This window comes from Myodes glareolus, chromosome 6 (assembly GCF_982192425.1).
Source record: "Myodes glareolus chromosome 6, mMyoGla1.1, whole genome shotgun sequence".
Classification (NCBI taxonomy): domain Eukaryota; kingdom Metazoa; phylum Chordata; class Mammalia; order Rodentia; family Cricetidae; genus Myodes; species Myodes glareolus.
Genome location: NC_142031.1, coordinates 69,722 through 213,900, shown reverse-complemented (window position 1 = coordinate 213,900; position 144,179 = coordinate 69,722). Strand labels below are relative to the sequence as shown.

General features: G+C 41.4%; 1 protein-coding gene and 1 pseudogene across 1 annotated transcript; one reads left to right on the top strand and one right to left on the bottom strand.

Annotated features, from left to right (window-relative positions):
• Positions 1 to 27,664: 27,664 nt before the first annotated feature.
• LOC148121583 (uncharacterized) lies at positions 27,665 to 141,225 on the bottom strand. Its single transcript, XM_087906744.1, has 5 exons — positions 141,112 to 141,225; positions 111,634 to 111,760; positions 111,378 to 111,438; positions 108,958 to 110,246; positions 27,665 to 28,689 (listed from the first exon to the last, which is right to left on the bottom strand). Exons 1-5 carry the CDS (start codon positions 141,223 to 141,225, stop codon positions 27,665 to 27,667), a joined length of 2,616 nt encoding a protein of 871 aa, XP_087762870.1.
• On the top strand, positions 106,695 to 106,976 carry LOC148121584 (Nuclear RNase P; annotated as a pseudogene).
• Positions 141,226 to 144,179: the final 2,954 nt, after the last annotated feature.

Below are 144,179 nucleotides of genomic sequence, written 5' to 3'. Positions count from 1 at the left end.
GGAATCCAGATGAGAGCATCAACTAAAAAGCACATCAACAGGAAAATACACAGATACAGCCATTCAAACAGTCATCATTCTGTTACATGCCTTGTCCCTGCTCTCCACAGTGTACCTTATCTTTTCTCCAGACAATTTTAAGGAAACATCTGCAATAGGTAAGACAGATAGCAGAAATCATAACATGTAGCTAAAATGGCAAGGAAAGTCAGTTGATGTAGAAATGGCAAGTTTGTGGATAAAGGACCAGACTTTTGAAATTGTCCACACAGGACTCAATCATCACATCCATTTTATTGCTACGGGCAGCAGTGGGAATGCTCATGTCACTGTCCCTATACAGGTTTGATGGACCCTAAAAACAGTACAGATCAATGATAGGGAGATGGTCATCTGTGTGCTGCCTGCTGAGAAAGCATGGGGACCTAAAATGGAAACCCCGCATTCATATTTTTAAAAAATGGCACAGTTGAATGCATCTGTTACCCTATATGCTAGAAGTTTCTATCTTCTTTCTTCCTCCCTCTATTCTTTTCATTCTTTTTTTCTTTCTCTCTTTCTTTCATTGTCTTCAGCTCAATACAAAGATCAGTTGGGAAGAGGGAACCTTAGTTGAGAAAATGTCTCCATCAGAGTGCCCTGAAGGGAAATATGTGGCGTGTTTTCTTGATCAGTGCTTGGTTTGAAAAGGACAGCCCTCTGTGGGTGGTGCCTACCTGTAATGGTCATTTTGGGTGATATAAGTAAGCAACCTGGGCAAGCCATGAGGAGCAATCCAATATGCAGTGTTCCTCCATGGCCTCTGCTTCTGTTCCTGTCTCCAGGTTTCTTTCTGAGTTTCTGTCCTGGCTTCCCTTTATGGTAGACATTTATCTGCAATTGAAAAGAAATGTCTGCTTTTCTGAAGTCAGTATTCTATCACAGCAAGTACAATGCATGCAAAGACACCTGACAAGACAGCAGGGCACCAGAGTTCACTGGTCAGACAGTTTTCCCAATTGGTGAGCTGTTCAGTGACAGAATGTGGTTCATTGAAAACTAAGAGCAGACAAAACAGCCAAATTTAGTCAGTGCTCACAAAGGACAGAGCTACTGGAAATAATACGCATGCATACAGACACAGACACTCATACAGACACAAACACAACATTCATGCACACACATAGCCTACATCCACAAATGCAGAAACATATATACTTAGGGCTGTTTATATTAGTCGTTCACAAGCAGAGGTCCAGCTAGTCCTACACATGTGGTCTCCAGATGGAAAGGACAAGCACATGGCAGATCTTCAGCCTAGGAACCTGAATGTCTCAGCAGTCCTTGTCAGTTGCAGGACTCCCAAGTGAGTCCCAGAGAGCTGCTGGAATTCAGTGTGCATTGAAATCCCAAAGCAGGGTCTAAAACCAGTGAGGGAATGCCTCAAGAGAGATAGATTTGAAGAGAGTGAGGACAAATAGACATAAATACAGAAGCTTCCCTCTTCCACATTCTTTTCTGTGGGCTGACTCCAGAAGGTGTGTGCAAGATTTAGAGTGGGTCTTGCCACCTCAAGTCACCCAATCAATAAAATCCCTCACCAGTACCTGATTGCAGGCATTAGAGATGTAGTGGAAATGACAACCAAGATTAGCCTCCACAAACCCACACATATGAAATAATAAGGAAATTTTAAAGACAACTTCAAGGTTAAGCAAGGACTCTCCATCTAGGTGGAGACTTGCCCTATCTCTGCCCTTAAGGATTGCTCCAGGGTGGCAGGTCAGGGAGTCATCTAGGAGATTGCCTGTAGAAGTGTGGGTTCACCTGCCGATCATGCACTTTTCTCTTTCAGGAGGCCACTAGCCACCTGCCCACCTCTATTCGTACCCAGTATGGTCCCTACAAGCCAGCCTGTCACCATGAGGTTCTACTGGGTATGCTGCCTTTCTGAGTGTTGACTTTGTAAGGCACAGCTGTCTTCTCCTCCCATCTTCTTCTTTAGGTTGTTGGCCAGAGCTCAGTGAGCTCTTAAAGTCCCCCAACTGTTTGGCCTTCTCTTTTTCTAAAGTTCTATTCACCACCAAACAAACCCCTCCCTAGACAGGATGACAAGGATGTGGGAACTTGCCGAGTTCTCCTTTCCCTGCACTTCAGCCATGAGATGCTCCCCACAGCACAACTGGACCCACGGCTGCATCCCACCAGTAGGTGACCAATACTTAGGAATTCACGAAAGCACAAAGGCAGGCACCCCTCTAGTGCATATCTAGGTGCTTTCCAAAACAGCTGAAGCTGGAACATTAGCCACCTCACAGGGTTTGACCTGGATACTTCCTGAGAGAACCTGTCCAGCCCACTGACTGCAATGCATACCATGGTCAGCAGAGGGCACTGACACTCAAAGAACTTCAGAAAGTTATGCTAGTTAGACAGGAAGGAGTCTAATACACCATCAAAACCACAGGAAGAAAAGAATTCCTAGTTGACTCACAAACCCACACACACACAAATGCCATGCGAATGGACTGGACAGAGGAACCATTGAGAGGAGTGTCAGGCCAGCCTGCCAAGACAAGTGACAGGCAGCCAACCACCATATAGTGGGGACAGCACCCTGAGAACATCAGCAGAAATCACTATCCAGACACCTGGGGGACAGCTGCTTATTTTCAAGGTCACCCAGGTTTTCTGTGTGTCTGTTACTTAGTATTATTGTAATAACAGAAAAAGATACATCAGAGCCAGGACTGTATTAAAGATTTTGTGTTTCTATGGGTTGCGTTCATCTCCTATGTCCCTCCACTATTTATCTTAGACTCTTGTTGGGTGGAAGAACCAATGCATGGCCTGCTTTAAAATTCTTATTGAGACTGATGAGTCATGTTCTTGCTATTTCTTTTCCTATGAGTGCCTTCTCAGGGTACCATCCACTCTGTCAATCTCATCCTGAAGTTTCTTCTGCACATCGTGGTGGGTTGCCAGTGTAACATAATAAAGGAAATAGACATTCCGGTGGGCTTACAGCCCGGGAAAATACAAAAAACTTTTTGGGCTGTGGACTCAATATCAGATTGAGATCAAAAGAAAAGAACATTGTAGATAATGTAGATCAAAGCAGAGCATCCCAGTGGAGATGAAAAGAAATTCAAATGGTGCCCTCAGCTGTCTAGGGAAGAACAGAGGAAGGAGATCCAGAGTCACTGGGACTGAATTCCACTCGGATGCCCACCTGTGGCCCATCTGTCCTGTTAGATCAGACTCAACCACCACAAATGTGTAGCTCCTCCCACCACACCCTGTCCTCATACATACTTATAAATATAAAGAAATGCAGTGGTTAATACTGACTGACAACTTGACAGGATCTAGGATGGCCTAAGAGTCAAGACTGGACATTACCATGTGGGATTATATTCATTGATGTGGGAAGACCCACACCACTAGAAATGAATGAATATATTTTTAAATGACTGTTTTAAAATGTCATTTTTTAAAAAAACAAATAAGTAAGGCTTGAAAAACTTTCCCATACTGGATAATAACTAGAAATATGGAATAAATATGAGAATTTTAAAATCCTTCTGTAGTTATAATACTAATAATAGTTGTGTCACAGACCTAGAATGGATGATGTTATAAACCAGGGTCCTGAAAAATAAAGAAGAGCAGGGCATATAGTTTCCCAGATGCTATTTTTACAGAGCAGAATGAATGTAGACTAAACTGTTAATCACAGTTCAACCACTCACTCCCAGAGATCACCCCCACTGCTGGAGAGTGCTCTTCCTCTTTGGAGCCCAGATGCAAATTCCCAGGTAGAAATCCAGAATCAGTGGGATTGGAAGGGACTGAGAATCAGACAGATGACCTAACACCACTGAAAACTCTGAGCATGAAATTGTCTCTGTGACTGTTCTAGAAGCTCTAGATGTCCAGTGGACATCTAGAAAGCTCCAGTGGACACCAAAGAGATATCCATGTGCACATCTTTCTGGAATTTGGCAGAAGTGCTTCCATCCTATAAACCCACCCCATACATATCTCCTGACAATCCCTTCTTCTGGACACTTTTATGGTTGAAAATTGATTTTTAATAATGAAACCTTTCAGTCAGTCCTCAAAATTAACATAAAAGAAATGATAAATTCTAGCTTCATTATTACCACCACTGTGTAAAAAGCCCTTTTTACAAACCCATCTATTGTCTCCAAAACATCCAGTAGATGTTTTGTCATCTAATTAACTACCAGCAGATGAAATTTTAGGCAAATTTATACCAGAAAACTGTTACCAGGGATATGTCAATCACATAGCTGAAAATTTGGAGAAAGGACAGGTAAAAAAAATATTAGCTGGTAGCAGTCTTTTTCCTCTTTTAAAATTTCTATAAAATATACCAATTTGTAAAAGTAAAGAATATAATGACATGTTGGTGTCAACTCACACAGATGAAAGCTGATGTCAGCTGTTTTTCTAACTAAAGTCCATGTCTCCAAACATTATTATGTAATCTGGATATCCTAGTAAAGTATCTTTCAATTCAACAGAAAGTAATGTAACTTTCTGTTGTAATGTTGTAATTTAATGGTGATTTTATATTAAAAATGGTTAGCAGGAATGATTCCTCTCCCAATCACATTACAGATCCTTTTAAGACAATAGAATCTCTTGCCTTTATTTGATACTTTAATTCATGGGACTATTTTCCAGAAAAGGAAAAGGTATGTTGATTTCCTTACTTAACTTACTTACAGGAGAACCTTCAAACAGTCTCATGCACTCCCAGGCTGTTTTTCCTCCAGCTGTTCCTAGGACTACTCAGACCCTTGGCTGAGATGAAACCTGAAGAAGACACCACCAGATGTCACAGGATTTCTATAAAGAGATGGACTTGGTTAGACCCTCCAGCAATTGCAAGGTGTGGGTACAGCCACTCCCAGCAAGCCCTGCAGAGCTTTACCACAGTCACAGGAGCCAGTGGTCTCCTGGATAAACTCACCCAGCACATCAGTCTGCCTTTTAACTAACCACTGGTGTGCTGGCTAATGTTCAATTTCAGAGACAGAGCAAGCACACTCAGGATATCTTGGTCAGTAATGGTGCTGGAGTAGAGAAGAGAATGATATTTGTTTTTAAACCTCCTGTATCTATCAATTCTGAATAATAATGGCAATGGCATGTATACACCGTGCACAATACACATCACTGTGTAAATCTAGTAACACATGCAAGATGGCAGTGGATTCACAGTGGATGAATGGGAACTTCCCCTTGTTTCTTACAGCCTTTGACTTCAACACAACTGCATCTCTTACCCCCACTGTCTCTCCATTTTTTACTGTGTTGTGAGCATGCAGATCACTTGAGGGTAAAATGGGAATTGTGTTTAAAAGTCATTCACACAGCAGCTACAACTTCAATTTCTCTTCCTTCCCTACCAACGCACTGAGATGCTTATGTTAGCAAAGACATATTTTTAGTCAACAGTTGTGCTTAATTTTTCTTCTTACTTTACCCACTACATTTTAGGAAAATTAAAAATCCACAATGTGAAATCGAAGATTGAGTCTTTGGGTGGATTTCTGATAAAAACAGAATGGTGGGGCCCACTGACCCCTCTCTCCAGGAGCCACTGTCTCCCTGCCCCAGATCCTTGTTGATACTGATTCAGTTGTTTGTTTGGGAAACTTGAATTTTTGCCTAAAAGAAGCAAATTAAACCAGAGGAGGAGGGCAGCGAGAAGAGGAGAAGGAGCAGTTGATTCCCAAAAGAATCTCTTCACCTCAACAGGAGAAAATCTAACTTCTTCTTAGCAATTATTTCATAAATTAGTAATTTTTAAAAATCGTAATTCAAAGAATTTGCTATTATAAGAAAGTTTAAGTTTTAAAAAGGCAAAAAAATCAGTTAAGCCTTGTAAACAATTGTCTGCTTTAGTTAAACATCTTCAAAACATAGGAATTTCTCTGTATTATTCATTAGACAGTACAAGGCATTCTTCACAAATCAGAATCCAGAGGGACAGAAACCACACAAGGTACCTCCTTCACTCTGCCCACAGGGGTAGCCAGGCCCGGGTTCTGGAGTCAGGTGCCCACCTCTGCTCAGCTCCTGTAGATCTGGAATTCCACATCTGTACTCTTTCTATGACCTTGCTCTGTGATGTGATGTTACCATTTCTTGACATGGAATCTTCTCATATATTTTTACAAAGCTCCCCGCAGAAAGGCCAATCTTTCCAATTCTTTGTAATGTGCCTTTGAACCACTATACTCTCATTTTTATGAAAGAACTCAGTATCTTCTTCAAGTTCAAGCTCTGCCTCATTCTGAGGAGTGTAGGAAAACACCACCCTGTGCCTTTCACAGATAACAGGTCTGGCCTAATTCATGACAGGAGCCAGGGAGGAGCAGTCCTGCTGAGGTCCTGGAGCAGCTGGCACTGAGGAGTCCAGGGAACTTGCCTTGCTATGAAAGCATCTTGGGCTGAGGCCACTGAGACCACTGGGCCTGAGACCACGGGGCCATCTCCATCTGTGGGGTAGGAGCCTGCCCAGCCGTGATTGTACACTAGCAGCAACTCAGGACCCAGTGTTCCCTGCAGGACACCTGACCTGCACCCAGCTCCAAGTCCAGACTAGGTGAGGCTGGCAGGGGGCACACATTTGGTGGAGGCACCAGAGATGAGCTTCAGCAGGCCCTTCTTTTCTTTCTTAATGTCCTTGTCTGGTTTCACAGCTGAACTCTTCCCACATACTGCTGCAGCCCTGTCAGGAGATATATGGAGTCCAGGGAGGATGGCCACTGTTCAAACACCTGTTGTGGTGGTTCTCAGGGCTTCTTGATCCATACACCATGAAGCACCCTGGGTTACCTTTCAGGAATTCTTTGCCTTTGGAGTCCTGAGTGTTCATCATCAGCTGAAGAAAATCCTCTTATGTCTTGAAGCAAAAAGAGAAAAGTCGATGGCAGACATTTAGAGAAAGGGCACAAATGACATGTTCACAGCGTGACACATGATCAAACCATGAGCATTCAGGCAGTAACACCACGTTTTACCTTCTGATTTGACTCAAGGTGATTTCCTTCATCTGTATTACGAATTCATAGAAAAAGGCCATTAGCCTATTTGGAAAAACAGGGATACTTAGCATCTCATATAGTGGAGTTAGGAATGAAATTATAAGTTACAGAATAAAAAGAGAAAGAGTAATGAAAATCTTCACTGAATTTCTACTCTCCTATTAGATATCAAGTACAACTTCTGCTAAGCCCAGGACCCACTTGAATTTTTATTCAACTCAAAGGAAGGTACCAAAGTAATGTTAACAAATAGCTGTCTTTATAATACATCAAAACGTAAACCACTCAAGATGTGGGCTGGAGCAATGGTCAAGTGGTGGAGAGTATTTGCTGCTTACAGGAGACCCAAGTTCAGTGCCCAGTACTTGGCATTGAATAATTCATAACTCCAACTCCCACCCCAAGGGATCCACCTCCCTCTGCTGGTCTCTAGAGGCCTGGCACTCACATGGATACACACACATATGCATACATGATTAGAAATAAAACAAAATTAAAAATACTTAAAATAGGAAAAAATATTTATTTTTCTTTGATTACTTCATAGATACATGCAATGAAATAAGATTATCATCCCAATCCCACTATTCCCTTGGCAGCTTCTCCAGCATTCCCCTTAGACTTCCCTTTCACAATGTCATGCTGTTTAATAACACTCTTATGTCTTCAGTGTTGCCCTCGTGTGCACAGGTGTGGGACCGTCCACTGCAGCATGGGAAACTGAACAGTGACTTTCTTCCCTAAGTCCCTCAGAGAGGAGTGGGACCTATAAGATAAGAGAAATTCAATCATTCAAATAAAAGGCTTGTGATGATTTAATTTTTTAGTATGAAGGAAGCATGTGAGCTCTTTGGAAACCATGAAAAATATGCAACAACGAATTATGAGAACAGAATAATGAGAAGTTTCCTTCATGGAAAATATGCTCAGTAAAAAGCATAGAAGAACATTTCCACCAACAAGGGAAAGAGATGTACATGCAGATGAGTGGCATACAAGAACACCAAAGAGAAAAGGACAGAAAAGCCACTTCCCCACTTCCCTGTTCATAGGCCATTCCCCAAAATCACAGGGCTGTCCTTATTCTAACCCAAGAAAGAGGCCCTTGCCTCCCATGCATGGAAGCCAGAGGTATACCATGCCCCCTCAAGGACATGATACTCCCCAAAACAAGAACAGGGAATAAGGACACACAGAACTCATTTCGTCCCGTGTGGCAGGATTGTCCCTTGGTATTATCTTAGTGTACCCCACACATCCCTGTTTTCTATGGATCATAGTTGGAGTTGTCCTGTGGTGCCCCATTTTTTCCCTTGTGGGCGCTCATGGCTGAATTCTCATGGCTCCCATAAGCTCCGAGGGAGTGGCACTATTAGGAGGTGTGCTTTGTTGGAATAGGAATGTCCTTGTTGGAGGAAGTGTGTCAATATGGAAGATGGCTTTGAAATCTTATATATGCTCAAGCCACATCAGTGAGACAGACCACTTCCTGTTGTTTACACAAGATGTAGAACTCTCAGCTACCTCTCCAACACCATGTCTGCCTGCATTTTGCCATGTTCCACCATGAGGACAAGGGACTGAACCTCTGAAACTGGAAAGCCAGACCATGAAACAGTTTCCTTTATAAGTGTTGCTGTAGTCATGATGTCTCCTCACAGCAGAAGATACCCTAAGACAAAATGTAATAATATGCTTTTCCCACCAAACACGAAACAGCCTGATCAGTATTTTAGGAGCTTCTGGAGGACACCATTCCCAGGTATGGCACCCCCATTCTGATTAGTTCAGACAATGGACCTGCTTTTACAGCATGGGTAATTCAGGGGCTAGCCCTCTTGGGGCAGATTGAAAATGATAGGCCCCAGAGTTCTGGCCAGGTGAATCAGACCATAAATGAGACCCTTACTGGATTGATCATGGAAACTGGCAGTATCCCTCTCTCCAAACTGGTGCATGGAGCAGAGCAGAACTTGGGGAAGCAGTTCTGCTGCTCTGGAATTACTGAAGGGGCCCCACTTGAACAATCATTTAGGGGATTTGGGCATAGTCAACCTGTCTGGCTACTTCCTGCTGAGTTGCGGTGCTGCATTCTTGGGGTTATTTTACAGCAACATTTCGGGTGTTCTTGGTGAATCAAACCACAAGAATCTGGAATGACTCCAGAGGTTCTCATCCTCTGTGGAGACAAGAGCAGAACTTCATTTCTAAAGCACCAAATGCTTAGGCCCACATTTTAAAGCCAAAATACCTTTCTTAGCAGTTCCCAGAATTAAGTGTCTTTCTCCAGTGCAGGACACAAAAGACAACACAATCAACACAAAAACATACATCTGTATACATTCTATCTTTTTGAGGCCCTAAATTCACCCTCCTTCCTCCTCTTTATTACTTTCCAACTGGCCAGTCTTGCAGAGGGTGTTCCTCAGAGCATCTTTGGGGATGAAAAAACACATACATAATCCAAATTTTCGGCATACATTCCATCATTTCATGGCTTATTATTTCTTTATGCCTTTTAATATGACTCTTTGTACTATGTCTCTCTTAAACTTACTCCTTCTCTTTCATTCTTTTTGACACCTTCAATTCACACTCCCACCTCCTGTTTATTAATTTCCTGCGGGCCAGATTTTATCTCATAACACCCATGACTGGTGGCACACAACCACATGTAACTCCAGATCTAGAGGATCCAATGACCTCTTCTACCATCCGCAGGCAGGTGCACACACAGACATATCTTTTTAAAATAAGTAAATGCCAGGCATGGCAGCATTCACCTTTAATTCTAAACTGAGGAGGCAGAGGTAGACAGAGCTCTGTGAGACCACCCTGGTTTCCCTAACAAGTTCCAGGCCAGTCAACATTACATAGCAAGACACTGGCTCAAAAATCAATCCAGTGTTTCTCTGTATAGCAATGTCTGCTGTCCTGGAACTCATTTAGTAGATCAGGCTGGCCTCAAACTCACAGCCACCTTCCTCTGCCACCCAAGTGCTGGGATTAAAGGCATGAGCCACCATCTCCTGGCTCATCCAGTCCTCTTTGTCATCCCATTAACATAAGTTGGAGTGGCAAGAAACTGGCTGGGGCTTCTCTGAGGAGCTCTGAATGTCTCTTCCTGACTCAACACCAAGGGACAACACCTCCATTCATCAGGTCATGGGGTCAATGCCCACAATGTAGCCTTATGGAGATTAAGGATCTTGAGATGAATGCCAACCTGGGCTATGTAGTAAGACTGATACCTAAATTGGTTTCAATTTTAAAACAATTGCTAAACTCTTACAGAATTCCATGTCAGCCTCCAAAAACAAAGAGCCTGAAAAACAAAACACAATTCCATTAAAGAGATAAGATTAACATTTCCTTCATACTTTAGAACAATTGTTAATTGTCTACATAAAAACTTTATTTAAAAATTGCATAGCTTTCTGGGTGGTGGTGGTGCACACCTTTAATCCCAGCACTCAGGAACCAGAGGTAGGGAGATGATACCAGAAAATGGAAAGACATCCCCAGCTCTTGGATTGGGAGAATCAAAATAGTAAAAATATCAATTCTACCAAAAGCAATCTATAGATTCAATGCAATCCCCATCAAAATCCCATCAAAATTCTTCGCAGACCTTGAGAGAACAATAATCAAGTGTACATGGCAAAACAAAAAACCCAGCCAAAACAATAAGCCAAAACAATCTTATATAATAAAGGAACTTCTGGAGGTATTACCATCCCTGACTTCAAACTCTATTACAGAGCTACAGTATTGAAAACAGCTTGGTATTTGCATAAGAACAGAGAAGTCGACCTCTGGAATCGAATAGAAGACCCACAAACCTATGAACACCTGATTTTCGACAAGGGAACTAAAAGTATACAATGGAAGAAGGAAAGCATCTTTAACAAATAGTGCTGGCATAACTGGATGTCAACCTGTAGAAGAATGAAAGTAGATCCATATCTATCATCATGCACAGAACTCAAGTCCAAATGGATTAAAGACATCAACATTAACCTGTCCACTTTGAACTTGATAGAAGAGAAAGTGGGAAGTAGTCTACAAGATATAGGCACAGGAGACCACTCCCTAAGTAGAACCCCAGTAGCACAGACAATAAGAGAATCAATGAATAAATGGGACCTCCTGAAACTGAGAAGCTACTGTAAAGCAAAGGATACTGTCAGTAAGACAAAAAGGCTGCCTTCCGACTGGGAGAAGAACTTTACCAACCCCTCACCAGACAAAGGTCTGATCTCCAAAATACACAGAACTCAAGAAACTAGACACTAAAACTCTAATTAACCCAATTAAAAAGTGGGGTGCTGAACTGAACAGAGAATTCACAACAGATGAACTTCGAATGGCCAAAAGACACTTAAGGTCATGCTCAACGTCCTTAGCGTCCTTAGCGATCAGGGAAATGCAAATCAAAACCACTTTGAGATACCATCTTACACCTGTCAGAATAGCTAAAGTCAAAAACACCAATGATAGCCTATGTTGGAGAGGATGTGGAATGAGGGGAACACTCATCCATTGTTGGTGGGAATGCAAACTTGTGCAGCCACTGTGGAAATCAGTGTGGCAGTTTCTCAGGAAACAGGGAGTCAACTTCCCTCAGGAGCCAGCAATTCCACTCTTGGGAATATACCCAAGAAATGCCCTATCATACTACAAAAGTATTTGTTCAACTATGTTCATAGCTGCACTATTTGTAATAGCCAGAACCTGGAAATAACCTAGGTGCCCCTCAATAGAAGAATGGTTAAAAAAGGTGTGGAACATATACACATTAGAGTTTTACTCAGAGGTAAAAAACAATGACACCTTGAATTTTTCATGCAAATTGATGGAAATAGAAAACTCTTTACTGTGTGAGGTAACCCAGACCCAAAAAGAGGAATATGGTATGTACTCACTCATAAGTGGATTCTAGACATAGTTAAAGGTCTTTGAGTCTATAATACGTGATCCTAGAGAAGCTAAATAAGAAGGTGAACCTGAAGAAAATCATATAGTTATCCTCCTGGATAGCAGAAATAGACAAGAGTCCCAGGCAAACTTGGATGCATGGGGGGTAGGGGGTGGAAGTAAGGGGAGATGTTTAGGGAGAGGGGAAAAGAGGAGGATTTGGGATGACTTGGGGGAATGGGAGGGGGGATAGAAGAAGGATGGTTATGGGAGCAGGGAAGTTTATATCTCAACTAAGGGAGTCATTTTAGGGTTTGCAAGAGACTTGATTCTGGAGGGGTTCCCAGGCCCAAGGAGAGGTCCCCAGATTTTTCCCTGGGCAGTAGAGGAGCGAGTGATTGAACTGGCCTTGGCCCATAACCATACTGATGAATATTTTGCATGTCACCACAGAACCTTCATCTGGCGATGGATGGAGATAGAGATAGAGACACATATTGGAACACTGGACTTAACTCCCTAGGTCCATATGAGAAGCAGAAAGAGGGAGATCGTGAGCAAGGAAATCAGAACCAGAGGGAACCTTCATTCGACGATGGATGGAGATAGAGACAGAGACCCACATTGGAGCACTGGACTGAGACCCCAGGGTCCAAATGAAGAGTAGAAGGAAGGAGAACATGAAAAAGGAAGTCAGGAACGCGAAGGGTGCGTTCACCCACTGATACAAGAGGACTGATCTAATGAGAGTTCACCAAGGCCACCTGGACTGGGACTGAATGAGCATGTGATCAAACCAGATTCTCTGAATGTGGCTGACATGGGGGCTGACTTAGAAGCCATTGACAGTGGCACTGGGTCTGGTTTCATCTGCATGGACTGGCTTTTTGGGATCCTGCTTTGTTTGGATGCTCACCTTCCTGGACCTGGAGGGAGGGGGGAGGAACTTGGATTTCCCACAGGGCTGGAAACCCTGACTGCTCTTGAGAATGGTGAGGGAGGAGGAGAGGGAGTGGGGGGAGCGGGAGGGTATTGGGAGGAGGGGAGGAAGTGGAAATTCTTCAAATAAATAAATAAGGAAAAAAATTAAAAAAATAATAAAACAGTAACCTAAGAAAAAACCAATTGCTAAACCCTTACAGACTTCCATGTCAGCTCAGACCCTGCCTCCAAAAACAAAGAGCCTGACAAACAAACATAATTCCATTACAAGAGATCAGATTAACATTTCCTTAATATTTTAGAACAATTATTAATTGCCTACACAAAAATTTTACTTAAAAATTGCATAGCTTTCTGGGTGACAGTGGTGCACACCTTTAATCCCAGCACTCAGGAGCCAGAGGCAGGGAGATGATGGAATTTTTTGTCCTGCCTTGTTCTGCAGCATTTCAATCCCAAAGAAACACACAGAAGCTTATATTAATCATAAACTGTTTGGCCTATTAGCACAGGCTTATTATTAACTAGCTCTTTACAATTTAAACTAGCCCATAATTCTTATTCATGTTTAGCCATGTGTCTTGGTAACTTTTGTCATTAAGGCACTCTCATCTTGTTTCCTCTGCATCTGACTGGTGACTGACTCTCTGCCTTTCCTCTTCCCAGAATTCTTCTAGTCCAGTCACTCCACCTCTACTTCCAGGCTATTGGCCAATCAGCATATCATTAAAACAATACAAGTGACAAATCATTACAGTGTACAAGAGCATTATCCCAATGCAGGTGGAACTCACTGAATTCAAAGGAAGCCTGGTATACAAAATGAGTTCCAGGAGAACCAGAGCTACACAGAGAAACCCTGTCTTGAAAAACTAAAACCATGACAAACAAACAAAAAGAAATCATACAGCTTAAGCCAGGTATGATGTTAAAAGCTTGTAATTCCACCTCTTGAGAGGCAGAGGCAGGTGGATCACTGCAAATTGGAGAATAGCCTGTTCCTATAGTAAATCATGGCAACCAGGCTCAGTAGGGAAACCACATCTAAAGAAAGAAAAAGATGGGGTTGGGGAATAAGATGCCTCAGGAGATAACAGTACTCACCTTGTAAGCCCGGTGACCTGAGTCAGGTACTGGAACCCCATAAAGGAGGAAGCAGAGAACCAACTACACACACATACACAACAAAGTTTTTAAAAGAAAGACAAAAATGTAGTCTACTGACAGAGTCAGGTCCTCTTTCCCTTTCTTATTGACTTCAGAGAAGTAGGTCACTCATGACTCTCAGCACTCCTGCCTAGTGAAAGACAGCAGAGGCAAATACAGACACCAGCCTGGAGAATACGACTCCATTTAGAGAACAGGGAAGGCAAATCTATGGGGACAAAAACACAGATCAAGTTTTGCCATGAACTAGTGACCCCAGGAAAAAAACAACTGCAAATGGTCATGAAGCTTTAGGGGGACAGAAACCATCTATAATTTAATGGGGTGACTGGAAGCAATGATCAGTACATGGACACATGAACAGAAATTACATTTATTTCTATGTAATAGCAAAAATGGGGTGTGGAGAGATCTCAGTGGCTAAAGTGCTTGCCATGCAAGGCAATCAGGTCAGGTTGTCAGAACCTACATAAACTCTGGGTGAACATGGCAGCAGTAATTCCACCCTTGGAAGTTAGAGAGAGGACTGTGAGCAGGGTGCTGACAGGACTAACCATACAATGAGCTCTAGGTTTGACTTTAGAGAACTCTCCTCAAAGAGAAGAAAGCAGAGAGTGATCTGGGAAGATTCCCAACACCAACTCCTATTCTCTACAAACACATACACACACACACACATGTGCATGCATTTATAAACACACATACACATACGTGCATCACATACTCACAAATACACACTTACTCAAAGTACACACATACACATGAATAAAGAAGAAGAAAATTAAGTCCAGGAACTTACCTGGTAAATTTTAATGATATAAGCTAAAAATGACAACATTTTGATCTGAGTGGCAATGAGGACAACAAAGTGTATGCTGCCTGGGGAGGAACTGAGTAAAAGTCCAACATTAGTCCATAATGACGTGAAATTAAGCACCTACAGAGACTATTAAGCCTTAAAGTTCCTTCATTTCAAAACAGACCAAAGCACCACCCCAATATAAATGCATTTACTTTTATGCAGTTTCTGATCATGAGAAGGGGACTGGAGAAACAGCTCAGTGGTTAAGAGCAGGTGCTGTTTACAGGGAACCCAGCTTCTGTGCCCAGCATCCATGATGGACAGTTAAGAACCGCCTGAAACCAGAGGTCCAGGGGAACCTGATGCCCTCTTCTGGCCTCCATGGGCACTGAGCGCCTATGAACATACCCACACATAGACATGCTTTTAAAAAATGAAATAAAAATCACATAACACAGAAGTTCTAAAGGCCCCAATATACCATATCACAGCACTGCTAATGTGGACAATCTATCACCCATGCTGCATGATCTATGTTCCTCAGGGCTCCGGTTGTGCTTACCACAAGCTCTGGAAATGGCTGGAGAGGGTCACTCCTCAGATTCTCCTCAAGGACTTCACAGCCACAGAGGCTGCTTGTCAACTGAGGGTGTCCTTTAGGAATGCTATTTGGTTTAATACAAGGATGAATCAGTAGGCCTGTTCCTCCTCAGCAGGGAGCCATGGAGGCCAAGCACACTGCCAGTATTCTCAAGGGACAGTCACAACAAACAATGCCTAAGAACAATGGGAAACTTCTAAGACGGGGGAGAACAACCTACCAGAGGCCAATATAAATTAGTATAGGTATTATGGAAAACAATACAGAGCTTTCTCAAGAATTAAAAATAAGATAACAGGAGAGATGACTCAGTGGCTAAGAGTGCACAGTGTTCTAACCAACTTCAATGCCCAACACCCTCATTGGGTGACTCATAAACAACTGTAACTCTAGCTACAGAGTAACTGACACACCCTCTTTGGACTGTAACCTGCTCTTATATGCATAGACACACATATGCACACATAATTTTAAAAATAAGTAAGCAAATCTTTAGAATTAGAACTACCAGATGATCTAGCAATCCCACTATCTGTGTGTATAGTCAAAGAAAGTAAAATCAAAACCTTAATAAAGTCTGTATTTCGTGTTCATCCAAGAGTCAAAACATGGAAGCAGCATAAGTGTCAAGTGAGTAAAGACACTGTAATAATGACAATTTCATTTACTCATGAAACAAAAATGAGAAAGCAGGTCTTGTAATCTCATAACTTGGAAGACTGAGGCAGGAGACTCACAAGTTTGAGACCAGTCTGACTATTCATCCAAATGCTGCTTTGCTTGCTTTTGGTTGTTGTTGTTCTGGATGAACCTGGAGGACATTGTCTTAAGTGCAATAAGCTAGAAAAATATCTTTTATGTGATCTCACGTGTAAAATCTAAAGAACTCAAATACATAATTACCAGGGGGATGGTGCTGGTCAAAAGGCATAGAGGTGCAACTAAGTGGATGAGTAAGCCTAAATCTCTAAAGCACAGGATGACGACTTATAGCTAAAAACTGTCCATGTAAGATCAAGCAACAGCTCTCACAAATGAGAGTCAGTTTATTCAGGAGGAAAATCTGAGTCATCATGGCCCAGAAACACAAATTTAGGTTATCACAAATTCTGTGTGCCAATGTGGAGGCTGCTTTGTGAGGTCTCTATAGTTACAGGACAATGAAAGTCACAAAACAAGGCATTTGAAAAAACGCATTGATGTGGCTGGAGAGATGGCTTAGTCATTCAAAGCTAGCCTCTCCAGAGAGATGGGTACAGGCAGGGAGGGATCTCAGCTACAAATCGAAGATGCTATCTGATAGCATTCATTGGACCTTTGGTTGGTTTTGTTAGTACAGTCCAAAGATTCTGTTTATAATCTGTTCATTAGGATATTACTTCCCACACTACAAAGTGGGTGAACTAATGACAAATTAGAAAAATTTTAATTAGACTCTGGACCTGCAACATTCCAAACCCTCCAAGGTCATTGAGTTTTATTGAACATCCTCTGTAGACATAGACTTTTCACAGGGATTCCCACTCACACAACACTGTACCACAGTAGAGATGTGTTAAGAGAATAGATTTGGTCCTCTCTACCACACACCTATACATAGAAAGTAACTATGAGAAGGTGTGCTACACTAACTCTGTGACTTGTATTTATTATTCTATGATTTCTATAGAAGGAGAGAAGATTTCTTTTCCTAGGCATATCTCAGTCCCTCTACAATGCATGATAAATAACTCTTTATTCCATTGGTCTGCACAACTGTGTGTCTCTTTCAAAATAGCCAGTATGGTTCCTGTTTCAGCACAATACAGTCACAACCCTTATGCAAAATAAGATATACCAGATTAGAACCTAGTATCTGCAGATTAGCACCCAGAATCTCACCAGCACAGATACTGCATTGAGCAAGCACCTTCGCTCACAACATGCTGGACCTGGACTCCTGGCCTCATACAACTCACAGTATCCTGCTGCTGGCCCTACTACTGGGACTCTCATGTTGAGTTGTATCATACTGGATCCAGACTGGACCTGCCCAAGAGTTCTTTGGCCCTTGGCACAGTGCTCATCCATGTTCTTCCTTGGGTGCCATCTTGGTTCTGATTTAGTATTCACCCTGGCCAGGTGAATGGCAAGGCATGATGACAGACACTTTGGGTTTTCAAGCCCAGTCTTCAACTTTAATCTTCTGCCTAAGGTTGGAAACTCCCTTCTCTCCAGATCCCACTCACTGAGTAAGGAGTATATGTCCATTAGGGGAAGCATGGCTCTATCTACCAGTTGAACACAGGATTCAGTTCCCCAGAAAGCCACTTCATCTACACTTAATGGATTCAACTCTAAAACTCAGTTCATGTCAGGAACCAGGGGTGTGGGAAGGAAGCTGCTGTGACAGTCACTGCCTTCACCTTCTAGCTATCTCTTGTGGTTCCTTCTAATGGCCCACAATGGCTCATCTTCATGACCAAGTTCACCAACATTAGACCCTCTGGGGAAACACCTCTGGGCATGTCAAGGGCATGTATAGAAATGTCTGCTTACCACTTCCTTCACTCCAGAGCCTGCCGTCAGCACTCCTCCCCATCTGTGGAGTTTCCTCTGGAATCACATGGCCTGAACAATGTTTGAGAAGACCAACTATAAAAATGGTTAAATGTTGGTGTCAAATAGGTCTTTCACTTCCTTGGTCAGAGTTATCCCAAGATATCTTATGCTATTTGTGGCTATCGTGAAAGGTGAAGTTCCTCTGATTTCCCTCCCTGTTTCTTTATCCTTTGTGTATAGGAGGGCAACCGATTTTTTGGAGTTGATCTTGTATCCTGCCACATTACTAAAGGTGTTTATCAGCTGTAGGAGTTCTTTGGTAGATTTTTTGGGGTCGCTCATGTATACTATCATATCGTCTGCAACTAAAGAGAGTTTAACTTCTTCTTTTCCAATTTGAATCCCCTTGATCCCCTTATGTTGTCTTATTGCTATTGCTAGAACTTCTAGCACTATATTGAAGAGGTATGGGGAGAGTGGACAGTCTTGTCTTGTTCCTGATTTCAATGGAATGGCTTTGAGTTTCTCTCTGTTCAGTTTGATCTTAGCTGTTGGCTTGCTGTAAATAGCTTTTATTATATTTAGGTATGATCCTTGTATCCCCAATCTCTTCAACACCTTTATCATAAAGGGATGTTGGATTTTGTCATATGCTTTTTCAGCATCTAATGAAATGATCATATGGTTTTTTCTTTCAGTTTATTTATATGATGGATTTCATTGATAGATTTGCGTATGTTGAACCAGCCCTGCCTCTCTGGAATGAAGCCTACTTGATCATAATGGATAATTTTTCTAATGTGTTCTTGGAATCGGTTTGCCAGGATTTTGTTGAGAATTTTTGCGTCAATGTTCATGAGTGAGATTGGCCTGTAATTCTCTTTCTTGGTTGTGTCTTTATGTGGTTTTGGTATCAGGGTAACTGTAGCTTCATAAAAAGAGTTTGGCAATGACTCTTCTGTTTATATATTGTGAAATACCTTAAGGAGTATAGGTATCAGCTCTTCTTGGAAGTTCTGGTAGAATTCTGCATTGAAACCATCTGGCCCTGGGCTTTTTTTGGTTGGGAGGTTTTTGATAACAGCTTCTAATTCTTCACGACTAACAGGTCTATTTAGATTGTTCACCTGGTCTTGATTGATCCAACCAGATTCTCTGAATGTGGCTGGCCCGGAGCCTTTCTGAAAAGCCATTGACAATGACACTGGGACTTGTTTCCTCTGCATATACTGGATTTTTGGGATCCAGTCTGTTTGGATACTCACCTTCCTGGACCTGGAGGGAGGGGAGAGGAACTTGAGCTTCCCACAGGGCTGGAAGCCCTGACTCCTCTTAGGGATGGAGAGGGAGGAGGAGGGGGAGAGGGGGAGTGGGAGGGTGTTGGGAGGAGGGGCAGAAATGAAAACTTTCATAATTTAATAAACTTTGAAAAAAACAAAACAAAAAACAAACAAACAAAAAAAACAACAAAAAATAAAAATGGTTAAATGGCTTCTGACCAGGTTACCAAAAACACATAACTGGGAAGAAGCGTTCTTCTGCAAATGGAATTGAGAAAGTTGGATCTCCATTGAGAGGAATAAATCCCACCCTCATCTTGGGCATGTATGGAAAGCCATCTAAAATGGAAGCAGAGAATCCATAGAAAACACAGAACAGCTTAGCCACAATGACCTCATCTGTTTTTTTGGTTCAGACATCAAAAGCACAGACAACTCAGGATGATTCTTTTATTTCAGGCCGCATGCATGCTGGGTAAGCACTCTGCCATTGAGCCACACCCACAGTCTCTAACTGGAACACTCTAAACAAGTCCTTCCCAGCTGAGACACATCCCTGCTACCTTTCTGCTCTCACACAAGGAAACCATTCCTTCATGAAGACATGTCTCCTGTGGACTTGCTTTAGTATGGAGTACATGATGAGTTATATATAATATGGGAGCTCTCAGCTTGGTAGGAGGACATGGGAGACCCCTGGGCATTGTTTCTTTAAACATTTGTGTATCTGGGGGTGGTTAAGAAGGGGTAGGACTGGAATCATAGGCAGCGTCATCTAATTGTGACCATGTCTTGGTTCTTCCATTTCTTCCATTTTGGAATAAAGAAGTATTTAACTTGTTTTTAATGTAATAGGAGCCCACAATTAAGAGACTAATCTTTATAAGTGTTGAAATTAAAAAGAATAAAACATTTTGGGATTTTTAAGGCTATGTCGTGTTTTAAGATATGATACTGACTTGAGATCTTAGGGATAAGTAAGAAAGGAAAGGTTATGGCTTAGTAGTAATGTGTTTAAGTATCAAAGTGAAAGGAGCTTATTTGTGAAGATTAATAGTTATATCTTTGAGTCTCAAATTGAAAGGGGATTGTTTGTGAGGGTGAGTTTTTTCAATTAGACATCTATTAGGAGGGAACCTTAATCAAGAAAATGACTCTATTATACTTGGTACGAGTAGTCTGTGTGGGTATGTTCTTGATTAGTGATTGATGTGGCTAGTACCATGCCTGGGTAGGAGGCCATAGGTTATATAAAAGAGCAAGTTCAGTGACTATGGAGAGCAATCCAATGAGAAGAATTCCTCCATGGTCTCTGCTTCAGGTACTGACCGTTGTTCCCTCAGTGAAGGACTGTGACTAGGATGTGTAATCTAATAAGACATTTTCTACCCAGGAGATTTGATTGGTATGGATCTTAGTTTACTGATCAAAACTCAAGTTCAATTTTGTTATATATGTATATTAATGCTCTTGATTAAGGTATTGTGCTTCTGCATCTCATTTTTAAATGTAATGTATAACTGGGCGGTGGTGGCGCATAACTTTAATCCCATCACATGGGAGGCAGAGGCGGGTGGATCTTTATGAGTTTGAGGCCAGCCTGATCTACAAGAACTGGTTCAGGAAAGACTACAAATCTACAGAAAAAAATCTGTCTCAAAAATCTACATAAGATGTAATGTATAATTAAGAAACATAGGTTAATAGATAATCACATATAATAGTCATCTTTTAGTTATATGGCTTTTGGGTATCTTAGAGTTTCTATTGCTGTGAAGAGACACCATGACCATAGCAAAACTTATAAAGAAAAATATTTGATTGAGGCTGGCTTACAGTTTCAGAGGGTTTAGTCCATTATCATCATGACAGAAAACATGGTGGATACAGGCAGACCAGTGCTGGAGAAAGAACTGAGAGTTCTACATCCAGATCAACAGGTAGCAGAAAGTGACTATGACATAGTTCTTCCAACAAGGCCAAAGCTCCCAATACTGCCACTCTCCATGGGACATTGGGTGTCATTTTGACTAAAACTACTACAGTATCAAAATCCTTGTAAGTATCTTTTCACCCATGCTCAGTAAGTAAGCTCAACAAACTCCTTGGTTCCTCAGGATGGACGTTGGTGAAATTATATTTTGCATCTTCACTGGGACTAACAGTTGGGCCTTACATTGCTTCCTCCCCTACCACCGGGGAGAAAAATCTCACAACAGATCATAAACATATTTGTCAATGTTTCTATTTCTCATATTAGAAAAACAAATCAGTACATAAAAGAACATGTTAGAAGAACATAAATGTGTAAATGCCCTTAATGAAAGAAAAAGACGTAAATATAAGAAAATAATGATGACTGGGTGGCTCCAGAATAAACAAGACAGGAAAGGTTTGGCAAGCTATGAAGGTCTGAGTAATTTGTTTAAGATATATAAAAGATGAGGTTTAGAGATCATATATTTATTGATGTTGGCAAGGTCAGATATCAACTATTTCAATGACTGGCTAAAATGTATGTCAAATAAAATTTATTAAGTTGTATCTGAATATTGAAATATTATAAAGTAGTTAAAAGTACAAAACTGGTATAAAAATGACCTTCTAGCTGTTTAATAATCATTCTTAGAGGCTATTCTAATGTGGTTAGAAGGACTAAAAGGGGGAGTTTTTCTCCCCGTTCCATACAAGGTAAGTGAGGTTCCTAGCAACAAAAGGCCATTGATCACGTATTGTCCAGTTCATGGAGGCCATGGAGAACCCACTCAATGAATCTGAAACATTATCCAGTCTAAAATGGAGAATCACTGTGGGAAATATTTCCTCAAGGCTTCAAAGAAAGCCACAGTACATAAAGCAAAGCCTTTGCATTATTCTCATATTGATGGACACACAATAAAAGTGAGACGTGAAGAATCTAAGATCCCTTCCAAGCCCAAGTGACCTCTGAGGACTAGTTGGTCAACTGTCCTTGACAACTCAGAAAAAAGATTAATTTTGACAACCTGCATTCTTCTTCAGTACTTAAGGAGAAAATTTAATCAAGGATTAAGAGAACTGGTAACAATACAAGGGATCTCACCCAACAGACATTAGATATAAGTCTACAGGAGATGTTATTTAAATAGCAAATCTCACTAATATTTTTCTCCTCGATAAAAAGATGTTGCCCAGATGTGAGACATCACACCTTGGCTCCTGGAACACCTTCGCACAGCAAAGAAGGACAGGACATTTTTGTTTTAACATTCAAATTAAATGATCTTAAGTACCTTTTACTCTCTCTATACAAAAGCTACATGGGAAGGGAATCATGCCAACTTTGAACTGATAAAACAGCTATAAATGGGTGTGAAAGTTGGTGGGGGGTTCATCATTCTGGAGACCAACTGTAGAGATTAAAGGAAAACATCTAATAGACAGGGACTATTATGAGCTCATCAAGAATGTCTTATGAAATTTGGACATTTTAGTTCTTCCCAGACAACAGTAAAGGAATTCCTTTTCTGGTTACATCTGAGAGTTTGGTCTTTACAAGAGTCTCTATGGAATCGTATCACACTACTGCCACCTGATACCCTAAAATCAACTGGAAGAAACCAGATCAGTCATTGCCCCAACCCCACAATGGTACTGTTATCTCATCAGAGGAAGGTGGGATAAGAACGGGAGGTAAAATTAAACAATTTAGGGTTAAAAAAACCCTCATGACTCCCTACTGGCTCCATCATGGCTCACAATCTACTTCCTACTGAAGCCCCTCATTGCTAGGCTTGCCCAGATTCCCTCAATAGCTACTATTACCCAGCTGGGCTGCAAGGCAGTCACAGCTCCCCTACAGGATGAGCAGAAACCAATGACTAAACCAGTACAGCCCTTTCCAGCTTTGCCATTCCACTCTAGGGTAAGACAGGGTCCTAGTCTGGTAAATAGGTATTTCAGTAGAAAGTCTTCCAGACTCCTATTCCTCTTCCAAGATACAGGTTCCCTTGTGTATGTATTCCATTACAGAGTCACTGACCAGTGTAACCAACCCATTCCCTCAGAGCTAAGAAGTCCTGAAGCCAAACAAAGGTTGCATTAAAACAGTAACTCTTGTTAAATCAAAATGAGGCCATGAATTAGAAAACAATGAAGTGTCTATGGAAGGGCTTAGAGGCAAGAAAGAGATGATGGAAATGATGGAAATATAATCCACAAAATTATTCTAGAAAAATTATTCATAAAAAGGCTTTATGATCACATGCTACAGAGACTAGGGATTTGTATTAGAGAGCACAATATATTAGTCACACATTTTATTTCAGGCTGTGCATCTTAAATATGTAAAATAAGTTCTTTTAGGCAGGGCCACACCATTTTATTCAGTTCTATTTTGGTCAAACTAGTGTAACTATTGTAAATTGGTTTCATGATAAGTTATGTTCTTTATCCAGATTCTTGATTTCTTGCTCTCTGGATTCAAGAAATGGCCAGTCAGAACATTTAATAATCATCTAAAATTGATTACCTCACTACTGATTTCTAATGTAAGCTATGGTCTAAGGGGGAAACTTGCATGCAACTTCTTGGCCATCCCTTTCTGTGCTGGGACTACACCTGCTTTACAGTTTGTCAGTCGGAGGACACTCATTTACTCATCTATTTTTCTTCTCACTGAACAGTTAAGGCCCAGTCTTGAAGCAGTTTCAGGAATTGCTTTCTGGGCAGCAGAAGCAAGATTAGGTGTTCAAAGCAATTTTCAACTCTATAGTGTGAGATAAGCCTAAGCTTCCAAAGACAGAAATGATCAACAGCATTTGAGAAAAATGGAAAGAAATTCTTAGTGACTGGAAACAATAGGGAATAGAAACAGATTAGAGCAGTGATGCATATAAAGTAAATAAAATTTAAAAAGTGAAAACAAGAATTATCTTTTATAAAAAAACATAAATATAATTTTTAAAAACACACAGTTATATTGACTTTGAAAAAGAGAAAAACATTCCCTGGTAGAGAGACCTACATTAAAAAGATATTACTTCACCATGCCCTATGTGCAATGTCAGCTGCTGAGACCTGTGACCTGAAACACACAGCTACAGCTAATGGATATAATGAGAGGCAGGATTGAACACATAAGCATAGGAAAGTTCCCATGTTAGAAATTCAATATTTATTGACTCAAGCAAACCTTCCCGAATTGTACACCCAAACTCTATCCTGCCTTCATTCACATGACATAAATTAACACACGCTGGGAAATTACAAAATCACTGATCCTGTCACATTTAGATGCAATTTCATAATGGTAACTCCAGCAGCTGTTTGCTTACTGACAGTGTATGCAGTAAACTATTCCTCCTCTTCTGGTCTGAAGGTGGAAGCCATGCTCCATATACAAATCCTTTTCCTGTTAATAAAATGGACAGTTGACTACATGACTCGAATTGTTAATTTTAGAGCTCAGTGGAGGTTGAGTTCTTTAATCTAAGAATTTAGTTTAATCACAAGGGAAACAAGGTCATTGCTCTGGGGAGCAATGGCATGGGATCAAGGCTACCTTATCCATCATACAAAAGTTTGTCTCAGAAACATTTTTCAACAATGCTGGAGGTACTGCTATTCTAGAACATGCCTTCCCAGGAATAAATCATTCACACACTTAAAGTTAATAGACATGAATTGCTTTAATAACAGTATGCATTCAATGGTGGTTAATGCTAAAAGAGGAGACAACCTGGCCCAGATTTTGCATTCCACATACACTGTCATCCTTATGTGTTTTTTTTAGGTTCAGGCATGAGGTTATACATTGAACAATATAAATAGCAACAGGAGGATGCAAGTCTAGCCACTTAGGCAGATGGAGATTTACAGATCAAAACTCTCTTTTAGATTATGCATTAGAATTGAAATAAAAATATATCAGTACCTTATTGGAGATAAACTCAGTCTTGTGGCTATAGTTAAATAGTCAACCATCATTAAAAGACTTTTATTGTCAGTTCTTTCCTGATCATTCACTGTACTTTCCCCTCATTTTGTGGAGACGTTGGCATGGAAAAATTCTTTAAGCACCAAGTCTAAGTTAGTTTCTGATGCTATCAATCTTCTGAGTCATCAAGGCTGAGGTAAAGATGAACTTAGAACAACCAATCACACCTTACTGCTATTAATGACATTTTCATGGGGCTATGATAAAAAATAAATGAATGAAATATTTTTTTCTTGAAGCTAAAGACAACTGTGATGTCTAAAGTCTTTACAAAATCATTTTCAGATATAGAGTTTTCTTCTGTGTGAGTTTCTCCCTAGTTCCTGACTTTGAATTGAAACACATAGGCTTTAATATATTTAGAGCACTAGAAACATGGCTGGGCAGTTAAGAAATGTACAATCCCAGGACCAAGATCTAATTTTTGACAACTTCCTGTAACTTCTGCTAGAAAATCCAAGGGTCTAACATTATCAGAAACCAGTATGCACATTCACAGAAAAACACTCTGATATCACATAATCACAATTAAAACAACTCCTTAAACATATTTTCACTCATGAATGTTTTTCTCTTGTAAGAATTCATTCCCATAATACAGGTGTTAAGGTACCCAATGGCTTACAGAGTTTTTCTTCACCAGAAGCAATCAGGTAGGCTTGATGTCTGAAAACCTTTTTTTTTGAAAGTAATTTTATTAAATTATAAAAGTTTCCATTTACGCCCCTCTTTCCAACACCCTCCCACTCCCCCCACTCTCTCTCCTCCTCCCTCTTTGTCCCTAAGGGCAGTCAGGGTTTCCTGCCCTGTGGGAAGTTCAAGTTCCTCCCCCTTCCCTCCAGGTCCACGAAGGTGAGTATCCAAACAGACTGGATCCCCAAAATCCAGTATATGCAGAGGAAACAAGTCCCAGTGTCACAGTCAATAGCTTTTCAGAAAGACTTTGGGCCAGCCACATTCAGAGAATCCGGCCAAATTCAGAGAATCTGGTTAGATCACGTCCTCGATCAGTCCCAGTTCAACTGGCCTTGGTAAACTCTCATTAGATCCGTCCCCTTGTATCAGTGGGTGATAGCATCCCTCGCAGTCCTTATTTCCTTTTTCATTTTCTTCGTCCTTCTGCTCCTCATTTGGACCTTGGGTGGCTCAGTCCGGTGCTCCAATGTGGGTCTCCGTCTGTATCGCCATCCTTCGCCAGATGAAGGATCTGGGACTCTTGTCTTTTAAGATAATGGAATAAATCATTTGGGAAAACTTATGAAATGAGTCCGGTTTCAGGGTCAGGTGCTTCTCTCATTGGCTCTGGATTAAGGAACAAAGTGTGTTTCTTTGTCTCAGTTTTAGAGTCAGAATGTATTTCTTTGGCTCCAGTTTCACAGTCAAAAATCATGTAATTCCCTGGCTCTGGTTTCAGGGTCTGGATGTGTTTTTTGACTGGCCCATTTGCCCTACACATAGGGCTTCATAAATTCACAAATTCATTTTACCATGAATTTGTAAGTACAAACAGTATAAAAAGGAAATGATAATGCTTGAAAAGATTGTTAACACTGTCAAATTTATTTCTACAGAAGAAATAATCTTGTGTTATAGGCAGAGGACTCTTGTTCATTCCTAGCTGCCCAGACCAGAAATAATCACAAAGAGGCTATATTAATTAATTAAAACACTGCTTAGCCTAGAATTAGCTCAGGATTCTTTTTAGCTAACTCTAACATCTTAAATTAACCCATTCCTATTATTTTGTATTTTACCACAAAATTTGGGATTTACCAGTAAGGGCATCTGTCTCCTTCAGCAGATACATAGAGTCTGACTCCACTTTCTTTTCTCCACTATCTCTGCTTGGAATTCCTGCCTTTCTCTATGCTGCCTTTCCATAGCCCCAAAGCACCTTCTTTATTAAACAATGGTAATAAAATACATTCACAGCATTCAGTAGAGAATCCCAAATCATTGTGCAGCTGATTATAAGTGTTTTGGCTAAAGATCTTACCAAATACTTTCTAATAAGAAGTCCTCAGTATCTTTTTCATGTAGTCAATATCTATTGTAATATGCAAAGATTTTAACAGATTGTTGCACACAAACGTTTTACTTCTATATAAAGTACAAAACTTTATCACACTGAATACATTTATAGGATTTCTCTGCAGTATGATTTTCTAATGATTTAGATTATTCATACATGCAAATGCTTTACCACACTGATTACACTCATAGAGTTTATCTCCAGTGTCTAATCTTTTATGCATTTGAAGAGAACTGTGAAGTGCAAAGCCTTTACCACATTCATTACATTCATAGGGCTTTTCTCCAGCATATGTTAGTTTGTCTTTGAAGATGACTATGATAAACAAAGACTTTACTACACTAATTACATACATAATGTTTCTCTCCAGTATGTGTTTTTTCATGCCTGTGAAGATGACTTTGCCATACAAAGGCTTTAGCACACTGATTACATTCATAGGGTTTCTCCCCAGTATGGGTTCTTTCATGCCTTTGTAGAGTACTGTTACATGCAAATGCTTTACCACACTGATTACATTCATAGGGTTTCTCTCCAGTATGGGTTCTTTTATGTATTCGAAGACTACTGTGATATGCAAAGGCTTTACCACACTGATTACATTCATAGGGTTTCTCCCCAGTATGGGTTCTTTCATGACTTTGTAGAGTACTGTTACATACAAAGGCTTTACCACACTGATTACATTCATAGGGTTTCTCTCCAGTATGGGTTATTTTATGTGTTTGGAGAGTATAGTTACGTGCAAAACCTTTACCACATTGATAACATTCATAGGGTTTCTCTCCAGTATGGGTTCTTTCATGACTTTGTAGAATACTGTTACGTGCAAATGCTTTACCACACTGATTACATTCATAGGGTTTCTCTCCAGTATGGGTTCTTTGATGCCTTTGAAGATGACTGTGCCATGCAAAGGCTTTACCACACTGATTACATTCATAGGGTTTCTCTCCAATATGGATTCTTTCATGAATTTGAAGACGACTGTGCTGTGCGAAGGATTTACCACACTGATTACATTCATAGGGTTTCTCTCCAGTATGGGTTCTTTCATGCCTTTGTAGAGTACTGTTACATGCAAATGCTTTACCACACTGATTACATTCATAGGGTTTCTCTCCAGTATGGGTTCTTTCATGCCTTTGAAGATGACTGTGCCATGCAAAGGCTTTACCACAGTAATTACATTCATAGGATTTCTCTCCAGTATGGGTTCTTTCATGACTTTGAAGATGACTATGCCGTGCAAATGCTTTACCATACTGATTACATTCATAGGGTTTCTCTCCAGTATGTGTTCTTTCATGAATTTGAAGATGACTGTGCCGTGCAAATGCTTTACCACACTGATTACATTCATAGGGTTTCTCTCCAATGCATGTTCTTTTATGCATTTGAAGATGACTGCGATGTGAAAAGGCATTATCAAACTCATTTCCTTCATAGGGTTTTAATGTAGTATGTGTTTTTTCATGACTGTGAAGATTACTGTCACATGCAAAGGTTTTAACACATTGAGAATATGCAGAACTTTTCTTTCTAGTTTGACTTTTTTCATGCCTACAATGATAATGGTACATGTGAAAGCATTACTACATTTAATACATTGTTGAATATTTTTATCTGAATAAATTAATTTTACAATTTAGTCCTATTTTAAAGAGGAATTATATGTTAAGGTTTTATCACCATGTTTACAATCTTGTTTTTCCCTTTCATTAAGGTTTGCTTTGCATCTTTGAAGATAACTGATAACAGCCGTTAATACATGGTTCACATTTACAGAATCTTGTTTTAGTATGAGAACTTTCATGTATTTGAAGAGAACAGAAAAATAACAGAGCTTTACCACTCTTATTGTATTCATAACGTTTCCTATCTGTGAGTGATGCTACAATTGCTAAATGAACTAGGACAAACAGAAGTATTTACACAGTCCTAGTACTCATTGTGGTTTTTTGAAATGTGAGTTTGTTGATATATTAACAATGAGACTAGAAAACCAATTAATTGTATATGTGTATATCAAATTCAACAAGTATACTCAACATGGGAACTGCTACATATTCTCTATTTGTTCTGAGAGAGAGGTATGTTATATCTTTTTACATCTTTTGCTCATGTGTCTTGTATCCAGAGTAATATATGATGTACCCAGTAAAGAAAATAACAAATATAAGGTTTCCACATTGGGTTCACCCAGTTTGACTCTCTGTCCTCATAGACTTGTGGTATATGGATTAAGGCCACTCCAAAACAGCTGCCCCTTGATTCATAACCCTAATTGCCCCCTCACTAAGCTTAATAGAGCCACAAGTATAGGGGTTAAACTACCTTTTCTATGGACTATTAGTATAATAGATAGTTTTAGAGATCAACATGTATATCTTTTATAATGTGAATAATATGAGATAAATGGATTGACAACTTTACAGTATAGCTCTCATTGTATTATGATTCAACTGATAATATAGATTAAGATATTGTTTTCTTTCTTAAAAGAATGACTTGCAAATGTAGTTCACCTATCTGAAATTAAGGTATATGATTTTGTGAGAATTTAATATACATCAATGCACTTTATTATTTACACTGTTGCTTTTGTTTAAAACATATAGGATTAATTACAAATTCTTCAGAGGTACATTTGTATCAGCTTATACATGAAAATTACCTGTCATGTCTTCTAGAATTTTGACAATGTTCTTCAATATTATGGTCTTCCCAACTGTAACCTAAAATATAATGCCAGAAATTGTATGTTTTATATTAAAAATTGTAAAAAATTTAGTTACCATTTGAAGCAAACCTTACAACCATGCCTGATTTATTTACCCCATTCTTCTTTCTCAATCATATTACAAAAGAGCATCAATAACCAATGAATAGTTGTCCCCTTATATAAAACAGGAAAGATAATACAGGCCTACCTATAGTAGTGAGGTTTCTGTAGGTCTCTACCATCACATCTTTGTAGAGATTCTTCTGGGAAGGATTCAGCAAAGTCCATTCTTTCCAAGTGAAGTCAACATGCACGTCATCATAGGTCACTGAATTCTAAAATATCCCATACAGGTGTACAACAGAAAGTATGATTTTGACAACACTGTAAATGTATACTTCTTTGACAGTATAGTCATAGAATTCTGGCACTCCCCAAACGTATTCCATGACAAAGACATCATAATTTAATCACCAAGTCACTTCAGAAGCAAACTGAATAGGAGGTTCACTTCTGTCATTTCTGAACCCTGTGATTGGGATATCACCTTGCAAGAGAAATACCTCCGAACCAACAATAAAAGATACATAAACAGATCAACAGTACAGAGTACAGATAAGAGAAATTGTATGAATGATTAATTCCTAACTATAAAAAGAAAATAAAATGAAAAAGTTGGATGCATTGAATCATTCCTCTAATCTTTGTACTCAGAAGACAGACGCATGTATATCTATCTGCCTCTGAGTTGAATTCCAGCCTAGTCCATACAATCACTTCTAGGGCAGCCAGAAATACATGTTAAATACCTGTTTCACATGGAAAAAAAATCAATCAAACAAACATAAAAGCTAGAAATAACTCATAGGCTTTTGCTAAAGTTTCTACAAAGAGTTACACATTCACTTCAACTCTTTATTCATCTACAAGAAACCTAAGATGCCCAATTCAAACTGCAACAAAATGAGATTTTACTAAAAGGCACTGTGTGTTTAAAAAATTACAAATGGACAGATGAAAACAATAGAAATTAATATGCTGATTACAAATAATCAACACAGAGCAAGAAATATGGCTCAACAACAAAGAGTCCTCCTAGTCTTGCATACAGGTGGGCTCAAGGACTTACATGGGGAAATCATAACTATCTATTATTCCAAGTTCAAGGTTTCTAATACCATCTTTTGATCAATGTAAGGACCAGGTACTCACATGGTGCATATCCATGCATTCAAGGATAATACTCTTTTTAAAATAAAAATTCAAAACAAACAAAACAGGCAGGAAGAAGGTTATGCACCTACAATCCAATAACACCAAAGGCACAGGCAGTATTAATGTCATGAGTACATGCCATCCTGGGAAACAATGATACCCTCTGTCAAATTTTAAAATTCAAGATATGGGTGAAGCTCAGTACAACAGCATATGCTTGATAGGAACAAAACCACCATACAACAACATAAAAATAAAAAAGACCACCTTTAACCCCAGCACTTGGGAGTCAGAGTCAGAAGTTCTCTGAGTTTGAATCCCGCCTGATATATAGAGCTACTGTCAGGACAGCTAGGGCTACACAGGCAAACCTTGTCTTCAAAATATAACAAACAAAAATGAAAACAGTAGGCTACCAAATCACCTTAGCACTAAATAGCAGTTAATTCTCCTGAGTCCTGTGTAATTTAGTGATAGAATTTCTGATGGTGGAAAGTTATGGCAGCAAAAGAAAAAAGCTGACTGATTAGTTTCAACCACAACACAGCGGGCACAAAGAACAGGAAACGGGTTGAGGCTATAGAAACTCAAATTGTAGATTCCTTTTTGTATGCTGTGATTATCATTAGATAATAAAGAAACTGCTTTGGGCCTATAACAGAGCTATAGGACAGAACTTGGTAGCTGGGGAAAACTAAACTGAATGCTAGAAGGAAGAAAGCAGAGTCAGAGAGAAGTCATGTAGCCCCACCAGAGACAGACGCTGAGAAATTTACCTGGTAAGTCACAGCTACATGGCAATACATAGATTAATAGAAATTGATTAAATTAATATGTTAGAGTTACCATCTGTATGCTGTGAATATGTTTTATTCCCATTCGTTAAAAGGAAACTGATTTGGGCCTATGGTAGCACAGAGTAGAACAAGGTGGGGATGCCAAATGGAGATAGAGGAGAAAAGAAGGCAGAATCAGGGAGATGCCATGTAGCCACTGAAAGAGACAGAGGCTGGATGGAACCTTACCAGTAAGTCACAGCCATGTGGCAATACACAAATTTATGAAATGGGTTAATTTATGATGGAAAAGTTACTTAATAAGAAGCCTAAGCTATTGGGTATGCAGTCTTATAATTAATAAAAGTTCTGTATAATTATTATGAGTCAGGGCAGTGGGGAAATGACCAAGCACCCTATGTCTATAAAAGGATATAATGAAGTTTGCAAGCTATACAGCACACATAAGATTAATATCTAAGTTCAATTGTCCTGTTAAGCATTCATGATTCCTTGACTACTAAGGGATCATACAAAGAAGCACAAATCAGCCTGAATGCTTCACTGCCTGAGGGAATGCAACAGTCTGTCAGGAACTGGGAGGTATATAGTGACCCAGGAACCATGGACTTTAACCTGGTCTCTCAAGGGATTTAGGCTGGGCCAGCTCCATGATTCCCTGAAGAGCCTACTGCCCAGTAAAATCCTATGACCTTGACCTCCACTGTCTGCCATTACTGGCAACATTCCCATCTTCTGGGTCTTACAAGAACAGATGATTAAGCTCTCTGTCCAGTTTTCTAATTTCTTAAGCATTCTTCTAAGAGTCAACATTCCCAGGTCCTTTGCAGCAACAAAATCCTCTTTGAGTCCCATTTTTGTTCCAACTTTGTTCTCTGTAGCTGTTATTAAAATATGCGATCAAAAGCAACTCAGGTAAGGAACATTTTTATTTGGTTGTTAACCCTATTTCACAATTCCTCCTTATGACAATGTAAGATAGATACTCAAGTGCGGGGGGCCATCCTGTCCCGCAGGAATAAACGCCACCAAAAACGAGAATTCCTTCTCTGGTCACATCTTTATTTGGAGCATTCCCTTGAGGAAAATTGGGGGAAGGGACGATAGAACAGGGACGAGAGAAAGCTTAGAGAGAGAGCCTTGGGCCCCGAGGCAGCTGCTTTTAAACGGCGGAGCAGCCTGAACGCTGTCCCGATTGGTCAATGCCACTCTGCTGGTCTGAGCATGTGCAGGCAAGGGTGCAGGCAGGGTTGCTCAGCCCCACGTGGCTACCTCCAAACTGCAGGACCACCTGTGCCTCCAGGTGGCTCCCAACATCTCCCCCTAATTATTGTCTTTAAGAGCAATAAGGCAAAACTATTTTCCAATCTGGTCCCCACCTAGTCGCAGCATGCCAAGGATATCTCTGCTCCCACCCATCTCCAAGGAGGGAGAAAGGCAGAATAGAGTCAGTCAGAAAATTGTTAAGAGATAAGAGGTTGCACAGGGTGTTGCTCAAGTCGATGGTGTGAAACAGCTGCTCTTGGCACCGCCCAGAAGGTCATCTCTGCTGCCTCCGCACGAATCTTCCACAGCAGGACACTCAGCATCCACTGGGTCGTCTTCTTTATCTCTCTGGTCGGTCTCGCTGGCATCCAGATGTATGTCAGCATTCCTAGAAAAACATAAACAAAACTCTCCTCCCAAATTAACATTTAAGAGTACTAAAAACTCTCAGTGTAAAAATTCAGCACAATCAGTACTGGAAGTAGGCTGGTTTTGAACTTAGAGATCTGCAGGTCTCTGCTTCAAAAAGCAAATCTTGTTTGCCTGTACCAGCAAAATTTTGAATTAAAAATTAAGTGTAAAGAATGCAAGAGAAATCCTTTCTCTGGGGGAAGCTGTCACTGGTAGTGTAGTCCCCCTCTTATGTCTAAAAACCAAAGCAGTTGTCACTGGGAATTGAACTCATAACCTTTGGAAGAGCAGGCAATGCCCTTAACCGCTGAGCCATCTCTCCAGCTCCCCTATTTAGATGGAAAAACCTCTAGGTAACATTGTTTATCTCACCAGGTGCCTCAGGCAAAAGGTCCGCCTTTCTTTGTTACCTAGGATACGTTAACCAGGTAAACATGCCTTTATTATGATAATCACGACCAGTTTTTTAAGGGAGAATGGGCGTTGCTCATCAATCTGGCTACTTCCTGCTGACGAAGGGGCGATGTTTGGGGGATAAATGTTTTTATCTGACTGAATTCTTGGTGACAAATGTTTTTATCTGACTGAATTCTTGGCGACCTTGACTGAGGGCGGCAGCAGCGGAGGCGGCGGCTGCCACAGCTCCGCCTCTGAAGCCCATTATGGCGCGCTCCGCATGGCCCGAAGGCATGGCTCCGCCCCGGGCCGTGGGCGGGCTCGCCGGTTATCCCGTAACTGCGAACTGTACCTCAGCCTCACCTCAGGCATTGAATTCGCACCGCCAAGCTCCGGCGAGGGGGGCATCCGCCCACCCGTGGGGGGGCTTCTCCTGCCCGGTCCGCCCGCGCGCAGAGCCCCGTTCTCTGGGAACTCATCTCCGCCCGCCCATGATGCTATGGAAACACAGTTTTTCCGCAGAGCCGATTCAGCTCCTCTCTGCTTTCTATGGCGCCGCTGCTCACCACGCAGCTTCCGCCTCAGTCAGGCGAGTCCGCTCAGGTGCTGAAAAAGTCCTCCAAAAACCATAGCCCCGCCAGAAGGCCGGGACATATAGCCTCTGATGTCACACGGACTTTAGCCTGCCCGCGACCTGGCTATTCGCAGGCCTCTGAGGACTCCAGCAAATTTCCCGCCAGCAACTGGTTAGCATGGCCATGCCTCCCGAACGAGCTAGCACTGGAGAGTGCAATTTTGCGTCTCTCTCCTGAGTAGCTGGGATTAAAGGTGTGCACCACCGTGCCTGGCCCACTTCCGTGTTTCTAATCAGGCATTACCGCTCAAAGGCGGGCCGGCTGCCGCCAGCACTCTCAGCACGATCAAGCAGCTTGTCTTTCTCAGTCAAAAATTAAAGTTTTTTGTACGTGAGAGCCAGAGACTGAGCTCTCTTATCAAAATTAGGCGAAAATCACCTCCAAAAGCTCTGTGGCTCTTTAAGAATAGGAAAGGCAGTGATCAAGTTCGCCTCCCTACGAGACTGTTGCCTCCAAGTCTCTTATCAGCGAGTACGCAGGTGGACGGAGAGGGAGCGGAAGCCGCGGTCTCCCGTACCCCATCGTCCTCAAAGTCCCGCCTTAGTTACCTCGCCTTTTTTGCTGCTGTTTACATCCCTCCTGCACTGAACTTAAGGGATTTTTCTTCCCCGTTGCTTTCTGTACCTTCTTTCAGATACCTTAACTTTGATTTTTTTTGTATTTTCTTTTCTATTTAGGCCTATCCTTTGAAATTCCTTTTTACATTTCTTTTCCTCCCCTTTCTGGGGATTTCAACCGACGTCACTCACCGCTCCATGTTCTCAGAGTTCTGAAATTCAAGGCTCTCTGTGCTGGTGTCTGATCTTGGCTTTTTCTCCCGGGCTTTCTCAGGGTCCCCCGGCGTAGTTGTCAGGGTCCCTCAGCGTCCGGGGTTTCGAGCACCAGTTGCGGGGGGCCATCCTGTCCCGCAGGAATAAACGCCACCAAAAACGAGAATTCCTTCTCTGGTCACATCTTTATTTGGAGCATTCCCTTGAGGAAAATTGGGGGAAGGGACGATAGAACAGGGACGAGAGAAAGCTTAGAGAGAGAGCCTTGGGCCCCGAGGCAGCTGCTTTTAAACGGCGGAGCAGCCTGAACGCTGTCCCGATTGGTCAATGCCACTCTGCTGGTCTGAGCATGTGCAGGCAAGGGTGCAGGCAGGGTTGCTCAGCCCCACGTGGCTACCTCCAAACTGCAGGACCACCTGTGCCTCCAGGTGGCTCCCAACACTCAAGCTAATAACTAAAGGCAAAACATGTGGAACCATTGTTTTCTGGCTTTCCCTCTTGCTTTGTCACTGCCTTGTGCTCAACTAGCTCTCCTATCTATCCCAGGGCTGCTTGCTCAGAGATATTGCCAACTCAGCGGAAGAGCCTTCCTATATCAATCAAAATCAACAAATCTCTCTCATATACCTTAATCAAGAATTTTGATCTAGGCATTCTCTCAATTGGTATTTTCTCAGATCAGTCTAAGCTATGTCATGCTGATAGCTGAGGCTATCTAGAAAGAGACAATAATATACAAGAAGGTTTTAAAGATCCAAAGGCAATGTATTAATCATATCAATCACTTAGGCAGCAAAAACACAAACAAAGATAGATATGCCAGGAAATGGAAAGAGGCAAACATCTAATGTGGAGGGCCGGACCACATTCTCCATTGCTTCTAGGAACAAAGGTAGAGATTGACCTCTGTGACCCCAAGGTGTGGCGGCACACGCCTTTAATCTCAGCGCACGTGCTTTGTAACTCTCTACCGCTGCGTCCCTGCCTACTCCCGAGGTTTCACCTGGGACTGGGAGCAGTCAGCCAATCCGGGAATGACACGTCCAGGGCAGGGTCTGTTTCCTTTATAAGGGATGGGTTCCATCTTATCTGGGTCCCCACGGCCGTGTTGGCTTATGCTCTGCTCCCAAGAGGATTAAAGCCATTCCTGCAGAAGGATCCTAGTGTTCCGTGTGGTTCTTGCTGGCGAGACGGTAGCGCGGGACATCTGGTGCCGAAGCCCTCGGGACGCCGAGGAATCTTGACCACCGCACCGACGGGGATCTCTTGGATTCACTTTGGATTCAGGAAGGATTCAGAACTGCAGGGTCTGCATATCAGAGAGGTAATGTCTGTTCCTGGATTTTTCGGTTTTGAGCTCGACTTGTCTCCGCATTGGGAAGGTTTCATACAGGCCTTGATGCTTATCTTAGCAATTCTCTTATTTTCCATCAAAAATTGCTTAAAAGATGAATCTTGCCAAGCGGTTGTTGCAAGGGCAGAGGAAATTCAGGACAGAATATCAGAAACTGAATGCAGTGGGAGGTTAGACGCGCGCATGAGAGAAAAAATTAAGGAAAAAGGACCCTCCAGGAATTCTAAGGAAGTAGAAATGGGGGAGAATATTGGCCCACAAGGCCAAAAGTTTTCTGCAGGAGAAGAGGAAGGAGAAATGGATACAGAGGAGGAAGTAGAATTAGCCAATGGCAGGGCCATGAGGTTATCCCAAACGGTCCATCCGCCTCATTATAGGCTACACCTTCCCTCAATTGCCCCTTTGGCGCCTCCTTATGAGGAACGCCTTGGGCCAAAGACCTTTTCATTTATCCCTGATAAGGTCAAGAGAAAGCTACACTTGGCCTTCCCCGTTTATGAAGGGGAAAACGGGCGAGTACATGCACCTGTGGAGTACAACCAAATTAAAGAGTTAGCAGAGTCAGTCAGAAAGTATGGAGTGACTGCTAATTTTACCTTAGCCCAGTTGGATAGATTGGCCTTGTCTGCCATGACTCCAGCGGACTGGGAAACAGTTGCAAAAGCATCGCTCATCAGCATGGGTCAATATTTGGAATGGAAAGCGCTGTGGCACGAGGCAGCCCAGGAACAGGCCAGAGCTAACGCTCAGGCCTTAATTCCAGATCAACAGCAATGGACATTTGACCTCCTGACTGGGCGAAGGCACTATGCCGCTGCCCAGACAAACGACCCTTACGGCGCCTACCGCCAGATAGCCGATACAGCTGTAAGAGCATGGAAAGCCTTGTCAAAAAAGGGAGAAGGGAGCACTCCGCTCACTAAGATTATACAAGGGATTCAGGAGCCTTTTTCAGATTTCGTGGCAAGAATGATTGAGGCAGCAGGACGCATTTTTGGCGATACTGATACGGCCACGCCCCTAATTGAGCAGCTCATTTTTGAGCAAGCCACGCAGGAGTGCCGTGCCGCCATAGCACCTAGGAAAAATAAAGGGCTACAGGACTGGCTTAGGATCTGTAGAGAACTAGGAGGACCCCTGACGAATGCAGGTTTGGCTGCAGCCATCATGCAATCACAAAAACACCATTTTAAAGGGCCAGACAGAAGAGTTTGTTTTAAATGTGGGAAGCCAGGACACTTAAAAAGGGACTGTAGGTTATCGGAAAAGGAGAGAGCGCCCCCTATGCTTTGCTCACGCTGTGGTAAAGGTTATCATAGGGCAGAGCTCTGCTACTCCGTTAGGGGCGCCCATGGTAAGATCCTCCCACCATTAGGAAACCCACAGATTGATAATCCAAAAAACGGGATGGCGGGCCCTTGGTCCCAGGGCCCCCAAAAATATGGGAACAAGTTCGCCAGGGCAATGACCGAGGGACCCTCGGAGGCAGAACAAGGGTGGACTTGTGTGCCTCCACCGACTTCTTATTAATGCCTCAAATGGGGGTACAGCCCGTCCCTGTGCAGCTGCCTGAGCCCCTACCCCCTGGAAGCGTGGGCCTGCTTTTAGGACGTGGCTCGCTTACCCTACAGGGATTAATCGTCCACCCAGGTCTCGTTGATAGTCAGCACACTGCTGAGATACAAGCCCTATGCTCTTGCCCTAGTGGAGTTTTTTCCATCAGTAAAGGAGACAGGATAGCTCAATTACTGCTTCTTCCGGCAGACATCCACCAGAGGCCGGAGAATAGATTAATGGGGTCAACAGGACAGGATTCAGCTTACTTGGTTGTTAGCCTTCAAGATCGACCCAAACTGCCCCTTTGGGTCAATGGTAAATGCTTCAAAGGCATTTTGGACACCAGCGCAGACAAAAGTATTATCTCGTCGCGCTGGTGGCCACAGTCCTGGCCAGTTACTGAGTCGTCTCATGCCCTACAGGGCTTGGGCTACAGTGCAAATCCCACCATTAGCTCCACCAGATTAACCTGGGAAACAGATGAAGGGCAGTCAGGATATTTTACACCATATATCCTCCCCCTGCCGGTCAACTTATGGGGAAGAGACGTGATGCAGGGCATGGGATTGACCCTATCTAATGCATATTCATCTCGGGCCCAAGATATAATGATCAGAATGGGTCATAGGCCAGGAAGGGGCTTGGGTCGCTCCCAGCAGGGAATACGGGAGCCAATAAATCCTAAACCTATATCTTGGAAGGGGATACTCATATTACTTCCCCTCGGGCCTTGACACTGGCAGCAGAGGCAGCCTTGTTGCTAGTGGAGGAATCCATTAAGGAGGCACAGCTGTGCCGTATTGATGAGACTCAACCATTTGCTCTATGCGTGTTTAAGTGGAAAGATGTGCTTTCTAATGAATGGAAAGGCCCGGATCCCATCTTATTGAGATCCAGGGGAGCTGTTTGTGTTTTCCCACAGGATCAAGAAAGCCCATTCTGGCTGCCAGAGCGATTGACCCGAACAGTGAAGAGTGATCCACAACACACGGATTCGCCTGAGGACCTGGCTGCTGTTCCTCCTGCCATTTTGCGGATGGATGACAGAGCACCGATGGAGGACACTCTCAGCCTTCCTGAAGTTGTTACCAGTCAACCATAGGATGGCTGTGTCTCCCCGATTTTTTACAACCAATAAGATTTTGGGCCCCCTCCCTACTGTCCTAGAGATGATTTATAAGCTTGGCCGTAGGACTTCAGTCCTGGGCCGTGTCTCTCATTCCCCTACTTCAAAGAATGGGTGGGGGTGGAAATGTTTTGGAACAGTCCTATGCTATGGATTAGTGTTTTTCCTATGGATGGTCTGCTGACTCAAATCCTAAAATTGTAGGGACAAAGTGGTTATTGCACAAGCGCTGGCTGCCCTGAAACAGGGGGCCTCTACTGATGTGTGGTCATCTAAAGCAGTAGGGTTTAAGCCAACCAGCTCCTGCACCCCTAGGACTGTGGTCCATTGCACAGGGTGGAGTGCTTGGCTTAGCTAGCCCTGAAGGTTGTCGAGCTGAAGAGCATCGCACAGAGAATGGCCCTCTCTGAGAGATAAGTCGCTCTGCTTAAGGGTTTTCTGCTGTATATTCCCTTTCCCAGAAAAATGGCAGAGGGCAGGCCGGATAGGTTCCAGGTGTCATGAGCCTAGGGACAGATTCCGTGTAAGCCCATTTTTATGTTTTCATTTTGGGAAGTGCGACCTCTATCTTTACCTTCCTAGGGAGTTGCCTTTCTGCAAAGAAGTAAAAAAAGGGGGATATGTGGAGGGCCGGACCACATTCTCCATTGCTTCTAGGAACAAAGGTAGAGATTGACCTCTGTGACCCCAAGGTGTGGCGGCACACGCCTTTAATCTCAGCGCACGTGCTTTGTAACTCTCTACCGCTGCGTCCCTGCCTACTCCCGAGGTTTCACCTGGGACTGGGAGCAGTCAGCCAATCCAGGAATGACACGTCCAGGGCAGGGTCTGTTTCCTTTATAAGGGATGGGTTCAATCTTATCTGGGTCCCCACGGCCGTGTTGGCTTATGCTCTGCTCCCAAGAGGATTAAAGCCATTCCTGCAGAAGGATCCTAGTGTTCCGTGTGGTTCTTGCTGGCGAGACGGTAGCGCGGGACAATCTAAGACAAAGAAGAGAAAACTAAAACTGTCTCTCCACAGAAACTTCCCAAACCAACAAAAACTCAAGGAACTCATAACATGAGAAATCATCTGAATAGAAAATTGGTGAGACCATTATTTTCCAGACAATAAACAATATACTTAGATAATAATGAATAAAATCAACACTGTAGATGGGTAGGATTGACAAGGACATATTTTGCTCCTTTAAATTAAAACAAGATTCTAACGAAAATAAAAATCTAAGAAATTACTTACAAGCACTCATCCTATACACTTCAGTTCTTTATCCTTTACCAATAATAGAAAATGGCTTGGGTGTGGAAGGCTGTTCTACCAGAAATGGAGAGATTCACTTGAAACCTTCTTGTGCCTTAACTTCATAGAAAATAGTTTTGACTACTTAAAAAAATTTCATTATCTTATAGTAAAGAAAAGTATGTCTGTTAGGATCACTTAGACACCATTTTGCTCCCCCTGATTGATGATTGCCTGTAAGTCTGCAATCAGAGTGAGGAAATGAAAACATTTTAAAACAAAATGCAAAATAACACATTTTTAAAGAATCAGTGCACACCTAAAGCAACTTGTTTTACTCTACTGCTTTATAAGTCACAAGCACTTTTGAAAATAAGTTTATTGCCATTTTTTGCATATGTTTGTGCAAGAGTGAGAATTTCTTTCACATGTATACAAGTAACAGAGAAAAGAGGGATTCAGATGCCCTCAATCTGAAATGGTAGAGTTATGAGCCTCACAACTAGATGGTAGGTATCTGAAATTAGGTCACCTCCAAAACTAATATGTGCTGAGCCACCTGCCAACATTCATAATACCTTTTATCCAATAAACCAAAAGTCTCTCACAGATTAACAAGAAAAACAAAACCTAAATAAATAAAGAAGTAAATAAATGATCCTTGGAAACAGGATGCTTCAAAATTAAGATGATGTGTATGTTAAATTTGCACCATAAATGACTATATTAAAATGATAATTCCCAACAATTTATAACAGGAAAGCTGGTTACAAAGCTACATTCATATTCGAGGCACAAAGAGTACTCAATGGGATTATGAAAAATAGTACACAGACTGACATAATATGACTTCTTTCTGGGTAGTGATGGCACACACTTTTAATTCCAACACTCAGGAAGCAGAGACAGGAGGCTCTCTGTGAGTTTGAAGCCAGCCTGGTCTACAGAGAAGAGTTCCAGAACAGGCTCCAAAGCCACAGAGAAATCCTGTCTTGGGGGAAAAAATTACCACAAAGCTGATCAATCAAGAATGTGTATAATATTTGGTAAAGAATAAAGAGAATGGAGAGAAAAAGCCAAGAACAAAGGTAGAAAAATATAGTCAGCTATTGATCAAAAGACCAAAGGAAACTTAGTCAGGAAACCTGTGATCTCGACCAATGTTATCCAGATATCTATAATTTTATGTCTATAGAAATTGAATAAAGACTTCACAATTTTCACAAAATTAACTCCAAGTGACCCTTAAACTGTTGTTACTGATGCCCCTGGTCTGTGGACAGCAAGAAATGACCATCAGGACATTTATGGAGCACCTAAAATTGATTACCTACTTTCACATTGCTAATCTCAACTACGGTTGAAGTAGGAAAGTTCTCAGCCACTTTCCTGTCTCTCCGTTCCTGCACTGTGAATCTACCAGCTTCAAGCTTGACCTATGTACTCACCCTTTTCATCTATAATCATACACTGAAAGTCAGAGAGACTGGAGGTCACTCCTTAGCTGGTTTATTTTTTCTTCCCACTGACCTGTCAAGGACCAGTCCTGAAGAAATTGAAGGACTATCTACCCAGCACTGGGCAGCAGAGGCAGGATTAGGTTTGTAAAGCAATTTCCCATTGCATAGTGTGAGGCAACAATATTACAAACTCATAGTCTCCCATGCCAGGATGGCAGAGCCTCCCCCACCCTCAACAAAGATCAAAGGCCAAGGCCTACTACCCAGGTAACCACAAAGAACAATAGAACCTGTTTGGCTCATGGTTCATCCCTCTCCATGCAGCTCTGACAGCTCAGCCAACCTGTTCTTCCTGGTCTGAGGACAGTTGCTTCAACATTCACCAAGGTATGGCTTGTGGTCCTCCTTACAGCTCTGTACAGCAGAATAAGAGAATCCTGGAAAGAATCTGTAAACTACCTCTGGTGCTCCTAATTGCCAACCAGAGTCCCTCTAGGACCACCCAGTTGGGCTTCAAGACATTAGCAGTTACCCTAGTGGGTGAGCAGATATTGAATGTCTCAGAAAGCAAATATTCTCCAGTTTTGTCCTTACACGCTATAGTCAGAAAAAACCCTAACCTGGGAAATTTATACTTTAATAAAATCTCCTATTCTCCCAGAGCACTTCCTGTTCCTCCTCCAAGACACTAGGTCCTGTGTGTGGTATGTGGACATATGAAATGGCCAGATGGGACATTTATGGAACATCTAAAATTGATCACCTCACTACTCACAGCTAATGTCAACTACAGTCACAGCAGGAAAGATTTTACCCCCCTTCTTGTCCATCTTTTGTTGTGACTACACTGGTTTTATAGTTGGTCAGTGAACTCATTTCTTACACAGGTCCCACTTCACTCTTACATTCACAATAAAATCTACAGAAACTGGAAGATGCTCACTCACTGATCTTTCTCCATGACACAGACCAGTAAAGGTCTAGCCTGGTAGGAGTTGCAGGACTGTCTTTCCAGCACTAGGTAGCAGAGGCAGGACTAGGTGTTCACAGCAATTCTCAGTTACATAGTATGATGCAAGCCTGAGCTACAGGAAACATTAATCTAAACCTGTTGTTCTCAATCTTCCTAGTGCTATGACCCTTTAATATATTTACTCATGATGTAGTGACACCCCCACGTATAAAATTATTTTTACAACTACTTCATAACTATGTTTTTGCTACTTTTATAAATTATTATATAAATATCTCTACTTTCTGAGGGTCTTAAGCCAGTGGTGTGATAGGTTCATTTAATCGCCCAAAAGGAATCATGGCCCACAAGGTTGAGAATTATTGCTCTAAACTGATATAAATAAATAGACAAATAAACAGCACTTAAAATATGGAATGAAATGCAAAAACTGGGAAACATTGGAAAATAGAAACAAAGAGATTATAGCACTTATGCCATTGGAGAAAATGAAATCTAAAAAATGATAACCAATAATTGACTTCTTAAAATTATAAAGAATAAGAGAACACTCAATTATACTGACTTTGAAACAGAGTAGGCACTTCACTGGTAGGGAGAATGCCATTAATAATTTGTCCTATGTAAAATGTTAGCTGCTGAGTGCTGTAAGCTGACACCTGGAGTTACAGTCAATGGTCTATGTCTCAAACATCTGAGCTGACTTCACTGTGTCAACCAGGATTGAACAAATCTGCATGGGAGAGTTCACTAATTGGAAACTAAATACTTAGGAGTTCAAGCTCTCCTCCATAACTGTACACCCACCAGTGTCTGTCTTCATTCACAAGGAAGGAATTAATGTATGATGGGAATTACACAATAAGTCACTCACTGTGTCCCATCAGGTCCTTCTTTGTAATGGAGACCCCTGCAGCCCATGGCCTTAAACGTCAGACTAAGATTTAGCGATTCTCCAGTGTGTTTACCCCCTCCAATGCACACAGTACACGGTTCCTACTTTTTGTTCTGAAGGGAGAAGCCATGTTCCACATGCAAATCCTTTTATTGTTACTGCAATGAACAGTCCCACTGTATGACTCAAACTTGTACTTTTAGAGCTCCATGGTGCAGCATACATGTAATCCAAGAATTTATGGAGGTCAGCCAGGAGAAGAGCAAGGGCAATGCCCTGTGGGGCTGCAGACAGGATTCAAGTCCACCTCAATCAGCACAGGGGACCACTGAGTCACATCTCCTTTCCCAAGAGCTGAAAAAAAACAGCTGTTCTAGAATTATTATACTCTCCTGGCACACAGGGTTGTGACACCTTAATGGGCCCTGAGCAGCAGGTCAGAGGCCTTTGATGGGGAAGTGGGTCTTCTGGCTGCTTGTAAATCATGGTTGTCTCATTTGTTATAGGAATGTACCTTAATTGCTGATTAATCCTGCTAAACAAACATTTGCATCTCATCATACTAATTTCTAACAGGCATGGGGTGCATGCTACTCATCTTTGAATATTTGGTATGCAGCCCTCCCTCATTTTAATTCTGCTTTGTGTGACTTAATGTCTCCTAAGTACTGGTAAATCCTTATACCATTAATTCTATTATCAACTATACTCGTCTACATCACAGTTTAGTAGCAGAGCACTACTCTACACAGGACAAACCATACACAAGCCACACGGAATTAACTACAGACGGATCACAAACCTAAATATTAAAAGTGCAGAACTTCTGAAGACCCAGGAGAGACCAGGAGTCTCCGCGTTTGGCGAATGTGCTGATATCTCTCTCCACATGCGACGATATATGCACGACAGACACCTCCATCTGCGGCTCCCAATGCTCTGCTCTGTGCATACACAGCCCAGGCAGTGAAGGGATTCAGAGGCTACTAACAGAAAGCTGCAAGTTTAGGACTACTGAAGCAGAAAACGCGAAACTCTGTGTCTGTCCGCTGGCTCCCACCCGGCCACCACACCGGCCGCGAGTCTCAGCGCCTCTCCACATACTTTGGGGAAAGCAGCCCCTCGCTCACCAAGACCAGCCACTCCTCCCATCCTTGTAGAGCAACCCCTCACTCACCATGGTGTAGATGCCAAGCTGATATGCTATCTGCCACCACAAGGGAACCCAAGCCGCGGCAGTGGATCGGAAGTCTGGCTACTGTTAGGACCCTCCCATCTGACTGGCAGGTCTGCTGAAGGTTCTGATTGGCTGGTGCGATCTGAGTGACGGGGCTGGGTGAGCAGAAGGGATTCAGCACCTTGGTCCAAAACTGGCTTCTAATCTAAAGACAGACCTATCCGAGATTGGCTGGAAATTTATGCCAAAATCAACAGCAAGTCTCTTGCTAATGTAAATCAATGGGTTCGGTTTTCAAAGGAAGCATACAATTCCAAAAATTTAACTAAAATTAAACTAAATAACCTGGCATTAAAAAAAATAAATGAACTGGTTGTTGGAAACACAGGAATATAACCTCAAAACTCCACAAAGAAGGCAGGCAGGTCTCAATGTGTTCATGGCCAGACAGCTAGGAATGCTACACAAAGAAACACTGTCTCGAGAAAAAAAAAATCAAAAAAAATTTTAGAAGCTGCTTTCAAGCCACTGATGGTGAGTATTTATGTATCTGACATATGTGGCTGGTGGGGAAGGGATTTCTAAAAGAAATGTAGCTGGTGGGGAAGGGATTTCTAAAAGAAATTTCTAAAAGAAATTTCTGTTTCCTGAATGGGCTGAGGTATCTGAGAATGAATTCCAATGGCTGCCAGCAGAAGTGAACCTGGGTGTGGCTTCAGGTCCCTGGAGGAGGAGTGGAGCTAGCATTGACCTTGCCAATAGGTCCCAGTCAAATGTTAATGCCAAGGTCTGAAATTCCTCAAGAGGGAGTGAATGGAGACCCTTTCTTATCTAAATGCCTGACTTTGGTGAAAGGACTTGTGGGAAGCAAGCAGCACTTGAAATTAAGGTTTCTTACCTGACTCTTGCCTTCTGGATCTGTTCCCCTCAGAATGCTCCCTCTCTATGGGGAAGGTCATGAAGTCTTACCCTTTCTCCAGGATAACTTCCTACCTAGCATTCTAATGGATTGTTCTGTACTGATTCCTAACCCTAACTGAACTCTTCCACTGTAAATAAATAGAGCAAATATGTGAACAGATGAATGAATGAACAGACAAACAAACCAATAAACAAACAAATAAAAGTTCACAGATGCTTATTGACTTTTGTTTTCATAATGAAAACTTTTGACATATGACCTAGAAAGTGTCTGGATTATAACTTTATACTAACACCCCTCTGTCTCTCTGTCTCTCTCTGTTTGTTTCTCTCTCTCTCTCTCTCTCTCTCTCTCACAGTCTCTCTCTCTCTCTCTTTCACACACACACACACACACACACACACACACACACAGAAACAGTTGAACAAATTTAAAATTAAACTAAATATAGAAGAAAAGGAAGCAAACACCTTTACTATCATCATCCCGTCACTTAGAAGGCAGAGTGAACTGTGTGAACTCTGAAAGTCATGGAGAATAGCACGAGTTCCTGCTGTATTTTGTCAAGTTTTTCCTCATAAGATTTTTATCTTTTATGATCATGTGAGAGTCTAGCTTTTTTTTTAATTTGATAGATGGGCACATGTTCCTTCTAGCTCTTCTGGCTGTACAGCTTTGACAATGGAAGCAGGTTGGATTTCATCAAAGAATTTTTTTGCCTTTTTTATTTCACCTATGATTGCTATTAAGTGCAATCTAGTTGGTTCGTGGTGTTTCATGAGCACTTTTCTAACTCTTTTGTTTTTGTGTCTTGTTTTGTTTTGTTTTTTGAGGCAGGGTTTCTCTATGTACCATTCCTGGAACTTGCTTGGTAAATGAGGCAGGCCTTGAACTCACTGATATCCTCCTGCCTCCGCATCCCAAGTGCTAGGATTACAAGTATTAAGTCACCACTGCTTTGCTTTTCCTAATTCCGAATTTTTTGTTGTTGTGTTGGGTCCAGGGTGGTCGTGCAAAGAGGAGAACACCATCAAGTCTAATAAACCAGAAGCAAACTTTATTCCAGAAACCAGATCCTAGGAAAACTAGAAGCAAACTTAAAAATAAAAAATAAAAATAAAACACCGCGGGGCACAGAAGCTTATCAGCTAACTGAGACCACAGCCAGAGATGGTGTTTGTTAGGCTGTGGCAAAAGGCTGGTTTCTGAACACACTTTTTATAGTAAGGGCACCAGGCATTATCTCTGAACAAAAATGAAGGGTCTGAAAACAAGAACAAAAATATAGAAATAGAAATATAGAAACTAAAGATTAGAATGTAGAAGTTTAGGATATAAGAAGAAGGACACATAAAGCTGTGATCCTAAGTAAACTAATGAAGAGTCCAGGCATAAGAAAATAAAAATGTAGATTCCAAAAATAAGAATGTAGAAATAAAGAAATATAAAGTTATAAGTCTAGGAGAATGAGAACAAACGGCCAGCAGCTTTCTCAGCAGATCAAGGATCATTCATTCACACTGAGTTATTTTCTCAGATGCTTGGGAAGCATAGGTCATTTTACAACTGGCTGTTTTATTTACGAGGCCAGAGTGTCTCTCTACAAATTGAGAGCAGTGTCCTGACCATCCTTGATAAACAGCAGATGTGAACTGAGTTAACCTTTAGGAGACAGAGATATGTGACCTCTGGGTCAGACACTGTCTCTGTTATGGGAAACTGGCACCACCAGAGGAGAGGCATAAGACCCCAGTTTACACCCGGAGGTACCAGGAGACAGTGGATAAATGCAAAGGTTTAATTAATGAGCTCTGATAATGGAGGTTGTAATGTATGGCAGTCAGTATCTGAAGATTTACCTGGAAATGAAGAGTCCAGGCATAAGAAAATAAAAATGTAGAAATAAAGAAATATAAAGTTATAAGTCTAGGAGAATGAGAACAGACTATCAGCAGCTTTCTCAGCAGATCAAGGATCATTCATTCACAGTGAGCTATTTTCTCAGATGCTTGGGAAGCATAGGTCATTTTACAACTGGCTGTTTTATTTACAAGGCCAGAGTGTCTCTCTACAAATTAATAGCAGTGTCCTGACCATCCTTAATAAACAGTAGATGTGAACTGAGTTTAACCTTTAGGAGACAGAGATATGTGACCTCTGGGTCAGACACCGTCTCTGTTATGGGAAACTGGCACCACCAGAGGAGTTTACACCTGGAGGTACCAGGAGACAGTGGATAAATAAAAAAAAGTTTAATTAATGAGCTCTGATAATGGAGGTTGTAAAGTATGGCAGTCAATATCTGAAAATTTACCTAAAAATAATGTGAAAGGCTTTTCTTCTAAGTTCTCAGCCCAAGAACCAGTTAATCCTAATTTATTAACCTTCTAGTGTTACAAGCAGCCCCTTTTCTGATGAATTGCTAAAGATATCTGTTTTCTCGCAATTAGTGACTTTCGTTGTAGTCTCCCCTAAAACATATTTCATGATGGCTGCCTAATTACTCATGGACACTAGCACTCACTCCCCTCTTCAGGGTCTCGCTGACCAACCCAAGGGTCAGGGCAAGGTTGTAAAATTCTTTTGTTCAGGGATAATGCCTGGTGCCCTTACTATAAAAAGTAGGTTCAAAAATCAGCCATTTGCCACAGCCTAACAAACACCATCTCTGGCTGTGGTCTCAGCTAGCTGATAAGCTTCTGTGCCCTGCGATGTTTTATTTTTATTTTCTATTTTTAAGTTTGTTTCTGGCTTTCCTAGGATCTGGTTTCTGGAATAAAGTTTGCTTCTGGTTTATTAGACTTGGTGGTGCTCTCATCTTTGCGCGACCCTCCTGGACCCAACAAAAAGAATTTTTACAACCTTGCCCTGACCCTTGGGTTGGTCAGCAGAGACCCTAATGAGGGGAGTGAGTGCTAATGTCAATGGGTAATTAGGCAGGCATCATGAAATATGTTTTAGGGGAGATTACAACGAAAGCCACTAATTGTGAGAAAACAGATATCTTTAGCAATTAGTCAGAAAAGGGGCTGCTTGTAATACTAGAAGGTTAATAAATTAGGATTAACTGGTTCTTAGACTGAGAACTTAGGAGATAGCAGAAAGCTTTTCACATTATCTCAAGGTAAAATTCAGATACTGACTGCCATATTTTATAACCTCCATTATCAAAGCTCATTAATTAAACCATTGTATTTGTCCACTGTCTCCTCGTACCTCTGGGTGTAAAGTCTTATGTCATAAGTCTTATGTCTTATGGAGTCTTATGTCTCTCCTCTGGTGGTGCCAGTTTTCCATAATGGAGACAGTGTCTAACCCAGAGGTCACATATCTCTGTCTCCTAAAGGTTATCTCAGTTCATATCTGTCATTTATCAGGGATGGCCAGGACACTACTCTCAATTTGTAGAGAGAGACACTCTGGCCTTGTAAAAAAAAAACAGCCACTTGTAAATTGACCTAAGCATCCCAAGCATCTGAGAAAATAGCTCACTGTGAATGAATGATCCTTGATCTGCTGAGAAAGCTGCTGACAGTCTGTTCTCATTCTCCTAGACTTATAACTTTATATTTCTTCATTTCTACATTCTTATTTTTGGAATCTACATTTTTATTTTCTTATTCCTGGACTCTTCAGTTGTTGGTGGTGGTATTTTGTTTTCTTGGTTTTAGAGACAGGGTTTCTCTGTAGCTTTAAAACCTGTCCTGGAACTAGCTCTTTTTGTGGTTTTTCAAGACATGGTTTCTCTCTAGCTTTGGAGCCTGTCCTGGAAATAGACCTTGTAGACCAGGCTGGTCTTGAACTCACAAAGATCCACCTGTCTCTGCCTCCAAGTGCTAGGATTAAAGGTGTGTGCCACCAGCACCAGGCAGAACTAGCTCTGGTAGACCAGGCTGGCCTCAAACTCACAGAGATCTGCTTGCCTCAGCCTCCAAAGTTCTGGGAATATAGGATCCAGGCTAGATTTTTTCCTAATTCTTAAATGGGGTAACTATCAAAGGCATTTCTTCCTACTTGGTTTGTGTTTGATTGTTTGCTGTTTTGAGTTTTTAGATCATCTGTTCCCTGGGCCCTAAGCTCCACACCTGTCCCCTGAGGGCACCCAGTAGGAGTGAGACACAGACTAGTAAGATTCAAGGTTACCACCCCTTGCTACTGTCTTGAACTCTTGCTTGAACCATTAAAGAGTGAGGCTACAACTTGACTGGTCTGCTTAGATATGCTGGGTTTTTTTTGGCACCTCCTAATAGTGCCACACCCTGTGGGTGTCAATTTCAATCAAATCACCTCAATGACCAATCAATATGTCTAGAAGAATTTTCAGGAATTGGCAGAATGTTTTTAGAGCTGGTAATTCAACAAAATCACAAAAACAGGCCAACACAGGTCACATAGAAGGAACTCATCATACAGCTGCACACCAGTCATGCACAGGGAGGAATCCAGATGAGAGCATCAATTAAAAAGCACATCAACAGGAAAATATGCAAATACAACCATTCAAACAGTCATCATTCTGTTACATGCCTTGTCCCTGCTCTCCACAGTGTACCTTATCTTTTCTCCAGACAATTTTAAGGAAACATCTGCAATAGGTAAGACAGATAGCAGAAATCATAACATGTAGCTAAAATGGCAAGGAAAGTCAGTTGATGTAGAAATGGCAGGTTTGTGGATAAAGGACCAGACTTTTGAAATTGTCCACACAGGACTCAATCATCACATCCATTTTATTGCTACGGGCAGCAGTGGGAATGCTCATGTCACTGTCCCTATACAGGTTTGATGGACCCTGACAACAGTACAGATCAAAGATAGGGAGATGGCCATCTGTGTGCTGCCTGCTGAGAAAGCATGGGGACCTAAAATGGAAACCCCGCATTCATATTTTTTAAAAATGGCACAGTTGAATGCATCTGTTACCCTATATGCTAGAAGTTTCTATCTTCTTTCTTCCTCCCTCTATTCTTTTCATTCTTTTTTTCTTTCTCTCTTTCTTTCATTGTCTTCAGCTCAATACAAAGATCAGTTGGGAAGAGGGAACCTTAGTTGAGAAAATGTCTCCATCAGAGTGCCCTGAAGAGAAATATGTGGCGTGTTTTCTTGATCAGTGCTTGGTTTGGAAAGGACAGCCCTCTGTGGGTGGTGCCTACTTGTAATGGTCATTTTGGGTGATATAAGTAAGCAAGCTGGGAAAGCCATGAGGAGTAATCCAGTATGCAGTGTTCCTCCATGACCTCTGCTTCTGTTCTTGCCTCCAGATTTCTTTCTGAGTTTCTGTCCTGGCTTCCCTTTATGGTAGACATTTATCTGCAATTGAAAAGAAATGTCTGCTTTTCTGAAGTCAGTATTCTATCACAGCAAATACAATGCATGCAAAGACACCTGACAAGACAGCAGGGCACCAGAGTTCACTAGTCAGACAGTTTTCCCAACTGGTGAGCTGTTCAGTGACAGAATGTGGTTCATTGAAAACTAAGAGCAGACAAAACAGCCAATTTTAGTCAGTGCTCACCAAGGGCAGAGCTACTGGAAATAATACGCACGCATACAGACACAGACACACATACAGACACAAACACAACATTCATGCACACACATAGCCTACATCCACAAATGCAGAAACATATATACTTAGGGCTGTTTATATTAGTCGTTCAACGCAGAGGTCAAGCTAGTCCTACACATGTGGTCTCCAGATGGAAAGGACAAGCACATGGCAGATCTTCAGCCTAGGAACCTGAATGTCTCAGCAGTCCTTGTCAGTTGCAGGACTCCCAAGTGAGTCCCAGAGAGCTGCTGGAATTCAGTGTGCATTGAAATCCCAAAGCAGGGTCTAAAACCAGTGAGGGAATGCCTCAAGAGAGATAGATTTGAAGAGAGTGAGGACAAATAGACATAAATACAGAAGCTTCCCTCTTCCACATTCTTTTCTGTGGGCTGACTCCAGAAGGTGTGTGCAAGATTTAGAGTGGGTCTTGCCACCTCAAGTCACCCAATCAATAAAATCCCTCACCAGTACCTGATTGCAGGCATTAGAGATGTAGTGGAAATGACAACCAAGATTAGCCTCCACAAACCCACACATATGAAATAATAAGGAAATTTTAAAGACAACTTCAAGGTTAAGCAAGGACTCTCCATCTAGGTGGAGACTTGCCCTATCTCTGCCCTTAAGGATTGCTCCAGGGTGGCAGGTCAGGGAGTCATCTAGGAGATTGCCTGTAGAAGTGTGGGTTCACCTGCCGATCATGCACTTTTCTCTTTCAGGAGGCCACTAGCCACCTGCCCACCTCTATTCATACCCAGTATGGTCCCTACAAGCCAGCCTGTCACCGTGAGGTTCTACTGGGTATGCTGCCTTTCTGAGTGTTGACTTTGTAAGGCACAGCTGTCTTCTCCTCCCATCTTCTTCTTTAGGTTGTTGGCCAGAGCTCAGTGAGCTCTTAAAGTCCCCCAACTGTTTGGCCTTCTCTTTTTCTAAAGTTCTATTCACCACCAAACAAACCCCTCCCTAGACAGGATGACAAGGATGTGGGAACTTGCCGAGTTCTCCTTTCCCTGCACTTCAGCCATGAGATGCTCCCCACAGCACAACTGGACCCACGGCTGCATCCCACCAGCAGGTGACCAATACTTAGGAATTCACGAAAGCACAAAGGCAGGCACCCCTCTAGTGCATATCTAGGTGCTTTCCAAAACAGCTGAAGCTGGAACATTAGCCACCTCACAGGGTTTGACCTGGATACTTCCTGAGAGAACCTGTCCAGCCCACTGACTGCAATGCATACCATGGTCAGCAGAGGGCACTGACACTCAAAGAACTTCAGAAAGTTATGCTAGTTAGACAGGAAGGAGTCTAATACACCATCAAAACCACAGGAAGAAAAGAATTCCTAGTTGACTCACAAACCCACACACACACAAATGCCATGCGAATGGACTGGACAGAGGAACCATTGAGAGGAGTGTCAGGCCAGCCTGCCAAGACAAGTGACAGGCAGCCAACCACCATATAGTGGGGACAGCACCCTGAGAACATCAGCAGAAATCACTATCCAGACACCTGGGGGACAGCTGCTTATTTTCAAGGTCACCCAGGTTTTCTGTGTGTCTGTTACTTAGTATTATTGTAATAACAGAAAAAGATACATCAGAGCCAGGACTGTATTAAAGATTTTGTGTTTCTATGGGTTGCGTTCATCTCCTATGTCCCTCCACTATTTATCTTAGACTCTTGTTGGGTGGAAGAACCAATGCATGGCCTGCTTTAAAGTTCTTATTGAGACTGATGAGTCATGTTCTTGCTATTTCTTTTCCTATGAGTGCCTTCTCAGGGTACCATCCACTCTGTCAATCTCATCCTGAAGTTTCTTCTGCACATCGTGGTGGGTTGCCAGTGTAACATAATAAAGGAAATAGACATTCCGGTGGGCTTACAGCCCGGGAAAATACAAAAAACTTTTTGGGCTGTGGACTCAATATCAGATTGAGATCAAAAGAAAAGAACATTGTAGATAATGTAGATCAAAGCAGAGCATCCCAGTGGAGATGAAAAGAAATTCAAATGGTGCCCTCAGCTGTCTAGGGAAGAACAGAGGAAGGAGATCCAGAGTCACTGGGACTGAATTCCACTCGGATGCCCACCTGTGGCCCATCTGTCCTGTTAGATCAGACTCAACCACCACAAATGTGTAGCTCCTCCCACCACACCCTGTCCTCATACATACTTATAAATATAAAGAAATGCAGTGGTTAATACTGACTGACAACTTGACAGGATCTAGGATGGCCTAAGAGTCAAGACTGGACATTACCATGTGGGATTATATTCATTGATGTGGGAAGACCCACACCACTAGAAATGAATGAATATATTTTTAAATGACTGTTTTAAAATGTCATTTTTTAAAAAAACAAATAAGTAAGGCTTGAAAAACTTTCCCATACTGGATAATAACTAGAAATATGGAATAAATATGAGAATTTTAAAATCCTTCTGTAGTTATAATACTAATAATAGTTGTGTCACAGACCTAGAATGGATGATGTTATAAACCAGGGTCCTGAAAAATAAAGAAGAGCAGGGCATATAGTTTCCCAGATGCTATTTTTACAGAGCAGAATGAATGTAGACTAAACTGTTAATCACAGTTCAACCACTCACTCCCAGAGATCACCCCCACTGCTGGAGAGTGCTCTTCCTCTTTGGAGCCCAGATGCAAATTCCCAGGTAGAAATCCAGAATCAGTGGGATTGGAAGGGACTGAGAATCAGACAGATGACCTAACACCACTGAAAACTCTGAGCATGAAATTGTCTCTGTGACTGTTCTAGAAGCTCTAGATGTCCAGTGGACATCTAGAAAGCTCCAGTGGACACCAAAGAGATATCCATGTGCACATCTTTCTGGAATTTGGCAGAAGTGCTTCCATCCTATAAACCCACCCCATACATATCTCCTGACAATCCCTTCTTCTGGACACTTTTATGGTTGAAAATTGATTTTTAATAATGAAACCTTTCAGTCAGTCCTCAAAATTAACATAAAAGAAATGATAAATTCTAGCTTCATTATTACCACCACTGTGTAAAAAGCCCTTTTTACAAACCCATCTATTGTCTCCAAAACATCCAGTAGATGTTTTGTCATCTAATTAACTACCAGCAGATGAAATTTTAGGCAAATTTATACCAGAAAACTGTTACCAGGGATATGTCAATCACATAGCTGAAAATTTGGAGAAAGGACAGGTAAAAAAAATATTAGCTGGTAGCAGTCTTTTTCCTCTTTTAAAATTTCTATAAAATATACCAATTTGTAAAAGTAAAGAATATAATGACATGTTGGTGTCAACTCACACAGATGAAAGCTGATGTCAGCTGTTTTTCTAACTAAAGTCCATGTCTCCAAACATTATTATGTAATCTGGATATCCTAGTAAAGTATCTTTCAATTCAACAGAAAGTAATGTAACTTTCTGTTGTAATGTTGTAATTTAATGGTGATTTTATATTAAAAATGGTTAGCAGGAATGATTCCTCTCCCAATCACATTACAGATCCTTTTAAGACAATAGAATCTCTTGCCTTTATTTGATACTTTAATTCATGGGACTATTTTCCAGAAAAGGAAAAGGTATGTTGATTTCCTTACTTAACTTACTTACAGGAGAACCTTCAAACAGTCTCATGCACTCCCAGGCTGTTTTTCCTCCAGCTGTTCCTAGGACTACTCAGACCCTTGGCTGAGATGAAACCTGAAGAAGACACCACCAGATGTCACAGGATTTCTATAAAGAGATGGACTTGGTTAGACCCTCCAGCAATTGCAAGGTGTGGGTACAGCCACTCCCAGCAAGCCCTGCAGAGCTTTACCACAGTCACAGGAGCCAGTGGTCTCCTGGATAAACTCACCCAGCACATCAGTCTGCCTTTTAACTAACCACTGGTGTGCTGGCTAATGTTCAATTTCAGAGACAGAGCAAGCACACTCAGGATATCTTGGTCAGTAATGGTGCTGGAGTAGAGAAGAGAATGATATTTGTTTTTAAACCTCCTGTATCTATCAATTCTGAATAATAATGGCAATGGCATGTATACACCGTGCACAATACACATCACTGTGTAAATCTAGTAACACATGCAAGATGGCAGTGGATTCACAGTGGATGAATGGGAACTTCCCCTTGTTTCTTACAGCCTTTGACTTCAACACAACTGCATCTCTTACCCCCACTGTCTCTCCATTTTTTACTGTGTTGTGAGCATGCAGATCACTTGAGGGTAAAATGGGAATTGCGTTTAAAAGTCATTCACACACAGCAGCTACAACTTCAATTTCTCTTCCTTCCCTACCAACGCACTGAGATGCTTATGTTAGCAAAGACATATTTTTAGTCAACGGTTGTGCTTAATTTTTCTTCTTACTTTACCCACTTCATTTTAGGAAAATGAAAAATCCACGACGTGAAATCGAAGACTGAGTCTTTGGGTGGATTTCTGATAAAAACAGAATGGTGGGGCCACTGACCCCTCTCTCCAGGAGCCACTGTCTCCCTGCCCTAGATCCTTGTTGGTACCGTTTCAGTTGTCTGTTTGGGAAACTTGAATTTTTGCCTAAAAGAAGCAAATTAAACCAGAGGAGGAGGGCAGTGAGAAGAGGAGGAGGAGCAGTTGATTCCCAAAAGAATCTCTTCACCTCAACAGGAGAAAATCTAACTTCTTCTTAGCAATTATTTCATAAATTAGTAATTTTTAAAAATCGTAATTCAAAGAATTTGCTATTATAAGAAAGTTTAAGTTTTAAAAAGGCAAAAAAATCAGTTAAGCCTTGTAAACAATTGTCTGCTTTAGTTAAACATCTTCAAAATATAGGCGTTTCTTTGTATTATTCATTAGACTGTACAAGGCATTCTTCACAAATCAGAATCCAGAGGGACAGAAACCACACAAGGTACCTCCTTCACTCTGCCCACTGGGGTAGCCAGGCCCGGGTTCTGGAGTCAGGTGCCCACCTCTGCTCAGCTCCTGTAGATCTGGAATTCCACATCTGTACTCTTTCTATGACCTTGCTCTGTGATGTGATGTTACCATTTCTTGACATGGAATCTTCTCATATATTTTTACAAAGCTCCCCGCAAAAAGGCCAATCTTTCCAATTCTTTGTAATGTGCCTTTGAACCACTATACTCTCATTTTTATGAAAGAACTCAGTATCTTCTTCAAGTTCCAGCTCTGCCTCACTCTGAGGAGGGTAGGAAAACACCACCCTGTGCCTTTCACAGATAACAGGTCTGGCCTAATTCATGACAGGAGTCAGGGAGGAGCAGTCCTGCTGAGGTGCTGGTGCAGCGGGCACTGAGGAGTCCAGGGAACTTACCTTGCTATGAAAGCATCTTGGACTGAGGCCACTGAGACCACTGGGCCTGAGAGCATGGGGCCATCTCCATCTGTGGGATAGGAGCCTGCCCAGCCATGATTTCCCACTAGCAGCAACTCAGGACCCAGTGCTCCCTGCAGGACACCTGTCCTGCACCCAGCTCCAAGTCCAGACTAGGTGAGGCTGGCAGGGGGGCACACATTTGGTGGAGGCACCAGAGATGAACTTCAGCAGGCCCTTCTTTTCTTTCTTAAAGTCCTTGTCTGGTTTCACAGCTGAACTGTTCCCACATGCTGCTGCAGCCCTGTCAAGAGATGTATGGAGTCCAGGGAGGATGGCCACTGTTCAACCACCTGTTGTGGTGGTTCTCTGGGCTTCTTGATCCATACACCATGAAGCACCCTGGGTTACCTTTCAGGAATTCTTTGCCTTTGGAGTCCTGAGTGTTCATCATCAGCTGAAGAAAATCCTCTTATGTCTTGAAGCAAAAAGAGAAAAGTCGATGGCGGACATTTAGAGAAAGGGTACAAACGACGTGTTCACAGCCTGACACATGATCAAAGCATGAGCATTCTGACATTCACACCGCATTTTACCTTCTGATTTGACTCAAGGTGATTTCCTTCATCTGTATTACGAATTCATAGAAAAAGGCCATTAGCCTGTTTGGAAAAACAGGGATACTTAGCATCTCATATTGTGGAGTTAGTAATGAAATCATAACTTAAAGAATAAAAAGAGAAAGAGTAATGAAAATCTTCACTGAATTTCTACTCTCCTATTAGATATCAAGTACAACTTCTGCTAAGCCCAGGACCCACTTGAATTTTTATTCAACTCAAAGGAAGGTACCAAAGTAATGTTAACAAATAGCTGTCTTCATAATACATCAAAACATAAACCACTCAAGATATGGGCTGGACCAATGGTCAAGTGGTGGAGAGTATGTGCTGCTTACAAGAGACCCAAGTTCAGTGCCCAGTCCTTGGCATTGAATGGTTCATAACTGCAACTCCCTCCACTGGACTCTAGGAGCATGGCACTCACATGGTTACACACACATATGCATACATGATTAGAAATAAAACAAAATTAAAAATACTTAAAATAGGAAGAAACTTTTGTTATTCTTTGATTACTTCATAGATACATGCAATGAAATAAGATTATCATCCCATTCCCGCTATTCCTGCTGCAGCATCTCCAGCATTCCCCTCAGACTTCCCTTTTACAACATCATGTTGTTTAATAACACTCTTATGTCTTCAGTGTTGCCCTCGTGTGCACAGATGTGGGACCGTCCACTGCAGCCTTGGAAACTGAACAGTGACTCTCTTCCCTAAGTCCCTCAGAGAGGGGTGGGACCTAGAGAGCATCTCCCACATTAATAGAGGGAATATTGATCGGCTTAATATACAGTAGCTTATGTGAGATTGAGGGTGTGATAGCCATTAAAGTCCAGAAGAAGATGTTCCACCTCACTTTTCAGCATTTACATTCTCTGCATTCATCTAAAGATAGGAATAAATTTGATAACATCGCATACTAATTAAGTAAAAGGGTATCAAAGTTTTAGGTCTAAAACGAGCATGATGAGCACGTGCCTTCAATCCCAACATTCTGGCGGGAGAGGCAGATGGATCTCAGTGAACAATTTCTAGAACAGCCAGGACAACATGGGCCCTGTGTCCCAGAAAATGAACAAATAAATAAAAGTTTTCAGGAATATAGTCCCCAAATAAAATGAAATTGGGTTAACGTTAAATGTTTATAACCTCAGCTCTCACCATGTGGTTTAGAGATTAAGTCACAGTACTTCATAAAATTGTACATTATAAAACTTTAAAACATTTATAAATGTTAAATTTATTTTAAAAATAAAAAAATTTAAAAGTGTACTTCAAAGGATCCATACCATCAAGGACAGTAAAAAGCCATCTAAAAAGAGAAAGTATACCAATAACATGCCTGGAAAGTGACTACTACTCATGATACACATGCCAATCTTACAGCTCAATGACAAGTGCATACACAATTCAGCTACACAGGAACAAAGGGTAGATGTTTATCTAAGAAAGAGAAGAATGTCTCTGAGTGTGATTACCACTTGGAAAAAACACAACCCAGCACTCATGGTGCTGTACTACTTAATGTCCACTTGGGGGAGGAATGAACATCATGAAACTACAATAACCCAAGGTGTCCAATGGGAGTCCTCATGGACCTCTAACCAGAACATAAAATGCTGCGTCTACCAAAGAAAAAACTTTTCAGTATCTCGATAATTCAAACCCGGAGTTCCTATGCAATTTGCTAATTTGTGGTGTAATTTACACCCCAAGTGCATACACAGAAAACATGAAAACAAGTTTCAACCATGTCAGATGCCAATGACAGCTTATTTACAACACTCTGAATCTGAAAATAAGTTGAATGACCATCAGATGGTACAGAATCTGATTTGTCTACAGAACATGGGAGTGGCAACAAATGGTTCTGTTTAATATATTCTGTTAAGTGAAAGAAGCTAGTCACTAAATTCTATACATTCTATGACATATTTATAGCATATTTTTATGGCATACCAGGAATAGACAGATCTATAGGAGCAGTGAACTGGTGTTTTTATTGCAAGGAGGAATGGAAGACAGGAATGAAAAGGTGCGGGTTTCTTGAATAAAATGTTCCCTGGCTTGATACTGGTACAGATACACATGCCTTGTATGAGCAAAAGCTGAATCACAAATTATAAGTGGCTACATTATTTTTATATATGAATTGTATCTCAGTAATAATGGAGGATATTTTTTGATGGAAGTATGTGAGGAAGGATGAAAAAAGAGGAAGTAGCTACTTACATACACAGAGAAGAAATGGGCCAAGAAATTCCAAACTTGTTAAGATTTATTTGACTTTCTGCACAAAGGGATCCTCTGGGGTTTTGAGGGAATCAACTTTCACTTCAGATGACATGCCAGTGATCACATCCATGCTATAAACTCCAGGATGCTGAGCAGAGAGAGACATTGGAAGCAACATCTGCATCTGAGACCGCTCTTATTTCTGAGCTACCCAGGCAGGGAGCCACACAGTCAGAACCACCTACTGGACCATCGGTGGGGTCAAAGCTCTTATATCAATCACACGTGGGGTGTTTAACCGTGGTTACTAGACAGATGTCCTTTTCCTAGAGTGGAGGGGACACGATGGTACTTACAGTCCTACCCACTGCACCACCACTTACCCTTTCACAGTGATGGGCTACCCTTTCTATTCTTCTCGTCTCAATTTTTTCATCAACATATCTCCATACTGTGCAATGATGGGGAACATCTAAGCACAAAGCACAGCATCTGTAACTAAACATGGAAACTCAGGTCCCAGAAGGACAAGTCATCCCCAGTCATGAAGTCATGAGCAGGATGGTGAATTTTGTAACGGGTCTATGGGTATGAAGACAAAAGATCAGCTTAGGGGAACTGTGATTCAGAGGACTGACCCTTGGAAAGGCACCATGAGCTTGTTTTCTACCTGTCCCCATATTTGTCCGATAAGAAGATGCCCTCTCCAACGTCACCTCCTGGAGTTTTCCACTGGTGAAAGTTGGAGACAGCAGTGTTCCAAGCTTCTTCCATTCTTCATTCTCAGATATGGTACTGGCCTTTTTCATAAGTCCCACTGGACCAAAAGTCTAGAATTCAAATTGACAACAATTTACCCTGCAGAAGTTATGTGTATGTCCATAGCCACAGAAAGTATATTAAAAAAACATGACTTATAAGTGTCTACTGATGTTCAGTGGCAAGTCATTGCTTACATCCAATTTATTTTCACTGAAAACACCTCACAAGCTTAACAAACCTGGGTGTCACCTATCCACAAGGCATGGCTCCAAGTTTTCATTACAAAGTCTCTTCTTAAATGGAAACCCCAATTGCACAGGTAAAATCTGATCTTTGGTGCAGGCCATGGCACAAGGGGTATATTGAGTCTCTTTATCTCTCTCTCTCTGTGTGTGTCTGTCTCTCTCTCCCCTCCCCCACACAACTAGGAGCCTGGTACTTTTATGAATTCTGTTCTATATACCCAAAGGCAGACACCTGTCTATGTGTAAGTTCTACTAGTTAACACAAAACCTCTAGCCAAACTATCTCATACACATAAACACCTAAGTGTCTGGTCCTATAAAACATTTCCTACCCCACAGCAAAAGAATTTTATACACATACAGGGCTAGGTTTCAACTCTTGCTAGGTACGATCTCCCCTACAGGCAAAACTACACATGTAAAGATAGATGTCAGTTCCTCTTGGCATCCCCACTTCCCCCACTGCTCTTTGCTTCTCCATGTTTTATTCTTGCCTCAGAAGTTTGGGAGATAGGAAAACCAGAATGAAAAATAAAACCCTAGCATAAGTCTTTCTGGATATGAGTTCTGTCACTTGATAGTGTTTCCACAAACATTCATTTACACAGAGAGATGACTCAAAACCAAAGAGGTTTGATGTGCTGAGTGTCTGAAACTAGGCTGGTGACTTTACAGCTGCTTGTGGAAGGATGCTTAAAAGAAATCCCACACTAGCTAAGAATTGAGAAAAACATTGTTATTTATTTAGCAGTAGACTCACAAATCAAAATCCTCTGCTTGAACGGAGATCAGAAACCAAAATTTGCAATCGAACAGAGAGCCTGGAAAAGAAGTTGGCACATGCTCTACATGAGCATATATAGTATAAGAGGCCACACCCCAGTGGGAAGCTAACCACTGGCTATAAGACTTCCTACAGCAGCTGCTGGGAGGAGGTTACAGCAGCTCTCTCTACCGTCTCTCTTTAGTAATGACTAATATGGGAAATCCATGTCTACTTTGGGTGTCTCCACACCTGTAAGCTGGTCTTGAAATGTGTAACAAAGCAAGCTGAGGTAGCCAAGAAGAACAAGCCAGTAAACATCTGTTATCTCCTCTTGACAGAGTTTCTGTGTGAACTTCCCATAAGATAGTCTTTGAATGGAACACGAGAGCCAAATAATACCTTCCACAGCAGTGGGTTTTGTCATGATTTTTATCAGCAATAGACAGTACTCTAGTGGTATATTATTTGAGTTTTAATAAATAAAGCTTGCTGAAGGTCAGAGGGCAATGTGGTCATCCTAGTCAGTCATACAAACCACTGAGGGTTGGCACACTCCTTGAGTTCCAGGACTCAGGAGACAGAAGCAAAAGGACCTCTGTGAGTTAAAGGCCACCATGGGTTATGCAAGATTGAATCTGTCTAAATGAGAAAGAGAGCTCACATAAAAGTGATCCCATAAGCTTGGGTCATACACCTTTATTCCCACACTAGGAAGGTGGAGAGATAAGTGATATGACTGGAAGGAGAGAGGAGTACAAAAGGGAAGAGACAGGAACTCATTCTGTGGAGTGTGGAGTCTAAGGTTGGTAGAGAGTAGTGCAGGATGGCCCCTTTGTTTGTCTGACCCTTGGTCAAGATAAGATCTCTCTAGTGCCATAACTGCTTTACTTCTTTGATCTTCAATTTGAACCCCAATATCTGTCTCTGTGTTTTTATTTGTCATGCTACCTAATACAATAGGAAAGTACCCCAGGACTTGTTCTCAAAAACAAGGTCTTCCTGCCTCTACCTCCTGAGTGTTGGGACACATGTGTGCACTGTAACACTATAGGAACAAGCAGCAGTTTTAATAGTGGAGAGATGCATGAGAATAAACCAGAGCCAAAGAAAATACAGTTCCACGGGATGAGGCTAATTTTAATGAGAGAATCATAGGAATCTCAGGCAGAGCAATTTCAGAAATCATACTGAATGAGGGTGGACACAACAAGCAAAACAATGACAACAAAATAAATGTGCCCAAAGATGTATACAATCTCTACAGGAGGAATCTGAGTTTATTTTTCAAATATTGAAGACTGATCAGAGGATACAAACAGAGGAGTGCAGTCATATGACTTAAGTTAGTAAAACACGGGACATGTGAGCAGCAACAGTGATTACAGGAACGTCAGTTTAGGAGGCTGGCAGAACTGTGGCAACGTCATGGATGGTTCACCACCTTGATCAAACCCTTAGAGAATATAGCCATAGCACTGTGTGTAAAGTGGTTCATTAGTTCAGAATATATGTGAACACATAGGGACACAACAGTGTAATATGTATTACCTGGCTCATGAGATTGGAGGATGTGGGATATACTGAACCGTGCCACACCAAATATCCCATCACAGTTCCCAAAGCCTGATTTGTGAGGTCAGAAGGATTGTACCTTAGTTCATCCCATGTCAGTCCTCTATCCATCTACAATCCTGCCAGAGCCATGTGTCTCCAATCTGAGCTAAAGCAAGACACAGATGAGCCAAGAAGAACCCAACTGGGAACACCAAACAGCAATCCAAAACTCCATGAACACAAAGGTATCAGAAACATTTCACCAGCAAACTAAAGCCAGATGAACAAGCCCCATCACAAAAATGGAAGTTACATGGAAAACCCAGAAAACATAGTTCCACCCAACATGGTTAATCTCACAGTAATGGCAAACAATAAGAGTGACATAAATAAAATTCAACACAATAAATACAAAAGAATGCTTTTGAATGTGTTCTGAAAATTCACCAATAAATTTATCAGGGCACAAATAATATTGGGATACACATAATTTTATGAATTATTTCAGAAAACAAAATCTTAAATAAAAAATTAAAGATATGAAAACAGAACTTATTAGACAGACATAAAGAATTGAACAATCCTAGAATATAGATAAATAAACAACCCAAGAAATGAAAAATACATAAAATTAATTAAACCCAGAATAAGATAAAAAATAGAATGTATTGTAGAGAAAACTGGGCTATAAGATAAGAGAAATTCAATCATTCAAATAAAAGGCTTGTGATGATTTAATTTTTTAGTATGAAGAAGGCATGTGAGTTTTTTGGAAATCATGAAAAATATGCAACTATGAATTATGAGAACAGAAGAATGAGAAGAATCCTTCATGGAAAATATGCTCAGTAAAAAGCATAGAAGAAAATTTCCACAGACAAGGGAAAGAGATGTACATGCAGATAAGTGGCATACAAGAACACCAAAGAGAAAAGGACAGAAAAGCCATTTCCCCACTTCCCTGTTCATAGGCCATTCCCCACAATCACAGGACTGTCTTTAACCTAAACCAAGAAAGAGGCCTTTGTCCCCCACGCATGGAGGCCAGATGTATACCATGTCCCCTGAAGGACATGGTACTCCCCAAGACAAGAACAGGGAACAAGGACACACAGAACTCATTTTTGTCTCATGTGGCAGGACAGTCCCTCACAATTATCTTAGCGTACCCCACCCATCACTGTTCTGTAAGGATCACAGTTGGAGTTTTCCTGTGGTGCCCCATTTCTTCCCTTGTGGAGGATCATGGCTGAATTCTCATGGCTCCCATAAGCTTCTAGGGAGTGGCACTATTAGGAGGTGTGCTTTGTTGGAATAGGAATGTTCTTGTTGGAGGAAGTGTGTCACTGTGGAAGATGGCTTTGGAGTCTTTTTTTTAAAGTAATTTTATTAAATTATAAAAGTTTCCATTTACGCCCCTCTTCCCAACACCCTCCCACTCCCCCCCCACTCCCTCTCCTCCTCCCTCTTTGTCCCTAAGGGCAGTCAGGGTTTCCTGCCCTGTGGGAAGTTCAAGTTCCTCCCCCCTCCCTCCAGGTCCAGGAAGGTGAGTATCCAAGCAGACTGGATCCCCAAAATCCAGTATATGCAGAGGAAACTAGTCCCAGTGTCATTGTCAATGGCTTTTCAGAAAGACTCCGGGCCAGCCACATTCAGAGAATCCGGCCACATTCAGAGAATCTGGTTGGATCACGTCCTCATTCAGTCGCAGTCCAACTGGCCTTGGTAAACTCTCATTAGATCCGTCCCCTTGTATCAGTGGGTGATAGCATCCCTCGCAGTCCTTATTTCCTTTTTCATTTTCTTCGTCCTTCTGCTCCTCATTTGGACCTTGGGGGGCTCAGTCCGGTGCTCCAATGTGGGTCTCCATCTGTATCGCCATCCATCGCCAGATGAAGGATCTATGGTGATAAGCAAAATATTCATCAGTATGGTTATGGGCCAAGGCCGGTTCAGGCACCCTCTCCTCTATCCAGAGAACAATCTGGGGATCTCTCCTTGGACCTGGGATCCCATATATAATCAAGTTTCCTGTAAACCCTAAAATGACTCCCTTAGTTGAAATATATTCTTCCCTGATCCCATATTCATCCTTCCTCCCTCCCCCCCATCCCGGTCAACCGAGCTTTCTCCATTCCTCCCCTACTCCCTTCTCTCTAACCCTCTCCCCTTCCAACAACCTTTCCACCCCCCCATGCACCCAAGGTTACCTGGGACTCTTGACTATTTCCTACCTCCTGGCGGATAGCTAAATAATCTTCATCAGGTTCATCTTCTTATTTAGCTTCTCTAGGATCACGAATAATAGGCTCAAAGACCTTTAAATATGGTTAGAATCCACTTATGAGTGAATACATACCGTGTTCCTCTTTTTGGGTCTGGCTTACCTCACTCAGTAAAGCGTTTTCTATGTCCATCCATTTGCACGCAAAATTCAAGACGTCATTGTTTTTTACCGCTGAGTAAAACTCTAACGTGTATATGTTCCACACCTTTTTAAACCATTCCTCTATTGAGGGGCACCTAGGCTGCTTCCAGGTTCTGGCTATTACAAATAGTGCTGCTATGAACATAGTGGAACAAATGCTTTTGTAGTATGTTAGGGAATCTCTAGGGTATATTCCCAAGAGTGGAATTGTTGGGTCCTGAGGGAGGTTGACTCCCAGTTTCCGGAGAAACCGCCACACTGATTTCCACAGTGGCTGCACAAGTTTGCATTCCCACCAACAATGGATGAGTGTTCCCCTCACCCCACATCCTCTCCAGCATAGGCTATCATTGGTGTTTTTGTCTTTAGCTATTCTGACAGGTGTAAGATGGTATCTCAAAGTGGTTTTGATTTGCATTTCCCTGATCGCTAAGGAGGTTGAGCATGACCTTAAGTGTCTTCTGGCCATTCGAAGTTCATCTGTTGTGAATTCTCTGTTCAGTTCAGTACCCCATTTTTTAATTGGGTTAATTAGAGTTTTAGTGTCTAGTTTCTTGAGTTCTTTGTATATTTTGGAGATCAGACCTTTGTCTGATGAGGGGTTTGTGAAGATCTTCTCCCAGTCGGAAGGCAGCCTTTTTGTCTTACTGACAGTGTCCTTTGCTTTACAGAAGCTTCTCAGTTTCAGTAGATCCCATTTATTCATTGTTTCTCTTATTGTCTGTGCTACTGGGGTCCTACTTAGGAAGAGGCCTCCTGTGCCTATATCTTGTAGACTACTTCCCAATTTCTCTTCTATCAGGTTCAAAGTGGACAGATTGATGTTGATGTCTTTAATCCATTTGGACCTGAGTTTTGTGCATGGTGATAGGTATGGATCTACTTTCATCCTTCTACAGCTTGACATCCAGTTATGCCAGCGCCATTTGTTAAAGATGCTTTCCTTCTTCCATTGTATACCTTTAGCTCCCTTGTCACAAATTAGGTGCTCATAGGTTTGTGGGTTAATATCCAGGTCTTCTATTCGATTCCAGAGGTCGACTTCTCTGTTCTTATGCTAATACCAAGCTGTTTTCAATACTGTAGCTCTGTAATAGAGTTTGAAGTCAGGGATGGTTATGCCTCCTGAAGTTTCTTTATTGTATAAGATTGTTTTGGCTATCCTGGGTTTTTTGTTTTGCCATATAAACTTGATTATTGTTCTCTCAAGGTCTGTGAAGAAGTTTGATGGGATTTTGATGGGGATTGCATTGAATCTATAGATTGCTTTTGGTAGAATTGCCATTTTTACTATGTTGATTCTCCCAATCCAAGAGCAGGGGAGGTCTTTCCATTTTCTGGTATCCTCCTCTGTTTCTTTCTTCAAAGACTTAAAGTTCTTGTCAAATAGGTCTTTCACTTCCTTGGTTAGAGTAACCCCAAGATATTTTATGCTATTTGTGGCTATTGTGAAAGCCCTGATTTCCCTCTCTGCTTCTTTATCCTTTGTGTATAGGAGGGCCACTGATTTTTTGAGTTGATATTGTATCCTGCCACGTTACTAAAGGTGTTTATCAGCTGTAGGAGTTCTTTGGTAGAGTTTTTGGGGTCACTTATGTACACTATCATATCGTCAGCAAATAATGAAAGTTTAACTTCATCCTTTCCAATTCGAATCCCCTTGATCTCCTTATGTTGTCTTATTGCTATTGCTAGAATTTCAAGCACTATATTGAAGAGGTATGGAGAGAGTGGACAGCCTTGTCGTGTTCCTGATTTTAGTGGAAAGGCTTTGAGTTTCTCTCCATTCAATTTGATGTTAGCTGTCGGCTTGCTGTATATTGCTTTTATTATATTTAGGTATGATCCTTGTATCCCCAGTCTCTCCAACACCTTTATCATAAATGGGTGTTGAATTTTGTCAAATGCTTTTTCAGCATCCAATGAAATGATCATATGGTTTTTTTCTTTCAATTTATTTATATGATGGATTACATTGATAGATTTGCGTATGTTGAACCAGCCCTGCATCTCTGGGATGAAGCCTACTTGATCATAATGGATAATTTTTCTAATGTGTTCCTGGATTCGGTTTGCCAGGATTTTATTGAGAATTTTCGCGTCGATGTTCATGAGTGAGATTGGCCTGTAATTCTCTTTCTTGGTTGTGTCTTTGTGTGGTTTTGGTATTAGGGTAACTGTAGCTTCATAAAAGGAGTTAGGCAATGACTCTTCTGTTTCTATATTATGGAATACATTAAGGAGTATAGGTATTAGCTCTTCCTGGAAGTTCTGGTAGAATTCTGCATTGAAACCATCTGGTCCTGGGCTTTTTTTGGTAGGGAGAGTTCTCATAACAGCTTCTAATTCTTCATGACTAACAGGTCTATTTAGATTGTTCACCTGTTCTTGGTTCAACTTTGGTATATGGTACTTATCTTTAAAAATGTCCATTTCTTTTACATTTTAAAACTTTGTGGCATATAAACTTTCGTAGTAAGATCTAATGATTCTCTGAATTTCCTCTGTGTCTGTGGTTATGTCCCCCTTTTCATTTCTGATCTTATTAATTTGCATGTTCTCTCTCTGCCGTTTGATTAGTTTGGATAGGGGTTTGTCAATCTTGTTGATTTTCTCCAAGAACCAGCTTTTTGATTCATTGATTCTTTGGATTGTTTTCTCTGTTTCTATTTTGTTGATTTCAGCCCTCAGTTTGATTATTTCCAGTCTTCTACTCCTCCTGGGTGAATCAGCTTCTTTTTTTTCTAGAGCTTTCAAGTGTGCTGTTAAGTCTCCAATGTGTGCTTTCTCCGTTTTCTTTATTTGGGCACCTATTGCTATGAACTTTCCTCTTAGCACTGCTTTCATAGTGTCCCATAGGTTTGAATATGTTTTGTCTTTGTTTTCATTAAATTCAAGGAAGACTTTAATTTCTTTCTTAATTTTGTCCTTGACCCAGGGGTGATTTAGTAGTTGACTGTTCAACTTCCATGAGTTTGTTGACTTCCTGGGGGTAGCATTGTTGTTGAATTCTAATTTTAATCCATGGTGATCTGACAAGACACAGGTGGTTCCTAATATTTTTTTGTATCTGTGGGAGTTTGCTTTGTTGCCGGGTATGTGGTCAATCTTCGAGAAGGTTCCATGAACTGCAGAGAAGAAGGTATATTCTTTCCTATTTGGGTGGAGTATTCTATAGATGTCTGTTAAGTCCATTTGATTCAATACCTCCAATAAATCTCTTATTTCTCTGTTTGGTTTCTGTCTGATTGACCTGTCCATTGGTGAGAGAGGAGTGTTGAAGTCTCCTACTATTAGCGTGTGTGGTTTGATGACTGCCTTGAGTTCTAGAAGAGTTTCTTTTACATATGTGGGTGCCTTTATATTAGGGGCATAGATATTCAGGATTGAGACTTCTTCCTGATGAGTCGTTCCTGTTATGAGTATGAAATGTCCATCTCCATCTCTTCTGACTGATTTTAGTTTGAAGTAGATTTTGTTAGATATTAGAATGGCCACACCCACTTGTTTCTTAGGTCCATTTGCTTGGAAAACCTTTTCCCAACCCTTTACTCTGAGTAGGTGTCTGTCTTTGTGGTTGAGGTGTGTTTCTTGTAAACAGCAGAATGTTGGATCCTGTTTTCGTATCCAATCTCTAAGTCTGTGCCTCTTTATAGGTGAATTGAGTCCATTGGTATTAAGAGATATTAATGACCAGTGGTTGTTGACTCCTGTCATTTTTTTTTGGGTAGTAGAGTATATGTGTTTTCCTTCTTTGAGTTGTGCTAGTGAAGGGTCGCTAGATGTCTGAGTTATTGTAGGCAGTGTTGGCAATGTTGGATTCCTTGGAATGTAATTTTCCTTCTAATATTCTCTGTAAGGCTGGATTAGTAGTTACGTATTGTTTAAATTTGTTTTTATCCTGGAATATTTTGTTTTCTCCGTTGATAGTGAACGAAAGCTTGGCTGGATATAGTAGTCTGGGCTTGCATCCATGGTCCCTTAGTTTCTGCAGTACCTCTATCTAGGACCTTCTGGCTTTCATGGTTTCCATAGAGAAGTCTGGTGTAAGTCTGATAGGTTTACCTTTATAGATTACTTGACCTTTTTCTTTTGCAGCTCTTAATATCCTTTCTTTAATCTGAATGCTTTGTGTTTTGATTATTATATGGTGAGGGAATGTTTTTTTCTGATCCAGTCTATTCGGTGTTCTGTATGCTTCTTGCACCTTCATAGGAATATCATTCTTTAGGTTGGGAAAGTTTTCTTCTATAATTTTGTTGAATATATTTTCTGGACCTTTGATCTGCAATTCTTCTCCTTCTACTCCTATTATTCTTAGATTTGGTTTTTTTATTATGTCCCATATTTCCTGAATGTTTTGTGATGAGAATTTTTTGGATTTGCTGTTTTCTTTGGTCAGGGCGTTTATTTTCTCTATGGTGTCTTCATAATCTGAGATTCGTTCTTCTATCTCTTGTATTCTATTGGTTATGCTTGTTCCTGAAGTCTCTGTTTGTTTACATAGATTTTCCATATCCAGCCGGCCCTCATTTTGTGTTTTCTTCACTGCCTCCATTTCAGTTTTCAATTCTTGAAATAGATTCAACTGATTCCATTACCTGTTTGATTGTTTTTTCTTGGTTCCCAGGGTATCATTTATGAATTTACTCATTTCTTCAAACCTTTTGTTATATTTGTCTTCCATTTCTTTACTCATTTCTTCCATCTTTTTGTTATATTTCTCTTCTATTTTTTTAAGTGAGTTATTCATACCCTGTTTAAGAGACTCTATTGCTTTCATAATGACACTGTTTTCCACTTCTTCCGGAATAGGGTGTTCAAGTTCTTCTGTCGTAAGATCTCTGGGATCTGGTGTTTTCATGTTGTTTTTCAGATTGTTGGAGGAATTCTTGCCTTGGCGCCTGCCCATCTCTTCCTTCAGATGCTCTCCAATGGCTCTTCCCTCCACTGGGTCTTCTTCTACTGGATTAGTGCCCCTTGCTATCCAGGAATCACTTTGCCTGCAGCCTTAGCTTGCTGCAGGCAGGCTATTAGAACAAAGGGACTTCCGTTCCTTTGCACTCACTGCCTGTCCGGCCCTCGGTGCCCACCCTGGCTGAGATGGAGGAATTTAAACCCCGAAAAAGGGAGAGGGGAAGGGTAGAGGTTCCAGGCAGAAAGCTGGGATGGCGTAGCAGGAGAGAGGGTTTAGCTGGGGGAAGCTGCCGCTTTGGAGTAGCCAGGGAGATAAGGATGGCGGGAATATTGTGTGTTCCCTAACCGGACTTGTGTGGTGGTCAGGAGCAACACACTTACCCCTCCACAGGATCAGAGCCCCTCGCTGGTCAGAAGTCTCCCTGCCTGCAGTCTTAGCTTGCTGCAGGCCGGCTATCAGAACAAAGGGACTCCCGTCCCTTTGCACTCACCGCCTGTCCTGGCCCACGGCACCCACCCCGGCTGAGATGGAGGAATTTAAGCCCCGAATAAGGGAGAGGGGAGGGTAGGGGTTCCAGGCAGAAAGCTGGGATGGCGTAGCAGGAGAGAGGGTTTAGCTGGGGGAAGCTGCCCCTTTGGAGTAGCCAGGGAGATAAGGATGGCGGGAATATTGTGTGTTCCCTAACCGGACTTGTGTGGCGGTCAGGAACAGCACACTTATCCCTCCATTGTATCTTCTGATGGCTTTGGAGTCTTATATATGCTCAAGTCACACCAGTGAGACAGACCACTTAAACTATCTTTTAGGGGATTTGGGCATAGTCAACCTGTCTGGCTACTTCCTTCTGAGGGGGGTGATGTATTCTTGGGGGTATTCTACAGCAACATTTCAGGGGGTCTCGGTGAATCAAGCCACATTAAACTGGAATGACTCCACAAGTTTTCATCCTCTCTGGAGACAAAAGCAGAACCTCTTTTCCAAAGCATCAAATCGTTAGGCCCATATTTTAAAGCCAAAATACCTTTCTTAGCAGTTCACAGAATCAACTGTCTTTCTCCAGTCCAGGACACAAAAGACAACACAATCAACACAATGATATACATCTGTACACATTCTATCTTTTTGAGGCCTCCAATTCACCCTCCTACCTCTTCTTTATTACTTTCCTACTGGCCAGTCTTGCAGAGGGCATCCCTCAGAACATCTCCGGGGATGAAAAAACACATACATAATCCAAATTCTCTGCAAACATTCCATTATTTCATGGATTATTATTTCTTTACTCCTTTTAATCTGACTGGCTATACTTTGTCTCTCTTAAACTTACTCTTTCTCTTTCATTCTTTTTGAGGCCTTCAATTCACACTCCCACCTCCTGTTTATTACTTTCCTGCTGGCCAGCTTTCATCTCATAGCACCCATGACAGGCACAGAACCACGTGTAACTCCAGATCTAGAGGATCCAATGACCTCTTCTGCCGTCCAAAGACAGGTGCACACACGGGCATATTTTTTTAAATAAGTAAACGCCAGGCATGGCAGCATTCACCTTTAATTCTAACACTCAGGAGGCAGAGGTTGGCAGATCTCTGTGAGACCACCCTGGTTTCCCTAACAAGTTCCAGGCCAATCAACATTACATAGCAAGACACTGGCTCAAACATCAATCAGTCCTTTTTTACAGGGTTTCTCTGTGTAGCTCTGTCTGCTGTCCTGGAACTCATTTAGTAGATCAGGCTGGCCTCAAACTCACAGCCACCTTCCTCTGCCTCCCAAGTGCTGCGATTAAAGGCATTAGCCTTCATCTCCTGGCTCATCCAGTCCTCTTAGTCATTCCACTAATGTAAGTTGGAGTGGCAAGAAACTGGCTGGGGCTAATCTGAGGAGCTCTGAACATTTCTTCCTGACTCAACACCAAGGGACAACAGCTCCATTCATCAGGTCATGGTGGTCAATGTCCACAACATAGCCTTCTGAAGATTAAGGATCATGATATGAATGCCAGCCTGGGCTATGTAATAAGACTGTAATCTAAATTGGTTTTAATTTTAAAACAATTTCTAAACTCTTACAGACTTCCATGCCAGCTGAGACCCTGCCTCCATAAACAAAGAGCCTGACAAACAAACATAATTCCATTACACGAGATCAGATTAACATTTCCTTAATACTTTAGAACAATTGTTAATTGCGTACACAAAAATTTTATTTAAAAATTATAGCTTGCTGGGTGGTGGTGGTGTACACCTTTAATCCCAGCACTCAGGAGCCAGAGGCAGGGAGATGATGGAATTTTTTGTCCTGCCTTGTTCTGCAGCATTTCAATCCCAAAGAAACACACAGAAGCTTATATTAATCATAAACTGTTTGGCCTATTAGCACAGGCTTATTATTAACTAACTCTTTACAATTTAAACTAGCCCATAATTCTTATTCATGTTTAGCCATGTGTCTTGGTACCTTTTGTCATTTAGGCACTCTCATCTTCTTTCCTCTGCCTTGGGTTGGTGACTGACTCTCTGTCTTTCCTCTTCCCAGAATTCTTCTAGTCCAGTCACCCCCACCTAAACTTCCAGGCTATTGGCCAATCACCATATCCTTAAAACAATACAAGTGACAAATCATTACAGTGTACAAGAGCATTATCCAAATACAGGTGGAACTCACTGAATTCAAAGAAAACATGGTCTACAAAATGAGTTCCAGGAGAACCAGAGCTACACAGAGAAACCCTGTCTTGAAAAACTAAAACAATGACAAACAAACAAAAAAAATCATACAGCATAAGCCATGTCTGATGTTAAAAGCTTGTAATTCCACCCCTTTAGAGGCAGAGGCAGGTGGATCACTTCAAATTGGAGACTGGCCTGTTGCTATAGTAAATCATGGCAACCAGGCTCAGTAGAGAGACCACGTCTAAAGAAGAAAAAGATGGAGTTGGGGAATAAGATGGCTCAGGAGATAACAGTACTCACCATGTAAGCCTGGTGACCTGAGTTAGGTCCTAAAATCTCATGAAGGAGGAAGCAGAAAACCAACTACACACATATACACAATAAAATTTTAAAAAGAAAGAAAAAAATATAGTTACTGACAGAGTCAGGTCCTCTTTCCCTTTCTTATTGACTTCGGGGAAGTAGTTCACTCATGACTCTCAGCACTCCTGCCTAGTGAAAGACAGCAGAGGCAAACACAGACACCACCCTGGAGAATACAACTCCATTTAGAGAACAGGGAAGGCAAATCTATGGGGACAAAAACACAGATCAAGTTTTGCCATAAACTTGCGAAACCAGGAAAAAACCAATTACAAATGGCCATGAAGCTTTAGGGGGACAGAAAACATCTGTAAATTAATGGGGTGGCTGAAAGCAATGGTCACTTCAAGGACACATGCACAGAAAATACATTTATTTCTATGTAATAGGGAAAATGGGGTGGGGAGAGAACTCAGTGGCTAAAGTGCTTCCCATGCAAGGCAATCATTTCAGATTGCCAGAACCTACATAAACTCTGGGTGAACATGGCAACAGTAATTCCACCCTTGGAAGTTAGAGGACCCTGAGCAGGGTGCTGAGAGGAACAACCATACAATAAACTATAGGTGAGTTTAGAGAACTCACCTCAAAAAGAAGAAGGCAGAGAGTGATCTAGGAAGATTCCCAACACCAACCCCTATTCTCTACAAACACATACACACACAGACATGTGCATGCATTTATAAACACACATATACATACATGCATCACATACTCACAAATATACACTTACTCAAAGCAAACACATACACATGAATAAAGAAGAAGAAAATTAAGTCCAGGAACTTACCAGGTAAATTCTAATGATATAAGCTAAAAATGACAACATTTTGATCTGAGCGGCAATGAAGTCAGCAAAGTGTATGCTACCTGGGGAGGAACTGAGTAAAAGTCCAACATCAGTCCTTTAATGACTTGAAATTAAACACCTCCAAAGACTACTAGGCCTTGAAGTTCATTCATTTCCAAACAGACCAAAGCACCACCCCAAGATAAATACATTTACTTTTATGCAGTTTCTGATCATGAGAAGGGGACTGGAGAAATGGCTCAGTGGTTAAGAGCAGGTGCTGTTTACAGGGAACCAGGTTCTGTGTCCAGCATCCATGATGGACAGCTAAGAACCTCCTGAAACCATAGCTCCAGGGGAACCTGATGCCCTCTTCTGGCCTCCATGGGCACTGATCTCCTATGCACATACCCACACATAGACATGCTTTTTAAAAATGAAATAAAAATCACATAAAACTGAAGTTCTAAAGGCCCCAATATACCATATCACAGCACTCCTAATGTGGACTACCTACCATCCATGCTACATGATCTATGTTCCTCAGGGCTCCGGTATGCTTACCACAAGCTCTGGAAATGACTGAAGAGGGTCACTCCTCAGAAACTCCTCAAGGACCTCACAGCCAAAGAGACTGCTTGTCAACTGAGGGTGTCCTTTAGGAATGGTATTTGGTTTAAGACAAGATGTATCAGTAGGCCTGTTCCTCCTCAGCAGGGAGCCCTGACAGCCAAGCACACTGCCAGTATTCTCAAGGGACAGTCAGAACAAACAATGCCTAAGGACACTGGGGAACTTCTAAGATGGAAAAAAACAACCTACCAGAGGCCCATGACATGGCTCAGCAGCTAAAGGTACCTGCTGCCAAGACTGACAAGCTGAGTTCAATGGCTGAGACTCACGAGATAGAAGAGGGGAACTGACTTCTGCAAGTTATCCTCTGACCTCCACAGCACAGCACGAGCATGCACACACTATATCCACAGAACACAGATAGATAAAAACTTCACAAAAAATTGTAAAAAGGAACTAGAAAAATCATAGCCAACATTATATCAATAGGAGTTTAAAATTAGTCAGAGTGCACAGAGTTTGTCTAAGCACGTTATAACACTCACAGTTGTCACATCTCAAGGATGAGGCAATGACAATCACTGGTTGGAGAAAGCCCTGTGCCATCAGCTCTGTCTCTGCCTGAGGAATGCTTACACAACTTGTGCAGAGACCTGGGTGGCAATGGCCTTCATGATCAAGGGCAGAAACATGACTTGGTCTCTAAGTATAATGAGCAAGTGTTAGAATTAGAAGGAGAGATCAACAAGAGCATGTAGGTGAATATGAAGAACTTAAGGCTTTACTCAGAGACTCTGAGCAGGAGAGAATTCTCTTAAGGAAAGAATTAGAAGAAGCCACATCTACAAAGGGGCCCTGCAAGTTGATCCTTGAGATAATGTAGCGTGCTAATGAAACAGCAAGCCTTGAAAATAAGACTCTTTTAGCTCCAGTTGGAGAATGATCTCAGATATTACACAGCAAAAATGAAGTCCATAATGAAAAGCTTCTTGTATTAGAACATAAAGACCTAAAGCTGTTGCTAGAATAGAGAGGATCTGAGCTACAAGATGTGAGGGCAGAGTTGATGCTGCTAAAAGTGGCACTACTTTGAGTTTTATTTGATTTGGTTTGATAGATCTGGTTACAGTTTGTACAAGATGTATGCATTAACATTTTTACCATCTGAAATCAGAGGTAAAGTTTAGCATTTAGGCTCAGGTTGCAGATTTCTGGTAAATGAATTAAGCACTCTGGTGTGGTGTTTCTCGGTCAAATGTGACCTAGTCATCAGCAGACTGATCTACAAAATGTCAGAATTGCTCTCAGACACAGACAGTGATATTCTTTCTTAAGAACACTGTTGATCAAGACAGTGAGCTATAAACGTGTTCCATTTTAGTTAAATATCTAATGTTCTCTTAGAAATTGTGTTGTGAATTTATAATAAGTGATGGCCATACAGCCATTTCCCTATTACATATGTATTTGGCATGTGTCATATTATGCATCTTGGCTTTGGATTATTTTAGTAAAGGCCATATACATAATAAAGTTAGGATTGCTTGCTCTATCAAAAGATAACAAAAGTAATCAAATCACTATATGATTTCTCTTCTTAAAGATTCTCATCTGATCAAAATGATGACAATTTTATTGTGGGAAATGAAATTAATTCTGTCCTAGGCTTTTTGTTGTTGTTTTCACTTGTAAAATCTAGGATTCCTTAGAGAATTTGCCATCTTTAAAAATTGATTACTCTCATTGGTAAAAGAGCTGGAAGAGAAAATATATAACTATGGTTTTATACATGCTGTAACCGTGAATTAATCCAATATCTCATTACTGTTTAGATAGATTGAGAATTAGACTTTCAATTGATGAGCTATTAAATACTCAGTATTTAATAGTAAATAGTAAATACTCAGTAATTAGCTTTCCTTGCCTCATTCTCCAATTTTCCTCTGCTATCTGTTTGCCTTTCTTTTCTATCATTCAATCCAAATAAAAATGCTGGAATAACTCTGTTCATAATTGATTGTGTGAATTACTTTTGGATTTACTTTCAACTACTTAGACATTTTGAGTTATCAACTGTTCCATAAATTAGCAATAGCAAGGCAAGTGAGGTCCAGATGGTATACTCAATGAACTTACTAGCAAGAAGAGGTTAAGTTTGTTAGTTAGGTATGGAGAGAAGACAGTGCTGATGTCATGGAAATTTGCCTGTTTTAAGAAAAACATAAATTCCAATGGGAAAGTATGATGCAATAAGAAAAATCATTGTAGCAAGAAGGAAGAGCAGATGCTTGTCTGTTGATTTCTTTATAGCATCAAGTAGCACCAGAAAGTTGCCGAGGAGGTGGATGGTCACACACTCACTAGTGCAATTCACAGAGGAGCTATGCCTTCCTATGTGTCCATTTGTTCCTTTTAGTAACTTCATGCTCTAGTTCTTTTGTTGCTGTTGAATGCTGAAGAAATAAAGACTTAAGTATATGATGTGTCCACAATTCCTCTGTTTAGTGCCCAGTTAGACTGGGGAAAGGAGGTTGGAAAAGAGTTTAGAATAACTCCTCATTTTCTGTCAAAGATGGTTGAAGTGAAATAGAATGTTCAGTTTTATACTAAATTTAAATACCAATTCAAGTGAGTTATCATATACAATGCTCCATAAATCTGGACTTGGGATAATTAGCCTAATGTAGAAAAATGCATAGTCAAATTACAGACATAAAGCACAAAGTTTGAGATCCCCTAGTAAATATAGGAGGAAGACAAGCACCAGAGATGCCTCCCATCCTTAAATGACAGAAACAACCAAGGATGTTGAGAAAAAACAGCTAGTAGTTAGGGAATCATTTAAACATATCCAAGTTAAGTTATGTACAAATGACAGACAAGACAAAACCTTCAGCCAGGCAGATGTTGCTGATGTGCTATGTGCTGACAGGTATCCATTGAGTTAAGCACACAGAGGACATTTTGCCAGTGTTCTGGGACAAGACTTGGTTGTAGTGGGCTTCTAGAAAATCATGGAGAAGAAAAGTTAGAGATTATATGCAGGCAACTCTTTGAAGGGTTTTACTATGTAAGAAGGGCACTGTGGTTTGTGTTGCAAGCATATTTGCAATATTTAACCTCCCATTATGGTTTCTCCCCTGCCCTCTTTAGATTCTATTATTTATTCCTGATATACTGATGATAAGTTCCTTATTCTTTTTCCTTTGGTTTCTCGAGACAGAGTTTCTCTGTAGCTTTGGAGCCTGTCCTGGAACTAGCTCTTTGTAGACCAGACTGTCCTTGAACTCACAAAGATCCACCTACCTCTGCCCCCAAGTGCTGGGATTAAAGGTATGCACCACTACAGCCTGGCTTATTTTATTATTACAGTATGTGTATTATTTATATGATTGAGTCTGCCACACCATGTGTGGAGGTCAGAGGTCAACTTTCAGGAGTCAGCTCCTTCCTTCCACTGTGAGTGCCAGTGATAAAACCCAGGACCTCAGGCTTGCATGAAAACTAGTTTTACGTGCTAAGCCATTTCCTCACCATGATGATATATTCTTGTTGCATTTTGAAACTGGTAAGAAAAACAAATCCATTAGAAAGGAGGATCTGCTATTCTGATGCTTGAACAGCAGCAGAGACATGTGACATACATGAAACATGAAAGTGTGACAGTGGCTTTGCTACACAGTTCCTGATACATGGGTGCCCCCAGACTAATAGGTATGAGCAGAACTCTTAACCATAGTTAAGAAAAGTCACAAAAGTAAAATCCTGAAGTTGAGTTTAATTAGCAGCGGTAGTTAACTAGGGTGAAAGGTGGGGGGGGGGTTACAGGCTTGATCTAGAGGAGAACTACAAATGGTTATTTCTGTGTGTCTTACATCTTCCCTACTACTCCTGAATCACAAACCACCTAAAACCTTCTCATACTCAGCATTAAGAGTCTTAAGAACTTCAGTTCCCAGGCACTTGAGAAATGTCTGTGTAAAGCTGAACTATGCATAGAGACTTAAAGTTCAAAATATTTGAACTCTTGGCCAATGAATAATTAAGGTTTCTCTTTATAAAAGTAGTTCTGAAAGACCCCCGATTAGGGGAGACTCTCACTCGAGCCTCGGGATGACGCGAACCCCCCCAGTAACTCACAAGAGACCGTCCTTGCTGCAATCACACGAGGTTTAATGACAAGATGACAAGACGACAAGACAGGGACCAGTGCACTGGGGCTGAGACTTATAACCCACGCAGGGGAAGAGTTCGACCTCGAGTGACTGGGAGAAGTAGTTTTCATAGGAAGAAACCACACAGCCCAGTAATCCGAAAAGGGGGGCAGAGAGGGTGTCACAGAAAACTCTGAAAATTCCAGTGATGATTACAAGGGGCAAATCCCCGCCTCTCAAGATCATACTCAAGGTCGCAATCAGCTAGTTCCTATACCAATGATAATTACTAGGGTGTGATAATTACTAGGGGGAATCTCTCTGTTTCTCAAGATTACTCTCAAGATTACAATCTACCTTTATCTTCAGCTAGTTCCTGAAACCCTGAAATTGGTTAATCCTAGATTTCTGATTCTTCTCTTCCTGCTAGATTTTTGGCTCTGTTTTCCTGCTAGGGGGATCTGGATTTATCCAGGTCTTTCATCTCCTCACTTCTTCTAGTGCCTAGTTCTAATCATAGAACTAGATTTCAGTATCTTTTTGATGTTGTAAAGCACTATATTGGTGGCGTAACATCAAAATCTGAACAGCACTTATTCTTTCTCTAATGAATGTAATTAGTCTGTTTAATATACATGGACCTAATATCAGTAGCAGAAGCAAAATTAGGAGTGGTCCCATAAGGAGGATATCAAAGTAGTCATCCAGGGAGATCTATTAAACCAGTTCTCAAACCATCCCTGATGTACTTCTCTGTCTTTCTGTCTTTTGTCTAATCTTTCTCTAAGTTTGCTCATGGAATCTTTAATTACTCCTGAATGGTCCACATAGAAGCAACATTCCTCTTTGAGAGCAGCGTATAATCCTCCATCCTTTAAGAATAACAAATCTAATCCCCTTCTATTCTGTAAGACCACTTCTGAGAGGGAAGTCAGTGATTCTTTGAGTTTGGAAACAAATTGTCCTAAAGCCCTCAAATATTAATTCATTGAAGTACTGAGGGGCCTGTATTAGGGCAGCAGTACCTGTCCCAACACCGGCAGCTACTCTAAGGCCCAGGATTACTGCTAGTGTCAGAGAAATAGGTTCTCGTCAAAAGCGAGTTGGGTGCCTGTCAAACTCATACCAGTTGTACAAGCACACAGTAATCTTTGGTATCATCAAAAACTAATGTTGACACGCAAGGCATCAAGGCTGTACTACAAGCCCATCATCTACTTAAACCAGGAACCAAGTACCTGGTGTCAGGAGTCTTAGGGCTCTTAAGAGTCTCATTACATAACCTCAGTAAGAGTCCGTCTATGATTAGTCCTCCAAACACAAGCCTCTTGACTGGTAGTGTTGTCAAAAGCCCCAGATACTGTAATTCAGGTAGTTCAGGAGCTCGCTTCATGTGGGAAGCATGGATCCAGGCAGAGATGCATACTTCTTTCAGTTGTTCCCAGATTTGGCATCTCACCACTTCAAGGGCCTTTAGACGGGAAAAATAAAGGTCTAGAAAGAATAGCATCAGGATTATACATTCCACCCAACTCAGTGACCAGTGGCAGTTCTCCACATAGGATCTCATAAGGGATGAGTTTAAATCACCCTGGGGTATTCCAAACCTGGAACAGGGCAAAGGGAAGAAGGACTGTCCAGTCATTCCCGCAGGTCTCTTTTAGAATTTTATTTATCCTTTTTACCTGTCCTGACTCTGGGGTCAGTGAGCACAATGTAATTTCCAATTGATCCCCAATTGGGCGGCCAGTCCCTGACTTACCTGGGCAACAAAGGCAGGTCCATTATCAGACCCAATTACCTTGGGTATCCCAAACCTTGGGAAGATATCTTCTATGATCTTTTTGGCCGCCATATTGGCTGTCTCAGTCCTGGTAGGAAAAGCTTCTACCCAGCCTGAAAAGGTATCTATAAAAACTAATAAGTACTTGTGTCATATCTGGCTGGCTTAATTTCTGTAAATATACTTCCCAGTATATTTTAGACTCCAGGCCGATCGCCCCTGAGCCTCTTCCCAGAAGTATATATGAAGTATCCTGCATTAATCATAGCACAGGCCTTGCGGCTTTTGACTACTTCTTCTGCCAAGTCAGAGAGTCCTATAACATAATAGCCAGAGGACCTAACCACATCTTTTAGTTTCTTGGCCCCCCAAGTGGGTCAAGCCATGTAAGTTGGTAACACACTTGTGCCCTTTTTTTTGTGGGAGGACTAGTTTTCCTCCTTCTGTCTCTATTGCCCTGTATGGGGTTCTTTACCAGTCCTAATTTTGCCAATAACTTGATAGTCCTCAGGGGTGTATCTAAAGTTGGTTTCACTGTCATCATGATAATCTTTAGGCTCTTTGACTGCCAGAATCATTGCTCCCTGGGCCGCCTGTTTAGCAGTTAGTTCGGCCATCTGATTTCCTTCAGCCACAGCATCTCAAGCTTTTTGGTGTCTCGGACAAGTATATGTCTTTTCCTGCAGATGTTAACAGGCCTCTTTGTCTGTATCCGTGAATATGGGCAGTGGCAAAAGCATACCTGCTGTCAGTGTAGATGCTGAGACTTTTCCCTCTGCCATTTGTAGAGCTGGTAACAAAGCCACAAGTTCGGCTTTCTGCGCCAACGTCCTTCAGGGAGGCTATGCCCAGACTACTTGCTTCCCATCCACCACTGCCGTCCCCACCTTCTGCTTACCTTCAACCACAAAACAGTCCATATACCAGCTCGGACTCCTAGGCTAAGACTGATCTTTCGGGTACCAGCTTCTTCTGCCTAAATGTCAGCGCAGTGATGAGTAGATGAGGTGTCATCAGTCTCAGGCAGTAGGGTAGCAGGATTGAGGACAGCAGGGGGAGCGAAGATCACTGGTTCAGTCAGCGAAAGGCTTTAATCACCTCCGGCCTGGTTCGAGTAAACCTGATCTGGGCCTTCAACTTTGTTAATAAGTCTCTTTTTAATAAAGACATAGGACACTTGGGGATAACCAGGAAGGAATAAGTCTCTTGTCCTCTCCCCAAATCTACAGTTTGTAAGGTGGTCCACAGATACTGTTTCTGTTTAGTTGCTCCAATTACTATAGTCTTTTCATTCTTTAGCTTTCCCAATGGTTGTTACAGCACAGAGTGCTCAGCCCCTATGTCCACTAGAAAATCCATAGGGGTCCCCTCCATAGTCAGGGTTACCTTAGGTGCAGGGGAGGGGGTCCAAGTCCTGTCCCCTCTAATCATCTTTTTCTAGGGCCAGTACCTTAGAGGCCCTTCCTTTCTTCTTTGGGCATTCTCTTGCCCAATGTCCTTTTTCTTTGCAATAAGCACATTGTTCTTTGCCCAAGGGGTGCCCCTGTCCATCTTCACTCATCTTTGATCTTCTGTTGCCCAGGTTCCCTATCTGTCTAGGTCCTATCATTCCTTTTTCTCCTACCACTGCAGCCAAAATTCTATCAAATTTCTCTCTAGTCTATGATCCCTCCAGTCCTCTTTCTTCTGCCCCCTCTCCCTCCCTCTCTCTCTCTCTCTCTCTCTCTCTCTCTCTCTCTCTCTCTCTCATTTGCTTCTCTTTCTCAGTTTTTCACTTATGAAACACTTTCTCTGCCTCCTTAACCAAATCCTGCAAGATATAATCCTGCAACCCTTTTAACCATTCTAACTTTTCTTAATATCTGATGCTGACTGTCCTATAAAGGCCATAGCTACCACTGACCCTCAGAGGTTGGGTCAAAGGGAGTATAATGCCTGTAAGCCTCCTTTAAATGCTCAAGAAACACAGATGGCAGAGCCCTGCGGTGATAGACTGTCAGATGCTCCCTACCTGCTGTAAGTTTGACCTTAAAAACATACACAGGGAACTAGATAAGGACCATCTGTTTACATATTTTTAAACCAAAATCTCTCTTGCTTTTTAGACAACACAGCAAAAATTTCTCTTGCTTTTTAGACAATATAAAAACTCTTACCAAAGTCTTTCTTGTGGTTTTTCTCAGTGGGGATATATGGCTATATTTTAAACAAGAACAGCATATAAAATCCTATACCAGTGTGAAACATTTGAGATCAACAGTAGGCTCTTTTTTTAAAAATAAAATATTAACCAATGATAATTTTTAAACAAGAACAGCACATAAAATCCTGTACCAGTGTGAAACATTTGAGATCAACAATAGGCTCTTTTTTAAAAAATAAAATATTAACCAATGATAATTTTTAAACAAGAACAGCACATAAAATCCTGTACCAGTGTGAAACATTTGAGACCAGCAATAGGCTCTTTTTTAAAAAATAAAATATTAACCAATGATAATTTTTAAACAAGAACAGCACATAAAATCCTGTACCAGTGTGAAACATTTGAGATCAACAATAGGCTCTTTTTTAAAAAATAAAATATTAACCAATGATAATTTTTAAACAAGAACAGCACATAAAATCCTGTACCAGTGTGAAACATTTGAGACCAGCAATTTTTTTAGCATTAACCAACAATAATTTGTAACCAGCCTCTATAAATGATAACAGATACTTATAATACTTATAACCCATAGGATCTGAAAGAGTTTTTCACAGGTGGAGTTAAGCCTTGGCCAGCTTTGACCAAAGGTTTGAGGCACACAGCTCCCAGGGCAGACAGAGGGAACTCATCCATCAGCATGGGGGGGCAGGGTGGTACACAGCACTGAGGAAAAAAGATTGTTAACCTCTTTAGGTCATAGCAATTACCCTCAGATTTTTTGTTTGGTGTCTGAAGTCCTGTTGGGGTACATCCACCTTTTACAACTGTGTCTGGCAGCCTCAATACCTTGTAACAGCAAAGTTGAATGGCCCAGCCATCCATACAAGCATGCTGCCCTGCAGCCACATGCTTGGGGCTGAGGCTGACTCATTTTTTTATGAAATATACCCCTATGCTTATGGCTATATCTCTAAAGTCTTGTAAGTGGTCACAATATCAAAGTCAAAGAAGTCATTATTTGAGTAGTCAGTGTCAGTCTAAGGCAGGACAAAAGCACAACACACATTACACAGACATATAGGACAAAGACACCAAACAAACTAAAAACTTCAAGCTGCTTCATGGGTGTGACCAGCCCCACTTTTGAAATGAGACCGCTATCCATGCAATCTCTACAGAGAACTGACCATGTCATTCATGTATCATACCACAGAACTGAGAAACGCCACCCACGTATCTCACCAGAGAACTGAACATGCTACCTGCATGTAAGACAAAATAGAGACCGAAGATACACAAGGGCTAACAAAGCTTTAGAAAGGCAAAACCACTGACTCAAGAGTCAATGTCACGGTCTGTTCCAGTCATCAAAGTCACAAGTAAGACAAAACAAAAGGCACACAAGACATGCAGGCAGTTGTCCGTCTCCACTGAGACAGACAAAACCATTTCAGAAATACAGACGGCTGAGAGGACTTTCATATCCTCACCAGCACCCAGACGGGAATCTCCCAGGCATCCCTGGGTCCCTTCTCACCTCCCGGGACATCTCCCAGGGCAGCAGTCAGTGATCTAGCATGCCTCATGATCATTCCCTCTGTCTCCTCCCGAGACACGGGCGACTGCAAAACCGAAAATACAGAACCTGAACCTGAATTCAACAGAAACACAAAGGCACGACTGGAGACCCGAATGTACTGAACTTGAATTTAACCAGCACAAAAACACAAAGGCACGACTGTACAGAACCTGAACGGCATGGAAACACAAAGGCACAACTGTAACCTCTAATGTACAAACTCGAACCTGAATTCAGCCGGCACACAAAAACACAAAGAACCTGCCTGCACACAAAGACAAAGATACATAGACAATGTCTCACTTCCAAGTGGGTCTTCGGAGACGAGGGTGGTTGCTAATCCCGGACGAGCCCCCAAAATGAAAGACCTCCGATTAGGGGAGTCTCTCACTTGAGCCTCGGGATGACACGAACCCCCCCAGTAACTCACAAGAGACCGTCCTTGCTGCAATCACACGAGGTTTAATGACAAGACGACAAGACGACAAGACGGGGACCAGTGCACTGGGGCCGAGACTCATAACCCACGCAGGGGAAGAGTTCGACCTCGAGTGACTGGGAGAAGTAGTTTTTATAGGAAGAAACCACACAGCCCAGTAATCCGAAAAGGGGGGCAGGGAGGGTGTCACAGAAAACTCTGAAAATTCCAGTGATGATTACAAGGGGCAACTCCCTGTCTCTCAAGATCATTCTCAAGGTTGCAATCAGCTAGTTCCTATAATTACTAGGGGATAATGATAATTACTAGGGGATGGTAATTACTAGGGGGAATCTCTCTGTTTCTCAAGATTACTCTCAAGATTACAATCTACCTTTATCTTCAGCTAGTTCCTGAAACCCTGAAATTGGTTAATCCTAGATTTCTGATTCTTCTCTTCCTGCTAGATTTTTGGCTCTGTTTTCCTGCTAGTGGGATCTGGATTTATCCGGGTCTTTCAGTTCTAGCTTCTTAACAAATAAGATTAGTAATTTCATTGTTTTCTTTTGATTTCATAGATAGTCCTTTCATTTTCTATTTTAGAAGGTCTGGAAAAAGAATCCAATGACAAGGATGAGGAAAAAAGTAAGATTAAAAACTAGCTGCTGTGAGAGCAAAGAAAGAACTGATTCTAAGAGGAAAGAGGTAATCCAATGTAAAGCACAGGTTTTAGAATCCTGTGTTGAGGAAAATCAAGTGTTTCTGTGCACCCCTCTCCATGTTTACAGCAGGACCAGAGAATAAGGGAAAAACTTGAATCTGTCTGGTCAGAAAAGGATGTCTGTCTGCTTTGTGAAGGAGTACATCCAAGGAACAGAAAATTATAAGGTATCTTAGCAACAAAGGTTCATGGTTTGTGTGTTTGTTCATCCACACCACTTCTGCTCCTGCTCTGGGCTGTCAGAATAAACAAGGCTCCTGTGTCTTTGTCCTGAAGCCCTGATCCATCAGTGACCCATTTATGCAGTGATATTAAGATCTTTGAACTCTGAAGTGTCTCCCTTCTTCCTGTGGCATATAACTGGCTAGGTTAACAGTTGGAAGCTGCACCAAGATTTCCCATTGAGGATCAGAATCAAGATGTCGAACAGGTGAAGTCAGAGTCCTCTGGAGGTTGTTAAGGTTTCAGTGCCAGGGTTTGGACTCAAAAAGGAGGCCAGACAGGCTAGCGCTCCTTGAGTCCAGGGAAAAGGAGGGACACCTCTCTTGCCCCAGGGGGTCTTAGTTGTGGTTGTGTGAGAGACTACTTCTGTCCAAGGAGGTGCAGTGTCCAGGGATCAGTGTCCCAGGTGGAGCAGGATCTCAGGGTTCCCTGACTTAGACCTGGATCCCAGGACACAAGAACAGGGATCCTGTCTTTATTGAATGATGTCTTATTTGTCTTATTTGTCAGTCTATTCTCTTTGTCTTATTGTCTCATCTGTCTTATTTGTTCAGTTGAATCTCTGTTGTCTGCATTCAGTTTTTCTTTCTCATTGTTCTGTTGATGTTGCTTTTCTCTGTTGGTCTCTGTCTTGTATTATAGTTTGAGATTATGGGACAAACTACCTCAAATTTCTTATGCCCCTAGATCTCATACTACTGCACTTCAAAAATTTAAAAAAGAAAGGAAGACAGAGAGAGAGAGAGAGAGAAAGAGAGAGAGAGAGAGAAAGAGAGAGAGAGAGAGAGAAAGAGAGAGAGAGAGAATGTGCTACTCTTGGAGGACTACACTTTGACTTCTATAAACTGAGACTGGAGCCCACAATTTGGGGCCCATGGGCAGCTTAAAAACCCAGTTTTCAGCAGGGAAGTAGGCAGCCACTTCTACTACAACACCATGGGAATTAGATTCTGTGCTGCCCCCTTGAAATTACAGCTGGAAGAAGTAAGAAATGATTTGTCTGTCTGCCTTGAATGCATGAATTTGGCCACTGCATGTTTGTGTCCGATTGATCTTGAATATATGAGTTGGCTGTGTTCTGTGTCTTGGTTACAGCTCAACTGTTACTTTTGCAACTGTCAGAGCCCATAGGTCCCAACATAGAAACTATCTTTCCCTATCTTGACCACTTTGGAGGCACAAAAATTAGCGAGACACAGTTTACATAGTTATCACGAAGGGCATCTCAGGCTTCCTCCATCCTGAAGATCTACCCGCATTTATTTTACAAAATGCCTTGTATCCCCCAGGTAAACCAAGGTGGAAGCTCATTAATATTCTCTTTCCAGGGGATGCAGGGCTAGGGAAACACCTGCAACTTAGTCACCAGCTTTGGCAAACACCTTTCCCCAAGTGATCTACATTTCTAACAAATCAGAAAGGAGCAAAACATCCTGGCCTTTGTTAGGTGACTGTCTTACTTGTTTAGCAGGGTTGTATCTGCCTAGTGGCCAGTGAACCTGCCTGTAAATTATTTTATGTGAAATATGGGTACACAGCACCCAGATGCCCAGGCTCAGAATTTATATCTGGATATTCTGGCCACTGAAACTAATGTAATAGGAACTTAAATTTCAATTGGGTATGAATAATATAGTTGTTTTGTTCTGTTCAGTTTAGTTGAAAAGTTGGCTCTGGGATTGGGTTATGGTCAACCCTTTTTCAGACCCAGGTTTGCTTTTGATGTTTCTATGTGTGGGTCACATATTGGCAGACAGAAGAGGCAAGAGCACAGCAGCTGAGAAATGATTGGCTTATAAATTACTGGATATGGTTAAAAATCTGCAGTATTTGTGACAAAATGTTAACTTAAAACTTGAACACAAAATTAATAATCAGAAGGCTACACAAGCAAATCTTAAAACAAAGACATAATTCATCATTGTCTATAGATCTTGGCAACTATTCAAATGTGCTAACCTTTTTTTAACCCCTTTAGTTCTGCTTATGACTAACCATACAAGTTAAATGAAATATGTCAGCACAAAATGTGGCTTTTATGCTTAAAAGCTATCACTGAGAAAGGCTCAAGTCTTTACTGGAATCCCAGAGACCCAGTGTAGTCACTGGCTAACTAAAGTTAGGGGCACATCTAATAAGCAACAAAAACTGGAATGTTTCTATCTTATGATGCAATAAGAAGTTGACCTGAAACAGTCTGACAAAGAACCTGGTGTTATGGATTAAGTAAAACTGCTACAGGTCCCAGAGTGGCTGCAGCTGGCAGCTGGACTTGAGACCATGTTGCATATCCCAAAGTAACAGCAGGCGGTGGGTTGCTGGTCCAAAGAGCGGTCAGTCCCAGGCAGGGATGGAGCAGTTCCCCAAGTGGCTGCTGTGGGCCACAAGGGGCAGCAAGTCCCAGGCAGGGAGCCACGTGGTAGGTGAGAGAGCCCGATCGGGCAGACAGTCCCACAAGGAGAGACAGAGATATGGGCATGGCATGAGACCACTCTGCAGGTCTCTAAAGATGACTGGTCCTGGGCAGGGAACCACGTGGCAGGTGAGAGATAGATGGATAGGCACACCATGAATAGTGAGGTTGGATATTTATTTAATGGGTATGGAGGAGAAAGTGGAGTAGGGGAGAAGAACAAAGAGAAAGGCTGAGAGAAAGAGAGGGGGGAAGGGGAGAAGTAGAGAACGGAGAGACAGAAAATGCCTCTTCAAGAGAGAGAAAGGACCCTGGCTGGAAGCTGAAGATCAGCTTGCCTCAGAGGATGTGGAGGGGGGTGGACACGGCTTGTCTCTTAAAAAGACAGAGCAGACCATTACACTTGGAACAATTTCTCATCCTATGGGCCTTGAATCACCTGCATGTCAGACATTACATAACCATGCACCACAAAAAAAGAAACCAATTAGTTTAGAAAATGTCTCTCCTTACTTAAAGCCCATTCAAGTTCACAAAAATGGGTTTAAAGATGTGTCTAACTTCCTTGTTTTTGCTAACATTGTTAAACTGTAACTATTTTGGTAAATTGAGTCATACAAAAACTTATATCCTATAATTATACACTCTAGAAGGATCAGGAAAAAAATCCCAGTCCCTTTGTAGACTATGTTTATCAATTCAGAGTCTTATCTTGATACAGAAAGAGCTTTAATTCAGAAATTGTTATTTTATTTATAAACAGTTTAAGATGATTAAGCCTTGAGATGACCAAAACTATAATTATAAATCATGCTAAGTACTAATGTAATCAAGTACAGGAAAAATTTATCTAATCTCTCAAATGTTTTCAAGGTATAGCTTATAACAAATAACTAAGAATAAATGAAGGTGTTTTGACTCAGGTCCTCAAACTGTCAGAGATTTGCTGAATGTGGAATTTGGATATTTACATTTATATAACAGACAGACTCTCAGATCCTAGCAGTGACCCAGAAGATCTCCAAAGAGACAATGGACACACAACTGGATAATTGTACCTGGACGATCGCAAACTAACCACTGGGAAAGACTGCTCCAATCTTTGCGTTCAACCAGGGTTTGGCCCAAACCATGGACAAGCAGACACTGGAGAGCTGATGGCCCACTTTATCTAGACAAGTTGAGACACACAAGAAAACCTCTCATCCTCTGGGGCTGGCAGGCAAGATGGTAGTCCTGGTACTGCTAGGACCTGGGGTTGCACAAATAAAGGGAATCAGACTACCAAAGTCTATTAACCAGAAGCAAACTTCATTCAAACACTGTGGGTAGAAAACTTATAACTAGTTAGGGCCACAGACAAAAATCAGGCTTGTAACCCAGGGAAGGGGCCATAAGCATCCTTTTATAGCAAAAGATTATGTGTGGGGTGGGTGGGAGTGCATTCCTGGGGTAAGAAGTTACTGTTCCTGATGTTGCACTGCTACAGTCAGGATTCATGTCCCCTGGGGAGTGCATCTTTCTGTAAGGATTTACAACCTACAATACACTGTGTTAGTACAAGATGTTTACAGAGTTCAAGATGTATCTATGTGAAGCCTCCTTTACAGGTGATGTCAACACCTACAGCAAGCCCGGCCCCCAAGTCTACAGAAGACTCATCATTGAGTGCACCTCCTTGGGGAAGGAAGGCAAGTTTTCCACCAGCTTCACAGAGCTCCAGAGTAACTTCCCGAAGGGTCATCCACCCAAGCTCAAGAATCTCATCTGCCTGGTCAAGCACTGGTACCAACTGGTATGTCATCTAGTCCAGCCACTGTGGGTCCTGTTTATACATGAGTGAAAACCGTGCCAAAGAAAAGCAGGGATGTTCTTGTTTGCTTTATATTGACACGATATTTTATCACATGGCTAAATGTCTCTTGGTAAGGAAAGGTCTTATTAGGTTGCACATCCCAGTCACAGTCCATCACTGAGGAAGTCAGGGCAGTAACTGAAGCAGAGACCATGGAGGAATTCTGCTCACTGGCTTGCTCTCCATGACCCATGCAGCTTACATTTATGTACACTCCAAGGTCATCTGCCCAGACATGGCACCAGTCACAGTGGGCTGTCCCTCTCTCATTAATCATTGATCAATAAAATGCCCCACAGGGCAGTTTGATAGAAGCATTTTCTCATTTGTGAGTCCATCTTCTCAAGATGACTCTACCTTATGTCAGGTTCACAAAAAGAAAAAAAAGAAACACAAGGGGTGAGGAAATAGAAAATGAGAAGGAAAAGAGGGAAAAGAGAAGCAGGAGAGGGTTTGACAGAAGAGAAGGTAACAGAAGACAGCAAGGAAAGGTGATGCTGTAGGAGGGAGAAGGGAGGGGGAGGGGAGCTGGAGCAAGGAGGAGTTTCCAAACTTGTGCCAGTAGGTGTCTTCTAGTCCAATTTCCAGTTAGCCTACTCTTTCTTCAGCCATGTCTGATTAACTGCTTCCTGGTTGCTACATCACTTGTGTCTAGATTTTTTGCTTTTTTGGGGGGTTAAGCTTGTCACATTTTCTGGTTTCTATTTTCTTGACAGTTTAAGCTATTACCTCTTTAAACAGGGAATCTCTTTTTTTCTGGGCCTTTTTAAATGTTTGGATGATGTTTTTGTCTATATACCTGTTCTGAGGAGTGCATGTGTCTGTGTTTATATGTGTGTACAAACACATGTGGAGGCCAGGGAGTGAGTCACTCTCAATTTTGTAAATCCACTCAGGGCCTCACATTTGAGCCCACAGAGTGCTAAATCAACAGTTCTAAACAGTTGTAGAGCCCTGGGAACCCCATCTCCTCCAGCTAAAGCTGGGATTATGAGTCACTCTTCTCATCAGCCTGTGTGTGCTGGGATCTGAACTCCCTGACTTGACTAGGGGCACTTTACTGACTGGGCCCTCTCCCTATCTCCTCCCCTGTTATTTCAGAGCATGTGATTAAGCCATAAATAGTGAGCATCATTACTATCCTGCTCTGACCCTCACTTCCTGACTGCAATTCCTCCTATGCCTGCTACTAAATGCTCAGTGTGGACCACACAGCCTCCATCTCAACCACTCAATCCTTGGCTATTTCAAGGGAGCATCCATAGACTAAATCTACATGAACAGGTTCCCACACAACAGCTGACAACCCTGTTTTTCTCATTGCCATTCTCTTCACAGTGTAAGGAGAAGCTGGGTGAGCAGCTGCCCCCACACTAAGCCCTGGAGCTGCTGACAGTCTATGCCTGGGAATGTAGGAATGGAGTCACTGAGTTCAGCACAGCCCAGGGCTTCCGGACAGTTTTGGAACTGACCACAAAATACAAGGAGCTTCAAGTCCATTGGACAGTTTTTTATGACTTTCAAGACCAGGAGATCTCAACTTACTTGCTGAGTCGGCTCACAAGAGCCAGGTAGCCTGTCTCCTCATGACTCAACCTCCCCACCAGAAAAGACCATGCTGTAGCAGTGTGGAAATGGGGAGGTGGGAGTTCCATGTCAATGGAGTGTTTCCTGTCCTGTCTCTATGTTGGACACTGTTCACTTGTCACATGATTGACATAAAGACACACAGCCCTGGGAGGCAGAGGTGGGCTTTCCTGTCTGCAGATGAGGAGACCAAGACTCTGACTTTGTCTAAACCCAAAGAGCAGAGGGACACTGCTTGCTTTACAGTCATTCTTGGTCTCAGAGATTGTCACATCACCCCTGCAGAGTTCCTGTTGTTCAGCCTCCTAAGAAATGACAGCCTCTGCTCTGAGTGTCTGCTTTGTGTTCAGGCTCCATCCTGCATTCTTTATCACACAGTAGCTCACAGGATCCACACACCTGATTGTTTTGTGCTCTTTATCGTACAGTAGCTCACAGGATCTGCACACATGCTTGTCTTGTGCTCTTTATCATACAGTAGCTCACAAGGTCCCCAGTACAGCTCTATATGTTGTGCTTAATAGAATCTTTCTTTCTCTGATGATATGAGGAGGCTTGGTCAATAACACACTTGTCACATAAGCAAGGATAAGGAGCCTAATATCATCACCAGAACCACATAAATGAGTCAGACAAGGAGATGTGCACTTGCCATTCCAATGTGTGGACAATGAGGTCCCTGCACTGGCCAGCAAGGGAGCATAGTCTCCTTGGTGAGTTTCAATGCAATGTAATCCAAAGGTCAAGGAGACAGCACTTTAGGAGTATACGTTCTGTGTTGATTTACACACGCACACAAAATGCATACATACACCAACATATATGTGCATTCAAATACACATGTACACAGAAACACGAATAAGCTCATACATGCACACACACACACACACACACACACACACACACACACACACACACACACACACACACACACGAGACCAGTAGGATGAGAGAGCTGAAGTCACTGACTCAAGGATGGTCAGCTAATGAAATGTGGGGCTGGGATTCCCATGGACTCAGAAGTAAGTGCTCAGGTCCATGAAGTGGCTCATATTCCCTATCTCATTGTCATGTGACCCATGGGACTCAGCAGGCCTGTGTCACAGTCACAACGTGCCAAAGAGGGACCTACATTTGAACCTTTTCTCTCCTGCAGCAGGGTTTTTCTGATGCTAGAGAACAGATGATGTCATGCATGGCCTCAGGATTGAGCTTTGAATGGGTGCAGGGATGTGGGAAGCAAACTTCAGAAGGTCAGGAAGGAAAGGAGAATGGACTCAGGAGGGAGACACCTGTGGCCGCTGTGACCTTTAGGACTGTCACACAGCAGAAAGGTGGCTTGGCTCTCTCTCCCACTTGTTACCAAATGAGGGGAACTCAGGTAGTACTATGAACACTTTCAATGGGCTAAGTTCCCACATCCACAAAAGTCATCTTCACAACATGCGGATATGCTGTCCTGTCTTCTGAGGGGCTCCAGGTAGCCAGTCATGGTGCCCTACCCCAGGCTCATTTGCATACCCTTCCAAGTACCAATGCGGGCTCATGACATGATCATGTGCTTTCTCTTACAGACCAAAGCTCCTGTGCCACAATAACAGGTTAGTTATTTTTCTTTGTTGTTTTGGTTTGTCTTGAAGTGACCTTATGCTGTTCAGCCCTTGGTGGCCTGGTCATTGCCATCCTCCTGCCTTAGTGCTGAGATAATTGTAGACCTGATGTTCTCTGCCTTCCCTCCATCCTCAGGTAGACAAAAACTGGAATTATGTCCTCCTGTGAACACAGCAGCATCTGCCCAGAAGGGTCCCGAGTCAGGGGATGTGCTCCTCTACTGCAGGCCTTGACCAGAGAGGGCAGGCTGCTGCCCAATGCCCTGAAGGGGGAGTGTTCAAGCGAGGATCATACTTCAGGCTTCTGACCCTTGCCCACCCACCCTTCCATCCAGTCCCATCACAGACAGCCTTCCTCACGGCCTGCTTTATCTGCCTTATGCTTTGCCAGTGTCCTCTGTGGGAGAAGAGATTCAGAAGGGGTGGGAGAACTCAAGCTTGACTTCTGTCTGTATATGTAATGGAAATATATGTCCAATGTCTGATCAATGACAATAACCACAGCAGATGCCATGAGAGTGTGTGAGATGTACCAAAGAGGTGTAGGTGTGTGTGTGTATGTGTACGTGTGTATATGTGTGTATCTGTGTGTGCATGCATGTGTGCATTCATGTATATGTGTGTATCTGTGTGTGCATGTATGTGTGCGTGCATGTATATGTGTATCTGTGTGTGCATGTATGTGTGTGTGTTTATAGTTAATTAGATGCATTTATTGACCACTTGCTACATGCTACCCATGAGTCCCAGCACTGAGTACTCAGCCCTAGACAGAGCAAAATCAACCCACTACAGCTATGATGTCACATGGTGTGGGTTCCCCAGCTCACTTATACATCATCCCAAGCCAAGAATCCTTGTTTTCTTCTGTCCATGTCCCCAAGACAAGACTCAAGACCTGCCACATCTGACTCTGCAGCTGCACATGGTTACGGGGACATGGGAGTGTGAACAGTGCACATGAAGATGCATGGTGGCTGCAACATGCAGGCTGGGGTTTGAAGAGGTACACGATAAAAATGAACTGAATCTGTGAGACTGGTGGTCACAAAAACAGACACATGGTTATCTGTGGTGACGATGAACTTTTGATGCACTGAGTTAAATCACAGTGGGTATCTACTTCCTTTTTCTCTTTTGGAGACAAAACCTCATTATGTGGCATAGTCTGACCTGGAACTCATAGGCATCCTCCTGCTGAGTCTCCCGAGCTCTGGAATCACACACACACACACACACACACACACACACACACACACACAAACACACACAAACACACACCCTCCACACAGAGACCTAAAGGTTCCATACTTCAGTGTTGTGAACCAGTGGCTCAATTGTCAGACACCAAAACACACATGTGACCTCAACTCTTGTACTCTGCTTACTTAAGAGTTCAGGGATTGCACAGGGCACATGCTCCCAAAGTCTGCTCCTGTCCCCAGCGCTCAGTTTCTTAATAACTGTGTGTGTGTGTGAGAGAGAGAGAGAGAGAGAGAGACAGAGACAGAGAGACAGAGAGACAGAGAGAGAGAAAGAGAGAGGAGAGAGAGAGAGAGAGAGAGAGAGAGAGAGAGAGCACTTCCAGCCGTCATTCATTCAGTTCTTACTCAAATAGCCCTTAGAACCAGGAGCCTCAGTGTCCTGAAGTGTGAGAAGATGCATGTCCCCTAGACCTAAGAACAAATAACACTCTATAGGGTCATCAGGGGCTCAGATAGAGCACACTGCATACTTTCAAAGACTACAGTATATGGCTTTTAAAATGTTTTAAGAACTTAGGACTTTTCATGACAGTGAGATACACATGCTCCTGGCAGCAACAATTACTTCAAGAGTAAGATGGGCATTGAAGAGGCTCCTTATTGAGTTTGTGAGACATTTGGGCAAGAAACTGCTCTTGCCTGGACTGTTTGATGAACTGGACATTCAGGTCCCACAGAGAAATGACTACTGAACTCCCTAAAGGTGAGATGATCCTTCAAGGTTTCTGCTTCATGAAAAAGTCTGCCAGACATTCTGCAGGACACAGAAGAAAGTCACTGACCAATATAGGTAGAACAGTCTTTGACATTTCCTGTCTCATGCAAAAGTCTGCTTTATACTATGGTCCTGTGGGCTGAAGATGGATGCTCCAATGATACAGAAGAACTTTGAGTGACTGTCCAGGCAGAGAGATGTCTCTGTCAATTCTAGAGTTTTGGAAGTTGCTTGCACTGCACTTCATGTTAACTTTGGTAATATACTTCTGGAGACTTTGATGGAGTTGAAGAATAGGTAGTTATTATGATAGTTTTCCTTGGTTTTGTGAAAAGATAGAGTAGATATAAATGTTGTAACTATAATTCTTGTCTGGTACCTGTTTTTGTTTTTAAATATTTATTTATTAAGTATACAGTATTCTGTCTGTATGCATGCCTGCAGGCCAGAAGAGAACACCAGATCTCATGACAGATGGTTGTGAGCCACAATGTGGTTGCTAGGAATTGAACTCAGGACCTTTGGGAGAGCAGGCAGTGCTCTTAAGCATTGAGCCATCTCTCCAGCCCGATGTCTGTTTTTTATATGTAATTTTACTATCTTAAAGTTAAAACCTTCCTATTTATTTAAACAGAAAATGGAAGTTGATATGGGATTCCCCTCTCTATGCTGTGAATACCATTGGTTAATAAAGAAACTGTCTTTGACCTATACAGGGAATAGAGGTAGGCAGGAAAAACGAAACTGAATGCTGGGAGAAAGAAAGGCAGAATTTAGAGAGAAGCCATGTAGCCCCTGCTGGAGACAGCCACTGGCTGGAACTTTATCTTGTAAGCCACAGCCTTGTGGTGATACACAGATTAATGGGGATGGGTTAAATTAAGATGTTAAATTAAAATTAACCCAATAAGAAGCTAGAGTTAATGGACCAAACAGAGATTTAAATAATATGGTTTCTGTATGATTATTTCAGAAGTCTGGGCAGCCGGGAAACAAACAAGTGGTCTCCTACTACAGTGGCCCTACTTCCCTATTCCAGTTTGAGCTGACTCAAGCTGGGCAAGTCCATGACCAATACAGGCTTCTGGGAACACCCTCCCAGCTCATTTCTGGGTCACCCCTGCTAAGCCCCCTCCATTCAGCAGGGGTCTAAGCACCTTGCAGCTTCTCACAGCATGCTGCCCTGCTCCTACTCCCAGGCTGGCCTCTCATTCCCTGCTGCCTGAGACTCTGTGTTGTTTCATGGCTCTCCTAAAGGGCAGGTGGTCATGTCTGTAAGTTAATAGTAGCAGTTCACACAGTGGCCATGAGGGGGAGCTGTGTCTCCCAAAATGTAAAGCCTCCACCATTCTCTAAGCCTCCCTGTGCATGGCTGGTGTGCAGCTGTGTGTCGAGTTCCTTCCATGTGACCTGTTTTGGCCTTCCTTTTCTGACTTTGTTGAATTATTTACTAGTTCTAAAAACCTTCTGTCAATTCCTCCAAAATTTTCACCACATATTGATTGGTCATTATGGTGGTTTGACAGAAAATGGCACCCACAGGGTATGGCACTATTAGCAGGGGTGGCTTTGTTGGAATAGGTGTGGCCTTTTTGAAGGTGTGTGTGAGTGTGGAGGTGGATTTTAAGGAGGTTGTTGCTAAAGCTACACAAATGTGTAACACATAGTTGTTTATGTCCTCTACTTATCAAGATGTGGAACTCTCACCTCCTTCTTCATCACGGTGTTTAAATGAAGGAAGACTGGAATCACACACACATACACACCCTCCACACAACAAACTAATCATTCAGTAGTTCAGTGTTGTGAACCAGTGGCTCATTTGTCAGACACAAAAAAACACGCATGTGACCTCAACTCTTGTACCCTGCTTACTTAATAGTTCAGGGCATTTCAAAGGCCATCTGCTCCCAAAGCCTGTTCCTGTCCCTGGTACCCACTCTCTTAATAACTGGTGGTGTGTGTGTGTCCTTCCAGTCATCATTTATTCAGTTCTTACTCTAATAGCCCTGAGAACCAGGAGCTCCAGTGTCCCGGAGTGTGAGAAGACGCATGTGCCCTAGACCTCAGAACAAATCACACTCTGCATTGTGCTCTATCTGAGCCCCTGGTGACCCTGATGATGCTGGTCTATGATTCCAATCTTGCCTCTTCTGAAACACCTCTAGATAGACAGAGTAGGTTTTAACAACCAATGGCCAGGGCTCCCTCATGTATCCTGCCAAACTGAGGGGACCCATCATGTACCTCACACTATAAAGCAAGTCTACATGTGATATATAATGGCCACATCCCCTGTCTCTATGAAGGAGTGACCCTTCCCAGTGATAAGGACCATGGAGGCTAACAACAGGCTACAGGAATGAGTGATGAGCTGCCTTTGGGAGGAGCCATAAGGTGCCTGGGTCAGGTTTCCATGACAATGGGATGACTGAAGATCATCTCTCAGATGAATTAAGATGACCACAACTGGCACTTTCACACCACCATGACAGCCATGTTGAGCTGTATCATACTGGATCCAGAATGGACCTGCTCAAGAGCACTTTGGCCCTCGGCACAGTGCTCATCCATGTTCTTCCTTGGGTGCCATCTTGGTTCTGATTTAGTATTCACCCTGGCCAGGTGAATGGCAAGGCGTGATGACAGACACTTTGGGTTTTCAAGCCCAGTCTTCAACTTTAATCTTCTGCCTAAGGTTGGAAACTCCCTTCTCTCCAGATCCCACTCACTGAGTAAGGAGTATATGTCCATTGGGGGAAGCATGGCTCTGTCTACCATTGAACACAGGATTCAGTTCCCCAGAAAACCACTTCATCTACACTTAATGGGTTCAACTCTAAAACTCAGTTCATGTCAGGATCCAGGGGTGTGGGAAGAAAGCTGCTGTGACAATCACTGCCTTCACCCTCTAGCTGTCTCTTGTGGTTCCTTCTAATGGCCCCCTATGGCTCATCTTCATGACCAACATCACCAATCTTAGACCCTCTGGGGAAACACCTCTGGGCATGTCAAGGGCATGTATAGAAATGTCTGCTTACCACTTCCTTCACTCCAGAGCCTGCCATCAGCACTCCTCCCCATCTGTGGAGTTTCCTCTGGAATCACATGGCCTGAACAATGTTTGAGAAGACCAACTATAAAAATGATTAAATGGCTTCTGACCAGGTTACCAAGAACACATAACTGGTAAGAAGGGTTCTTCTGCAAATGGAATTGAGAAAGTTGGATCTCCATTGAGAGGAGTAAATCCCACCCTCAACTTGGGCATGTATGGAAGGCCATCCAAAATGGAAGCAGAGAATCCCTAGAAAACACAGAACAGCTTAGCCACAATGACCTCATCTGTTTTCTTGGTTCTGACATCAAAACCACAGACAACTCAGGATGATTCTTTTATTTCTGGCCGCATGCATGCTGGGTAAGCACTCTGCCATTGAGCCACACCCACAGTCTCTAACTGGAACACTCTAGACAAGTCCTTCCCAGCTGAGACACATCCCTGCTACCTTTCTGCTCTCACACAAGGAAGCCATTCCTTCATAGAGACATGTCTCCTGTGGACTTGCTTTAGTATGGAGTACATGATGAGTTATATATAATATGGGAGCTCTCAGCTTGGTAGGAGGACATGGGAGACCCCTGGGCATTGTTTATTTAAACATTTGTGTATCTGGGGGTGGTTAAGAAGGGGCAGGACTGGAATCATAGGCAGCGTCATCTAATTGTGACCATGTCTTTGTTCTTCCATTTCTTCCATTTTGGAATAAAGAAGTATTTAACTTGTTTTTAATGTAATAGGAGCCCACAATTAAGAGACTAATCTTTATAAGTGTTGAAATTAAAAAGAATTAAACATTTTGGGATTTTTAAAGCTATGTCGTGTTTTATGATATGATACTGACTTGAGATATTAGGGATAAGTAAGAAAGGAAAGGTTATGGCTTAGTAGTAATGTGTTTAAGTATTAAAGTGAAAGGAGCTTATCTGTGAAGATTAATAGTTATATCTTTGAGTCTCAAATTGAAAGGAGATTATTTGTGAGGGTGAGATTTTTCAATTAGACATCTATTAGGAGGGAACCTTAATCAAGAAAATGACTCTATTATACTTGGTACAGGTAGTCTGTGTATGTTCTTGATTAGTGATTGATGTGGCTAGTACCATGCCTGGGTAGGAGGCCATAGGTTATATAAAAGAGCAAGCTCAGTGACCATGGAGAGGAATCCAATGAGAAGAATTCCTCCATGGTCTCTGCTTCAGGTACTGACTGTTGTTCCCTCAGTGAAGGACTGTGACTAGGATGTGTAATCTAATAAGACATTTTCTACCCAGGAGATTTGAATTGGTATGGATCTTAGTTTATTGATCAAAACTCAAGTTCAATTTTGTTATATATGTATATTAATGCTCTTGATTAAGGTATTGTGCTTCTGCATCTCATTTTTAAATGTAATGTATAACTGGGCGGTGGTGGCACATAACTTTAATCCCAACACATGGGAGGCAGAGGCAGGTGGATCTTTATGAGTTTAAGGCCAGCCTGATCTACAAGATCTGGTTCCAGGAAAGACTACAAATCTACAGAAAAAAATCTGTCTCAAAAATCTACATAAGATGTAATGTATAATTAAGAAACATAGGTTAATAGATAATCACATATAATAGTCATCTTTTAGTTATATGGCTTTTGGGTATCTTAGAGTTTCTATTGCTGTGAAGAGACACCATGACCATAGCAAAACTTATAAAGGAAAATATTTGATTGAGGCTGGCTTACAGTTTCAGAGGGTTTAGTCCATTATCATCATGACAGAAAACATGGTGGATATAGGCAGACCAGTGCTGGAGAAAGAACTGAGAGTTCTACATCCAGATCAACAGGCAGCAGAAAGTGACTATGACATAGTTCCTCCAACAAGGCCACAGCTCCCAATAGTGCCACTCTCCATGGGACATTGGGTGTCATTTTGACTAAAACTACTACAGTATCAAAATCTTTATACGTATCTTTTCACCCATGCTCAGTAAATAAGCTCAACAAACTCCTTGGTTCCTCAGGATGGACGTTGGTGAAATTATATTTTGCATCTTCACTGGGACTAACAGTTGGGACTTACATTGCTTCCTCCCCTACCACAGGGGAGAAAAACCTCACAACAGATGATAAACATATTTGTCAATGTTTCTATTTCTCATATTAGAAAAGCGAAGCAGTACATAAAAGAACATATTAGAAGAAGATAAATGTGTAAATGCCCTTAATGAAAAAAAGACTTAAATATAAGAAAATAATGATGACTGTGTGGCTCCAGAATAAACAAGACAGGAAAGGTTTTGCATGCTGTGAGGGTCTGAGTAAGTTGTTTAAGGTATATAAAGGATGAGGTTTAGAGATCATATATTTATTGATGTTGGCAAGATCATATATCAACTATTTCAAGGACTGTCTAAAATGTATGTCAAATAAAGTTTATTAAGTTGTATCTGAATATTGAAATATTATAAAGTAGTTAAAAGTACAAAACTGGTGTAAAAATGACCTTCTAGCTGTTTAATAATTATTCTTAGAGGCTATTCTAATGTGGTTAGAAGGACTAAAAAGGGGAGTTTTTCTCCCCATTCCATACAAGGTCAGTGAGGTTCCTAGGAACAAAAGGTCATTGATCACGTATTGTCCAGTTCGTGGAGGCCATGGAGAACCCACTCAATGAATCTGAAACATTATCCAGTCTAAAATGGAGAATCACTGTGGGAAATATTTCCTCAAGGCTTCAAAGAAAGCCACAGTACATAAAGCAAAGCCTTTGTATTATTCTCACATTGATGGACACACAATAAAAGTGAGACTTGAAGAATCTAAGATCCCTTCCAAGCCCAAGTGACCTCTGAGGACTAGTTGGTCAACTGTCCTTAACAACTCAGAAAAAAGATTAATTTTGGCAACCTGCATTCTTCTTCAGTATTTAAGGAGAAAATTCAATCAAGGACTAAGAGAACTGGTAACAATACAAGGGATCTAACCCAACAGACATTAGATATAAGTCTACATGAGATGTTATTTAAATAGCAAATCTCACTAATATTTTTCTCCTTGATAAAAAGATGTTGCCCAGATGTGAGACATCACCCCTTGGCTCCTGGAACACCTTCGCACAGCAAAGAAGGACAGGACATTTTTGTTTTAACATTCAAATTAAATGATCTTAAGTACCTTTTACTCTCTCTATACAAAAGCTACATGGGAATGGAATCATGCCAACTTTGAACTGATAAAACAGCTATAAATGGGTGTGAAAGTTGGTGGGGGGTTCATCATTCTGGAGACCAACTGTAGAGATTAAAGGAAAACATCTAATAGACAGGGACTATTATGAGCTCATCAAGAATGTCTTATGAAATTTGGACATTTTAGTTCTTCCCAGACAACAGTAAAGGAATTCCTTTTCTGTCTACATCTGAGAGTTTGGTCTTTACAAGAGTCTCTATGGAATCATATCACAATACTGCCACCTGATACCCTAAAATCCACTGGAAGAAACCAGATCAGTCATTGCCCCAACCCCACAATGGTAGTGTTATCTCATCAGAGGAAGGTGGGATAAGGACTGGAGGCAAAATTAAACAATTTAGGGTTAAGAAATATCCTCATGACTCTCTATTGGCTCCATCATGGCTCACAATCTACTTCCCACTGAAGCCCCTTATTGCTAGGCTTGCCCAGATTCCCTCAATAACTACTATTACCCAGCTGGGCTGCAAGGCAGTAGCAGCTCTCCTACAGGATGAGCAGAAACCAATGACTAAACCAGTACAGCCCTTTCCAGCTTTGCCATTCCACTCTAGGGTAAGAGAGAGTCCTAGTCTGCTAAATAGGTATTTCAGTAGAAAGTCTTCCAGACTCCTATTCCTCTTCCAAGATACAGGGTCCCTTGTGTATGTATTCCATTACAGAGTCACTGACCAGTGTAACCAACCCATTCCCTCAGAGCTAAGAAGTCCTGAAGCCAAACAAAGGTCGCATTAAAACAGTAACTCTTGTTAAATCAAAATGAGGCCATGAATTAGAAAACAATGAAGTGTCTATGGAAGGGCTTAGAGGCAAGAAAGAGATGATGGAAATGATGGAAATATAATCCACAAAATTATTCTAGAAAAATTATTCATAAAAAGGCTTTATGATTACATGCTACAGAGACTAGGGATTTGTATTAGAGAGCACAACATATTAGTCACACATTTTATTTCAGGATGTGCATCTTAAATATGTAAAATAAGTTCTTTTAGGCAGGGCCACACCATTTTATTCAGTTCTATTTTGGTCAAACTAGTGTAACTATTGTAAATTGGTTTCATGATAAGTTATGTTCTTTATCCAGATTCTTGATTTCTTGCTCTCTGGATTCAAGAAATGGCGAGTCAGAACATTTAATAATCATCTAAAATTGATTACCTCACTACTGATTTCTAATGTAAGCTATGGTCTAAGGGGGAAACTTGCATGCAACTTCTTGGCCATCCCTTTCTGTGCTGGGACTACACCTGCTTTACAGTCTGTCAGTCGGAGGACACTCATTTACTCATCTATTTTTCTTCTCACTGAACAGTTAAGGCCCAGTCTTGAAGCAGTTTCAGGAATTGCTTTCTGGGCAGCAGAAGCAAGATTAGGTGTTCAAAGCAATTTTCAACTCTATAGTGTGAGATAAGCCTAAGCTTCCGAAGACAGAAATGATCAACAGCATTTGAGAAAAATGGAAAGAAATTCTTAGTGACTGGAAACAATAGGGAATAGAAACAGATTAGAGCAGTGATGCATATAAAGTAAATAAAATTTAAAAAGTGAAAACAAGAATTATCTTTTATAAAAAAACATAAATATAATTTTTAAAAACACACAGTTATATTGACTTTGAAAAAGAGAAAAACATTAACTGGTATAGAGACTGACATTAAAAAGATATTACTTCACCATGCCCTATGTGCAATGTCAGCTGATGAGTCCTGTGACCTGAAACACACAGCTACAGCTACTGGATATAATGACAGGCAGGATTGAACACATAAGCATAGGAGAGTTGCTGTGTTAGAAATTCAATATTTATTGACTCAAGCTAACCTTTCCGAATTGTACACCCAAAATCTATCCTGCCTTCATTCACATGACATAGATTAACACACGCTGGGAAATTACAAAATCCCTGATCCTGTCACATTTAGAAGCTATTTCATAATGGTAACTCCAGCAGCTGTTTGCTTACTGACAGTGTATGCAGTAAACTATTCCTCCTCTTCTGGTCTGAAGGTGGAAGCCATGCTCCACATACAAATCCTTTTCCTATTAATAAAATGGACAGTTGACTACATGACTCAAATTTTTAATTTTAGAGCTCAGTGGTGGTTGAGTTCTTTAATCTAAGTATTTAGTTTAATCACAAGGGAAACAAGGTCATTGCTCTGGGGAGCAATGGCATGGGATCAAGGCAACCTTATCCAACATACAAAAGTTTGTCTCAGAAACATTTTTCTACAATGCTGGAGGTACTGCTATTCTAGAATTAATATGCCTTCCCAGGAATAAATCATTCACACACTTAAAGTTAATAGACATGAATTCCTTTAATAACAGTATGCATTCAATGGTGGTTAATGCTAAAAGAGGAGACAACCTGGCCCAGATTTTGCATTCCACATACACTGTCATCCTTATGTGTTTTTTTTTTAGGTTCAGGCCTGAGGTTATACATTGAACAATTTAAATAGCGACAGGAGGATGCAAGTCTAGCCACTTAGGCAGATGGAGATCTACAGATCAAAACTATCTTTTAGATTATGCATTAGAATTGAAATAAAAATATATCAGTACCTTATTGGAGATAAACTCATTCTTGTGGCTATAGTTAAATAGTCAACCATCATTAAAAGACTTTTATTGTCACTTCTTTCCTGATCATTCACTGTACTTTCCCCTCATTTTGTGGAGATTTTGGCTTGGAAAAATTCTTTAAGCACCAAGTCTAAGTTAGTTTCTGATGCTATCAATCTTCTGAGTCACCAAGGCTGAGGTAAAGATGAACTTAGAACAACCAATCACACCTTACTGCTATTAATGACATTTTCATGGGGCTATGATAAAAAATAAATGAATGAAATATTTTTTTCTTGAAGCTAAAGACAACTGTGAGGTCTAAAGTCTTTACAAAATCATTTTCAGATATAGAGTTTTCATCTGTGTGAGATTCTCCCTAGTTCCTGACTTTGAATTGAAACACATAGGCTTTAAAATATCTAGAGCACTAGAAACATGGCTGGGCAGTTAAGAAATGTACAACCCCAGGACCAAGATCTAATTTTTGACAACTTCCTGTAACTTCTGCTAGAAAATCCAAGGGTCTAACATGATCAGAAACCAGTATGCACATTCACAGAAAAACACTCTGATATCACATAATCACAATTAAAACAACTCTTTAAACATATTTTCACTCATGAATGTTTTTCTCTTGTAAGAATTCATTCCTATAATACAGGTGTTAAGGTACCCAATGGCTTACAGAGTTTTTCTTCACCATGAAGCAATCAGGTAGGCTTGAAGTCTGAGAACCTTCTAAGATGATGGAATAAATCATTTGGGAAAACTTATGAAATGAGTCCGGTTTCAGGGTCAGGTGTTTCTCTCATTGGCTCTGGATTCAGGAACAAAGTGTGTTTCTTTGTCTCAGTTTTAGAGTCAGAATGTATTTCTTTGGCTCCAGTTTCACAGTCAAAAATCATGTAATTCACTGGCTCTGTTTTCAGGGTCTGGATGTGTTTTTTGACTGGCCCATTTGCCCTACACATAGGGCTTCATAAATTCACAAATTCATTTTACCATGAGTTTGTAAGTACAAACAACATAAAAAGGAAATGATAATGCTTGAAAACATAGTTAACACTGTCAAATTTATTTCTACAGAAGAAATAATCTTGTGTTATAGGCAGAGGATTCTTGTTCATTCCTAGCTGCCCAGACCAGAAATAATCACAGAGAGACTATATTAATTAATTAAAACACTGCTTGGCCTAGAATTAGCTCAGGATTCTTAATAGCTAATTCTAACATCTTAAATTAACCCATTCCTATTATATTGTATTTTACTGTTGGGAGCCACCTGGAGGCACAGGTGGTCCTGCAGTTTGGAGGTATACCTGGCTTGGCCGCGTGGGGCTGAGCACCCTTGCCTGCACCCTTGCTTGCACATGCTCAGACCAGCAGAATGGCATTAACCAATCAGGACAGCGTTCAAGCCTCTCCACCGTTTAAAAGCAGCTGCCTCTGGACTCTACTTCCTCTCTCTCTAAGCTTTCTCTCGTCCAGGCTCTATCTTCCCTTCCCCCAATTTTCCTCAATCAAAGGGCTCCGAATAAAGACGTGACCAGGGAAGGAATTCTCGTTTTTGGTGGCGTTCATTCCTGCTGGTCAGGATGCGCGCCGCAACTGGTGCTCGAAACCCCGGGACACCGAGGGACCCTGACAACTACGCTGGGGGACCCTGAGAAGGAAGCGCCCAGCCCGGGAGAAAAAGCCGAGATCAGACACCAGGACACAGAGAGCCGTGAATTTCAGAACTCTGAACACGTGGAGCGGTGAGTGACATCAGTTAAATCCTCCAGAAAGGGGAGGAAAAAGAATGGAAAAAGTATAGGCCTAAAAAGAAAATCAAAGTTAAGGTATCTGAAAGAAGGTACAGAAAGCAACGGGGAAGAAAAATCCCTTAAGTTCAGTGCAGGAGGAATGTAAATAAAAACAACAGCAAAAAAGGCGAGGTTTACGGTTGGGAGATCCGCGGCTTCCTCCGTCCGTACTCACTGTTAGAGACCGGGGCAACAGTCTCGTAGGGAGGCGAGTTTGATCATGCTTGAAGACTGCCTTTCTTGTTCTTAAAGAGCCACAGAGTTTTTGAGGTGATTTTCGCCTAATTTTGTTAAGAGAGCTCAGTCTCTGGCTCTCACGTACAGAAAACTTTAATTTTGATTGAGGAAGTGGCCGGGCGGTGGTGGCGCACGCCTTTAATCCCAGCACTCGGGAGGCAGAAGCGGAAGCTGCGTGGTGAGCAGCAGCGCTGCTAAAGACCTAAAGACGGAGAGGGGTCAAACTCTGAACCGCGTTTCCATAGCAACATGGGCAGGCGGAGGAAGCTCATCGGCGGGCCCACGTGCTGAGTGCTCGTCACTCCCCGGCCCCTGGGAAGGTCTGAGACTGGGGCCCCCCCGCGGCCCTAACCGGGCCCTCCCCGAGCGGGGAGGTGAGTTCCCAGAGAACGGGGCTCCACGCGCGGGCAGACCGGGCAGGAGAAGCCCCCCCACGGGTGGGCGGATGCCCCCCTCGCCGGAGCTTGGAAAAGACTCACGGCCGGCGGTGCGAATTCAATGCCTGAGGTGAGGTGAGGCTGAGGTACAGTTCGCAGTTACGGGATAAACGGGGCGGGGCCATGCCTTTGGGCCATGCGGAGCGCGCCACAATGGGCCTCAGAGGCGGAGCCGCCGTCCACTGCTGCTGCCACCGCTCACAGCTGCTGTCGCCAAAAATTCAGTCAGATAAAAACATTTGTTGCCAAAAATTTAGTCAGATAAAAACATTTATCCCCCAAAAAATTCACAACGTCCCTTTGTCAGCAGGAAGTAGTCAGATCGAATGCCGATGTCCATTTTCCCTCAAAGAACTGGTCCTAATTATCATAATAAAGGCGCGTCAACCTGGTTACCATTACCTATTGCCTCTGGCAACAGGTGGAATAAAACAATGCTACCTAGAGGTTTTTTTCGCATTTGAAAAGGGAGCTGGAGAGATGGCTCAGAGGTTAAGAGCACTGACTGCTCTTCCAAAGGTCATGAGTTCAATTCCCAGTGACAACTGTTTTGGTATTAGACAATAGAGGGGGACTACCAGTGACAGCTTCCCCGAGAGAAAGGATTTCTCTTGCATTCTTTACACTTAATTTTTAATTCAAAATATTGCTGGAAAAACAGCATCAGACAGACATGCTCTGTTTGAAAGATTTGCTCTTTGAAACGGAGACATGTAGATCTCTAAGTTCAAAACCAGCCTACTTCCAGTACTGATTGTGCTGAATTTTTACACTGAGAGTTTTTAGTACTCTAAAATGTTAATTTGGGAGGAGAGTTTTGTTTATGTTTTTCTAGGAATGCTGCCATACATCTGGGTGCCAGCGAGACTGACAAGAGAAATAAAGAAGAGAGATGACCCAGTGGATGCTGAGTGTCCTGCTGTGGAAGATTCGTGCAGAGACAGCAGAGATGACCTTCTGGGCGGTGCCAAGAGCAACTGTTTCACAACATCGACTTGAGCAACACCCTGTGCAACCTCTTATCTCTTAACGATTTTCTGACTGACTCTACTTTGCCTTTTCCTTCCTTAGGAATGGGTGGGAGCAGAGATATTCTTGGCATGCTGTGTCTAGGTGGAAGTGCTGTATGTCTTTGATTGGTGTGCTACCTGCTAGCCCAAGTGAGGTGGGGACCAGATTGAAAAATAGTTTTGCCTTATTGCTCTTATTAACAAGAGAAGAGGGAGATGTGGGGAGCCACCTGGAGGCACAGGTGGTCCTGCAGTTTGGAGGTATACCTGGCTTGGCCGCGTGGGGCTGAGCACCCTTGCCTGCACCCTTGCTTGCACATGCTCAGACCAGCAGAATGGCATTAACCAATCAGGATAGCGTTCAAGCCTCTCCACCGTTTTTACACTGAGAGTTTTTAATTACTCTTAAATGTTAATTTAAATGTTAATTTTACCACAAAATCTGTGATTTACCAGTAAGGGCATCTGTCTCCTTCAGCAGATACATGGAGTCTGACTCCACTTTCTTTTCTCCACTATCTCTGCTTGGAATTCCTGCCTTTCTCTCTGCTGCCCTGTTATAGGCCCTAACCAGCTTCTTTATTAGACAATGGTAACAAAATACATTCACAGCATACAGAAGAGAATCCCAAATCATTGTGCAGCTGATTATAAGTGTTTTGGTTAAAGATCTACCAAACACTTTCTAATAAGAAGTCCTCAGTATCTTTTTCATGTAGTCAATGTCCATTGTAATATGCAAAGATTTTAACAGATTGTTGCACACAAAAGTTTTACTCCTATATAAAGTACAAAACTTTATCACACTGAATACATTTATAGGATTTCTCTGCAGTATGATTCTTTTCTCATGATTTAGATTATTCATACATGCAAATGCTTTACCACACTGATTACATTCATAGAGTTTATCTCCAGTGTGTAATCTTTTATGCATTTGAAGAGAACTGTGAAGTGCAAAGCCTTTACCAAACTCATTACATTCATAGGGCTTTTCTCCAGCATGTGTTTGTTTGTCTTTGAAGATGACTATGATAAACAAAGACTTTACCACACTAATTACATACATAATGTTTCTCTCCAGTATGTGTTTTTTCATGCCTGTGAAGATGACTTTGCCATGCAAAGGCTTTAGCACACTGATTACATTCATAGGGTTTCTCCCCAGTATGGCTTCTTTCATGACTTTTTAGAGTATCGTTACGTGCAAAGACTTTAGCACATTGATTACATTCATAGGGTTTCTCTCCAGTATGGGTTCTTTCATGATTTTGAAGATGACTGTGCTGTGTGAAGGATTTACCACACTGATTACATTCATAGGGTTTCTCTCCAGTATGGGTTCTTTCATGATTTTGTAGAGTACTGTTACGTGCAAATGCTTTACCACACTGATTACATTCATAGGGTTTCTCTCCAGTATGGGTTCTTTCATGACTTTGAAGATGACTGTGAAATGCAAAGGCTTTACCACACTGATTACATTCATAGGGTTTCTCTCCAGTATGGATTCTTTCATGACTTTGAAGATGACTGTGCTGTGCAAAGGATTTACCACACTGATTACATTCATAGGGTTTCTCTCCAGTATGGGTTCTTTCATGACTTTGAAGATGACTATGTTGTGCAAATGCTTTACCACACTGATTACATTCATAGGGTTTCTCTCCAGTATGGCTTCTTTTATGTATTCGAAGACTACTGTGATATGCAAAGTGTTTACCACACTGATTACATTCATAGGGTTTCTCTCCAGTATGGGTTCTTTCATGACTTTGAAGATGACTGTGCCATGCAAAGGCTTTACCACACTGATTGCATTCATAGGGTTTCTCTCCAGTATGGCTTCTTTTATGTTTTCGAAGACTACTGTGAAATGCAAAGGCTTTAGCACACTGATTGCATTCATAAGGTTTCTCTCCAGTATGGATTCTTTTATGTTTTCGAAGACTACTGTGAAATGCAAAGGCTTTAGCACACTGATTACATTCATAGGGTTTCTCTCCAGTATGAATTCTTTTATGTTTTCGAAGACTACTGTGACATGCAAAGGCTTTAGCACACTGATTACATTTATAGGGTTTCTCTCCAGTATGGATTATTTCATGCCTTTTAAGATCACTGTAATGTGCAAAGGTTTTACCACACTGATTACATTCATAGGATTTCTCTCCAGTGCATGTTCTTTTATGCATTTGAAGATGACTGTGATGTGAAAAGGCATTATCAAACTCATTTCCTTCATAGGGTTTTAATGTAGTATGTGTTTTTTCATGACTGTGAAGATCACTGTCACGTGCAAAGGTTTTAACACATTGAGAATCTGCAGAACTTTTCTTTCTAGTTTGACTTTTTTCATTCCTACAATGATAATGGTACATGTTAAAGCATTACTACATTTAATACATTGTTGAATATTTTTATCTGAATAAATTAATTTTACAATTTAGTCCTATTTTAAAGAGGAATTATATGTTAAGGTTTTATCACCATGTTTACAATCTTCTTTTTCCCATTCATTAATGTTTGCTTTTCATCTTTGAAGATAACTGATAACAGCCTTTAATACATGGTTCACATTTACAGAATCTTTTTTGTATGATAATTTTCATGTATTTGAAGAGAACTTAACATCTCAGAACTTTACCACTGTTATTGTATTCATAACGTTTCCTATACTGCGAGTGATGCTACATTTGCTAAGTGAACTAGGACAAACAGAAGTATTTACACAGTCCTAGTACTCATGGTACTTTTCTGAAATGTGAGTTTGTTGATATATTAACAATGGGACTAGTAAACCAATTACTTCTATACGTGTATATCAAATTCAACATGTATACTCAACATGGAGACTCCTACATATTTTGTATTTGTTCTGAGAGAGAGGATTGTTATGTCTTTTCACATCCCTATGCTCATGTGTCTTGTATCCAGAGTAATATATGATGTACCCAGTAAACGAAGAATAACAAATATAAGGTTTCCACATTGAGTTCATCCAATTTGACTTTCTGTCCTCATAGACTTGTGGTTTATGGATTAAGGCCACTCCATAACAGCTGCCCCTTGATTCATAACCCTAAATGCCCCCTCACTATACTTAACAGAGCTACAAGTATATGGATTAAACTACCTTTTACATGGACTATTAGTGTAATAGATAGTTTCAGAGATCTACTTATCACTTTTTCAACGTGTATATCTTTTATAATATGAATAATATGAGATAAATGGATTGGCAACTTTACAGTATAGCTCTCAGTGTATTATGATTCAAATGATAATATAGGTTACCACATTGTTTTCTTTCTTAAAAGAATGACTTGCAAATGTAGTTCACCTATCTGAAATTAAGGTATATGATTTTGTGAGAATTTAATAAACATCAATTTACTTTCTTATTTACATTGTTGCTTTTGTTTAAAACATATAGGATTAATAACAAATTCTTCATAGGTACATTTGTTTCTTCTTATACATGAAAATTACCTTTCATGTCTTCTAGAATTTTGACAATGTTCTTCAATATTATAGTCTTCCCAAATATATCCTAAAATATAATGCCAGAAATTGTATGTTTTATATTAAAAATTGTAAAAAATTTAGTTACCGTTTGAAGCAAACCTTTCAACCATGCCTGATTTATTTACCCCATTCTTCTTTCTCAATCACATTACAAAAGAGCATCATTACCCAATGAATAGTTGTTCCCTTATTTGAAACATGAAAGATAATGCAGTCTTACCTATAGTAGTGAGGTTTCTGTAGGTCTCTACCATCACATCTCTGTAGAGATTCTTCTGGGAAGGATTCAGCAAAGTCCATTCTTCCCAAGTGAAGTCGACATGCACGTCATCATAGGTCACTGAATTCTAAAATATCCCATACAGGTGTACAACAGAAAGTATGATTTTGACAAGACTGTAAATGTATACTTCTTTGACAGTATGGTCATATAATTCTGGTGCTCCCCATACTTATTCCATGACAAAGATATCATAATTTAATCACCAAGTCACTTCAGAAGCAAACTGAATAGGAGGTTCACCTCTGTCATTTCTGAACCCTTTGAATAGGATATCACCTTGCAAGAGAAATGCCTACTAAGCAACAATTAAAGGTACATAAACAGGTCACCAGTATAGAGTACAGATAAGAAAAATTGTATGAATGATTAATTCCTAATTACAAAAGAAAATAAAATGAAAAAGTTAAATGCATTGAATCATGCCTCTAATCTTTGCACTCAGAAGGCAGAGGCATGTATATCTATCTGCCTCTGAGTTAAATACTAGCCTAGTCCATGCAATCACTGCTAGGGCAGCCAAAAAATGATGCTAAATACCTGTTTCACATGTAAAAAAAAATCAATAAAACAAACATAAAAGCTAGAAACAACTAATAGGCTTTTGCTAAAGTTTCTACAAAGAGTTACACATTCACTTCAACTCTTTATTCATCTACCAGAAACCTGATGTTGCCCATTTAAACTGCAACAAAAATGAGATTTTACTAAAAGGCACTGTGTGTTTAAAAAATTACAAATGGACTAATGAAAACAATAGAAATTAATATGCTGATTACAAATAATCAGCACAGAGCAGGAAAGATGGCTCAACATCAAAGAGTCCTCCTAGTCTTGCATACAGGTGGGCTCAAGGACTTATACGGGGGAATCATAACTCTCCATTATTCCAAGTTCAAGGTTTCTAATACCATCTTTTGATCAATGTAAGGACCAGGTACTCACATGGTACATATCCATGCATTCAGGTATAATACTCTTTTTAAAATAAAAATTCAAAACAAACAAAACAGGCAGGAAGAAGGTTATGCACCTACAATCCAATAACACAGAAGGCACAGGCAGTATAAATGTTATGAGTACATGCCATTCTGGGAAACATAATGATACCCTCTGTCAAATTTTAAAATTCAAGATATGGGTGAAGCTCAGTACAACAGCATATTCTCGATAGGAACAAACCCACCATACAACAATATAAAAACAAAAAAGACCTCCTTTAACCCCAGCACTTGGGAGTCAGAGTCAGAAATTCTCTGAGTTTGAAGCCAGCCTGATATATAGAGCCACTTTCAGGACAGCTAGGGCTACACAGGCAAACCTTGTCTTCAAAATGTAACAAACAAAAATGAAAACAGTAGGCTACCAAACCACCTTATCACTAAATAGCAGTTAATTCTACTGAGTCCTGTGTGATTTAGTGATAGAGTTTATGATGGTGGAAAGTTATGACAGCAAAAGAAGAAAGCTGACTGATTAGTTTCAACCACACAGCAGGCACAAAGAACAGGAAATGGGTTGAGGCTACAGAAACTCAAATTGTGGAATTCCTTTCTCTATGCTGTGATTATCATTAGTTAATAAAGAAACTGCTTTGGGCCTATAACAGAGCTATAGGACAAAACTTAGGTAGCTGGTGAAAACTATACTGAATGCTAGAAGGAAGAAAGCTGAGTCAGAGAGAAGTCATGTAGCCCCACCAGAGACAGACGCTGAGAAATTTATCTGGTAAGCCACAGCCACATGGCAATACACAGATGAATAGAAATTGATTAAATTAACATGTAAGAGTTACCCTCTGTATGCTGTGAATATGTTTTATTCTCATTGGATAATAAGGAAACTGCTTTGGGCCTATGGCAGCACAGAATAGAACAAGGTGGGAATGCCAAATGGAGATAGAGGAGAAGAGAAGGCAGAATCAGGGAGATGCCATGTAGCTACTGAAGGAGACAGATGCTGGATGGAACCTTACCAGTAGGTCACAGCCATGTGGTGATACACAGATTAATATAAAATGGATTAATTTCAGATGTAAAAGTTACTTAATAAGAAGTCTAAGCTATTGGGTATGCAGTCTTACAATTAATAAAAATTCTGTATAATTATTATGAGTCTGGGCAGTGGGGAAATGACCAAGCCCCCTATGTCTATAAAAGGATATAATGAAGTTTGCAAGCTATACAGCACACACAAGATCAATATTTACATTCAATTGTCCTGTTAAGCATTCATGATTCCTTGACTACTAAGGGATCATACAAAGAAGCACAAATCAGCCTGAATGCTTAACTGCCTGAGGGAACACAACAGTCTGTCAGGAACTGGGAGGTATATAGTGACCCAGGAACCATGGACTTTAACCTGGTCTCTAAAGGGAGTTAGGCTGGGCCAGCTCCATGATTCCTTGAAGAGCCTACTGCCCAGTAAAATCCTATGACCTTGACCTCCACTCTCTGCCATTACTGGCAACATTCCCATCTTCTGGGTCCTACAAAAACAGATGATTAAGCTCTCTGAACAGTTTTCTAACTTCTTAAGCATTCTATTAATAGTCAACATTCCCAGGTCCTTTGCAGCAACAAAATCCTCTTTGAGTCCCATTTTTGTTCCAACTTTGTTCTCTGTTGTTGTTATTAAATTATGCAATCAAAAGCAACTCAGGTAATGAACATTTTTATTTGGTTGTTAACCCTATTTCACAATTCCTCCTTATGACAGTGTAGGATAGATACTGAAGCTAATAAGTAAAGGCAAAAAATGTGGAACCATTGTTTTCTGGCTTTCCCTCTTGCTTTGTCACTGCCTTGTGCTCAACTAGCTCTCCTATCTATCCCAGGGCTGCATGCTCAGATATTGCCAACTCAGCGGAAGAGCCTTCCTATATTAATCAAAATCAACAAATCTCTCTCAGATACCTTAATCAGGTATTCTGATCTAGGCATATTCTCAATTGGTATTTTCTCAGATCAGTCTAAGCTATGTCATGCTGATAGCTGAGGCTATCTAGAAAGAGACAATAATATACAAGAAGGTTTGAAAGATCCAAAGGCAATGTATTAATCATATCGATCACTTAAGCAGCAAAAACACAAACAAAGATAGATATGCCAGGAAATGGAAAGAGGCAAACATCTAAGACAAAGAAGAGAAAATTAAAACTGTCTCTCCACAGAAACTTCCCAAACCAACAAAAACTCAAGGAACTCATAACATGAGAAATCTTCTGAATACAAAATTGGTGAGACCATTATTTTCCAGAAAATAAACAATATACTTAGATAATAATGAATAAAATCAACAATATAGATGGGTAGCACTGACAAAGACCTATTATCCTCCTTTAAAGAAAAACAAGATTCTAACCAAAATAAAACTCTAAGAAATTACTAACCAGCACTCATCCTATACACTTCAGTTCTTTATCCTTTACCAATAATAGAAAATGACTGGGGTGCGGAAGGCTGTTCTACCAGAAATGGAGAGATTCACTTGAAACCTTCTTGTGCCTTAACTTTATAAAAAATAGTTTTGACTACTTAAGAAAAATTCATTATCTTATAGTAAAGAAAAGTATGTCTGGTAGGATCACTTAGACCCCATTTTGCTCCCCCTGATTGATGATTGCCTGTAAGTCTGCAATCAGAGTGAGGAAATGAAAACATTTTAAAACAAAATGCAAGATAACAGATTTTTAAAGAATCAGTGCACACCTAAAGCAACTTGTTTTTCTCTATTGCTTTGTAAGTCACTAGCACTTTTGGAAACAAGTTTATTGCCATTTTTTGCATATGTTTGTGCAAAAGTGAGAATTTCTTCCACATGTATACAAGCAACAGAGAAAAGAGGGATTCAGATGCCCTCAATCTGAAATGGTAGAGTTATGAGCCTCACAACTTGATGGTAGGTATCTGAACTTAGGTCACCTCCAAAGTTAATATGTGCTGAGCCACCTGCCAACATTCATAATACCTTTTATCCAATAAACCAAAAGTCTCTCACAGATTAACAAGAGGAACAAAACCTAAATAAATAAAGAAGTAAATAAATGATCCTTGGACACAGGATGCATCAAAATTAAGATGATGTGTATGTTAAATTTGCACCTTAAATAACTACAGTAAAATGATAATTCCCAACAATTTATAACAGGAAAGCTGATTACAAAGCTACATTCATATTATAAGTACAAAGACTACTCAATGGGATTATGAAAAATAGTACACAGACTGACATAATATGACTTCTTTCTGGGTGGTGGTGGCACACACCTTTAATCCCAACACTCAGGAGGCAGACACAGGAGGATCTCTGTGAGTTTGAAGCCAGCCTGGTCTACAGAGAGAGTTCCAGAACAGGCTCCAAAGCCACAAAGAAACCCTGTCTCGGGGGAAAAAATTACCACAAAGCTGATCAATCAAGAATGTGTATGATATTTGGGAAAGAATAAAGAGAATGGAGAGAAAAAGCCAAGAACAAAGGTAGAAAAATATAGTCAGCTATTAATCAAAAGACCAAAGGAAACTTAGTCAGGAAACGTGTGATCTTGACCAATGTGATTCAGATACCTATGATTCTATGTATATAGAAATTAAAGAAAGACTTCACAATTTTCACAAAATTAACTCCAAGTGACCCTTAAACTGTTGTTACTGATGCTCCAGGTACTGGTATTTCTTCCTGAGAGGCCCCATGCTCTAGAGCCTTTTCTGCAAAAAGAGATGATCTACTACTACGGTCCTGCAAGTCCTTACACCTCCTTCTGTTTTCAGGTAAACCCAGCCATACTTATGCCCAAGCACAAAACAATATAGAATAATTTCTGCTTCCTGTCAAATGGATTATAGCACAAGATATAGATTCTGCTCTATCTCCCTGCCCAACACCATACACACCTAAGAAACTTCTGCAGCTCTGAAACTCCCTTTGTCCCCTGGAACTAAACATCACTGCATCACACTATTGCAGCTGGTGGTAGCAGAAAGTTAGAAACATTTTAATCTTGCATTGCTAAATTAACATCACTGAAGTTCTACCAGCTTTTAAACTATTTGAAACAATTATAAGACAAACTTGAAAGTAGGCTGCAATATTCAGAACTTCTAGAAACCAGATTATCAGTTCTCAAATCTGTCTTCCCACTGCATACCAAAAGCATGACTTTGTTTCTACACTGGAGAGTGATATTACAAGCATAATATCCTACCATGCCAGGGCTGCAGAGTCTCCTTCTCCCCAGGAAATCCAGACACAGGAAAGCTTAGAGGACAAGGACCACTGCCCAGGTCATTACATAGAGCAATAGAACCACAGCCTGGTGCATGGTCCATCCAAATCCCAGCAGAAATGACAGCTCAACAGACCTTCTCTGAACAGCCTACACTCATTCTGGCATAGCTTGTGGTCTTTCTTATAACTTATTACAACAGAAGCAAAGACGAATCCTAGAAAGAACCACCTGTAAGCTACCTCCCACTATTATTCCTGCTTGCTAAGTCTTCCCAGAGTCCTTCAGTGGCTAATGCCACCCAGCAGGGCCTCAGAATATTATCAGCTCCCCTACTGGGTGTGATCAGAGATCAAATTACTCAGATATCACAGTCCAGTGGACAAGGCCATAGTCCAAAAAGTTTGTATTTTAGTAGACATTCATCCAATTTCCTAGAGCATACCCTGTTCCTCATCCAAAGCACAGGGTCCTTTGTATGCACATTCCATTACACTCTCAATATGCAGTGCAGTCAACCCATCACCTCATACCTGGGAAATCAGGCAGAAAAACACAGGTCACATTCACAATTGTTGTTAAAGAAAAATTGGCCATGAATTAGAAGATAATATAGGGTCATGGTAAGGTTGGGGACAGGAAAGTAAATGTGGATACGATATAGTTATAATCTCAAAAAATTATTTTGAAGAGTAGAAACAGGATTTAAGGTCATGTGCTTCAGAAACAAGGGATTTATATTAGAGCACATCAAAGATTTCTCAAACCTTCTATCTCAGGTTGTATGTTTAAAACCAGTAAAATAACAGTCCTGTTAGGCAGGGCCACATTTTACTCAGATCTATTTTGGTTGAACTACTGTAACTACAGCAATTTGGTTTTATGATAAGTTTGGTTCTCTATCCAGATTCTTGATTGCCTGGTCTGTGGAGAATAAGAAATGACCATCAGGACATTTATGGAGCACCTAAAATTGATTACCTACTTTCACATTGCTAATCTCAACTACAGTTGAAGTAGGAAAGCTCTCAGCCACTTTCCTGTCTCTCCCTTCCTGCACTGTGAATCTACCAGCTTCAAGCTTGACCTATGTACTCACCGTTTTCATCTATAATCATACACTGAAAGTCAGAGAGACTGGAGGTCACTCCTTAGCTGGTTTATTTTTCCTTCCCACTGATCAGTCAAGGACCAGTCCTGAAGAAATTGAAGGACTATCTACCCAGCACTGGGCAACAGAGGCAGGATTAGGTTTGTAAAGCAATTCTCCATTGCATAGTGTGAGGCAACAATATTACAAGCTCATAGTCTCCCATGCCAGGATGGCAGAGCCTCCCCCACACTCAACAAAGATCAGAGGCCAAGGGCCACTACCCAGGTGACCACAAAGAACAATAGAACCTGTTTGGCTCATGGTTCATCCCTCTCCATGCAGCTCTGACAGCTCAGTCAACCTGTTCTTCCTGGTCTGAGGACAGTTGCTTCTACATTCACCAAGGCATGGCTTGTAGTCCTCCTTACAGCTCTGTACAGCAGAATAAGAGAATCCTGGAAAGAACCTGTAAACTATCTCTGGTGCTCCTAATTGCCAACCAGAGTCCCTCTAGGACCACAAAGCTGGGCTTCAAGACATCAGCAGTTACCCTACTGGGTGAGCAGTGATCAAATGTCTCTGAGAGCAAACATCCTCCAGTTTTGTCCTTACACGCTATAGTCAGACAAAACCCTAATCTGGGAAATTTATAGTTTAATAAAATCTCCCATTCTTTCAGAGCACTTCCTGTTCCTCCTCCAATACACCAGGTCCTGTGTGTGGTCTGTGGACCCATGAAATGGCCAGATGGGACATTTATGGAACATCTAAAATTGATCACCTCACTACACATTGCTAATGTCACTACAGTCACAGCAGGAAAGATTTTACCTTCCTTCTTACCCATCCTTTGTCTCTTATGACTACACTGGCTTTAGAGTTGGTTAGTGAACTCGTTTCTTACACAGGTCCCACTTCACTCTTAAATTCACAGTAAAATCTACAGATATTGGAAGATGCTCACTCACTGATCTTTCTCCATGACACAGACCAGTAAAGGTCTAGCCTGGTAGGATTTGCAAGACTGTCTCTCCAGCACTAGGTAGCAGAGGCAGGATTAGGTGTTCACAGCAATTCTCAGTTACATAGTATGATGCAAGCCTGAGCTACAGGAGACATTAATCTAAACCAGTTGTTCTCAATTTTCCTAGTGCTATGATCCTTTAATACAGTTACTCATGATGTAGTGACACCCCCACCTATAAAATTATTTATACTACTACTTCATAACTATGTTTTTGCTACTGTTATAAATTAGAATATAAATATCTCTACTTTCTGATGGTCTTAAGCCAATGGTCTGATAGGTTCAGTTAATCCCCCAAAAGGAATAATGGCCCACAAGGTTGAGAATTATTGCTCTAAACTGATATAAATAAATAGACAAATAAACAGCACTTAAAAAAGGGAATGAAATGCAAAAACTGGGAAACATTGGAAAATAGAAACAAAGAGATTATAGCACTTATGCCATTGGAGAAAATGAAATCTAAAAAACGATATCCAATAATTGACTCTTTAAAATTATAAAAAATAAGAGAACACTCAGTTATACTGACTTTGAAACAGAGTAGGCACTTCACTGGTAGGGAGAATGCCATTAATAATTTGTCCTATGTAAAATGTTAGCTGCTGAGTGCTGTAAGCTGACATATGGAGTTACAGTCAATGGCCTATGTCTCAAACGTCTGAGCTGACTTCACTGTGTCAACCAGGATTGAACATATCTGCATGGGAGAGTTCACTAATTGGAAACTCAATACTTGGGAGTTCAAGCTCTCTTCCCTAAACCGTACACCCATCAGTGTCTGTCTTCATTCACAAGGAAGGAATTAATGTATGATGGGAAATTACACAGAAAGTCAATCACTGTACCCCATTAGGTCCTTCTTTGTAAAGCAGACCCCTGCAGCCCATGGCCTTAAACTTCAGACTAAGATCTAGCTATTCAACAGTGTGTTTACCATCTCCAATGTATACAGTACACGGTTCCTACTTTTCTATCTGAAGGGAGAAGGCATGTTCCACATGCAAATCCTTTTATTGTTACTGCAATGGACAGTCCCACTGTATGACTCAAACTGGTACTTTTAGAGCTCGGTGGTGCAGCATACTTGTTATCCAAGAATTTATGGTGGTCAGCTAGGAGAATAGCAAGGGCAATGCCCTGTGGGGCTGCAGACAGGATTCAAGTCCACCTCAATCAGCACAGGGGACCACTGAGTCACATCTCCTTTCCTAAGAGCTGAAAAAACAGCTGTTCTAGAATTATTATACTCTCCTGGCACACAAGGTTATGACACCTTAATGGGCCCTGAGCAACAGGTTAGAAGCCTTTGATGGGGAAGTGGGTCTTCTGGCTGGTTGTAAATCATGGTTGTCTCATTTGTTATAGGAATGTACTTTAATGGCTGATTAATCCTGCTGAACAAACATTTGCATCTCATCATACTAATTTCTAACAGGCATGGGGTGCATGCTTCTCATCTTTGGATATTTGGTATGCAGCCCTCCCTCACTTTAATTCTACTTTGTGTGACTTAATATCTCCTAAGTACTGGTAAATCCTTATTCCATTAATTCTATTATCAACTATACTCGTCTACATCACAGTTTAGTTAGTAGCGGCGCACTACTCTACACAGGAGATACCATATACAAGCCACACGAAATTAACTACAGACAGATCCCAAACCTAAATGTTAAAAGTGCAGAACTTCTGAAGACCCAGGAGAGACCAGGAGTCTCCGCGAATGTGCTGATATCTCTCCACATGCGACGATATATGCATGACAGACACCTCCATCTGCGGCTCCCAATGCTCTGCTCTGTGCAGACACAGCCCAGGCAGTGAAGGGATTCAGAGGCTGCTAACAGAGATCTGCAAGGTTAGGACTACTCAAGCAAAAAATGCTAAACTCTGTGTCTGTCCGCTGGCTCCCACCCGGCCACCACACCGGCCGCGAGTCTCAGCGCCGCTCCACATACATTGGGGACAACAGCCCATCACTCGCCAAGCCCGGCCACTCCTCCCATCTGTGTAGAGCAAGCCCTCACTCACCATGTTGCAGCTGCCCAGATGACACACTATATGCCCACAAGAGAGACTGAGCTGCAGTGCCTGAGAGAGCTGAACCAGAATGGAAGTCGGCTCCCGGATGAGCCCTCCCATCTGACTGCCAGGTCTGTTGGAGGCTCTGATTGGCTGGTGAGGTGTGAGTGACAGGACCAGGTGAACAGATGGGACTCAGCAGGGAGGTACAGGGATGGCTTCTAATCTAAAGACAGACCTGTCCCAGATTGGCTGGAAATTTATGCCAAATTTAACAGCAAGTCAATTGCTAATGTAAGTCAGTAGATTCGGTCTTAAAAGGGAATATACAATTTCAGAAAATTTACTAAAATTAAACTAAATAACCTGGCATTAAAAAAAATGAACTGGTTGTTGGAGGCACAAGGCTATAACCCCAAAACTTCACAAAGAAGGCAGGCAGGTCTGTGTGTGTTCAAGGCCAGACATCTAGGAAAACCCTGTCTCAGAGAAACCCTGTCTCAAGGAGAAAAAAAAAGCAAACAAATTTTTGAGAAGCTGCTTTTGAGCTTCTGCTGGTGAGTATTTATTTGACATATATGGGTAGTGATGCAGGGATTTCTAAAGGAAATGGTCTGTGGCCTGAAGAGGCTGCAGGATCTGAGAATGAATTCCAATGGCTGCCAGCAGAAGTGAACTGGGGTGTGGCTTCAGGTCCCTGGAGGAGGAGGAGGAGAGTAGCTAGCATTGACCTTGCCAATAGGCCCCAGTCAAATGTTAATGTGGAGGCCTGAAATTCCTCAAGAGGGAGTGAATGGAGACCCTTTCTTATCTAAATGCCCGACTTTGGGGGAAAGGACTTGTGGGAAGCAGGCAGCACTTGAAATTAAGCTTTCTTACCTGACTCTTGCCTTCTGGATCTGTTCCCTTCAGAATGCTCCCTCTCTATGGGGAAGGTCATGACATCTTACCCTTTCTCCAGGATAACTTCCTACCTAGCGTTCTGATGGATTGTTCTATACTGATTCCTAACCCTAACAGAACTCTTCCACTATAAATAAATAAAGCAAATATGTGAACAGATGAATGAATGAACAGACAAACAAACCAATAAACAAACAAATAAAAAATTCACAGATGCTTATTGACTTTTGTTTTCATAATGAAAACTTTTGACATATGACCTAGAAAGTATCTGGATTATAACTTTATACTAACCCCTCTCTGTCTCTCTGTCTCTCACTTTCTCTCTCTCTCTCTCTCTCTTTCTCTCTCTCTCTCTCTCTCTCTCTCTCTCTCTCACACACACACACACACACACACACAGAGAGAGAGAGAGAAACAGTTGAACAAATTTAAAATTAAACTAAATATACAAGAAAAGGAAGCAAACATCTTTACTATCATCATCCCGACACTTAGAAGGCAGAGTAAACTCTGTGAACTCTGAAAGTCATGGAGAATAGCATGAGTTCCTGTTGCATTTTGTCAAGTTTTTCTCATAAGATTTTCATCTTTTATGATCATGTGAGGGTCTTGCTTTTTTTTTAATTTGATAGATGGGCACATGTTCCTTCTAGTTCTTCTGGCACTACAGTTTTGACAATGGAAGCAGGTTGGATTTCATCAAAGGCTTTTTTTTATTAATTTATAAAAGTTTCCACTTCTGCCCCTCCTCCCAAAACCCTCCCACTCCCTTCACTCCCCCTTCTCCTCCCTCTCCAGTCAGGGTTTCCTGCCCTGTGGCAAATTCAAGTTCCTCCCCCCTCCCTTCAGGTTTAGGAAGGTGAGCATCCAAACAGACTAGGATCCCAAAAAGCCAGTACATGCAGAGGAAACAAGTCCCAGAGTCATTATAAATATCTTCTCAGACAGTCCCCATGTCAGCCACATTTGGAGAATCCAGTTTGATCACATGCTTGTTCATTCCCAGTCCAGCGGGCCTTGGTAAGCTCTCATTAGAGCAGTCCCCTTGTATCAGTGGGTGAATGCACCCCTCACGGTCCTGTTTTCCTTGTTCATGTTGTCCCTCCTTCTGATCCTCATTTGGACCTTGGAGGCTCAGTCCAGTGCTCCAATGTGGGTCTCTGCCTCAATCTCCATCCGTCTTCAGGTGACGGTTCCCTCTGATCCTCACTTTCTTGCTCACGTTCTCCCTCTTTCTGCTTCTCATTTGGACCTAGGAAGTTAAGTCCAGTGTTCCAATGTGTGTCTCTGTCTCTATCTCCATCCATCGCTAGATGAGGTTTCTATGGTGATATGCAAAATATTCGTCAGTATGGTTAGGGGCCAGTTCAGTCACCCTCTCCTCTGCTGTCCAGGGAACAACCTGGAGAACTCTCCTTGGACCTGGGAACCCCTCTAGTATCAAGTCTCTTGCAAACCCTAAAATGGCTCCCTTAGTTGAGATATATACTTCCCTGCTTGTATATCCATCCTTCCTCCCTCCTCCCCTCCCATTCCCCCAAGCTTTCCCCAATCCTCCCCTGCTCCCTTCTCTCTAATCCTCTCCCCTTCCTTCCCCCCCCCCCATGCACCCAAGGTTGCCTGGCAAACTTGTCTACTTCCAATATCCAGGAGGATAGCATATGATTTTCTTCAGGTTCACCTTCTAATTTAGCTTCTCTAGGATCACGAATAATAGGCTCAAAGACTTTTAATTATGGCTAGAATCCACTTATGAGTGAGTACATACCATATTCCTCTTTTTGTGTCTGGGTTACCTCAGTAAAACATTTTCTATTTCCATACATTTTAATGCAAAATTCAAGATGTCATTGTTTTTTACCGCTGAGTAAAACTCTAATGTATATATGTACTACACCTTCTTTAACCATTCTTCTATTGAGGGGCACCTAGGTTGTTTCCAGTTTCTGGCTATTACAAATAGTGCTGCTATGAACATAGTTGAACAAATGCTTTTGTGGTATGATAGGGCATCTCTCAGATATATTCCCAAGAGTGAAATTGTTGGATCCTGAGGGAGGTTGACTCCCATTTCCTGAGAAACCCGCCATACTGATTTCCACAGTGGCTGCACAAGATTGCATTCCCACCAACAATGGATGAGTGCTCCCCTCACTCCACATCCTCTCCAGCATAGGCTATCATTGGTGTTTTTGAGTTTAACTAATCTGACCAGTGTAAAATGGTATCTCAAAGTTGTTTTGATTTGCATTTCCCTGATCGCTAAGGAGGTTGAGCATGACCTTATGTGTCTTTTGGCCTTTCAAAGTTCTTCTGTTGGGAATTCTCTGTTCAGATCAGTGCCCCATTTTTTAATTGGTTTAATTAGAGTTTTAGTGTCTAGTTTCTTGAGTTCTTTTTTTTTAAGTAATTTTATTAAATTATAAAAGTTTCCATTTACGCCCCTCTTCCCAACACCCTCCCACTCCCCCCCTCCCTCTCCTCCTCCCTCTTTGTCCCTAAGGGCAGTCAGGGTTTCCTGCCCTGTGGGAAGTTCAAGTTCCTCCCCCCTCCCTCCAGGTCCAGGAAGGTGAGTATCCAAGCAGACTGGATCCCCAAAATTCAGTATATGCAGAGGAAACATGTCCCAGTGTCATTGTCAATGGCTTTTCAGAAAGACTCCGGGCCAGCCACATTCAGAGAATCCGGCCACATTCAGAGAAACTGGTTGGATCACGTCCTCATTCAGTCGCAGTCCAGCTGGCCTTGGTAAACTCTCATTAGATCCGCCCTCTTGTATCAGTGGGTGATAGCATCCCTTGCAGACCTTATTTCCTTTTACATTTTCTTCGTCCTTCTGCTCCTCATTTGGACCTTGGGGGGCTCAGTCCGGTGCTCCAATGTGGGTCTCCATCTGTATCGCCATCCATCGCCAGATGAAGGATCTATGGTGATAAGCAAAATATTCATCAGTATGGTTATAGGCCAAGGCCGGTTCAGGCACCCTCTCCTCTGTCCAGAGAACAATCTGGGGATCTCTCTTTGGACCTGGGATCCCATATATAATCAAGTCTCCTGTAAACCCTAAGATGACTCCCTTAGTTGAAATATTTTCTTCCCTGATCCCATATTCATCCTTCCTCCCTCCCCCCATCCCGTTCAACCGAGTTTTCTCCATTCCTCCCCTACTCCCTCCTCCCTAACCCTCTCCCCTTCCAACAACCTTTCCACCCCCCATGCACCCAAGGTTACCTGGGACTCTTGACTATTTCCTACCTCCTGGCGGATAGCTAAATAATCTTCATCAGGTTCGTCTTCTTATTTAGCTTCTCTAGGATCACGAATAATAGGCTCAAAGACCGTTACTTAAGGTTAGAATCCACTTATGAGTGAATACATACCGTGTTCCTCTTTTTGGGTCTGGCTTACCTCACTCAGTAAAGCGTTTTCTATGTCCATCCATTTGCATGCAAAATTCAAGATGTCATTATTTTTTACCGCTGAGTAAAACTCTAATGTGTATATGTTCCACACCTTTTTAAACCATTCTTCTATTGAGGGGCACCTAGGCTGTTTCCATGTTCTGGCTATTACAAATAGTGCTGCTATGAACATAGTTGAACAAATGCTTTTGTAGTATGTTAGGGAATCTCTAGGGTATATTCCCAAGAGTGGAATTGCTGGGTCCTGAGGGAGGTTGACTCCCAGTTTCCGGAGAAACCGCCACACTGATTTCCACAGTGGCTGCACAAGTTTGCATTCCCACCAACAATGGATGAGTGTTCCTCTCACCCCACATCCTCTCCAGCATAGGCTATCATTGGTGTTTTTGACTTTAGCTATTCTGACAGGTGTAAGATGGTATCTCAAAGTGGTTTTGATTTGCATTTCCCTGATCGCCAAGGAGGTGGAGCATGACCTTAAGTGTCTTCTGGCCATTCGAAGTTCATCTGTTGTGAATTCTCTGTTCATCAGTTCAGTACCCCATTTTTTAATTGAGTTAATTAGAGTTTTAGTGTCTAGTTTCTTGAGTTCTTTGTATATTTTGGAGATCAGACCTTTGTCTGATGAGGGGTTGGTGAAGATCTTCTCCCAGTCAGAAGGCAGCCTTTTTGTCTTACTGACAGTGTCCTTTGCTTTACAGAAGCTTCTCAGTTTCAGTAGATCCCATTTATTCATTGTTTCTCTTATTGTCTGTGGTACTGGGGTCCTACTTAGGAAGAGGCCTCCTGTGCCTATATCTTGTAGACTACTTCCCAATTTCTCTTCTATCAGGTTCAAAGTGGACGGATTAATGTTGGTGTCTTTAATCCATTTGGACCTGATTTTTGTGCATGGAGATAGGTATGGATCTACTTTCATCCTTCTACAGGTTGACATCCAGTTATGCCAGCACCATTTGTTAAAGATGCTTTCCTTCTTCCATTGTATACCTTTAGCTCCCTTGTCAAAAATTCGGTGCTCATAGGTTTGTGGGTTAATATCTGGGTCTTCTATTCGATTCCAGAGGTCGACTTCTCTGTTCTTATGCCAATACCAAGCTGTTTTCAATACTGTAGCTCTGTAATAGAGTTTGAAGTCAGGGATGGTAATGCCTCCTGAAGCTCCTTTATTGTATAAGATTGTTTTGGCTATCCTGGGTTTTCGTTTTTCCATATAAAGTTGATCATTGTTGTCTCAATGTCTGTGAAGAATTTTGATGAAATTTTGATGGGGATTACATTGAATCTATAGATTGCTTTTGGTAGAATTGCCATTTTAACTATGTTGATCCTCCCATTCCAAGAGCAGGGGAGATCTTTCCATTTTCTGGTATCCTCTTCAATTTCATTCTTCAAAGACTTAAAGTTCTTGTCAAATAGGTCTTTCACTTTCTTGGTCAGAGTTATCCCAAGATATCTTATGCTATTTGTGGCTATTGTGAAAGGTGATGTTTCTCTGATTTCCCTCCCTGCTTCTTTATCCTTTGTGTATAGGAGGGCAACTGATTTTTTGGAGTTGATCTTGTACCCTGCCACATTACTAAACATGTTTATCAGCTGTAGGAGTTCTTTGGTAGAGTTTTTGGGGTCGCTTATGTACGCTATCATATCATCTGCAGATAATGAGAGTTTAACTTTTTCTTTCCAATTCGAATCCCCTTGGTCCCCTTATGTTGTCTTATTGCTATTGCTAGAAGTTCAAGCACTATATTGAAGAGGTATGAAGAGAGTGGACAGCCTTGTCGTGTTCCTGATTTTAGTGGAATGGCTTTGAGTTTCTCTCCATTCAGTTTGATGTTAGCTGTCGGCTTGCTGTAAATAGCTTTTATTATGTTTAGGTATGATCCTTGTACCCCCAGTCTCTTCTACACCTTTATCATAAAGGGTTGTTGAATTTTGTCAAATGCTTTTTCAGCATCCAAGGAAATGATCATATGGTTTTTTTCTTTCAGTTTATTTATATGATGGATTACATTGATAGATTTGTGTATGTTGAACCAGCCCTGCATCTCTGGGATGAAGCCTACTTGATCATAATGGATAATTTTTCTAATGTGTTCTTGGATTCGGTTTACTAGGATTTTGTTGAGAATTTTTGGGTCGATGTTCATGGTGAGATTGGCCTGTAATTCTCTTTGGTTGTGTCTTTGTGTGGTTTTGGTATCAGGGTAACTGTAGCTTCATAAAAAGAATTTGGCAATGACTCTTCTGTTTCTATATTGTGAAATACATTAAGGAGTATAGGTATTAGCTCTTCTTGGAAGTTCTCGTAGAATTCTGCGTTGAAACCATCTGGTCCTGGGCTTTTTTTGGTAGGGAGGTTTTTGATAACAGATTCTAATTCTTCACGACTAACAGTTCTATTTTGATTGTTCACCTGGTGTTGATTTAACTTTTAGTAAAGTTAGTAACTAACTTTTAGTAAATGGTACTTATCTAAAAACAAGCTCATTTCTTGTACATTTTCCAACTTTGTGGCATATAAGCTTTCATAGTAAGATCTAATGATTCTCTGAATTTCCTCTGTGTCTTTGGTTATGTCCCCTTTTTCATTTCTGATTTTATTATTGGAGTGTTCTCTCTCTGTCATTTAATTAGTTTGGCTAAGGGTTTGTCAATCTTGTTGATTTTCTCCAAGAACCAACTTTTTGTTTCATTGATTCTTTAGATTGTTTTCTGTGTTTCTATTTTGTTGATTTCAGTCCTCAGTTTGATTATTTCCAGTCTTCTACTCCTCCTGGGTGAGTCTGCTTCATTTTTTCTAGAGCTTTCAAGTGTGCTGTTAAGTCTCCAATGTGTACTTTCTCCATTTTTTTAATTGGGTACTTAGTGCTATGAACATTCCTCTTAGCACTGCTTTCATTTTGTCCCATAGGTTTGAGTATGTTTTGTCTTTATTTTCATTAAATTTAAGGAAGACTTTAATTTCTTTCTTTATTTCTTCCTTGACCCAGGGGTGATTCAGTAGTTGACTGTTCAGCTTCCATGAGTTTGTAGGCTTTCTGGGTTTAGAATTGTTGTTGAATTCTAACTTTATACCATGGTGATTCGACAAGACACAGGTGGTTACTAATATTTTTTTGTATCTGTGGAAGTTTGCTTTGTTACCAAGTATGTGGTCAATTTTTGAGAAGGTTCCATGAGCTGCAGAGAAGAAGGTATATTCTTTCCTATTTGGGTGGAATGTTCTATAGATATCTGTTAAGTCCACTTGATTCATTATCTTTATTAATTCTCTTATTTCTCTGTTGGGTTTCTGTCTGATTGACCTGTCCATTGGTGAGAGAGGTGTGTTGAATTCTCCTATTAGTGTGTGTGGTTTGATGACTGCCTTGAGTTCTAAAAGTTTTTTCTTTTACATAAGTGGGTGCTTTTATATTAGGGGCATAGATATTCAGGATTGAGACTTCCTCCTGATGAATTGTTCCTGTTATGAGTATAAAATGTCCATCTCCATCTCTTCTGACTGATTTTCATTTGAAGTCAATTCTGTTGGAAATTAGAATGGCCACACCTGCTCGTTTCTTAGGTCCGTTTGCTTGGAAAACCTTTCCCATCCCTTTACTCTGAGTAGATGTCTGTCTTTGTGGTTGAGGTGTGGTTCTTGTAAACATCAGAATGTTGGATCCTGTTTTCATATCCAATCTCTTAATCTGTGCCTTTTTATAGGTGAGTTGAGTCCATTAATATTAAGTGATATTAATGAGCAGTGGTTGTTGACTCCGGTTATTATTTTTTATTTTTTATTTTTGTGTAGTAGAGTTTGTGCATTTCCCTTTTTTGAGTTGTGCTTGTGAAGGGTCGCTAGATGTCTGAGTTATTGTAGGCAGTGTTGGCAATGTTAGATTCCTTGGGTTGCAATTTTCCTTCTATTACTTTCTGTAGGGCTGGATTTGTGGCTATTAATTGTTTAAATTGGTTTTTATCCTGGAATATTTTGTTTTCTCCATTGATAGTGAATGATAGCTTGGCTGAGTATAGTAGTCTGGGTTTGCATCCATGGTCTCTTAGGTTTTGCAGTACCTCTATCCAGGACCTTCTGGCTTTCATGGTTTCCATAGAGAAGTCCAGTGTTAGTCTGATAGGTTTACCTTTGTAAGTTACTTGACCTTTTTCCTTTGCAGCTCTTAATATTGTTTCTTTAATCTGTATGGTTTAAGTTTTGATTATTATATGGTGAGGGGATGTTTTTTTTTTGATCCAGTCTATTTGGTGTACTGTATGCTTCTTGAACCTTCATAGGAATATCGTTCTTTAGGTTGGGAAAGTTTTCTTCTATAATTTTGTTGAATATATTTTCTGGGCCTTTGATCTGGAATTCTTTTCCTTTTACAATCCCTATTATTCTTAGATTTGGTTTTTTTGTTGTGTCCCAGATTTCTTGAATGTTTTGTGATGAGAATTTGTTGGATTTGCTGTTTTCTTTGATCAGAGCATTTATTTACTCTATAGTGTCTTCAGAATCTGAGATTCGTTCTTCTATCTCCTGTATTCTATTGGTTATGCTTGATTTTGTAGTCTCTGTTCATTTACCTAGCTTTTCCATATCCAGCCGGCATTCGGTTTGTGTTTTCTTTATTGCCTCCATTTCAGTTTTTTCAATTCTTAAACTGTTTCCATTAGTTGTTTGATTGTGTTTCCTTGGTTTCCCAGGGTATCATTTACAGATTTACTCATTTCTTTAATCTTTTTGTTATACTTCTCATTCAATTCTTTACTCATTTCTTCAAACTTTTTGTTATACTTCTCATCCAATTCTTTAAGAGAGTTATTCATATCCTGTTTAAAGGACTCTATCGCTTTCATAATAGCACTTTTTTCCACTTCTTCTGGATTAAGGTGCTCAAGTAATTCTATTTTAGGGTTGCTGGGATCTGATGTTTTCATATTGTTTTTCAGACTGTTGGAGGAATTCTTGCCTTGGCATCTGCCCATCTCTTCCTTCAAATGCTCTCTATTGGAACTTCTGATACCGAGTCAGGTTCCCTTGTTGGGCAGGGACCTCACTGACAGAAGGCCTATCTTTCCTCAGGCATGCTATTGAAACTCAGGAACTCCCTCCTGCTGGGTTGGGCTTACAGTCCAGACCCAGAGTGCAAGGCAGCTGAGCTGGGGAATTTTATGACCCCAGGGTGAAGTGAGGGATAGAGAAAGGGGTACCTGGGTGAAAGTTGAGATAGGAGGTGGGAGAGCTTAGCAGGGTGGAACCACCCCTTCAGAGTGACCAGGGAGTCAAGGGGGTCTGGGAATGTCTGAACACCTCCTTGCCGGTTCTCTGCTGCGGGTCAGGAGCAAACTCACCCCTCTGAAGGATGTCTGCTAGAGGATTGCTCTGTAGGTTTTGATCCATCCAAGAAATGTTTACCTTTTTTATTTCACATTTGATTGCTATTAAGTGCCATCAAGTTGCTTCATGGTGTTTCATGAGCACTTTTCTAACTCTTTGGTTTTTGGTGTCTTGTTTTGTTTTGTTTTTTGAGGCAGGGTTTCTCTAAATACCATCCCTGGAACTTGCTTGGTAAATGAGGCAGGCCTTGAACTCACTGATATCCTCCTGTCTCAGCATCCCAAGTGCTAGGATTACAAGTATTATGTCACCACTGCTTGGCTTTTCCTAATTCTTTTTTGTTGTTGTGTTGGGTCCAGGGGGGTCATGCAAAGATGAGAACAACACCAAGTCTAATAAAACAGAAGCAAACTTTGTTCCAGAAACCAGATCCTAGGAAAATAATAAGAAAACTTAAAAATGAAAAATAAAAATAAAACACCACAGGGCACAGAAGGTTATCAGCTAGCTGAGACAATAATCAGAGATGGTGTATGTTAGGCTGTGGCAAAAGGCCGGTTTCTGAACCCACTTTTTATAGCAGGGACACCAAGCATTACCTCTGAACAAAAGAATTGTTACAACCTTGCCCTGACCCTTAGGTTGGTCAGCAGAGACCCTAAAGAGGGGAGTGAGTGTTATTGTTAATGGGTAACTAGACAGCCATCATGAAATATGTTTTAGAGGAGATTACAATGAAGGTCACTAAGTGCGAGAAAACAGATGTCTTTAATAATTAGTCAGAAAAGGACTGCTAGTAATACTAGAAGGTTAATAAATTAGGATTAACTGAATCTTAGGCTGAGAACTTAGGAGATAGAAGAGAGCTTTTCACACTATCTTAAGGTAAAACTCTGATACTGACTGCCATACTTTACAACCTCCCTTATCAGAGCTCATTAATTAAACCATTGTATTTGTCCACAATCTCCTGATACCTCTAGAGACTTATGCCTCTCCTCTGGTGGAGACCAGTTTTCCATAATGGAGACAGTGTCTAAAACAAAGGTCCCATATCTCTGTCTCCTAAATGTTATCTCAGTTTACATCTGTTGTTTATCAGGGATGGCCAGGACACTACTCTCAATTCATAGGGCGAAGCTCTGGCCTTGTAAATAAAACAGCCAATTGTAAAAATGACCTACGCTTCCCAAGCAACTGAGGAAATAGCTCACTGTGAATGAATGATCCTTGATCTGATGAGAAAGCTGATGATAGTCTGTTCTCATTCTCCTAGACTTATAACTTTATATTTCTTTATTCCTACATTCTTAATTTTGGAATCTACATTTTTATTTTTTTATTCGTGGACTCTTCAACACACAGAGAAACACTTGAATAAAATTGAAAATTAAACTAAGTATACAATAAAAAGAAGCAAAACACCTTTAGTATCATCATGCCGTCACTCAGGAGGCAGAGTGAACTCTGTGAACTCTGAAAATCATGTTTTCAGGGCTATGTAAAGAGATGCCCCGACAACAATATATGAACAAAGAAACATGGAAAGACAGTGCTGGCTGGTGGGGGGAGGTGTACATGACTTTACAGGAGGGGTATTATAGGATTAAAATTGACAGTCTTGTCCTTCACAGGCTGCACAGGAAATGTTCTTTGGTCTTACCAAAGTTCAGAGAGCCATCAGGCACAGTGAGGTAGAAAATGAAGCACCTCCTAGAGATTCTCAATGGAGGCCTAGCCCATTGTTGTAAAGCAGAGACAGGGGGGGAGGGCCTAAGTGGTAGGCACTTTGGTCCTGTCTTGGGTAGTGCCATGTCAGTCAGTCAAACTGATGTCCACCTGCAGAGAAGAGGAGAGATCCAGCTGGGTGGTGTAGTGGTGGCACTTGGGAGTTCCAGAACTGGTTCCAAGGCTACAGCTTAGAGTCTGGTTTCCTGTGCTCACAGCCCAGCAGAGATTTGGGTTTGTATGTTCTTGAGACCTACTCCAATTTAATAGTGCCATTGCCCTTTCATAAAGGATAATAGGGCAGGTACACACATGCTGGATATCACACACATACACTGGCTGTATGTCTGCCTGCCTGCCAGCCTCTGTGAACCCTGCGAGAGTGCCTGGTACCTTCAGAAGACAGAAGATGGGGGGTGGTTTCTGCTGAAATTAGAGTTATGGATGGCTGCCAGCAGTTTCTTGACTGCTGTGAGGATGGTGGGACAGGAAGCCACCAAAGACAGAAACATGCCAGACAAGAGTTTTTGGTAGAAAACTGAACTGAGTAGAAACCGTTTTAGTGTTTTCAGAGTTATGTCTGAGGAACATTCTACTTCTACAAAAGAAAACCAAATCCTTTCAAATGTCCAGATGTCCTCTGAGGGGGATAAATGGATGACAGAAAAGAAACAAAGATAAGAGGGTTTTAGTTTTTCCAAAATCTACAGCGACAGAATTTCCCCTTATATGGTGTACTGGAGAATAGCAAGAGTTCCCACTGTGTTGTGTCTAGTTTTTCTCACTTGAGGTTGGATGGTGTCAACCATAAGATTTTCATCTTTTATGATCATGTGAGAGTCTAGCTTTTTTTTTTAATCACTTTGATAGATTTGCACATGTTCCCTCTAGTTCTACTGGCTATACAGCTTTGTCCATGGAAGCAGGTTGGATTTCATCAAAGAAATCCTTTTTTCATCAAAGAAAATTTCTATTTTAGAGACAGGGTTTCTCTGTAGCTTTGGAGCCTATACTGGAACTAGCTCTTGAAGACCAGGCTGTCTCGAACTCACGAAGATCTGCCTGTCTCTGCCTCCCGAGTGCTAGGATTAGAGGACTGCACCACCACCACCTGGCCAAACCAGCTCTTATAGATCAGGCTGGCCTCAAACTCACAGAGATCTGTCTGTCTCTGCCTCCCAAGTGCTGGGATTAAAGGCGTCAAACTAGATTTTTTCCTAATTCTTGAATGGGGTAACTACCAAAGTTATTTCTTCCTACTTGAATTGTGTTTGATTGCTGTTTTAAGTTTTTAGATCACCTGTTCCCTGGTCCCTAGGCTCCACACCTGTCCCCTGAGGGCACCTGGTAGAGGTGAGGTACAGACTAGTAAAATTCAAGGTCACTACCCCTTGCTAAGGTCTTAAAATCCTGCCTGACCCATTAAAGTGTGAGGCTACCACTTGACTGGTCTGCTTAGATATGCTTTTTGTTTGTTTGCTTGTTTGTTTGTGGAGACAGTGTTTCCCTGCCTAACAGTCCTAGCTGTACTGGACCTAGTTCTTGTAGACCAGGAGCTCAGAGGGATTCACCTGCCTCAGTGTAATGAGCACGAAAACAGATTCCTCTGAATGAATAAATAAAAGAAAATCTGTAGTGTAGATAGAACAGGAAATTTATAAAACAAAAATGAATGCAACTTAGGGTACTGTAAAAGCATTTCTTCTTGTGTGTGGTGTGGAAAATTACTAAGGTGAAATATTAAGAGAACATTTGCCCACTTGAAGGCTGTACCCAGCAACCTTGGTAATGAGGTTATCTTGCCACAAGAGAGGGACCCCCACCCTTCTGTGGCCAGTCGATACTGATAACCTAGGATATCTGGTTATCAGAAGGATCAAATGAGAGTCTGTTTCAAACTGGTATAAAAAGAGAGGGCAGAAGGAGGGCAATTATCTCACTTCTTATGATGGCCTGGGCAACAAGTTTCATGGAAAGAGAGATCCTCTAATACTGCCTCCTTAATAGCAGAAATATTTAATGCCTTGCCTAAACATTTAATGCTCTGTCTCCTGAGTACAGAGCTTCATCTCCCAAAAGCAGACATTTAACACCTTGCATCCTGAATGCAAATCTTCATTTCCTGAGAGTGATCATCGAAGGTCTGTCTCCCGAGAACAGACAAGACACTCTGCCCTCCTGAGTGCAGACAGAACTCTCTGCCTTCCCAAGCACAGGCAGAATGCTTTGCCTTCTGAGACCAGGCCGCAGACTACAGGGTCAAGAATTGATGCAGCACCTGACCAGCCTAAGAGCAGGACAATGAACACCTTATCTCCCAAGCACAGACCACAGGATCAAGAGTTGAGCCTCACCATCCAGCTCCCAGTGCTGTCAGGCATCCAACCAAAGAAATTCAAGGGCTGGAGAGATGGCTCAGTGGTTAAGAGCACTGCCTCCTCTTCTAAATGTCCTGAGTTCAATTCCCAGCAACCACATGGTGGCTCACAATCATCATAATGAGATCTGGTGCCCTCTTCTTGCCTGAGGGCATGCTTGCAGACAGAATACTGTATACATAATAAAAAAAACATTAAACAAACAAATTCAAAAATTCCTTTTTAAGCTGAAGAACACTAGGTTGTATGATGCTATTTAATGCATGTACATAATGTTAAGAGAAGAGCATAGATGTGTTAATACATATGTTTAGTAGATGGAATGTTAAGAGATTTCTTATCAATAACTGATAAGTTGTATTAAGTTTAAAGGTGTTTTGTAGGTTATGAATAAGTTGTATTAAGTTTAAAAGGTGTTTTATAGGTAATTGGTAAGTTATATTAAGTTTAAGAAGTATTTTATAGATAAGTGATAAATTGGATTAAGGTTATGAATTGGTTTATGTATTAGGATTAGTAGGATTAATAACTGTGATATTGAATTGCCTGTGTGTTGCCCATTATCAACCCCCATGCCTATTAAGATTGTAAACCCCATTGATGCCTTGGATATTGAAGTTGCCAGTAAAGAATCATTAGAAAAAAAATTCTCTTGCTTGGTCTGGTTACTCATCACTCTCTGGGGAGAAGTACACAGGGTCCTCATTGGTACTACTCACAAAGAACCTGGAGCTGAAGTCCCCCGCTCTTAACACTCAGCCTCCTGGGTGTTGGGATAAAGGGCACATGCCGCCATTGCCAGGCCTAGATAGATAAGCATATTTGCTGCCTTCTTGCTGAAGTTGGGAAACGTTACCTTCTTGTTGAAGTTGGGAAATTGCTGAATTCAGTCATTTTCAGGTTTCTTAGTAAAAAACAAAAACAAAACAAAAAAACCCCCCAAAACCTTTATTTGCCTTCTTTGTTTTATTTCACATTTTAACTTGATTTTTTGGGGCGGGGGGAGACAGGACCTATCTTTTTATTTGTGCTTCACACAAACTATTTCACTACATGGAAGAGGACTTTCTTCTGAACACTGCTGCTGCAATTACAATTTTAAAAGGAAAACTAAAATTAAAATAAACAATCTGGTATTAACAAAGAAAAAAGAAGAAAAGCAGCATTTTCTTTCTTTTTGTTTTCTTCTTTTTTTGTTTTTTGAGGCATGGCTGGTTTCTCTGTATAATAGCCACAGCCATTCTAGAACTCACTTTAAAGACCAGGCTGTCTTCTTGGTAACATTCTGGTTATTTTTCCTTATTTCCTATCTGTAAATCCACATTTCTTTTCTTTCTTACTTTTGTTTCATTTATGTGGTTTTTTTTTTTTTTTTGCTTTTTGTTTTTTTCGGTTCTTGGAACTAGCTCTTGTAGACCAGGCTGGCTCAAGCTCCAAGAGATTCACTTGCATCTGCCAGATATGGAGCCAGTCCCCTCTAATGCTTTCATCTTGGTCTTATGGGCTCCATGCTCTCAATACTGCATGAAAAACTCCAGTGTGCAGGCCCTTGTCTGTCATGCCAGCAGCACTCAGGGACTGGAAAGACAAGGATCAGGAGATCATCTTCAGCAGCACAGCAAATGTAAACCATTCTGGTGTGAAACAGACCCTCTAAAAGAAATCAAAAAAATGACACTTTTACTTTTTATGTCTGAAGTAAAAGCATTCAAAACAAATCACTATGTCAATATTATTCCTGGAAATGATATCCAATTGGGAATTTTAAAAATTATTCCACAGCTGTTTTAATTTTCTCTGACTCAGTATTTAGTCTGAGAAGGGGGATGAGTTTGTAAAAACAGAACAACAGAAAGAGAACCCCAAGCAAGCAAGTGGTGGCCATGGTGAAATGTCTTTGAAAGGAGACTTAGATGGCAGGGAACTGCACTTGCCAACTTCCTTCTTTCCTCCCTTAGTTCCTCGGTCCCTCCCTCTCATGATGCCATAATTATGGCAGCCCCTTGGCACGCATAGTCCTTTTGCTGATCAGTCAGACACACTCTTTGTTTTATTTTTTAATTTTTGAATTATAGGTGAAGTCAATTATTTGAACTCTTAGATTCATTATTATTATTATAATTATTTGTTGGGTTTTGTTTTTTTGACATAGGGTTTCTCTGTGTATCTCTTTATGCCCTCAAACTCACTTAGTAGACAAGACGGACTTTGGACTCAAAGAGATCCAGCTGCCTTGGCCTCTATCTCCTAGTGCTGGGATTAAAGGCATGTACTAAACACATTTTTTTTCAAGACAGGGTTTCTCTGTGTCACTTCGTCTGTCATGAAACTCACACTGCATAAAAAGGTAGCCTCAAACTCACACAAATCTGCCTGCCTCTGCCTCCCCTGATCTCTGAGGTCTTTAATCATCTCTATCTATCTGTGTAGTTGTCTATCTACCTATGTATGTATGTATGTATGTATGTATGTATGTATAATCTATCTATCTATCTATCTATCTATCTATCTATCTATCTATCTATCTATACATCTATCTGTCTACTCATTTAATACTTTACTTATTTATTTTTTGTTTTTTCAAAACAAGGTTTCTCTCTAGCTTTGGAGTCTGTCCCCTAGAACTGAGAAAAAGGAATGTATCACCACCACCACCCAGCTAGATGATTTTTTTCTTATGGTGGGCAATGAGACCTACAAATTCCCTCAAAGGACTGAATTCACTGTGTGCCAGATGTTCTGTAGGGTTATGTTTTCCTTTGCTTAGGGGAATACACTTCCTCTCTCTCTCTCTCTCTCTCTCTCTCTCTCTCTCTCTTTCTCTCTCTCTCTTCCTCTCTCTCTCATTCTAGATCTCTATTTTGTCCCATTCTACATAGAAACTTCTCTGTTTTTCTTGAATATTTTTTACTCAGTCTGTCTTCCACATTTCTTTTCTTTTCTCTCTCTCCCTCTCTTTTTAACCTTCTCACCCTAGACAGGAAGCTAAAGGCTTATGGTATTTTTCTTTACACATATAGTGTATTGTCACAATGTGAGGAACACTGATTTCAAATCGTGGTCTTATAGAGGCTAGGAGACTGAGAACAAAATGGACCTTGAAAATATGGCTCGTAGTATCTACCATCTTACTGAGGTCAGCATTCATCAGGGTGGTTACTAGAAGCAGCCTCCTAAAAGCATCCATCTTGGTGAAGTCACCAACCATGGTGTCTGCAAAGGGCCTTTACTAAAATGTTTTGAATTGTGACCCTGCCCACCACACACACACACACACACACACACACACACAGGGACAGACATGGGTGCACTGAGAGAAACAAAATTTGAAGTTAAACTCAATGTATGAGAGAGTCAGAGAACACAAAACAAAACAAAACAAAAATATACAATAAAAACATGCTATGGGGTGGTCTCATGTGAAAGACCCTAGAATTTCTATGGCCATGAGGGAAGTCCCCAGACCCATTAATCCAGGCCAGCAGATGCAACAGCAAGAGGTTTATTTTGATAGCACTATCGGGTGACTCAGGGCTCCCCGAGCAAAATTTCAGCAAGCTTATATAGGCAAAATTAATTACGTAATCGGCAGTTTTCAGAGCATAAAGATCACTAGTTATTTTAAGCAGATCAGACAGTGACAATGGACAATGTTGTTTGCTCACACTATTTCCTAGATGTTTCATTTTGGCTCTGAAATTTTCCATTAACATTCGAAGTTTGGCACATGTGCCAACCATAGATATCCTGTTCTCCTAAACAAACGGGATGTTCTCATGAGAACAGCTGGCTGCAGGTCCTGATAGCAAACAGAATGTTCTCATGGGAGCAGGCCAGCTGCAGGTTCTCAGGGGGTGTCCTGAGGGTCTTTCATTCCCCCCTTTTCTTTTCTCATGGATTTAATCATAAATCCATGTGTTTGAAAACCTCTATATCATTCTGCTTTAATATCTGATATTGCTGGGATAGTACCATGGTTTGGATAACTGAAAGCCTGTCTTTTATAAATTGCACCAGATGATTTAAAATGCAGGGGCCAAATGTAAAGATAAGAAGCAAAATAAGTAGGGACCCAGCTATAGTGGAAATTAAGGTCGTTAACCATAGTGATTTATTAAACCATCTTTTAAATTATCCTTGTTGAGAATCATATTCTTTTTTTCTCTGTTTTAAGCATTCCCTAAGTTTGGTCATAGATTCCCTAACCAATCTGGTATGGTCAGCATAAAAACAACATTCTTCCTTGAGTGCAGTGCAAAGGCCCCCCTTCCTTTAAAAACAACAGATCCAGACCACTCCTGTTCCAGAGCACCACCTCTGAAAGTGAGGTTATGAACATCAAAATCAATAGACTTGCTCAGACAATAACCATTTGAAAACTAGTATAACTGATAAGACAAAATAACTCATATTTTACAGAGCATTATTTACACAGCAGTGTTGAGAGAAGATAGTAAAATACCTCCAGGGCATGCAGAATAGCTCGTAGCAAAATTATCTGATGAATGAGGCTTGAAAGTAACTACATGGTAGACATTGTGAACCATTGTAGACCCAGGAATAGCACCCATCACTGTGGCAATAATAGTCTATTGACTACAAAGAGCTTCTCTCAGCCCTAAGAAACACATGGATGCCTTATCACTGTAAAACAATGTCCTTCGTGAAATGTATTTTTCCCTTAAAAGGCAAGTTCAGTATTATGAAGACAAATCTCCTTTGCTGTAGACACTGGGAGTGTTGGTCCTCAACTCCAGAGAATGTGTCTGAGAAGTCAGCTTCGGCCCAGCTGGCGCCATATGACATTCACTGGCTTCCATTGTGCTCTGTAGCATCAGCTTCATCCAAATGTACAAGGGTTGTGCCCATTGCAAGAACTTCAACAAGCAATGAGAGAAAATGCAATACAGAATGACAAATGTTCAAAACAAAACTAAAAGTCCTAAAGCCAGAGGACAGCCAATGAGGAAGCAGAAATCAAGAATTAGGTTTAGTTCGTAAGAGGTACAAAAAGAAAAATATAATTAACCCAGTAACCTAGAAGCTCAACATGTCATTAAAACGTTAGGCCAGCTTGGACCTAGGGACAACATTCAAAAATAAAATCAATGGGGGTGTAAAAGGGAGATGGTATATTAGGATTTAGGTTCAGAACTAAAACAAAAATAGAAGAAAAGGATCAGCAGCATCTTGAGAACCTAAACAGTGATTCTCCAGTCTCAGCACTCAGAGGGACTGGAATGGTGATCGTAAATAAAACCATATTTGTTTATCTTCTGAAAGTCATGTCATTCCATAATCTCATAGATTAAAGTAAGATTTTCCTGTAGAAAAGCAAAACCTGTCAAGAGGTGAGAAAGATTTAGGTGTGCTTGCTTCTCTCTGCAGTTATCTGCACAATACGGTCTGATCTGGAAAAATCTCAAACCGTACAAAATAATTCCTGTCAATAGGTCCCAGACACATAGAGGAGGAACAGAACAGAATTACTTTTTGCTTCTGCTATCTGATACTGTATTTCAAAAGACATCAACTTTAAAAAAAATGAGCAGAGCCCTGTGAGCTTCTGACTTCAGGAAAGAAGAGCCTTAAAGGTGATGTAAACCCATCTTACAGCAGATGTGCCTGTCCTGTGCAGGCCTTGAGCTCAAGATATCCATCACTAGGGTCAGCCGCAGTCAGCAGATGCACGAGCAGCAGCTAACTAGCCAGGAAACAGAACTAGTGGCAGTGATTGCTGGGGTGTTTTGAACCCAGAACAGGATAGAGGGAGGGAGGTCTGTCCAGTCATTTTTGCTGATTTCTAGGGCCAATTTTGTCAATTTATAGATTTTTTTTTAAAGAATTTTATTTATCCTGTCTATCTGACCTGAGCTTTGTGGTTGGTAAGCATAATTTAATCTTTAATTGATCCCCAGTGTCTTGGCCATGCCCTGACTTACCTGGGCAACAAAGGCAGGTCTATTATCGGACATGATTACCTTGGACATTTCAAACCTCAGGAAGATTACTTTTATGATCTTCTTATCCATTACATTGGCTGTCTCAGTCCTGGCCAATGTATGTTGGCTATCTTCTTTGGCAAATGTTTGGCCTTGAGGAGGCTCAAAATTTCCGCAAATGTCAACAGTCCTCTTTGTCTGTATATTGCTCCATGTATATGGGTGGTGACAAAAGCATACCTGCTGTCAGTGTAGACGTTTCCTTTGCCATCAATAGAATTTGTATCAAAGTCACAAGTTCAGCCTTCTGGGTGAGCCAACGTCCCTGAAGGGAGGCTACTCACCCAAATCATTCGCTTCCTGTTCACCACTGCTGTCCCCGCCTTTCGCTTACCTTCAGTCTTGTATACCTGCTTGGCTCCGACCCCCTGCCTTGTGTCCCAGGCAAGCTTCGCCATCATTTCTGGCTCTGCCTGGCACTGCTCAGCCTGCCATTCTGCCAGCCACCTGTCCTTTCTGCAGATGCTGGTATGATCCATAGTCCATCGCCGTGAGCAGGGCACAGGAGCAGCAGCCCAGTGCAGGAGGGCACCTGTGGGAGCATTGTGAGTGCCCTATCACATTCTGACAGGGGTGAAGGGAACAAGACTGCAGGTTGAGCAGCCAGGGCTCATGCAGGTTTTAGGGCAAGTGTAGCACCAAGGCAGTTGCTAGGAGGCAAAGATTTCTCCAGTGGTGATGGCAGGGGGAGGTGGTCATCCTGGTGAGGAGGCATGGTGGAGGCAGAGGCAGGCAAGCAGCCTGCTTCTCCTGTAGAACTGAAAACAGCAGGGAAAGTGAAAGTCCCTGGTTTGGTCAACAAAAGGCTTTGATCAAGGGTGACCAGGGAGTCTGTCCATCTTCATTTGTCTTTAATCTTCTGTTGCCCAGGCTCTCTATCTTTCTGAGTCCTGTCTTTTTCTTCCTAGTTAAATTTCTTGTCTATGATCCCTCCGATTGTCTCTTTTCTCTGCCTCCCGCCTTTCTCTTTCTTTCGCTTCCCGCCTCTCTCTCTTTTATTTTACTTTTTCTGTCTCTCATTTAACATTTTCTCTGTCTCCCCCAATTCTGCAAGGTACAATCTTGCAACCTATCTATCTGCTGTAACTTTCTCCTTATATCTGATGCTGACTGTCCTATGAAGGCCATGGCTATTGCTGCCTGGTGACCTTCAGTGGTTGGGCAAAATGCCTGTAAACTTTCATTAAACATTTAAGGAACATAGATTTTAATTGGCCCCTGGAGATCCTGTCTTACCTTGGCCAAATTAATGGGGTGCCTAGCAGTCCCCCTGAGATTTGCCATGAGCCCGGCATTTTGACTGTCAGTTTCTCCCTTTAAGAATTTGTTAGACATCTTCATGTAGAATGAAAATAGAAACATATTTATCTCTATGCACAAAACTGAAATCCAAATGAATCAAAGACCTTAACATAAAACCAGCAATATTGAACCGCATAGAAGAAAAAAGTTTTAAATATAATTTTAAACATAGCCTCAGTGGCATAGACATCTTAAATATAACATCCTTAATTATCAGGGAAATGCAAATCAAACAACTCTGAAATTTTATCTTATCCTTGTAAAAATTACCAAGATTAAAAATATTGTTTGACAATTTACGCATAAAAGAATGTAGGATAAAAATAAACTGATACAGTTACCTAGAACAATAGTATGATGAATTTCAGAATTAGGTAACATATTTTCTTAAAACTCAACAATATCCCTTCTGGGCCTATTTATAAAAGATGCTTAGTTATATCATAAGGACATGTGTTTAACTATATACACAGTAGAATTATTTTATCACAGGCAGAATCTGAAAACAACCCATAATGGACCTTTTTTATATCAATAATATATGAAAATCATCATGTTTTTAAATAGCCATAACTATTATAAAGAATCAAAAGGGCCATTTTGTTTTAAACTCATCACAAGCATTGTGAGCAGTTAAGTGTCTAATTCAGATCTAAACATGGGCCGGCTTAGAAGCTCAGCTGGGCTGTTTATCCCAGGGCCAGGGCTCCTACAGCAATAGTTCTTGAAGACAGTGTAGTCCTGGATCCATCTAAACAGATCTGGAAAAATTTTCCCCCTGGATACACTGCATAGTAAGAGATATAGAAACCAACAATCTGTAGTTTTTATAAGCACATTTTAAAAAAGTGACTCAGCTTAACTTTTTCCAATTTTCAAACCAGAAGCTTTACCCTGGACATAGCATCTGATGATTAAACAGAGCATCCCTAGAAGAGAGATGCTATCAGGGCTGGGAGGCCCTTGAAGACATACCTGCCAGTAGGAGCTGGGAATACCTTGGCATTGGCTATAGGGGGAGGGAGCATGCTGGACTGTTTAAGGCAGCCCTCCTCCCCCCATTCCTCCTGCATGGTGCTGCTGGACTCCAGGTCAGAATGGAGCCCTGCTGGAGCAAGGGAGGATGTCATATTCAGCACAGGGACTTCAGTGGGGTAAGCATTTCCCTCTCGTGGATGCTTCGGCCCCAGTCTCTACCTACTGTAGCAGGGAGAACTAGCTGTGAGCAGAGGTGGGCAGGATTACATAGCCCAAGAGGAGTGACGAGCCAATAGCAGAGGCTCCTCACCCGGGCAACTTAGCTGAGCTCTCCCTGGGTCTGCCTTTTCACCCATAGTGACTGCAGAGGTGGAGGGGCCCAGCAGTCGCAACAGCAAGAGGGGCTGTCCGACTGGGTATCAGGGAGGCAGGGTTTTCTGTTTTGTTGCTCCTGCATAGGAAAAGAGACAGGGGAGGGGCAGACTGCCATTATCAAAGTCAGAGGGAAGCCAGCCATGGTGCCTGCACCGTGCTCTGTAGGGGGGTTCTCTGGACAAGCTCTCTCAGGTGACAATATAGGGAACCTGGTCTGGGTGACCATAAGGGTCAGCCTGGAAAACTTTTTCTTTAACCTGCAAAATAGTATCTAGATTGAATGTCCCACCCTGTGGCTAGTCCATTTTAAAGGTGGGCCATTCCAGGAAGCAGACCTCTTGCCAGCATTTCCTTTGGATTTCCATAGCTGGGTCTGCAGCTTCTCTCTAAAGTTAGAGTTAGGGTCAGAGAGGTGGTTACTTACTGCCCCATGGTACCAGATTTAGACTCGAGTACAAACAGATATACAAAAACAAAGACACGACATAAAAACAAAACCACGAAAAGCCAAAACCAAACTCAAAATCAGAAGCTGCGCAGCAATACAGATTCAGAGGAGGTGAACAGCAAAAAGCCATGCCTCCTGGGAACTACAGGAGTGACCTGGTCACTCTTAGCCCCTTCAGATACTAGAGAATCCTCCAGGTTTACAGATTACTGGGGTGTCCCCCAGATTTACAGATAACTGAAGCGTCCT

Bases quoted from the DNA above. Each gene is read 5' to 3' on its own strand.
- LOC148121583 (XM_087906744.1), bottom strand. From the start codon at position 141,225: ATGGCGAAGCTTGCCTGGGACACAAGGCAGGGGGTCGGAGCCAAGCAG. The intron at 111,439-111,633 runs GTAAGACTGCAT...ATTATATTTTAG, and splicing joins CAGAAACCTCACTACTATAG to GATATATTTGGGAAGACTAT. The intron at 28,690-108,957 runs ATTATGTATGTA...TTGGAGAGAAAC, and splicing joins AACACATACTGGAGAGAAAC to CCTATGAATGTAATCAGTGT.